We start from the raw sequence: 141,996 nt of genomic DNA, 5'->3' as shown, positions 1-141,996 counted from the left end.
CAAATTAGAAAGTTCCTGTCTTTGTAAGAATACAGTAAACATGTTTTCTTCATAAATGAATAAAAATTATCCACGAGTGGGGGGGGTATGCCAAAAAATAAATAATTACTGGTCTTGTACATTTATCTGAAACCAGCTTTTGAAGAGTGTTCCAGCAGCATGAGAAAGGAATCCTCAAGTTCTCTGTCCTCTGACACACGGCAGACACCCCCTAACATTCGCCACGGGCGTTGACGGCCCAAGGTCTTGGCCTAGTGAGAACACCGGGGTCCAGACTTTCATCTGTAACTTATTTCGTACCCTTAGTTTCCTGCTCTATAAAGTAAAGGTAGTAATACTTATCCCCAGAGGGGGCCCTGAGCATCCGGGGACAAGAGGATGTCGCAGGAAGCCCTGCAGCCGCGGTCCAGCGATGTTGCTGCTGTCTGTCCGCAGCGGTGGCCGAGACTCGAATTTAAACAAGTTCTTGAGGGGCGGGGGGCATTTCGTCTCTTTTATTAAATATTTTTTATCCTTGGAGGTTCTGACTTCTTAGTTTATCACCACTCCAGTTATTTTTGAACCGTGATTTCACATTTTGTGCCTCCTGTTGATTCCGTCTCCTCTCATTCTCTGATGAGAGATGCTGTTTTAGACTGGCTGCCTCCAGCAGAGCAATTTAAGAAGACCTGGTTTTAGGTGCCCTGCTTTTGCCTTGTTTACATCAAGATTATAAGTTGCTGGCTTGGAGAATGAATTCAACCCCCAGGCATTATTTTCCTCAAACAGGTTTTTGTTGTTACTTAATTAGGTGTCAGCATTTAAAAGTGGGAAGAATTTTTTACCGGGGGGGGGGGGGGGAAAGCCCGAGACTCTCTTACCAATTGAAATGGCCACACAGATTCCTGTAGTCCACGAAGCAAAGCTGCCTGGAGCAAGGAGCGGCTGTGCCTTTAGCTAAAACAGGGGCTCTGCTCTGCTGAGAGTCCTCAGCCCTCACTGTTGTCTTTGACCCGCCACTGAAACAAAATATCATTGCATTTTAATGTTTTTCACATAGTGAAGAAAAAAGTTAAAAATTGTAACACCTCAGCCTCTTTCAAGATTGGAAAAACAAAAGATTAAGAACTGCTCCAGAAAACTGAGGGAGAGTGTATCTGCAGAAGACCAAAATCTCTGTGTTTGATATGCATTCATTTAATGGCATTATCATTTCATGAGTATTATCTGCTTTGTCTAATTATAAGCAGACTTCAGATATATTGTGGGTTCGGCTCCAGATCACCGCAATAAAGCAAATATCATGATAAAGCAAGTTACATGAATTTTTGTGCAGATTATAATGCAAATATGTGCATTTTGTCTTAAAAAAAGTACATTATTATTTTAAAAAAATTTTTTTTGCTAAAAATGTTATCCATCACCTGAGCCTTCAGCAAGTTGTAATCTTTTTGCAATAGTGAGATCAAAGGTCACTGGTCAAAGAGCATCATAACAGGTATAATAATTTTAAAAGTTTGAAATTTTGCTAGAATTAACAAAATGTAACCCAGAGACATTGAGCAAATGCTCAATGCTATCGGAAAAATGGTGCCAGTAGACTTGTTCAGTGCAGGGTTGCCACAAACCTTCAATTTGTAAAAGCCACAATTATCGGAAAAGCACAATAAAAAGAGGTCTGCCTGTACGCTGTCTGCCCAGCCTCTATTATAGGTATTTAAGCTTCAGAAGTGCCCAGTTTCATGTCCTTGAGTCGAATGTAATAAACGTGCAAATCAGAGGTTTTTAAACAAACATAGGGAAAATACTGTATAAATAATTTGTTTTAGGTGGTGTTTCAAAATGTGAGGCTCCTCAGCATGTCATTTGCCATATTCCATGGTGCTGAAACTGTTGAGCTTTATCAAACTTCAACTTTTGGTAAAGATTTTTATAATGATACTTGAGAGGGCCACCTAGTGTTTTTTTTCTGGTATAGCATATCTTACTACTGCACTCCTTTTTTTTTTTTTTTTTTTTTAAATGGCTGCACCTACAGCTGCAGCACATAGAAGGTCCCAGGCCAGGGATTGAATCCCAGCCGTAGCTGCAGCAATGCCAGGTCCTTTAACCCATTGCACTGGGCCAGGGATTGAACCCATGCCTCTGCAATGACTAGAGTCTCTGCAGTCTGATTCTTAACCCACTGCGCCACAGCAGGAACTCCTACTGCACTGCATTTTGATCTGATTAGAATAAGCTAATATTTAAGTTTGTTTATGTACCAAATATGTTTTTGAGTTACCCTTTCTGTACAGATTCCACTGAAGATGAATGAGTGTTTTAACAGCATTTTTGTAATTATTCTATTTTATTTTTAAACAGAAGAAGCGGACTACAGTGCCTTTGGTACAGACACACTAATAAAGAAGAAGAATGTTTTAACCAATGTGTTGCGTCCTGACAACCATAGAAAAAAGCCACATATAGTCATTAGTATGCCCCAGGACTTCCGACCTGTGTCTTCTATTATCGATGTGGATATTCTTCCAGAAACGCATCGTAGGGTCCGCCTTTATAAATACGGCACTGAGAAACCTCTAGGATTCTACATCCGGGATGGCTCCAGTGTCAGGGTGACACCGCATGGCTTAGAGAAGGTCCCAGGGATCTTTATATCCAGACTTGTCCCAGGAGGTCTGGCTCAAAGCACAGGACTATTAGCTGTTAACGATGAGGTTTTAGAAGTTAATGGCATCGAAGTTTCAGGGAAGAGTCTTGATCAAGTCACAGACATGATGATCGCAAACAGCCGCAACCTCATCATCACAGTGAGACCCGCGAACCAGAGGAATAATGTCATTAGGAACAGTCGAACTTCTGGCAGCTCCGGCCAGTCTACTGATAACAGCCTCCTTGGCTATCCTCAGCAGGTCGAGCAGAGCTTTGAGCCCGAGGATGAAGACAGCGATGAAGATGACATCATCATTGAAGACAGCGGAGTGCCGCAGCAGATCCCTAAGGCTGTTCGTAACACCGAGAGCCTGGAATCCTTAACGCAAATAGAACTCAGTTTTGAGTCTGGACAGAACGGTTTTATTCCTTCTAACGAAGTCAGCTTAGCACCCGTAGCAAGTGGCACAAATACCGAATTTGAAACGCGTGCTCCGGATCAAAAACTGTTAGAAGAAGATGGAACGATCATAACACTATGAAACCATTGTTTGAGTGTTTTCTGAATGAAGATGCCGTGGAGACTTGTAAATTTGGCTAGTCTAACATATATACCTCTGAACCAGTGATCTGGGATAGGCATGAAAAAAATAATAGTGCAAGCTTCACATGTTATTAAAATAGTAGTTTGATAATTAATATAAACCAGTGGGTCAGAGGTGAATTTAAGTCTAAAGGGGGCCTTTGCTAATGAAATGACGTGCTTTTGCTGTCTTGTCTACAGAGCACTGGATGTTAGAGCACATTCCCAGAACCGAGCGCGGGGACGAGACCATTTCTGTTGGAAGTGGTTACATATTTAACTTGCTGTGCAGAGCCTGGATAATTTTCCCCTTAACTGTATGTTTTAAAATTCTAATGTGAAGAAGTCTATCTTTGGTACTTTGGGGACCTCAGCTCCTATGTTCCCTGTGTTTTATCTTGATTTTTTTTCAGTGTTGTTCCTCTGTTGCTAATTTTAGCAAGTAATATTTTCCACTGCTTTTTTCCCTAATTTCTAAGAAATCAAACCAATGGACTGATTTTAGGAGTTGCTTCCCTCATTATAAAGCATGGAAGCTATGTTCCTGAAGTAAGAAACGCCAACAGATGTTCAGACCCGCCTTTGTCCCTCCCGTAGCTCTTGTCTGTATCATCTCATTCCATTCGGGTGTAGGTGTAGGTTACAGCGTCAGAGGCAGTTCCATCCACTCTGGTGATACGGGAGGCTCTCTCCCTTCACTTCTTGTTCTCATTCCGAATCTCGTTGGAAACCATTCCTTTTGTTGTTTGTGTGTTTCGTTGGTCTGCTTGTATACTCTTAATGTACTTGAGTAGTGTCAATTATTTTTGTTTAAAAAATGCACCCAAATTAAGAGATTTTACACACAGGACAACCTTGTGCACTTTTTATATGAAAAATTTGGGTTTTCCTTAATGGGATTTCTAGGAACACTGCCTACACTTTATGAAAATTATGTAGTATTCACCTTTGACAGGTAGAGTATATCTCAATTAATTTTGTGAGGCTATTTATTCCTTTCCAGTGCATCCACTTAGAACAAGATAAGAGTAAGGCTGCTAACTTTCATTCCTTGCCTGGTTTCGTTGTCTGAGGGCCACAGGCACTACAGTTTGCTTGTATATAGAGACGAAGAATAGTGTGAACCACGTGAGTTCCTGTGGCTTATGGATATTTCTTGCAGAATTATTTATTGATTAATTTTATGGTAGGGCTAGAATGGATACCTTATAACAATTGTGTGCTATTAAAACAATGAAGAATCAAATGACTCCGTTTTGAAGGATATTTTCTCAACGTGGTAAAAATATATGAAGTAAGATCTTGCTTAAATGAAGATCACTTGACTCAGAATACTTCAATGTATTTTGTTCACATTACCACTAAATATATTATCACTAAACTATTAACTGCACGACATTATGTAATACAGTGTACTTTTTGTTGAATTCATTGAAATTCTTCCACTTATATAACCACTTTTTTTTTTTAATGGCATTCCAGGTTTAACATTCTGTGAGTTTTATGAATTTGACTCTCGAATGACATGTTATTATGTAGAAGGTTAAATCTCATTTATAAGCGGTGCAGGGGTTCAACATTTTAAGTAAAAAATACTTTTTCACATACTACCTCTATCTCTTTCTCGCTCTTTTTTTTTCTTTCTTTTTTTTTTTTTTTTTAAGAATTTTAACATCAGTACTTTTCTCTTAGGGGAAGAAATATTTCAGGGCTTGACTTTTTGTACAACTTTTAACTGTAAAATACAGATTGTCTTCTATGTATTCATGAAAATGGAAATCAAAGCTGCTAGTGCTTTTTATTTTAATTATCTCGCTAAGGGTATACGTCAACAGTCTTTTCAACTGGATCGCTCATTTAAATTATTGGTGAAATAATTGATTACTTAGCCATATTGTAAAACCAATCAGTCTTGGTTATACAATAAAATGTCGGTTCGTTGGTAGTCTGAATTAATTTCAAGTGTACCTTATTAACAAAATATCAGTGGATTCAGCATAAAATTTTATTACTAAATGTCAGGCTAACTGTGAATTTTGTTCTGTATCTTAAGTAAATTTATGATAATGTCCTCATGAGCTATCAACAAAATATATGTACTTTTGTGAACTATGGATTTTCTAATTAAATTTTACATGCGACATGATTTTTACATGAATGATACTTTGTTTAAACTATCAAATGTCAGTATTTTACTACAATTTTATTATAAAATGTACATTATCACTAAATGAACTTTGATTTTAAAAATCAAATTAGCTTTAGTTGTATATTATTTTTTACAAATAAAGATAGACTTGTATAAAGGCTACTTTCTTGCTTGCAAATGTATGAAAAGTCACCTGACAAATATTTACCAAGCGCCCATTCTAGGAAATGGGTAGGGAGAAACTGCTAAGTTGTAACAAGGTGCTGACTTTCTGAACTTAATTTTTAAAAGACAAGCACCAAATTGTATGCACATTTACTGCAACTACCTATGAGCATATGGTTATGGACTGGAAGATAGTATTTAAAGTGAAATTCTGGGCGTTCCCTTTGTGGCACAGCGGAAAATAATCCAACTAGGAACCATGAGGTTGCGGGTTCAATCCCTGGCCTCGCTTGGTTAAGGATCTGGCGTTGCTGTGAGCTGTGGCGTAGGTCGGCAGCTATAGCTCCGATTGGACCCTCTAGCCTGGGAACCTCCATGTGCCATGGGTGCGGTGCTAAAAATAAATAAAATAGAGTGAAATTCTGATAACACGATACCCACCCAGAATTATCGCTTACATTAAGTTTATTTGAAACAAGACAAAAGTTGTTTGTAAAGTGACAGTTAATCTTCCAAAACTCAGATTCACTTAATTTTCCTTTTACTACCATCCTATGTATAGGTACTGCCTGTATGGGTTGGGTTCAACTTAGATGGAACAATGTAAAAACAGGCCTGAGGTGAAACATGCCCTCTTCCTGAGCCATGTCTAATCCCAAATTAGTCACCTTGTCACTGACTCTGTGGAGCTCTGCATTAATTCCTCTGCCAGCCCATGTGCCGGATGACAACTCAGCCCAGTGTAAAAGCAGACTGAGAGGCCGCCGAGTTAAAGCTGAGCATCATGTACACAGAGCCCTTGCGTCCCCACTGGTGCAGGTTGTGTTGCATTTAGTGCCTGACGCCCATCTTGGCTTCGGGATCCATGAAATAATGGTGTGGAACTAAAATAGCCCTTTCATCCCCAAACGTGACCCCCGTGTTGTGTGCATCCTGAATCCCTGCTGCTTCCAAGTGTCCAGTCTGTGTAAAGAACGACATTGCATTCTGAGGAAAGATAGACGTCATAGAAAGTAGAAAGGAAAGCCAGCCCCCTGTTCTGGGGGCCTGTGTGTGCCTTAAGGTGCTCGAATTCATGGTTAGCTGTAAGGAGTTACTGTTTACTCTGATTTTCCCGTCTTTTAGAGTGATGAAAGGTTTAATTGTGGGTGGCGAAGCTTTAAGAGTTGTGTCAGTGACTTTGGCGGCTAAGCTTCCAACAGACTAGAGAGCACCTTAGAAGATGTGGCAAGTCGACGTTATTTATGACAGCGCATCACTTGGTGGTGGCTGATTACCCGTAAAGCCAGCACAAATCAGTTGTGCCTCTCACTATATTACACGCTACTGAAGTGCCGCAACTGAGTGGGTGTCTGGTGAGCTATTACAAAGTAAATAGAAAGGCAATTAAAGCTAGATTTGGTAATACTTTAAAAGCCCTTAGTGTGTAGTAGTCTATCAAGTTCTTCCCTAAAAATAAGATTTAGATGGATAATATTTTAAAAGCCAATGTGTTTATCCAGTTACTTTATAACAATGACTGTGTATCAATTAGTATGAAATGAAGGTTTGTATTTTATTTACAAGCTCTATTTGGTGTTTCCCTATTTTAAAAGCTCTCTCTTGGAGAGTTCTCCGTGCAGTAGAAAATATTTTTTTTCTAGTTCACGGGAGTTCCCATCATTGTTCAGCTGAAATGAAAACGACTAGTATCCATGAGGACGCGGGCTCAATCCCTGACCTCACTCAGTGAGTTAAGGATCTGGTGTTACTGTGAGCTGTGGTTGTAGGTCGCAGATGTGGCTTGGATCCTGCGTTGCTGTGGCTGTGGTGTAGGCCGGCAGCTGCAGTTCCAATTCGACCCTGAGCCTGGAAACTTCCATATGCTGTGGGTATGGCCCTAAAAAGCAGAAAATGAGTGTGTGTGTGTGTGTGTGTGTGTGTGTGTGTAGTTAAAATCCGCAGAGAGAGCAAAGTCATTTACAGCATTAGATAAAGATAAAAAATCTTTTTGGAGTTCTCTTGTGGCACAGCAGGTTAAGGATCCAGTGTTGTCGCTGCTATGGCCCAGGTTTATTCCTTGACCCAGGAACATTCATATCTGTGGGCACAGCTCCCCCACCCCCCAAAAAAAACCAAAATTTTTTTTCAACAATATAAAAAATACAAATTCATTCTTATTTTTTAAAAAATGCTAAAGTGCTTTTTTGGCTACTAAGCATACTTACTCATATTGTACTTTGTTGTAAAAAGAAAGTGACTAAGACTAAGACTGAATATAATTCAAATCTGGACACATGTGAGAGTCAATGGCTTTGTTATTAAGTTAATTATGCCGGGGCAGCAGGCACAAACTAGGCATTTCAGGTAAATTGTAATATGAGTCACTATATTAAAGACACTATAGTATAATGGATTTCAAACACTTTAAAAACTGCAACTCAGAGTTCCTGCTGTGGCTCAGTGGTCATGAACCCCACGAGTATCCATGAGGATGTGGGTTCGATCCCTTTCCTTGCTCAGTGGGTTAAGGATCCAGCATTGCAGTGAGCTGTGGTGTAGGTTGCAGACATGGCTCCGATGGTTGTGGTGTAGGCCAGCAGCTGCAGTTCCAATTTGACCCCTAGCCTGGGAACTTCCATATGCCCAAAGTGCAGCCCTGAAAAGAAAAACAAAAAACCAAGAAACCCTGCAACCCACAGGAAGAAATGCATTGAACCTTGTGCTCCAGTATTCAGATGTGTGTGTGTGTATAATACACACCTATGTATAATTGAAAGTTTCACAAGGTGAAACTATTACATGAGAAATGCTCTGTTTTCTACTCTGTTTTTAAAATATTTATTGAGCCATCCCCAAACAATTTCAGGATGCACTACTTGAAAGACATTTGTGGAGTTCCCATCGTGGCATAGTGGAAACAAATCCCACCAGGAACCATGAGGTTTCAGATGTGATCCCTGAGTCAATGAGTTAAGGATCTGTTGTTGCCGTGGCATAGGTCGCAGACACGGCTCGGATCTGGCATTTCTGTGGCTGTGGTGTAGGCCGGCAGCTGTAGCTCTGATTAGACCTCTAGCCTGGGAACCTCCATATGCTGCAGGTGTGGCCCTAAAAAGCAAAAAAAAAAAAAAAAAAAAAAGACATTTGTGAAGCACTTTGCTTTCCATTTGAGAAATTTGCCATGGAGAATAGTAGTATTTTTTTCTTCCTAAGGAGGAAAAAAAGCATTGCCTTGCTTACTTGCTTTCCTATTTTGAAATGATGACAAACCTAGAAAAGAGCTGCATGGAAAATACAGTTTATATCCTTCACCCAGATTATACCCACATTTGCTTTATTCTATTTTTTCCTGAAACGAGAATTGGTTGCAGAGATCACAGTCCTTTAAGCCCCTGATGATAAGCACATATTTTCCTAAGAACAAGGACACTCTTTCATACATTCCTTTATTACAACCACGGTTCAATTATCAAATTCAAAAAACTTAACATCGGCTCAGTAGTATTTATTGCGCAAAAGCCGTACCAGAAGCTGACCGGGGCGCCCACGGTGTCTGTGACAGGAAATCTTCCCTCCACCCAGAACCGTGCATCACATTCGGGGTCACATCTCTTATCGCCTTTCATCTGGAACAGTTCCTCAGCTTTTCTTTGTCCTGCGTGATAATGACATTTTTAAAAAGTAAAGACAAATTGTTTTGCAGACCAGCCCTCAACCTGGGTTTGTCTGTCTCCTCAATTTCCTCATAATTAGATTCAAGTTACACATTTTTGGCAAGAATACTACGGATATGATGTGATAGCCTCATTGTACCATGTCCGGAGGCGCATCATCTCATTTCAATATTGTTGATGTTAGAAGCCTTCTCAGTGCAGGCGGGGGAGACTCTTCTTGGATTCTTACATGTTGTCCATTCTTCTAATTATCCTTATGCTGATAAACATGAAAGGGAACTCTTTTCAACTTCCATTTATTCCACCTTGTTTTCTAATTGAAGAAACAATACAAAGTGGTGGAATGGCATGAATATTCCTGACTGCCATTCGCCTCAGTACATTTGTGGACCTACTGATTATCTTTTTGGCACCTACTCGAGGGAATGGAAACCACCCCCAGGGGAACTTAAATCCTGTGTCGTCATGTTCTTGAGAGCACTAACTGGAGGCTTCTAGCTCTGGATTCTTTGCATGATGAATAAACCCGGTTCCAATTGGTTAACTTAAAAGAGATTCACGGGCTCACGTAGCAATCAGGGCTAGGGCTTCAGCACAGGTGTTATCGAACATTTGCTGCTGGTGGAACTTGCTGCAGTGAGGGGAACGCTCAGTGTTTGCCCAGTCCAGTGGGAGTCACTAGGCCACACGTGGGTACTGCTCATTTGAGATGGGACTAGTGCCACTGAGCAACTGAATGTTTATCTTTAGGTAGTTTTAATTAATTAATTTAAATAGCCTCACAGAGCTCATGGCTGCTTTACTTTACAGCACAGCCTAGAATCTCCATTTCTTTTCTTTCTTTCTTTCTTTCTTTCTTTCTTTTTTTTTTTTTTTTTGTCTTTTGTCTATTTAGGGCCACACCTGCAGCATATGGAGATTCCCAGGCTAGGGGTCCAATCGAAGCTGCAGCTGCTGCCCTACACCACTGCCACAGCAACACCAGATTCTTAACCCACTGAATGAGGCCAGGGATCAAACCCAAAACCTCATGGTTCCTAGTTGGATTTGTTTCTGCTGCACCATGATGGGAACTCCAGAATCTCCATTTCTTAATTTGCTTTCCTGTTTGCTTTTTTCTCAGGCAGATTACCCCTTTATCCATAACCCTTTGTAGTGACAAAAAATGGTCTTCTGGAGTTCCCGTCGTGGCGCAGTGGTTAACGAATCCGACTAGGAACCATGAGGTTGTGGGTTCGGTCCCTGCCCTTGCTCAGTGGGTTAACGATCCGGCGTTGCCGTGAGCTGTGGTGTAGGTTGCAGACACGGCTCGGATCCCGAGTTGCTGTGGCTCTGGCGTAGGCCGGTGGCTACAGCTCCGATTCAACCCCTAGTCTGGGAACCTCCATATGCCGTGGGAGCAGCCCAAGAAATAGCAACAACAACAACAACAACAAAGACAAAAGACAAAAAAAAAAAAAAAAGGTCTTCTGTCATATTAAAAACACACCTGGGAGTTCCCATCATGGCCCAGCAGAAATGATCCCACTAGGAACCATGAGGTTGCGGTTCCATCCCTGGCCTCACTCAGTGGGTTAAGGATCCAGCATTGCCATGAGCTGTGGTGTAGGTCGCAGAGGCAGCTCGGATACTATGTTGATGTGGCTGTGGCGCAGGCTGGCAGCTACAGTTCTGCTTCGACCCCTAGCCTGGGAACCTCCATATGCTGCAGGTGCAGCCCTAAAAAAAAGCAAAGCAAAACAAAACAAACCAAAAAAAAACCCTCCTGGAAGGGAGCCTCCTCTCCCCACCAGTCAAAACCAAAGCCTCAGAGCCGAGTCTTTGGCCCTGTCTGAGTCCTGGCCCATGTCTAGGCTGGGTTGGTGAGGGATGGTTCCTCCCAGAAGAATCAGGGAATCAGGGTGCCATCACCTTGTGAAAGAGGGACCCCACAAAGGGAAGTAAACACAGCGGCATTACTTGCAGCTTTGTTCCTGAGTATTTGGGTTTACATCTTTCATAAAGGAGAGTTCAAAGCGTAAATACTGTGAAGAAGTTGTAAATGGAGGCAGGAGTCCTTGTCAAAGGAAAATAGTAAAGACAGAAATGAAATTTGAGGCCTCGTGGCAGTGTCCTAAGTTTGCAGGAAAAGCTTCCATCTATAATAATGACAGCATTTGGATTTGTGTTTTCAGGTATTTTGTTTATTTTGATTATATTTAACATAACTAAATCTAATACAAATCTAATACATAAAGAGTACATAAACCCAACAGAAACTTAAAATTGAAATTGTAGAGGGTTCAAGTGTTATTACTTTTGAAATTCAGAAATGAGAGAATCACGGTCTTAGAGCAATGGGTACATGTAATGTGGGGGGGCTGGAGTGGGCAGAGCGGGGGCAGGGAGGCCAGAGTCTCCCTTTGCACACAAACACTCCACTGTGCTGTTGCCACTTGGATATGTGTGGGTCCAGTGTTGCCAATCCTCTGAGCTTTTAAGAAGCTATCAGAAATCCAGAATTTCACATAAAACATCCTGATTTTATTTTATTTTTTTGTCTTTTGTCTTTTTAGGGCCGCACCCGTGGCTTATGGAGGTTCCCAGGCTAGGGGTCTAGTTGGAGCTAGGCATCAGAGCAGCATCTGCGACCTACACCACAGCTCACGGCAACAATGCTGGATCCTTAACCCACTGATTGAGGCCAGGGATCAAACCTGCAACCTCATGGTTACTAGTCTGGTTCATTAACCACTGAGCCACTACAGGAACTCCAAAACATCCTGATTTTTAAAACAACTTGAGACAGATGGGAGAGATCCGCCAGCCCCAGCAAGCCTGCAGGCCTTCACCTCTGTCTCAGGAGCTCAGATCCATAGACTGCACCGATGACTCTCATTCCTTTGCTGTGAAACCATCTCCTTGAAGGTCACTGAGGTCATTGTGAGGACTGAACAAAGTCATGTGTACAAAGAGTTGAGGACAGTGCCTAAGGATTAATAAGCGTCATTGAGTGTCACCTGTTCTATTCATTGCTGAGGGAGATGGCTGAGGCCCAGAGGGATTCAGTGACTGGCCCAAGGCAGTCTTACAGCTGTGTGACTCCATGGTTTGGTCCCCAGACAGCAGATTCAGCATCACTTGGATGCAAGTTAGAGATGCTCAGGCCTACCTCACTTTGCTGAAGAGTCTCTCTGCTGGTGGGGCCAGCATTTTACATTCTTCCAGGTGATTCCTGAACACACTACAGTTTGAAAAGTTCTGAAATCTATCTGTATCTGTCCTTCATTCTTAGCAGAATTGCTTTGATGAGCATGGCTTGTAAGTTCTAAAATTCTTAAAGGGGCATGGAGGAGTTCCCTGGTGGCTCAGTAGGTTAAGGACCTGGTATTGTCACTGCTGTGGCTTGGGTCACAGAACAATAAAGTTATCTTGTGCATATTGAACTGTTGACTCACTTGGCAAAACTAAGCTTCAGTCTCCAGCCCCCTGTGCAAGGGATCCCACTTCCTTAAACTAGTAAACCTGACTTCCCAGAATTATAGAAGTTTTTTGGTTTTGTTTTGTTTTGTTTTTTGCTTTTTAGGGCCACACCTGCAGCATATGGAGGTTCCCAGGCTAGGGGTCAAATCAGAGCTACAGCTGCCGGTCTACACCACAGCCACAGCGACACCAGATCCTTAACCCACTGATCAAGGCCAGGGATTGAACCTCATGGTTCCTAGTTGGATTCAATTCCACTGCGTCACAATGGGAACTCCCAGAATCACGGTTTTGACCGAATACATTAACTCCCCACACTGGTCATTAGACGTGTACAGAAAATAAGCCTCTGAAAACTCCAGGCCGGATTTTTGTGCTGGGTTGTCTGCCAAAAGAAAAGATGAAAAAGGCTAGAATTTGACTAAGAGCACAACCCACGGATTGTAGCAATACAGCATTCCTTTCCTTCCAGTCTCCCAGCAATGCCTGAAACAATGAGGAAATAGCATTCGCAATGTTGTTCCACTGAGACCTGGAGCAGGTTCCCCACGAAGGAAACAGGGCCCTGTTCTTATAGAACACAAGCGTTCTGTTCCCGGGCTTTCGGTCCAGCCGGCACGTGCTAGCATTAGCCGTAATCTATGGTCAGTCAGTCGGGAGTCAGCTGCAAATCAGGTTTTCCCCCCAACATCCCCAGAGGCCTTCAGCTGCTGTCTCAGGTATGTACCCAGGGTGACTCAGGCAAAAATCCGTATGCTTAGTGACTCAGAGACTAAATCATTAACTTGGTAAATACCTGCCGAGCATGGGTAAAGGGAGCTTGAAGGAGAGAGCTCTAGAATATGGGCCTTCCCACAATGCTGTGATGATGACGGCATGGGAACAGCCATCCTGGTCAGTGTTGTTTCTCGTGGATCGATGACTAACCCCAGAATCATCTGGAATTCGAAAGACTCTCCAATCAGTCACTCTCAGGAGCAACAATCCACAGCCGGGAACTTACCAAGAATGTAGATTTCATTTGTTTGAAAATCTGGCTGGTAAAGCAGAAAAATGTGGAAAAGGATTCTTGGCTTGAAAACATGCATACAGCTTTTTAAAATTGGGTATGTGCATTCACACACACACACACACACACACACACGTGGTCTGCCAGAGTGGGAAGCTAACATAATGCATGCTTCTGGCACACACATACACAAAATGCCAAGCAGCACTTGAAAAATGGTTCCAAACAAATCTCGCCCCAAAATGGCCATTGTAAAAAAACGTTCAATCCCCTGGAAGGCAATCTATGCAATAAAACCTTTACAATTCAATTGCAACCCATGAGGATTTTTCTAGTGAGCTAGCCTGAGTTTCCTCCTTCCACCCTGGGGGGCCCTGGCTGGTGTTCACAGGGCCCGTGCCCAGTGGGGCTGGCATGTGCCTCCAACAGCCAAGGGACAGGGGAGAGAGAGGAAACGGAGAGTTAAGGGAGAGAGGGCCAGGAGAGGAGGCAGAGTGGCTGGGAAACTGGCCAAACGGCAAGGGACTGAATGGGCTACATCAGCTCCCGACAACGCCTCCAATATCCTCACTGTCTTTGCCTGCTCGCTGCATGGATACCAGGGGAACACAAAACCCCTAGGCCTGGACGTCGCCAAGAACTCATAAACATTCATTTTTAAAGCAGCTTGTTAAGCAGAGCGAAAGGTACATGATCCTGAGAGGTGACAAAGCAGATCAAGACGGTGAAGTCACCTTGACATCCTTCAACCAAGTCATGAAGTTCAAGTTCCGCTCTCAATTCGATCGCTTATTTTAATCACGGTTAGCGTTTCTTCCTCTTGAGCAAGGTTTGTGCTTGCATGTCCATGGCTTCTAGGATGGAGGAAAAATGACAAGACTAATCACACTTACGATCCAGGTATTTTCTTTGTCTTTCCTGTTTTAGCCGCGCAAAGACAAATAATGGTTAAGGATGGATAAAATATTTAACAGCGGCCATGCATAATTTATTCCTGAGTTGATGCTCATTTCCAGCCCACGAGTTTGCTCTCAATTAGGACTTCTGAGAACCGCCATGTCTCCTTGGCAGACTGACTCTGCATATTTTCTCTTTTCTTCCTAAGGCTAGTTGTTTTTACATTTTGTTGTTGAAGTACCCACTCCTAGATGTTTTTTTCCTCCATAGCAAAAGTCAAAATTGCAGGCAAGTTGTTTTGTTTTTTTTTTAAATATTCATTTCTAGGCCTTACAGTTTACTCAGAGCTTCAGAGACATACCTGGGAAAGAGAACTTCTATCTATTTGTATATATAACTGTTGTTTTAGGAAAACTGTGTGTCCACCGAAGCAATATATGATCTCAGGAGAAATTTTTAAGAAAAAATAGTATATAGAAGCAAAAAGACCCCTCTTCCCCAGTCACGATCCAGAGTTAACCACTCAAGTTTTCCAGTACATAGGCACTTCAGTATATATTACCTAGTACGTATTTAAACAGAAGCAGGGTCATACATACCTATAAATTATTCCGCAGTTTGCTTTCTTCAGAGGACAGAGTATTGTGACTGTCTTTGCTCTGTCCATACAGCTCCGCATCACTTATAATGGCTTGGTTGTATTTCATTGTATAGATGAACCATCATTTTGTCAAACCAGTTCCCTATCTTTAGCTGTTTCCCCTTTTTTCCACAATTATGAACAGTGCTGGGGTGAAGGGCTTTGTAAATACATCCTTTTGTTTTTTGTTTGATTAGTTCCTTAAGATGAATTCCTAAAAGAGGAATCATGAGGTCAACACAGATGCATTTTAGGGGAAAGAAGGAGGCGCTGGTTTGTGAATATATCCAATTTCCTTCTGTAAGTTTGTTCCTAATTTACATCCTTACCAGGGGTATGGGTAAGTTGTTTTCCCCTCCAAAGTATGGGATTTTTTTTATGCTCTTGCTTCTTAGGAGGAAAAATAGCATCTTGTTATTTTACTTTGCGTATCTTTGATTATTAGGTTGAAGGACTGTTCTTAAATTATTTGCTTTTCTTCTTTTATTAGCTTCTCTATTAGAGTCTTTTGCATAACATTTAAAAAATGGAGGCTTCAGTCTTCTTAACCTACAGATGTGTTTTATAGATTAAGAAAGGCAACCTCTTGGCCATCATTTTTTCCTAATTAGTCATTTGCTTCTTACTATGTTTTGTTTTGTTTTTTTCTTTTTAGGGCCACACCCTTGGCGTATGGAGACTCCCAGGCTAGGGGTTGAATTGGAGCTATAGCTGCCAGCCTATACCACAGCAATGCCAGATCCAAGTCTCATCTGCGACCCACACCACAGCTCACAGCAACACCAGATCCTTAACCCACTGAGCAAGGCCAGGGATGGAACACACATCCTCATGGATACTAGCTGGGTTTGTTAACCACTGAGCCATGACGGGAACTCCGCTTCTTACTGTGTTTATCATTGGCTTTTTATTTATTCTGTAGGAATTTCTTATTTTCTATGGTAAAATCCTTTGTTCTTTTCTCTAGTTGTTTCTCTCCAAATTATATAAATGTTTATCCAGATTTTCTTAAGTACTATATACTTTTGTGGGGTTTTTTTTACATTTAAATATTTACTCCATCTGAAGAGACTTGTGGCTGCCTGATGGGAGGGGGAGGGAGTGGGAGGGATCGGGAGCTTGGGCTTATCAGACACAACTTAGAATAGATTTACAAGGAGATCCTGCTGAATAGCATTGAGAACTTTGTCTAGATACTCATGTTGCAACAGAAGAAAGGCTGGGGGAAAAAAGGTAATTCTAATGTATACATGTAAGGATAACCTGACCCCCTTGCTGTACAGTGGGAAAATTAAAAAAAATTATAAAAAAAAAATAAAAAATAAATAAATACATATTTACTCCATCTGATAATTATTTGGCTGTCAGGCAAAAGTAAGAGCTCTGAGAGTTTTTAAATGCTCTATTAATTGTTCTAACATATGTATCGAGTAGGCTATACTTTCTCATTGAATTGAAATTCCAGGAGCTCCCTGATGGCCGGATTAAAGATCTGGCTTTGTCACTGTTGTGCTTGGGTCACAGCTGTGGCACAGGTTTGATCCCGGGCCTAGGAACTTCCACATGCTGTGGGCACAGCCAAAAGAAAAAAGAAATTCCACCTTTATCATTTGCTTGTTTCTTAGATAATCTTGGGTTTGTTTTGGCCGAATCATTCTGATTTCTATTTGTCTGTTTTGGAACCACTTCATACTGTTTGGGATATTGAAACTTTGAAATACATTTTGGTATCTATAGAGCAAATCCTCTCCTTTCCTATTCTTTATTTTTTACCAAATTAGTTATTCAAATGGTAAATAAATAAGTGGTGATAAATAAATTAGTTATTCATGTGGCTCAACCAACCAAAAAAGTTTTTAAAAGTACATAGTGAAAAACACTTTCTCCTTTTTTTTGTCCCCATTTCACCCAACTGTCATTCACTTCCCTTGGGTAACAATAATATTATGATTCATTTTAAGAGATTTTCTTTTTTGAGTCACACCTGTAGCAAAGGGAAGTTTCCCAGCTTCCTAGGGGTCTAGCTGGAGCTGCAGCTGATGGCCTGTGCCATAGCCACAGTCACAGCCTCAGCAACACTGGCTCCAAGCCGCAAATGCAACCCACACCACATTTTGAAGCAACACTGGATCCTTAATCCACTGAGCAAGGCCAGGGATAGAACCTGTGTCCTCATAGATACTATGTCAGCTTCTTAGCCCACTTCGCCACAAGGGGAACCCCATTTTAAAAGATTTTCTAACATTGGACTAGTCTTCCTGGAATAAGCCTCATTTGGCTATGATACATTATTGTTTTTTAATGTGTTTCTGGATTCTGTTTTCTAATATAATATTTTTGCATAAATAGTCACAAGAGAAATTTTCCGTTTTCTTTTTTTGTATAATTTTTATCAGGCTTTGGCATCAGTGTTATGCTGACTCGTGAAGATAATTTGGAAGGTTTTCCTTTTTTTTTTTTTGTCTTTTTGCCATTTCTTGGGCTGCTCCCGCAGCAGATGGAGGTTCCCAGGCTAGGGGTTGAATCGGAGCTATAGCCACTGGCCTACGCCACAGCCACAGCAACGCTGGATCTGAGCCATGTCTGCGACCTACACCACAGCTCATGGCAACACCGGATCCCTAACCCACTGAGCAAGGCCAGTGATCGAACCCAAAACCTCATGGTTCCTAGTCGGATTCGTTAACCCCTGAGCCACGATGGGAACTCCTGGAAGGTTTTCTTTTTATGTGGATCTCAAAGAGTTTAAATAATGGTGGATTTTTTATTCTTTAAAGATTTTATAATGTTCCCTTGTGAAACCAATTGTACCACGTGCTTTTTGGGGCATAGATCTTTGACAACTTTCTCTGCTTCTCCTGGGGAAATAAGCCTGTTTAGATTTTCTGCCTTTTTCCAAATTATATTCTTTTAGGAAATTATCCATTGTATCCAGGTTCATCAATTTCAAGTTTAAGCAAAACATTTTTAGAGTTCCCATCTTTACATTCTTCTGCATTTTAACATATCTCTGTCCCCGTGATCTGCCATGGAATGAAGGGCAGAATTGTTATAAATTTGTGATTTCAGTTACTTTTATTCAAAACTTTGCTGGCCAATTTTGACGCCTTAGTTCACTAAGTCTAAGATGCATCTCGATCTCAAAAAAATGTTAACGTGTGAAAGAAATGCGTGTTTTCGAGTCAATAAAAGATTGTATATCTATGCTGGTGGATGAATGGTGGGATCTTTTTGCTAAATTTTATTTTATTTATTTATTTATTTTTATTACTCAATGAATTTATCACATCTGTAGTAGTATAATGATCATCACAATCCAATTTCACAGGATTTCCATCCCACAGCCCAAGCACATCCCCCCACCCTACTACCCTCACCTACCCTCCGGAGACCATAAGTTTTTAAAGTCTGTGAGTCAGCATCTGTTCTGCAAAGAAGTTCAGTCTGCCCTTTTTTCAGATTCCACGTGTCAGTGAAAGCATTGGATGTTGGTGTCTCATTGTCTGGCTGACTTCACTTAGCACGATAATTTCTAGGTCCATCCATGTTGCTAAAAATGCTGGCATTTCGTTCTTTTTAATGGCTGAGTAATATTCCATTGTGTATATGTACCACATCTGCTTGATCAGCTCCTCTGTCGATGGACATTTAGGTTGTTTCCATGTCTTGGCTATTGAAAAGAGTGCTGCAATGAACACTGGAGTACATGTGTCTTTGCGAGTCATGGTTTTCTCTGGATAGATGCCCAGGAGCGGGATTGCTGGATCGAATGGTAGTTGTATTTTTAGTTTTCTGAGAAATCTCCATACTGTTTTCCACAGTGGTTGCACCAATTTACAATCCCACCAACAGTGTAACAGGGTTCCTTTTTCTCCACACCCTCTCCAGCACTTATTGTTTGTAGACTTTTTGATGATGGCCATTCTGGCTGGTGTAAGGTGGTTCCTCATAGTGGTTTTGACTTGCATTTCTCTAATGATGACTGATGTTGAACATCTTTTCATGTGTTTTTTGGCCATCTGTATGTCTTTGGAGAACTGTCTGTTTAGATCTTTTGCCCATTTTTTGATGGGATTGTTTGTTTTTTTGGTATTGAGCTGCAGAAGATGTTTATAAATTTTGGAGGTTAACCCCTTGTTAGTTGATTCATTTGCAAAGATTTTCTCCCATTCTGTGAGTTGTCTTTTTGTTTCATTTAGGGTTTCTTTTGCTGTGCAGAAACTTTTAAGTTTGATTAGGTTCCATTTGTTTATTTTTGTTTTTACTGTCATTACTCTAAGAGGTGGGTCTGAGAAGATGTTGCTGTGTTTTATGTCAGAGAGTGTTTGGCCTGTGTTTTCCTCTAAGAGTTTTATAGTGTCTGGTCTTATATCTAGGTCTTTAATCCATTTTGAGTTTATTTTTGTGTATGGTGTTAGGGAGTGTTCTAATTTCATTCTTTCACATGTGGCTGTCCAGTTTTCCCAGCACCACTTATTGAACAAGCTGTCTTTTCTGTCTTTTTGCTAAATTTTAAAAGGACTACCCTACTGCAGATCCCGATAGGGATTTTATCAAATTTGTGGATTATTTTGGGGGAGAAAATGTTTATGATGTAGATTCTTCTCTTCACTGAATGTAATGTCTCACCACTTTTTTGTTTTTTGTTTTTTGTTTTTTTTTTTTGTCTTTTGAGGGCCGCACTTGCGGCATATGGAGGTTCCTAGGCTAGGGGTCCAATTGGAGCTATAGCTGCCGGCCTACACCACAGCCACAGCAATGCAGGATCCAAGCTGCATCTGTGATCTACACCCCAGCTCATGGCAATGCCAGATCCTTAACCCACTGAGCAAGGCCAGGGATCAAACCCGCAACCTCATGGTTCCTAGTCCGATTTGTTTCCACTGCGCCACAGCGGGAACTCCAATGTCTCACCACTTACTATTATTATTACTATTGTTTTTTAGGGCTGCACCCATGGCACATGGAAGTTCCCAGGCTAGGGGCGGAATCGAAGCTGCAGCCACAGCATCGCAGAATCTGATCCACATCTTCTCTCTACACCACAGCTCATAGCAATGCTGGATCCTTAACCCACTGAGCAAAGCCAAGGATTGAACCCACATTCTCATGGATACTAGTTGGGTTTGTTATTGCTGAGCCACAGCGGGAACTCCTTCCTCACTATTTTGAATTGGTTCATGCGTCTGGAAGGATAATGACAATAGAGGATGCTTCCTTTCAGAAAAATGTCACGAGTATTTCGCGGTTACAAATAACTTTTTATTTGTATTTATTTATTTATTGGCTGTGCCTGAGGTATGTGGAAGTTCCCCAGCCTTGGATAGAACCCTTGCCACAGCAGCAACCCAAGCCACAGAAGCAACAACACCACATCCTTAACCACTGGGACACTAGGGAATTCCACAAATAACTTTTTAAAATAAAGCATTTATGAAAAAAATTAAAGCATTTATGGAGTCACCTTGTGATGCAGAGGGCTAAGGGTCTGGCATTGTCACTGAAGCAGCTCGGGTTGCTGCTATGGTGCTGGTTCGATCCCTGACCAGGGAAATTCCACATGCCATGGGCGTGGCCAAAAAGGAAAAATGAACTAAAGCATTTATGTTTCTCAATGTAAAAGGAATAAATGTTCATGGCAGGCATTTTCTTTTTAGAAGAAAAATACAGAAGAAAATTAAAATCACTGTGTTGGGAGTTTCCATGGTGGCTTAGTGGGTAAAGAACCCAACTAGTATCCATGAGGACACCGGTTCCATCCCAGGCCTCATTCAGTGGGTTAAGGATTCCGCATTGCCGCAAGCTGCAGAATGGGTTGTGGATGAGTCTCCGATCTGGCGTTGCTGTGGCTGTGGCGTAGGCCGGAAGCAGCAGCTCCGACTGAACCCCTATCCTGGGAACCTCCATGTGTCGCAGGTGCAGCCCTAAAAAGACCAAAAAAATCTTTGTGTTACTACTACTTGGAAAGAGCCACTGGTGGCATTTTGTTGTGTATGTTCATAGAGCTTTCTCTCTTTGTAAAAATAAGATCAGACTGTACGGTCACAAAACTTGCTTTTTTCATTTTAATGTATCTCGTTTAATATATTTCTTTAACTCATTCAATATTCCTCTACACTTTCTCTTTTATGGCTGTGGAGGTCCATAGTATATGAAAATTCCTTCACTTACTGTATTGGTTCCCCTATTGTTAACCATTTAAACTCTTTCTAATTTTTCACTCTTTCAATTCTGCAAGGATTTGCACACAGCCATAATTATTTTCTTTAGAAAGTTATTTGGAATATCCGGATCTAGAGTTGTGCAGAACTCAAAACTTTGTGACCCATACCTATCACCAAATTTCCCTCCAAAAAGTTGTTCAGAGTTTTACCCTGCTTGGTGGCCCAGGTCCTTCTGCATATTCTGGTCAACATCAGAGAGCATCCTTTTAAAATCTTTCAGGTGTTCCCGTTGTGGCTCAGGGGTAATGAATCTGACTAGTATCCATGAAGGTGCAGTTCCAATCCCTGGCCTCGCTCAGTGGGTTAAGGATCTAGCGTTGCCATGAGCTGTGGTGTAGGTCACAGACCTGGCTCGGATCCTGTGTTGCTGTGGCTGTGGTGTAGGGCGGCAGCTGTAGCTCTGATTTGATCCCTGGCCTGGGAACCTCCATATGCCTCAGGTGGGACCCTAAAAAGCAAAAAAAACAAAAAAACAAAACAAAAAAAACATGTTCCCTGGTTGGCCTAGTGTTAAGGATCTGGCATTGTCACTTCGGTGGTACAGGTTCGATCCCTGACCCAGCAACTTTCACATGCCATGGTGTGGCCAAAAAAAAAAAAAAAAAATTCACAAACCTCATTCATTCAAAATGTATCAGCTGTCTACCATGTGGACTCTGTGGCAGATGGTGAGGTCACCACTAGAGAACAAAACGACGCAGTTCCTGTGTTCATGGAGTGAATATCTGATGGGCCTGATGTCCCATTATATCCCGGGAAAGGAAATACTGGATTTCTGAGACTGTCAAAATTCTTCTGGCTCCTAATTCACATTATTGTTTTGTTTTGTTTGTTTTTTGTCTTTTTTTTTTTTTTTTTTTTTTTTAGGGCTGCACCTGTGGTATATGGAAGTTCCCAGGCCAGGGGTAGAATTATAACTTTAGCACCCAGCTGACGCCACAGCCACAGGAACCCCAGATCCGAGCCGCATCCACGAACTTGCCACAGCTCAAGGCAATGCCGGATCCTTAACCCACTAAGCAAGGCCAGGGGGATTGAATCCACATCTTCATGGATACTAGTCGGGTTCTTAACCCACTGAGCCGCAGTGGGAACTCCTAGTTCACATTCTTGAAGAAGAGCTGTTTCAAGTGATCGGACAGACCAGCTGAATCAGAATCTGTATTTTTACCCAAATCCCCAGGTGACGCATTATTCACCCAATACATCCAAGCTGAGCAAACAGTGATCCAGAGTTGAGTTTTCATCCAAAGCAGAAATGCCGTCACTCTGTCCCTGAGCACCGGGGACAGCCTGGGAGGTGGCAGTCCCACTCAGCATAATCGCCCCATCCGGGGGCCTCAGAACTCGGGACCCCATCTGTTCACTCACGTCCGCCTCACCTTTAGAAGCTTCCCTCACTTCCAGGGAAGCCTGTCTCCCTTTAGCAATGGCTGTGCACTGGTTTCCTTTTGCTGTGCAACAAATTCCCACAGATCAGAGGCTTAAAGCAACACGCATGTGTTATCTCACTTTCTGAGGGTCTGGGAGTCCTGGTCCACAGCTCAGGGTCTTACAAGTCTACGGTGAAAGCACTGGCTGTGGCTGCCTGAGGCCCGGCTCTGAATCCAGTTCCAAGAATTGAGTTCCCGGGATTGCAGGTCTGAGGCCCTGGGCTCCCAGAGGGGCAGCTGTTCTCTGCCCCACGGTCCCTAGGGGAGTGCTGCACAGCATCCTGCTTGCTTTCCTCCAGGCCGGCAGAAGAGAGCCTCCCTGACTCCAGCTCTGACCTCTACACCCTCTTGAAGGGCTGGTCTGATTAGGTCAGGCCCACCCAGCTAATCACAGGAAGACATCCCACTGTATGGCCGGCCCCCTGACATGTGCAGGTGAGAATCTTAGAATTCCGCACAACCCCAGGGGGCGCCATCCACACTGTTGTCTACGTGAGTGCCGTCCTGGATTTTGGGACGACCAGCCTGCACAGAGAGGCGGGGTGGGGTGTCCCTGTGGCTTTTTGTGTCCCCGGCTCAGTTGCCATTCTTTGGGTAGCTGCCCCGTAGAATTAAATGACCCCTTCCTTGTGATGCTCCTTCAGATAATCTGAGCTTTCTCCAGGCAAAACAGCTCCAGCTCCCTCAAATTGTCCTCACATGACAGGACTTATATTCAGGTTGTCTCAACAGACATTTATCAAATGCATTCTTGGTGATAAATACCTTGCCCCCACCATCCATATTATTTATCTGGCCATCTTCTTCATCCTCCCTTGAAGACACCCTAGTTCGTGAATATCCTATTTATAACGTAGTACTTATTAGGCACATACTCTATGCCAGGCCCTCTTTAAAGCAGTTTACGCAGTCATTTTTCAGCCATGAAGTCGTAGCATGCCACTTTGCTGCTGAGGAAACTCAGGCGCAGAGAAGTTAATTGCACCAAGGTCACACAGCTTTTAGGTGGATGGAACCTGACAGTTTGATTCTAGAGCCTGTGCAGTTAGTCCCTGTGCCCTGCTGTCTTCCAGAGCGTCACTTTGTACCCAGCAGGGGCCAGAAGACCATCCACTTGTAGCTCTTTGTACTGCTTTCTGTATTTTTCAGTCAAAGCGTCCTCGTTCTCGGGAGTTCCCGTTGTGGTGCAGCGGAAACGAATCTGACTTAGGAACTATGAGGTTGCGGGTTCGATCCCTGGCCGCACTCAGTGGGTTAAGGATCCGGCGCTGCGGTGAGCTGTGGTGTAGGTCACAGACATGGCTCAGATCCTGCGTTGCTGTGGCTGTGGTGTAGGTGGGCAGTCACCCTCTGATTCAACCCCTAGCCTGAAAACTTCCACATGCTGTGGGTGCGGCCCTAAAAACAAAACAAAACAAACAAACAAAAACCTTCCTCATTCTCATTCTCAGTTGTGTTATTTTACTAACTTAAGCTCGAAATCAGTTTTTTGTTTTGTTTTATTGGTTTTTAGGGCTGGAACTGCAGCATGTGGGAGTTCCCAGGTGAGGAGTCGAATCAGAGCTACAGCTGCCAGCCTACGCCACAGCCACAGCACTACAGGATCCGAGCTGCATCTGCAACCTACACCACAGCTCACGGCAATGCCGGATCCATAACCCACTGAGAGAGGCCAGGGATCGAACCCACAACCTCATGGTTCCTAGTCAGATTCATTTCCACTGCGCCACAATGGGAACTGCTCAAAATCAATTTTAAAATTCGGTTTGTCCTGTGAACAACTGAAGACAAGATTTCCCACATCCTCAATAGCCTGCAGTAAAGTAAATGCTTTTTTTCTCCTCCTGCACCCACAGCATGTGGAAGTTCCCACAGCAGTGACAACACCAGATCCTTAACCCACAGTACCACAAGGGAAATCCATTAAATGCCCCTTTTTCTTTTTCTTTTTCTTTTTTTTTGGCTAAACTTCATTGTACTTGCTTTTGGTCATTATTACAACCAGAGGCCCCTCTCAGCTTATTGTTTGCTGCTGATATGGCTGCAAGTTTCATACAGAGCAGGATCTCACTTACGGACTGCCTACTGTGTACAATGCCATCCCATGTTCCAAGGACAGAAAGGGGCCTTTGAACCCTAGTGAACTGAGAGAAGGTTCCTGAAGCAAGAAAACAAGTATATTCAAATGCCCCCAATACTCTAAAGAACACTGTTTTATCAGGGCACTTAACTGCTTGCTAGCATCTTCTGACCCATCTCGGTGTGATAGAATAGAAAGAGCCGACAGGCTAAAACCCAACTCCACTTAGTTATATACGTGGGCCTGGGCCATGATTTCCTGAGCCTCAGCTTTCCCGACTGTGAAACAGAAAAGCAGGTCCCTAGCTCCTTTTTGGTAATTTTGAAATCCAGGGAACTAAAAGCCATTTGCTTTCTTCCCTCTCGGGTCGGTCAGCAGAAATGCACTGGCTAGCACCTGAGCCGAGCTGACGTGAGGTTTATTAAGACTTTATGTGGCTCATTCAAGGTCACTATCCACATACTCAATACTACGAGTGCTAACAGGGTGCTGCCCCACTCGCCCCGGAGTTGTCACCTTGGGTATCCTACGTGCATGGCAATAGCTTTCTAAAACCCAGGAGTTCTGGACTTCTGGTTATGGCGCAGGGGAAACGAATCCAACTAGGAACCATGAGGTTGCAGGTTCGATCCCTGGCCTCGCTCAGTGGGTTAAGGATCCGGCATTGCTGTGAGCTGTGGTGTAGGTCGCAGACGTGGTTTGGATCCGGTGTGGCTATGGCTGTGCTGTAGGCCAGTAGCTGTAGCTCTGATTTGACCCCTAGCCTGGGAACCTCCATGTGCCATGGGTGCAGCCCTAAAAAGCAAAAAAGAAAAAGAAAAAAGAAAATAAAACGCAGGGGTTCTGATTCTGAAACACGTCTGGCCCCAAGGATTTTGTGTGTAGTGGGTGTGAGGGCTGGTGGGCCTGTAACGCCAGGAGAATTTACGCCTGGCTCACCGAGGTCCTGCCCCGTCCGCCTCCTTGCGCTGGGCCGCATCTTCCATCCCGCGTCTGTTCCAGCCTGGGACCCACGTTCCTGTAGCTGGAGTGGGAACACATTCTTCTGGCCTCTGAACCCATGATTCTCCACTCATTGCTCAAGACCGGGGCATCTCTCGCCAGATAGCCAGCCATCAATGTGCGGGAGCACTTTGAACCTTGACCCTTGGCCTCCTGCCTCCAAAGCTGTGAAACCCTTTGTGTAGCTCTGTCATGGAAAGAAAAGGAGCAGAGAAGAATGGCTCGAATTCCTGAGAAGAGTCAGAAGGGAAAGAATGAGACGTGCTGTTTCCTATGACCCCAGAGTGAACAGCTCAAAGCCGTGATAGAAAAATTCTCCTAAAACCTGGATCTTCACTATGCTTCTCTCACGATGGCTCAGGTTCTAAATCATTTTGCTGGTGGGAAACAGAGGCTGAGCAGGAGAGTGACTTCAAACTTTAGATACATGTTTTGATTGAGAACTGACTTTTTTTTTAAAGGCTGCACTCGAGGCATATGAAAGTTCCTGGGCTAGGGGTCAAATCGGAGCCACAGCAACACCAGATCCGAGGCACATCTGTGACCTATGTGGCAGCTTGCAGCAACGCCAGATCCTGAACCCGCTGAGCGAGGCCAGGGATCAAATCTGCTTCCTCACTCATGGATACTACTCGGGTTCGTTACTACGGAGCCACAACAGGAACTCTGGGAACTGAGTTCTTTGTGCAAAGATGTGTGTGCTCTGTCCCCCAGGAACTCCTGCCTGGTGGCGGCCGTACGTCTTAGCAGAAGGAGAATGGGTATGAGGCGGTAAGTTTGAAGGGTGCACCTGTTTGGAGATGAGGAAGAGGGCCACTGAAGGGAGAGACCCTGAGGACCAGGTGGAGGGCAGGGCAGGCGGCCCGGGGGCAGCGGGGGTCCCAGGCAGGAATGCTTGGTCGGGGGATCCCAGAGGTGGAACCCAGACCCTTTCAGGGACCAAGAGGTCAGCGAGAGACAGGCAGGTGACGAAGACCATGCAAACTGGGGCAGCTCCTGAGCTGCGATGCCACAGCGGAGGCCCACGGTTTCCTGACAGTTCCTTTTTTTTTTTTTTTGAGAGAGAAGCCGCAGTCTGAATGCCTGTGTGAACTGTAAAAGGCACAGTGTTGGAAGAAACACATGTTTAAACACGATGTCGTCCAGACCTAATACACCTGCTAGTGTCTTAGTTTGGGCCTGGGAACAGATCCTTAACCCACAGAGTGAGGCCAGGGATCAAACCCCCATCCTCATGGACACTCCATTGGGTTCTTAACCCACCGAGCCACCACGGGAACACCAGCAGGCTGGTCTTCTTGGGTCACATCTATAAAGACAATAATCCCACTCACAAGGGCTCCACCCTCCTGCTCTAGTCGCCTCCCAAAGGGCCCCCCACTCTTCCGACTATCGCCTGGGGGGGGTCAGGATTTCAGCGCATGAATATGGGGGACCACAGTCGCCAGCTATTGCAGCAGACTCCCGAGGGGCGAGGCCAGGACTCTGGTGAGGCAGGTGCTATGCCCAGGGCGCAAAACAGAAGGAGCCCCTCACTGCCCTGGAGCTGACCCTGACCCTGAGGCCTCTTAACAGTCTGTACCCCAAGTGCCTCTCTCGCCTTCTCCAGGTCCTGGCCCTGCTCTGTGGGCCCCCATTTGCATCTTAAGGTTCAAAGAGAAAAGGAGTAAAAGACTGGCAAGGGAGGGCTGGGAGCAGGTGTCTGACCTGCCCTGGCGGGCACTGGGGAATTAGGCGCAGGAAGAGAGGTGGCTACAGGGAGCTTAGGGCAGGCAGTGAGCAGGGCCAGCAGCCCCGGGCAGGGCAGCTGCCAGCTTCCCCACAGGCCAGGCTTGGCTGGGGAGGCAGCCACAGGACCAAAGGAGAGTCATCACGAAGGAGGCAGTATGGTGTGAGTAGCCAGTTAGGACGTGGGTTCTGGGATCGGACTGTCCAAGTTCAAATCCTGACCCTTCCACTTACTAATGACAAACCCTGGCGAGTGACTTAACTTCTCAAGGTTTCAGTTGCTTTGTCTCTAGAACGGGCCTTAGCAGAGCCTCCCTGCCTGCCGGGGTTTGGTGGAGACTGGAGGGAAGTTAAGCAATGCCCGGCACACAGGAAGCTTTTAGGACACATTTGCAAGGAGACCAAGGGCCCTTAGAAACAGTGGCTTCAGGTTTCTGCTGCAGGTCATGAGCCGGCAGAGTTAAGCAAGCATTGGAGCTACACGGATTAGAGAACCTGGGGGATTCTTTAACCCTCTCCAACAGAGGCCACAGCCCCCGCCAATTAAATCACAACTTCTGGGTTGCTGCTGGGCCTCAGTATATTCTGAGCTTGGGAACCACTGCCTATCTGGAACCTTTGTGTGCCTGAGGCCCGAGCCTGCAGAGGTGACCTTGAGCAGATGCTAACCGGCAACCATTTTGTAGCTGGAGGTGAAGCCAGATGGGATGGGGGTGGAAGGCTGTGTGGCCCGGGGGAGCCCAGCCCGGGGCTCCCCCAGCTCCCGGGGGGTCTTCAGGGCCAGGCAGCCCGATGGCCCCACTCCAGGCTGGGAGGGAGCCAGCCGGCCGCCTGCCCCCGCAGGGGACTCCTGAGCTGGTGGCCGGAGCAGCAGCTCGGAGCCAGGCTTGGGCGCCAGAGGGAGCTCGTGGGGACGCGCCACGGCTCCATCCCCGCAGCTGGTTCAAACTGGTTTGGGCAGGGTGCGGCCCAGGCGGGCTGCATTCCAGGCCTCCGGCCCGCCGCCTGCCCCAGGGTTACCCCAAGCGCCTCTGAGAGGCCGGGGAGCTTTTTTTAAAATTTCAGTCTTCTTTGTTGAAAAGCATGAATTTGGCCCCCCCCCCCCGGGGGTCCCTGGCAGAAGCCAGCGGGAAGAAGCTGGACGCGGATTATCCTCGGCCTGCGATGCGCAGCATCAGAACCCACTGCAGAGCTTTTAAAGATGCCCCTGGCCAGCTGCCCCTCTCCCCAAAGACCCCGATTCTGAAAGTTGGGGTGGGGCTCCCAGCAGCTGAATTTTAAGCCAAATCTTTCTAAGGCATCATTACGTTTAGGAAAAAAGACTAAAAACGAAATGACCGCTGGCTGGCCCACTTGGGGGGGGGGAGTGCTTCCCCGAGAAGCGTGCAAAGCGTGCAGACCCCTTCCCCAAGCAGCCTGTCTCCAGGGGCCTGGGGCCTGGGGAAGCGGCACTTTTAGCTAATACCCTAGGAGTTTCTGGGGTTTTGTTTGTTTGTTTTCTCCCAGGCAGTCATGTTAAGCATTTAAAAAGTTCAAATTCTGCAAGGAGCCTCGGGAGAAGAAATGAACCATTACAAATAGAATCGAAACCCCTCTCCTCCCCCCGCCCCACGTCCTCTCCCCCACCCCCAAGTAACCCCTTTCCCTAATGTGTATGTCACCGCCGTGCACAGCTTTAGACTTTTACTCCATATGTCTGTATCCATAAACAATATATAGTGCGGTTTCGCATGTTTTTAAAACTTTATGTTAATGGCAGCGTGCCCTACAGAGCCTTCTGCGACTTGTCTTTTTTTTACTTTCCTTAGCATTATGTTTTTGAGATTCTTCCATCACGGGGAAGTTTGCGGAGCTGGGGCCTGATTGGCTAATCTGAGGCCAGTTCTGGGCTTTTCTGAGGGAGGGCCCCAGTCAGCCAGCAGCAGGGAGGGGTCAGAGGGGAGTTCCTAGGTGTGTGTGATGACGACTTGCTCTGGGCATCAGATGTATCAGGACAGCAATGAATGGCCAGTCCCAGGTCCAGTGAGTTCCTAGCTAATCCTTTTCCTAAGCACCCGAAGCCCACGTCCGTGCCAAGAATTTTCCTGAAAATTACTCTGGCCTGAAGACCTGAATGTTTGGGCGGAGATGTCCAGATATTAGCCGTGGGCAGCTGTGGAAGGGGGACCACAGGTGATGGATCATCCGCAAGACGGATCCAGCGTGTGCTCACGCCCGCTACCTACGGTTGTCAGATAAAATATAAACTCAGATTTAACAAGGCAGGCGGGAGGGGAGCCTTGTATATTCATTTGCAACCTTAAGCCCAGCCTGATTTTTAAAAACGAATTTGACATGTTAAAAGAAAATTATCATAGGAAAAATGAGAAAGCTAGAATTCCCTATACCTCATTGCCTTTTTCAGAACTCTTCCTCGCTAGCACTCTTTTGGACCCCCCACCCTCTTAAGCCTCTAAGGGGTCTAGATTAACCTCCTAGGGATGTGTGTTGGATGGGGGAGGGGAGGTGTCAAATGCAGTGCCTTGAAGAATTCCCTTGGGGAGCTTATTTTCAAAGCCGACCCTGGGGGGAAGAGGCTCGCGCTACCCGGCTTCCCGAACTTCCAGGACTGTCCTCCTGACGCGAACAAGATGCTGTCCTCGAGCAGGCCTGTGGGCGGGGTTGATGGGGGGGCGGGATGGTCTTTAAAAGAAAGGCTAGTCTAAGAGAGCAGTTCTCTATTCTGGATGCGCGCTGGAACCACCCGGAGTGCTTTACAAACTACTGATGCCCAAGCCCCACCCCTTAGAGATTCCGGCTGAATGGGCCTGGTGTAAGGCCTGGCTTCCGGGCTTTTAGAAGCTCCCCAGGGCATTCTCAAGTGTTGTGGGAGCTGGGAGCCGCTGTACCACCAGAGTCAAATGAAAAGGGGTAGTCTATATCGATGGTTCTCAAACTCGGCTGTATGTTACAATCACCTGGCCAGCTACCGATGCCCAGGTGCCAACCCCAGAGACTGTATCTGGCCTGGACTACGGAAGTTTTAAAAGCGCTCCAGGTGATTGCAATTTGAAAGCACGTTTTAGAATCTCTGGTTTACCAGTTGGTGCGCGGGCCGGGCGCAGCGAGCATGGCGCGCCACTGGGTGGCGCTGCGCACCCGGCCCCGGCGCTCCGGGAGGCGTGGGCCGCGGCCACGGGATACGCACCTGCCCCGCCTCCGCCAGGCGGGCCACGGGGCATGCAGTCGGCCGGGGGCGGGGCTCTGGGGACGGGACGCTGCGGCGTGTTTTCCGACAGCCTCCGCCAGCTGGCCCCTGCCGAGCTCCTGATGCTACTCTTGGACGCGGACGGGCCGGAGCCGGTGCGCAGCGGGGCGCACGAGCTCGCTCTCTTCCTGACCCCCGAGCCCGGGGCTGAGGTAGGGGACACGGTTGGAAGTGGGGAAGACGGTTCTCGGGGTTGGGGGATGCTGGGCCCGCGTGTCTCGGGGGAGAGTGGACGGATGGGGATCCCTAGCGCTCTGGACCCGGACCCACGGCTTCTCGCAGCATCCTTTTGTACCGGGCGCTGGGGCTCCAGACTCGCTCTGGCGGCCCGAGAGGCCCCTCTTGGGCGGAGAGGTGGCTGCCTAGCGTCACCCAGAGATGCGCGTCAGGTCGCGCCTGCTCCCTTCTCCAGCCCACACGGCCCAGGGGCCCAGACTCTCTTCCCTCCCGACCGAAGCGCGCTCGGAGCTGCTGCCCTTTGCCAGCCTGGGCCTCGGGGACGCGCGCGGGGTGTGGGCAGGCTGACACCCCCCCCCGCCCCACCCCGGTCCTGCCCCTGCCCGGGCGCTCGGCCTGCTCGGTTCTGAGCTGCTTGCCAGATGCCAGGAGGAGGCGGGCGGGCTGCGGCTGTGTTGGGGAACACCCGGCCTCGGTCCGCTTCTGTCGCTAGGAGGGAAAATACATGGTCTCTGGCTCTACTTTCTATTTTAAAAGCACAGAATAAAAAGTAGACCTAAAACTAGACTCTTTATCTTCCAGCTGAAGCCAGTCTGTTGACAGTGCCGTGAACAGCTTATTTACCAGGAGTTAATTAGGCCAGAAATTCAACCCATTCTCCTTTTAAATCTTAGAAGCAGTACAGAAGTATTTAACATAAAGGGGTAAGAACCCTCTCTTTTTGCTCTCTCACCCCAATTCTAGTTCCCAGGGACAGCCATCATTCACAGTTTGGTGTACCTCATTCCAAACATACTAACAATGCATTGACAAATGTAGCTATGTGTATATACTAATAATTGTATATAGTTTTTACCAAAAAATCCACTTGATACTAAAATACTGTTCTGTAACTTATTTCTCTTTGTTCAAAATAGTATGGACAGGAGTTCCTCTTGTGGCGCAGCAGGTTAAGGACCAGATCTTCTCTCTGAGGACTCAGGTTCCGAGGGTTTGATCCCTGGCCCCATTCAGTGGGTTAAGGATCCTGAGTTGCCACAGCTGCAGCTCTGATTAGATCCCTGACCCCAGAAACTTCCATATGCTGCAGGTGCGGCCCTAAAAACAAAAAACAAAATAGCATGGACAGATGGGGAGTGACTTAACGGAAAGGTGTAGGGCTTTTAAGGGTGATGAAAATGTTCTGGATTAGTGCTAATAATGATCGCACAAGATTGAATACACTGAAAACCACAGGATTACACGCTTTAAAAGAGTCAATTTTATGGTATGTGAATTATATCCCAATTTTGAGAATAGTGTGGACATATTTCCATGTCAGAATGTATCTGTAAGAGCTGTCCAATAGAGGTATAATTTGAGCCATAAATCTGAGCCATCCATGTAATATTAATTAAATAATTATTTATTTCTGTCTTTTGTCTTTTTAGGACCACACCCACAGCATATGGAGGTTCCCAGGCTAGGGGTGGAATCAGAGCTCCAGCTGCTGTCCACACAGCACACAGCAATGCAGGATCCGAGCTGTGTCTTTGACGTACACCACAGCTCACCACAACGCCGGATCTTTAACCCACTGAGTGAGGCCAGGGATCACAGTCGGGTTTGTTAACCACTGAGCCACAGCGGGAACTCCCATCCATGTAATTTTAAATATTCCAGGAACCACAGAAAAAAGAAACAGATGGGATTAGTTTCAGTGTATTTGTTTTCCAGTTTTGATATAATTGACAGGACATTATGAGATTGAGATGTACACATCTCAATCTCATAATGTCCTTTGTCATTTGGATACTTAAATGTATCCAAAATAGCCTTTCAGGAGTTCCCGTCGTGGCACAGAGGAAATGAAACCCACTAGGAACCATGAGGTTGCCGGTTTGAGCCCTGGCGTCGCTGAGTGGGTTAAGGATCGGGTGTTGCCGTGAGCTGTGGTGTAGGTTGCAGATGAGGCTTGGATCCCGAGTTGCTGTGGCTCTGTTGTAGGCTGGCAGCTGTCGCTCTGGTTAGACCCCTAGCGTAGGAACCTCCATGTGCCACAGGTGTGGCCTTTAAAAGCAAAATATATATGTATATATATATTATTTATATATATATATAACATATATATATTCCTTTCAACGTGTCATCAATGTAAAAAATTTAATGAGGTATTTGTATTCTTTAAGTTTTCAAAATCGGGCTTTGAATACTGAACTTAACAACACATTTTGCTGTGGACCAGCCTCATTTTAAACACCTAATCGTCATCAAAGGCTGTGGCTTCCATATCGGAGAGCATCGGCCTTCTCCTTCCCAGGCATCCCAGTAACCCCCCTGCTCCTATTTTCTGAGCACACACTCTGCGCCAGCAGCGTCCTGCTCTCTGCTCACGGGTCATGCCAGTGACCCCGCGGCGAGGATGTTGTCATGTTGACTTTCCAGCTGTGAAACCTGAGGTCCTCTTTGCATAGGTGACATCCTATGGATGTCCTGTAATTTATGAACCATGCCCCCAAGGATGGGCATTTCGTTTGTCTCCCTGCTTTCAGGTTTAAGTAACCTTAGCGTCTCTCTCAATCTTTCTCCTGTTTGCTCTCAGCAGCCCGATGTCATTATGCCCAGCGGCTCAAGCTCAGCTGCGCTTCATCTCGATTAGGGACAGCCTTCAAGAGAAGCTGCACGTATTATTAACTTCATTTGCTCACTCAGGGCTCTTTAACGCAGACACAGGCGGGCTCACACTCATTTGTAAGGGCCGTAATGAAGAGCCGAACTCCCTGAAGCTCCACGCGGCAGTGAACCCACTTAGAGCTCTTGCTGGAGCTGATTTACCAAAAGAGGCAAAAACTGCCAGAGCCGAGTCACTTGCAGCCTCTACTTAAAGCCTAAGTCACTGACAGTTCCCTGCACCAAAGCTGTTTGCAGACGGGCCAGCGAGATGGAGGGGACCTCTGGTTTGGGGACAGGCCTGGGCCGCCGGTGCCTCCTATACCAGCCGGTGTTCTAGGGCCGCTCTAGGCTTTTAAATGGAGCAGTAGGAGTCTCAGGCCAGCCCCGGTCCTCAGGGTGTCCTGGGGTTCCAAGGGAGTCAGGCCTGCCTCATGCAGCACCTGCTGTGTGCCAGGAGTGAAACCAAGGGCCCTGCTCTCATGGCCCTGCTGTCGGACATCAAACGTGCAACACACAGAACCTCTAAGCTGTGCTGAAGGCCACAGAGAACGCAACCCGGCTGATGTGATAGAGGGTGTCTGTGTGTCTGGGAGACACGGGGTGGGGAGCCTCTCCAAGAGAGCTGAGACCTGAGTGGTAACCCCTGAGGAACATTCAGGGGAGAGGAAGCATAGAGATCCAGGAGGGCGAGTGGTAGAGCGACCCCGCTTTATCTGGGAGCAGTCAGGGAGGGCTTCCCGGAGGCAGCATCCTTTTAGGCTGAGCTCTAGAGCTTGAGTAGGAGTTGGCCAGGCTGAGAGGGAGGAGAGAAATATTCCCGGCAGAGGCCCTGGGGTGGGTGAAGCCGGGTGATTTCAGGATGGAAGGGCAGCAGGTGGAGGGCGAGTGGTGGCAGGAAGGACCGGGGCGAGGGGGGGGACAGAAGCCATGCCGGGATGCCGCCCTGTCTCCCTGGATCCAGGAACCGCTGAAGGGCAGCATGGTGAGACTGGGTTGGCAGGTGAGCGTTTTACTCTTTCTTGTGCTTTGGGGGTTTTCTGTCCAACCAGCTTTGTTGTGTTTTACTTTCTCTCTTTTTCGGGTTTGAACTTCCTCTTTTGGGGAGGTTTCAGGTGGGGTTTCTCCGGAAGCTGCTGCAGGATGGCGAGGAGAGCAAGGTGTCTGCCTCTTAGGTGCCTGCGATTTAGGGAGGTGGGAGTTCAGGGCCCTCCTGAATGGGCCGAACACGGATCCCCACCCAAGGGTGGGTTCCTGACCACACTCTCGATTCCATTCAGTTCCTGTGCTGGGACCCGGGGCCACTTTGGAAGCCTGCATGGAAGGAAGCCAGGAAGCCAGCACTTTGTCACATCCGGGCTCTTTGCTTGAGTGCGTAGAGGATGGCAGGAGAAACACCTGGGCCTTTTAACCCCATCAGATCACAGACTGCAAACTGGTAGCTCAGGCAGAATCCAGCACCCTGATGTGATTGGTTCGAGGCACATAGGGGTTTTTAAATGGAGCGTTTTCTTGAAAACAATCTGAGTTTCTTCTTTAAAATTTTGGACAGCCTGGTCATCCTAGATCCATGTTTCCTAGTTGTGGCCCCTGGTTTGCCACAATCCCCACTCTTCCTTATTGGCTCCCTCGTACTGAAGCTGGTATCAGTTACCATTTGCCCTTGTGCTTGAACTTGTGAATTTTCTGTAGTCATGATAAGAGGAGAAGGAGGAGTTCCCATCGCAGCTCAGCTGTAATGAACCCTACTAGGATCCCTGAGGATGCAGTTTCCATCCCTGGCCTCACTCAGTGGGTTAAGGATCTGGCATTGCTGTGGCTGTGGTGTAGGCTGGCAGTTGCAGCTCTGATTTGACCCCACCCTGGGAACTTCCATATGCTGTGGGTGCAGCCCCAAAAAGCAAAAAAAGAAAAAGGACTTTTTCTACAAACCGTGTGTCTGAACTAAAATAGGAAAATATAAATTAGCCAAAATACCTTTGGTTTTTTTGTTTTGTTTTGTTTTAATGTGGAAGAGCTCGTTTGTTTTTTTTTTCTCTTTTGGTCACACCTGCAGCATGTGGAAGTTCCCAGGCCAGGGGTTGAACCCATGCCACAGCAGTGACAACGCCAAATCCTTAACCCACTGAGTGACCAGGAACTTCGAAGAGGCTGTTTCTTTATGGAGGCAAAAGACTGCTGTTGTTTCCAGCCTGAAAACACCATGTGCCTGTGGGAATCTGTGTGCCCCCACATGTGTCTTAGCCTCGTGACCTGCTGGACCCGCTCAGCATTCTTCAAGTTTTGGATGTTCAGATTAGAAGTCTGTGGGTGGGCGCCAGGGCGCAGTCTACTCTGTCTTGAGGTGGAGTTCTCTGTTCATTTATTCCTCGGATCTTTGTGGCAGACCTGCTGTGTGCCAGGCACTGTGCTGGGCACAGGGAGAGGCCAGGGAGACAGATGTGGTGCCTGCCCTAAGGACTGGCACTGCAGTCAGGGAGATGCGCGGACTAGCAGTGATCCATCAGGGTGACTGACGGTGGTAAATGCCACGAAGGAAGCACCCGAGGGGCTGTGATAGAGACAAGGGGATGGAAGGAACCTCCAGGCAAAGATGTGGCATCGTGCATGCAGCCCAAGGCGGGGAAAGTTGAGGCCCTGGGAGTTGCCTGAGTGGGTGGACCTCAGTCATCACGGGCACAGTGGGCAGGGCCAGACCCGCACCCGGGAGCTAGGGGAAGAGTCTGGATTCGATTCTAGGGTGTCATGGATAGAAGCCATGAGCAGGGATGAGCTGGGGATGAGCAGAGGAAAGATGTGATTAGATTTGTGGACTTAGGGCTGCAGTGCTGGAATGCGTCACAGGGGCTGGTGTGGCAGCAGGGGACCACAGACACCGACGTCCAGGTAGACGTGACCCGAGCTGGCCGGGCTCCCTGCATCCGGACCTTCAGGGTGTGAGAGCCAAGGCCAAGGTGGGTGCTTGGAGAAGGGCAGCATTTCTCAGAAGAAAGCGCCGAGCCTTCTTCCCGCAGTGGAAGGACCCATCCCTGGCTGGGAACAGACTCTAATCACAGGAAATCTGGGCTTTGTGGGAAGGTCAGCTTGGAACCTTGGCTAATGGTCTCAACTCTGGGAGTTCCTGTCGTGGTGCAGGGGAAACGAATCCAACTAGGAACCATGAGGTTGTGGGTTTGATCCCTGGCCTCGCTCAGTGGGTTAAGGAGCCGGCGTTGCCGTGAGCAGTGGTGTAGGTTGCAGATGCAGCTCGGATCTGGCATTGCTGTGGCTGTGGTGTAGGCCGGCAGCAACAGCTCCAATTAGACCCCTAGCCTGGGAACTTCCATGTGCCGTGGGTGGGGCCCTAAAATGCAAAAAAAAAAAAAGTCCCACTCTGGATGACCCTCAGAACCAACTAAGAAGTTTTGAAGCAGGTTCCCAAAGATGGGAAGTGACCCCAGTGCCCACCAGCCTGGGCTGGTCACATAGCGATGCTTCTGCATAGCAGATGGCTCGTGGCTACAGCATGAGTCAGCTCTGAACGTGCCATTCCGGTGCCAGGGGAGAAAAACAAGATGCACAGAGGTGTGTGTGATGTGAATGAAAACTTTAATGGCAAAAAAACATCTCTTTCATGCCTCTATAAATAGGAGATTCCGTTAAATCAGTCTCTAGGGGTGGGCGGGCTGGATGTAGGATGCCCGAGATAAAAGCCCTGGTCTGGGATGTGGTCCCCAACCTTTGCCAAACGTTGGCATCATCTACGATCTTCAACAGCAACACAAAATACTGGTGCCTGGCTCCTACCCCTGGATCCTCTGATTTCACTGGTGCGGATACCACCTGGGCACTGGGATGCTGAAAGTCCTCCAGCAGAGTTGTAAGCCTAATCGGTTGCTTGGAAAATCACCATGGCTGCCGACTGTTGGGGACACCGTGAGACACCCCAGGCCTGGTTTTCTGGGCTTGTAAGCACCCTTCTGGATAGTCTGAGGCCATGATGCCATGTCCACAGTGCAGCTACTAAATGACTCTATGTATCAGACACGAAAGCATCCGTTACAGGTGGGTGGATGTCCCCCAGCGCCCCCTGCTCCTGGTCAGGCTGAGTGATGGGTGGATGGGCTCTGGAGCCACACAGCTCGGGGTTCAGATCTCAGCCCCGCGCCCATGCCTTTCTCTGCCTTTTCTCAAGCTGCGAGGTTAGATGGAGTGATCCACAGGAAACCTTTGGCTCAGGGTCTGGCCCATAGGAAGTGGTCTGGATGCATCAGCTACTGTTATTCATTTCGTCCTTCTGCAGGTGTTTACTGAGCAGCTACTAGGTGCGGACCCTGTGCCGAGCGCTGGGGAGGAAGAGCGCAGCAGAGGCGCGCCTGCCCTTCGGGCTCTCAGAACAGGCGGGAGGGTGGGCGCGACCCACACTGATGGTTCTCCGTAGCGTTTGGAAGAGGGAGATTTCAGCCCTTCACTTGTGCAGAAAATCACAAATTTTCTCTCACTGGCACAGCCTCCTGTAGGCTTGGGAGTCCCGTGTTAACTTTCTCCATCTGTGTACGTGAGCTCAACCAATTTTTTGGTTTTTAAGACGTTGTTACTACACGCACGGTCCAAATGAGTGCCCAGTTCCCTGGAGCTGTCTTGGAATCTGAATTTATTCCTTGGTGCAAGTGTGATGGGGATTTGGCCTGTGGGCTATTTCAAGTGAACTGGAGTTGATTTTCCTTTTTTTTTTAATAGATATTTTATTTAATTAAGGTGTGGTTGATGCCCAGTATTATATACATTTCAGGTGTGTAACAATCACAATTTTCCAAGGTTCTTTTCCATTTGTAGTGGTTCTAAAACATTGGCTCTATTCCTTGTGTTATATAATACATCCCTGTAGCTTGTTTATTTTATACATGGTTATAGGTTTTGCTTTTTAAATAAGTTTGTTTTTTTAAGGCTGCATCCGTAGCAGATGGAGGTTCCCAGGCTAGGAGTCGAATCAGAGCTGTAGCCGCCAGTCTATACCACAGTATCAGCAACGCAGGATCTGAGCCGTGTCTGTGACCTACACCACAGCTCAAGACAACACCGGATCCTTAACCCACTGAGCAGGGCTAGGGATCAAACCCGAGTCTTCGTGGATACTAGTTGAATTCGTTACTGCCGAGACATGATGGGAACTCCTAAAATAAATTTTGTTTCACAAATTAAAATAGGGGAGGAGTTCTCATTGTGGAAGAGTAGAAATGAATCCGACCAGGAACCATGAGGTTGTGGGGTTCAGTCCCTGGCCTTGCTCAGTGGGTTAAGGATCTGGTGTTGCTGTGAGCTGTGGTGTAGGTTGCAGACTCAGCTCGAATCTGATGTTGCTATGGCTGTGGTGTAGGCCAGCAGCTGTAGCTCCGATTGGACCCTTAGCCTGGGAACCTCCATATGCTGCGGGTTCAGCCCTAAAAAGACAAAAGAAAAAAAAGTAGGGGTGTTCACGTCGTAGCTCAGTGGTAATACCAGACTAGTAACCATGAGGACGCATGTTCGATCCCTGGCCTCACTCAGTGGGTTAAGGATCTGGTGTTGCTGTGAGCTGGGATGTAGATCGCAGACTCAGCTCGGATCTGACGTTGCTGTGGCTGTGGTGTAGACCAGTGGCTACAGCTCCGATTCAACCCTAGCCTGGAACCTCCATAAGCTGCCAGTGTGGCCCTAAAAAGACAAAAAGTAAAATAAAATAAGATAATTTAAAATAAAAATAGGAGTTCCCTTGTGGTCTAGCAGGTAAGGTTTGGTGGTGTCACTACTGTGGCATGGGTTTGATCCCTGGCCCAGGAACTTCTGCATGCCATGGGTGTGGCCAAAAAAAATAATAAATAAAATTAAAATATATGCATATGTTACAAAATCCAAAGGTTCCAGTGGCTGTAGAGACATGAGCAAGGCCTGGCCCCACCCGAGTCCACACCCCTTGCTACTGTGCAGACGCTGCTGCTTCTCATGCCTGTGTCCCCTTCCACCCCCACCCTCTTCTGGATCGTGCTTTTTTCACTCCGTATGTCTTAAACGTACCATGCTAAGTGAAGTCAGTCGGTGAGACACCAACATCAAATGCTGTCCCTTACGTGTGGAATCTAAAAAAAGGACTAGATTTTGACTTACAGAACAGATTCTGACTCACATACTTTGAAAAACTTATGGTTTCCAGGAGTTCCTGTTCATGGCACAGCAGAAACGAATCCAACTAGGAGCCATGAGGACGCGGGTTCGATCCCTGGCTTCGCTCAGTGGGTTAAGGATCTGGTGTTGCCGTGTGCTGTGGTGTAGGTCTCTTTCTCTCTCTTTTTTTTTTTCTCTTAGTCTTTTTAGGGCCATATGGAAATTCCCAGACTAGGGGGTCAAATGGGAGCTGCAGCTGCCGGCCTGCGCTACAGCCACAGCAATGCCAGATCTGAGCCTTGTCTGCAACCTACATCCCAGCTCACAGCAATGCCTGATCCTTAACCCACTGAGCAAGGCCAGGGTTCGAACCGCGTCCTTGTCTATACTGGTCGGGTTCATCACTGCCGAGCCACGAAGGGAACTCCTAGATGTCTTTCCATGTGAGTGCACAGAGAGCTGGCCAGTTATTTGTAGCTGCTACTCGGAACCTCATTGTCTCTGACTTGTTTGGGTAACCTTTCCTCTATTGCTGGACATGTGTGTTATGTGGATTCTGTTGTGTCAGGAAGCCTGTTGCAGTGAGTACCTCTGTAGGTACATGATTCTGCATTTGTGCACATACGTCTGGAGGATAAATACCGATGGGGGAATTACTGGGTCCTAGGATGTGCGCATGTAAAATTGTGGTCACCGTTGCCAAATGAACCTCCCTAGAATTCGGGTCAGGTCAAGGGCATAGAATGGTCAGGCTGTGGTGGGCTCAGGTAATGGACACTCCCGGACACTCAGACCTCAAGGTCAGGGGTCCCTCTGGGTCCAGGAAGGGAACTCTTTTTCTGCCCTGCTTTGGGGACCTCAGAGGAAGGAGTTCCCATGACCGCTCTTTGTCACGCTCATCTAAGGGGCCAGGCCCTTCTTGGTTTGTGATGCCAGCGCTAGGCCGTGGGCAGAATCCTTTCATTTGCTCTTCCCAGCCCTTCACACCTGGCCTGCCCCAGGTCGCAGGGTCTTTCTGCTGTCGGTCCAGCCCTTCCATCCTGTGCGCAGAGATGAGGCTGCTTCCTCTGCCTCCCGCCGGGCTGGGGGAGGGTGAACACTGATCTCCAGAAGACCTTCCTTTTGCTGTCACGGAAAGGGGTTGCCACGGATGCCTCTGAGAAACGGTGACATTCCCAGTTCCATGCCCTGGCTGTGGGGAGGACCTCACAGTCCTTGCGTCCCGTTTCATTTTCACCCCTGTCAGGTGCTCACGGACCCTGGCTCAGCTTGGCTGGAGGAAGCAGGGCCAAGGTCAGGCTACAGCGCCTGGTGTCAAGCGAAAGCCAAACCTCCTGCCCCCTCCCCACCACCCCCCGAACTGGATCTGGCTGCAGGTGGGTGTCCCCTGGCTGGCACAGTGATCTGATTTAGAAAATGCTAAGTAGTTGCCAATTTGAAAAAAGTGGGGATTTTCACATAAATATACAAATGTCTGGCTTTTTAAAAAATGTTGCAACAGGAATTCTCTTGTGGCTCAGCAAGTTAAGCCTCCAGCATTGTCACTGCCCAAGCTGCTGCTGTGGTGCAGGTTTGATCCCTGGCCCAGGAACTTCTGCAAGCCATGGGTGTGGCCAAAAAAATAAAATAAAAAGAAGGAAAGAAAGAAAAGAAATAGAAAAAAAAAATGTTGCAACAAAGGTACAGGTCGGGAGTTCCTGTTGTGACGCGTCGCAAACGAATCCAACTAGGAACCATGAGGTTGTCAGTTCGATCCCTGGCCTTGCTCAGTGGGTTAAGGATCTGGCGCTGCCGTGGGCTGTGGTGTAGGTCACAGACACAGCTCGGATCTCGTAGGCCGGCGGCTGTAGCTCTGATTAGACCCCTGGCCTGGGAACCTCCACATGCTGTGGGTGTAGCCCTAAAAAGACAAAATAAACCCCCAAAGGTATAGGTCTTCAGTGGCCATGTTCCTGGGCTGAATAAACCTTGTGGTTTCTAGAAGGATTCTTTGTGTGTGTGTGTGTGTGTGTGTAAGCAGCATTATTGTGATATAATTCACATAGTATACAGTTTACCCATTTAAAATGTATGGTTTAATGGCTTTTAGTTTAGTCACAGTGTTGCACAGCCATCAACCACAATCAATTTTAGAGACACTTTTGTCACCCCGAAAAGACGCCCTGGTTCCTTAGCTCTCACTCCACCAAGAACTCCCTAACCTACTTTCTGTCTCTAAAGGTTTGCATATTTCATAGATGTTTGTGTTTTGCTTTTTTTTTTTTCCTTTTCTAGGCCCACACCTGTGGCATTTGGAGGTTCCCAGGCTAGGAGTCTAATCAGAGCTACAGCTGCCGGCCTACACCACAGCCACAGCAACACGGGATCCGAGTTGTATCTGCGACCTACACCACAGCTCACAGCAACAGTGGATCCCCGACCCACGGAGTGAGGCCAGGGTTTTTCACCCGCATCCTTGTGGATACTAGTCCAATTGATTTCCACTGTGCCACAATGGGAACTCCTGTTTTTTAAATTTTTTAGGTTCATTTGGAACATTTTCAAATTGGGAGAGTTTGCATAAATATCTGGCACCGTTTGTCTGGAATAAAACAAGTTTGGTGCACCCCTGCTTGGAACAGCTCTCTGGAACCCAGCGTCAGGTGCCCTCTTTAGATGGGGCGAGGGGCCTCTTCTTTGCCACAGTCCCCACCCCTCCCTCTTGCCTCCCTGCCTGGGCATCAGCTGCCATTTATTATCCTGCTGGTGCTACTGTGTTTATCAGTGCAAAGTAAAAGGTCTCTGTTAAATGTGAGAAACTAAAAATTAGCAGTGTGCTGAAAACATGCTCTTAGGCTTGGCCCACTTCCCTTGTCTTCATTTCCTGCCTGGCTTCTGTGCCTTTTTTTTTTTTTTTTTTTTTGCCACACCCACAGCATGCAAAAGTTCCTAGGCCAGGGATTGAACCTGCGGCACAGTAGCACCGTAGCAGTGGCAATGCCAGATCCTTCACCTGCTGAGCCACCAGACCGCCTCTTTTTTTTTTTTTTTTTTTTTTGTCTTTTTAGGGCTGTACCCGTGGCATGTGGAGGTTCCCAGGCTAAGAATCAATCGGAGCTACCGCTGCTGGCCTACCCCACAGCCACAGCAACGCCAGATCTGAACCAGGTCTGCAACCTAAACTGCAGCTCATGGCATTGCCGGATCCTTAACCCACTGAGTGAGGCCAGGGATCGAACCAGCATCCTCATGGGTACTAGCTGGGTTCGTTACCACCGTGCCACAACAGGAGCTGCAGAGACCTCCTCTTTTTGAGTTTGGAGGCCCCAGCAGGGTCACAGTCATGTCTCGCATGGGTAGAGCATCTCGCCAAGAGTAACCTAGAGAAAGGCCTTATTTGACCCCCCTCAGCTTCCATCCAGAGACGGAGTCTGAGGATCCCCCCCAGCTTCCAAATGGAGAAACTGTGGCACAGAGATGGTCAGAGGTATTTGAGATCTGAAAGCATGGAGTTCCCATCGTGGCTCAGTGGTTAACGAACCCAACTAGGATGCATGAGGATGCGGGTTTGATCCCTGGCCTCGCTCAGTGGGTTAAGGATCCGGCTTTGCCATGAGCTGTGGTGTAGGTCGCAGATGTGGCTCGATCCTGTGTTGCTGTGGCTCTGGCGTAGGCCGGCAGCTGCAGCTCCAATTGGACCTCTATCCTGGGAACTTCCATATGTCACAGTGTGGCCCTAAAAAGCAAAAAAAAAAAAAAAAAAAACCAAAAAAACCTGAAAGCGTGAAATGCAGGAGTGGACGGGCGCCACCACAGCGGCTGCTGTCAGGCTGGGGCTCCTCCAGGGGAACATGTTCTCCCTCCCTTGGCCTTTTTCTTTTCTTCCTCCCTCCCTCCTTCCTTTCTGGCAATGAATATTCATGGAGCACTGCCTTGATTACCAGTTGCCAGGTAACAGACCCCAACCTTCCTGGCTGCAAACCCCCATTGTGTATATATTATGGTGTGTGATCGTGTGGGTTGGCAGGGCCCATCGGAGCCATCCTGCTCCCGTGGTGTTGGCTGGGCTGCCTCCTGGGGCTGCATTCAGCTAGAGGGTTGGCGGCCCTGGAAGGTCCAATGTGGCCTCACTCCCATGTCGCGTAGTTGGTGTCGGCAGCTGGGGCCCCTCTGTTCTCTCTATGGCCTCTCATTCTTCAGGGTCTCTCTCGCCCTGTGGCCTCTCCAGCAGAACCGCCTAGATGTCTTCACCTGGCTGGTGTCTTCCGAGAGGGTGACACAGAAGCTGCAAGGTCTCTGGACCCGGACGTCACAGAGCCACGTCCTCTTGGTCAAAGCGAGTCACAGGCCACATTCAGGGCGGGGTGGAATGACCCACCTCTTCATGGGCAGAGTAGCAAGGTCATAGCACAAAAAGAGACATGAGTTGGGAACTCCCTGGAAGGCCATCTTTGGAAATATGTGTACCTACTATGTGCCAGGCCTTAGTCTAGGCCCTGAGAACACACGGGTGAATAAAGGAAATGAAGACCTCTGTCCACCCGGAGCTTTCATCCTGGTGGGAGAAGATGATAGGAATCAAGATAAGTAAAACATATGGTAAGTTAGATGCTGCTAAAGGCTAAGGAGAGAAATCAGTCAGGATGGGGAGTGGTAGGGAAGCTATAAGTTCAGGGGAGGCCTCACTAAGGAGAGACGTGTGCCAAGGGCAGAGGGGGTATGAGAGAAGCTTTACCAGTGAAGGGAACATCAGGTGCAAAGGCCCTGGGGTGAGGACATGGTTGGTGTGGTTGGTGGGACGTGAGCAGTAGGCGATGAGGTCAGAGAAGGGGCAGAGGGTCCAGATGGTGAAGGGCTGGAAGTTTACTAACTGAGGTGGAAGATGGAGGAGGACTTTTTAAAAAACTTAAGATATAATACCTACAACATAAAATTTACCATTTTATTCTATTTATTTATTTTTTTGCTTTTTAGGGCTGCACCTGCAGCATATGGAGGTTCCCAGGCTAGGGGTCCAATCAGAGCTACAGCCTACACTACAGCCACGCCAGGTCCAAGCCACATCTGCAGCCTACATCACGGCTCACAGCAACGCCAGATCCTTAACCCACTGAGCGAGGCCAGGGATTGAACCAGCAACCTCATGGTTCCTAGTCGGATGCGTTTCCTCTTTGCCATGACACGAACTCCTAAAATTTACCATTTTAAAGTATACGATTCAGTGGTTTTTAGTGTATTCACTGTGTTGCACAGACATCACCTTAATTCCAGAACATTTCCATCACCCAAAAAAGAAATCCCATCGGCATTAGCAGTTACTCCCCCGCCCCCCACACCAGGGCAGAGACAACCACTAGTATGCTCTCTCTCTCTCGGGATTTACCCTTTCTGGACATTTCACATAAAAGGAATCATGTAATATGTAGCCTCTTTCACTTAGCATAAAGTTTTTAAAGATTATCCATGCTGTAGCATGTTATAGGACTTCCTTCTTTTTTTTCTCTAAATAATGCCCCCATTTTTTCATTGACCATTTTTTTCTTCTTCTCCTCCTCCTTTTTATGGCTGTACCTGCGGCATATGGAAGTTCCCAGGCTAGGGGGGCACTCAGAGCTACAGCTGCCAGCCTACACCACAGCCACATCAGATTGGAGCCACATCTGCCACCCTACATCATAGCTTGTGGCAACTCTGGATGACGAACCCACTGAATGAGGCTGGGGATTACACTTCCAACCCTAGAGAGACTATGGTGGGTTCTTAACCCTCTGAGCCACAATGGGCTCCAGGACTTCCTTCTTTTTTGTGGCCGAATAATATTCCATTGTGTGTACATACCACATTTTGGTTGTCCATTCATCAGTTGATGGACATTGAGTTACTTCCAGTGTTTGGCTATTATGAATAATGTACCTGTTCTTAGTAAGAACCTCTGTTTTCAGTTCTTTTGGATAGATGGCTGGCTCATAGGGTTCAACCTTTTGAGGAATTGCCCAGCCGGTTTCCAAAGCAGCTGCACGATTTCACGGTCCCACTGGCCGTGGAGGAGGGTTCCCATTGCTCCACGTCCTCAGCTACGTTTATTCGTTGCCATTTTTGTGATTGCATCCATCCTTGTGGCTGTGACCCGGTACAGTGGAAGATTCGAGCTGAGGAGGGGTTTGGTTTTAACAAACTCAGAGGAGCAGGCTGAAGGGGAGCAGAAGCTAATGCCGATGGGATTTCTTTTTTGGGTGATGGAAATGTTCTGGAATTAAGGTGATGTCTGTGCAACACAGTGAATACACTAAAAACCACTGAATCATATACTTTAAAATGGTAAATTTTAGGAGTTCGTGTCATGGCGCAGAGACACGAACAGAGTGGCAGAGAGCAGTGGTTGGATCTGGGAGGTAGGTCGAAGGCAGAGCTGGGAGGGTGTGTATAGAGGTTGGATGCAGTGGGGGCGGGATGGGAGAGAAGAGTCGAGGATGCTCCCAGGTATTCGGCCGGAGCACCTGGATGGTGGAGTTTCCATTTGTTGAGGCAGAGAGAACCACACACGGGGGAGGATCTTTCTGGGTTTTCTTGTGCCAGTCATGGGTGGGCAGGGCCAGCCAGGAAGCTTGGATCGGCACTTTGGGCGAAGGTCTAGGCTGTGGAAGAAGGCAGTGGATGCCATGATTCAGGCGCGTTACAAAAGTGCCCACCTGCCATCGTCCCCCCCCGCCCCAGCTGTGCCCTGAATGTCCCTGGGCAGGCGGGGGGCGTGGGATGGTTTGTGCTGGGGGTGTTGCACAGGAGGGCGAGGGCTTTTGTTTTGCGTATGGGCTGCTTAGAAAGGCACGTGGGCTGCAGCCTGCAGGACTCTGATTTCTGAGGCCACTTAGGGGATTACCTGGAGAGGGAATTGTCCCCTGAAGGATTTGTGGGCGAGGTGGGGTGGCTCATTTTTTCCGTTGGTTGGGTAGGTCTTGACTTTATCTTCCCTTGGCTGAACACAAATGCTTTCTTTCCTCCCTCCTGCTGCTTTGGGCCACACCCCGGGTACCAGGAGGAGGTGGTGGGGAGCGACCGTCGTGGACAGGCCACAATAATGTGGGCACACTTGCCCCCTCCCCAAAGAGCATCTTGGTGTTACAAACTTCTGAAGTCAGAGAGGTCAGATTTTGGCTTCAGTATTTATTAGCTGTGTGACCTTGAGCAAGTGACCTAAGCTCTCTGGTCCTGTGTTTCTCAATCCATAGAAAGTGGGAAATTATAGCACTTGAAGTATAGAGGTAAATGAGACAATCCATACGTCGTGATTAGTCACTGTTTCTGTTATCTATCGAGAGATGCGTAAAGCCACCGTTTATGTGCGCTGCCGTGTGCCAGCCCTGCCAAATGACCCAGCCACATCTATTATGTGGTTAACCTAACAACTCTGCCAAATGGGTGTGGCGTTTCCCGTCCCAGGTGCACCAACCCAGATGCCCAAGGTTAAGGTCACCCTGGGTTAAGGTCACACAGCTGGCAAAAGAGAAGATGGGGTTCAAACAGGGGACTAACGTCCGTTCTGAACACGTTCAGACGGGTTGCGAGGCTCTTCCTGCAGCAAAGAGCTTCAGGTGTGTCCTGGAAAGGAGGCACCCAGCCAGCCTGGGTGTGGTCCTTTGTGTCCCTCTGGCGGGCTTTGTCTTCCTAGGCAAGTCTGGACCAGGGTATAGACTGTCTACACCCGTGTTTCTGTGCCCCCTCCGGTCTCTTGCTTTCCTCTGGATCAGAAGGAACCACCCACCTCCCTGTCCCCCACTCCAGGGGCTTCTCAGCTCCTTCTCTCTCTCTTAGGGCATTAGACGTACTTTTGGGGGATGCGAGGGGGGACTTGCTGTGTGTTTCCAGCCCTCCCTCCCCTGCGGTCCCCTTCCCCCAGCCAGCCTCCCCCGTCAGGCACAGAAATAGTCCCAGCTGTGAGATGAAGGTTCCAGAGTTTAAAATTGCAACGTGGTACTATTTATATTCCAGCCGGAAAGATGGTTTTTTGCGCAGTCGTTTATTTTGTTGGGGTAGCGGTGGCTCCAGCTGCCGGCGGCAGGCCCCTGCACTATACACACTTCTCTCCGGGGACAAGTGGGTGGTGAGGGTGGCCTCCAGGTGAGGGGGCAGGTACCAGGCCTGCCTAGAAACATCTGGGAACACCTCCCTGGAGCAGAAGGATTTGGCCTGGTGAGCCAGAGAAAGTGGTTCATGTTCCAGAAGGACTTTCTTCCTAGATGCCCGGTAATTAGGGGGAAAAAAAAAAAGTACAGGTATTTGGTGAGTCATGAAAATAGTACATGCTTGAGGGGGAAGAAGGGTTCAAACTAATTTTTATCCAAGGGATTAGAGAAGGCAGACCCTTCACATTCTGTTTTGCTTGGCCCCTGGATCGTTAAAAAAAAATTTTTTTTTGAATTTGTGCCGCTATTTAAAAATTGGGACATTTCCCATAAAGTTCGAATTTCTGGCTTCTCGTGAACATGGAAGGTTCTGGCAACCCTGGGCCTGCGTTTCTGGTGGCTTCTGGTGGCTGGCTGCTCTAGAACCGAGCAGGTACTTTTCCTATCACTGAAGCCCCTCAGGCCTGCTTTGTTCATTTATTGCCTGGCCCTGATAACTTTTGAGTTTTGGACCCTTTGCTTAACATAAAACACTCAAGCCTCCCTTGTCAGACCAGTGGCGGGTTCCGTCTCCTGGGGTTCACTGAGCTCTGTTGCTGGGGTTTCCAGGTCAACTACAGGACCCCCAGTCAAATCAGAATTTCAGATAAACAACAAATACTTTTTTAGTGTAAGTATATCTCCTAACTGTTGGCCAGCTGGTACCTATCATCCCAGGCCTTGCTCTGTTGAAGCGGGCACATTTCTTGGTGTCATTTCAAGGATGGTTTTATATATCTGCATCTTCTGTGGTTTGCTTTTTTCTCTCCGTGGTGTTTCTCAGGAGGCTTTTGCAGCGTTGATAAGATCAGGCTTTGAGGCTAGGGACTCAAACCTACCAGAGAATCTGGGCCTTTGTTAGCTGTGTGACCTCGAGCAGGTTACCTTACCTCTCTGAGCTTCAGTTCTCTCATCTGAACAAGGGGGTGATAAGAGTGGCTTTGTTATCTCCTGTTAGTATTTATTTCTCGCATCTCGTCGGAGCTGCAGAGGGTGCATGGTCCAGCATGGTCTTGACCGGAGTGGTTAAGCAGGGGTGTCCGCGGGCGGGCGGCAAGACTGCCACCAGCGTATCGCTATTTCCAACGCAGCTTCAAGAGGTTTTGAAAAGGGAAAGTAGGTCTGGAGGGAACTGGGAGGATAATCCTAAGATTTAGTTTGCTTAAAAAAAAAAAAAAAAAAAAATGAAGGGCGTTTGTCTCCCTGGAAACCACTTGCTAATCTCCAGGATATTGGCTCTTTTCAGGCGAAGGAGGTGGAGGAGACCATCGAGGGCTTGCTCCTCAGGCTGGAGGAGTTCTGCAGCCTGACTGACATGGTGAGTGTCTGCCTGGGAGGCGGGGATTGAGGCCCAGGCCCGACCTCAGGCCCTTCCTGGGGTCCCCTGGGGAAGCCATCTTGGCGGTGGCTCGGCCCGCGGGAGGCGAGGGGCAGCGCCCGCGGGAGGGGGCGGGGCGGGGAAGCCACGCCCCCCGCCCCGTCTCCCCGCCCCCCCCCAGGCTCCCTGAGGCGGCCATCTTGATAACGCCCCCCACCCCCCTGGCTTTAAATTCCACGGAGGAGCCAGGAGTGGGCCACCAGGTGGCGCTCTCGGGCACCGATGCGGGGAGCCTTGCGGCGGGGATGCTCAGACTATATTTAACTTGCCTCGCCCTGCGCACAGCTCGCCAGGCAAACATGGAGACAGCCCGGAAATGGCTTCAGGCCTGGGAGGCCTACGAGGAGCCTCTTGGCGGGGCCCTAGCCTGTGGCGGGGTTGGGCCTCAGGTGCCTCCCTGCATCCTCTTCCTCTCTCAGCATTTGCCTCCTGCCCTGTTTGGTTGGCTGGGGAGGACCAGGGAAGATGATGCCCTAGGCTGAGTAGACCAGGTCTCCAGTCCAGATGCTGTGGAACTCTCCCTGGGTCTCCAGGATTGTGGCCACACAGGTGTGGGCCCGGGGGAGCAATGAGCGAATTTTCTGGACGTTCCCAGTCTTATTAAGGCAGCCAGCGTTTGGGGCTTCTGCCTGGAGGCCCGAAGGGTAAGAGTTCTATGCTGGGACCAGGCCTGCCTCTCCTCGCAGCACAGGAAACCCAGCTGGGTCCGGCCACGTGCCAAGTGCCTGGAATAGAGTTTGTGAGAGCCCCAGGGGGTAACGTTTATTGAGCATCTACTTTGTACCAGACCTGGTAGAAAGGGGGCTTCCTGTGTCTTCTCCTCTCACCTCAAAGCGATCGGCCCCAGTGGGTACAGGTTTACCTCCATCCATTTGGCAGATCTCGGAGTGCCTACCTCTGCCCACCCCTGGGGACACCGCAGTGAACAAGACAGATGTTGCAACAAGGACCCATGTGTGTTTTTCTCTTGAGAGCCAATTTTTGAGTTCAGGCGTGGGTCCAGGTCGGAGGTGGGTAACGAGACGGACTTGGAACCATCTGACTAGTCCTTTCTTGGTCACCACACATTGGGCACCTTCTTTGACCAGTCCCTCGGTGAGCCTGAGGGTGCAAAGCGGCAGGCCTGTGTCCAGCCCCCAGTCTGTGGGGGGGAACCCAATCTTTGTGCCAGCCGCTATTGTCCAGGGTCAGAGCGCGGTCCCAGAGGTGTGTTCCAGGTGCAAAGGGAGGCTGCTGAGGTTTTGAAAAGGGAAAGAGGTTCTAGAAGGAGTCTTCTACTTCTAAGACTGAGTTTGCTTAAAAAAAAAAAAAAAAAAAAAAGGCAAGAAAGAAAAAAAGAAAATGAAGAGCAGAAGTGTTAAATTCTGCCTGGGAAATCAGGAAGGCTTTGCAGAACAGGTGGTGATTAATTCGGGGTTTGAAGCAAAAACAGGAAGAATTCAACTGCTGGGGAAAGCAGGCGTCCAGGCAGAGGGACGGGCCTGTGGGGGTGGCGTGCTGGGCACAGGGACCATGAGGGCCCAAGCAGGGGGCAGATGAGGAAGGCGGCGTGGTGATCCTCCCGTCCATCCTCCTGTGAAAGGAGACCCTCCGTCCACCCAAGATGAGAGCTTTGGGCAGGACTCCGCTCGGAGAGACAGAGAGGCGCCCAGGCCTTCCTTGCCTTAAAAACTTCAAGGCTTCCCCTGGCGGGAAGTCTGTGCTTGTGGGGCAGCATGGGGAAGGTTCTCCCCAAACTCGAAGCCTGGAGAGGCAGTTTATGCAGAGATTTTAATATCGAGGTCACAAGATGACCCAATCCTGCCTACAGACATGTTGGGTGTTTCTGAAAAAAAAAAAAAAAAGAAAGAAAGGATTGAGCTGCTGACATTTATAGAATGTCATGCAAAGAAATCTGGATTTCTAGCTTCTCTTGGAAAAGCAAAGACCTGTATCGCATCACCACCCCACCCCACGAGCCCCTTGGGTGCTGGTTGTCACCCGGCCAGCATCAGCCAGAGCTGCACACAGTGGCCGCCCCCTGTGGAGAGCACACATGCTCTTCAGCTTGTCCCTGTCCCCCCACTGCTCCCCACGGGAACCTCCCCGGCCACCTGCCTGGTACATCCATTACGTGCTGGTGTGTTTTACGGTAAAGCACACGTCTCTGTACTTTGGGCCTTACTGAAAGCAGGCGAGTGGCGACCAGACCAGGAGAGTCCCCCTTTTTTTTTGTCTTTTTAGGGCCGCACCCGCGGTATATGGAGGTTCCCAGGCTAGGGATCCCATCAGAGCTCCCGCTGCCGGCCTACACCACAGCCACAGCAATGCCAGATCCGAGCCACATCTGCGACCTATACCATAGCTCACCGCAACACTGGATCCTTAACCCCCTGAATGAGGCCAGGGTTCAAACCCTCAACCTCATGGTTCTTAGTTGGATTCATTTCCATTGCACCACAACAGGAACTCCCTGCGTATTTTAAGAGATGGAAGGAGTTCCTGTTGTTGCAGCTCAGTGGGTGACTAGTATCCATGAGGATGCAGGTTTGATCCTGGTCTCGCTCGGTGGGTTAAGGAGCCAGTGTTGCCGTGAGCTGTGGTGTAGGTCGCAGATGCGGCTCAGATCCCGTGTTGCTGTGGCTGTGGCGTAGACCGGCGGCTGCAGCTTCGATTCAACCCCTAGCCTGGGAACATCCACGTGCCGTGGGTACGGCACTAAAAAGCAAAAAAAAAAAAAAAAAAAAAGAAAGAGAAAAAAAAAAGTTCCCTGGTGGCCCAGTGGGTTAAAGATCTGGTGTTGTCACCGCAGCGGCTTGGGTCACTGCTGAGGTGTTCAGTTCCTGACCAGAGCGGGAAAAAAGAAATGGGTGGAAGAGATGCTGCCCGGGGAGCCCTGGAAGTGAGGACGTGTCAGTGTATTTGTACACACGTGAGCATGTCTGCACGGATGATAAAATGCACCAAGTACCTGCCGTCATGGCCCCTGCAAGCACTTAGCATTTGCAGCTCCTCCTGTGAGGCTCTGTCCTAGTGTTTAGCTTACCTGCTGTGTCTGTGCCCAGTGTCCAGCTCTTGGCCCTGACTTGGGACCTCCTTTTCTCTTTTGATCCATGCTTAGGGATGAGCGGGGACCTCTGGTAGGCAGGTGATGTCACACCATGGACCACTGTCCCCAGGACCCAGCTGTGGCCTTTGATCAAGTTAGAGGTCCCAGAAAGGTCTGGCTCCTTGGTGCACAGTCCAGAGAGAAATGCTTCGTTTCCAATAAGATGAGTCTATTAGAAATGAAAGTCCAGGAGTTCCCGTCATGGCGCAGGGGTTAACAAATCTGACTAAGAACCATGAGGATGTGGGTTTGATCCCTGGCCTCGCTCAGTGGGTTAAGGATCCACCGTTGCCATGAGCTGTGGTGTAGGTCACAGATGTGGCTCAGATCCCACATTGCTGTGGCTCTGGTGTAGGCCAGTGGCTACAGCTCCGATTAAACCCCTAGCCTGGGAACCTCCGTATGCCGAGGGAGCAGCCCTAGAAAAGGCAAACAAAAAAACAAACAAACAAAGAAATGAAAGTCCAGCCTCTGGTCTGAAGTAGTAAGTCCTCTGCCAGACCCGGGTGACTCAGGTGACCGACATTCACCCCCATGTGCTCATACCTGTCCTGACCTGACGTGTAGTTCTACACGCCATCACTTCAAGCCCTGACTCTTCCCAGTGGGGGACCTCAGTTGGGCACAGCACGTCCCCTCTCTGTAAAATGGAGATAATGGTTCTGATTACCTATTACAGTATCCTTCTACCCCGAAAGTTAGCCAAACGACCACCAATTTATTATGTGGGCCAGGACAGGGCACAGAGGGCATGGCTCGTCTGAGCCGGGTGGCACCTACTGGGGTGGGGGTGTCCACCGTGTCTCCTCCTCTTACTCGTCTGATGTCTGGGCTGGGAGGGCCGGACAGCTGAGGACCGGTTGGCGTACCCCTCCTCCATGCGGTGGCCAGCGTGGGCTCCCTGACGGCCTGGCGGTCGGGCCCCCAGCGCAAGCCGTCCTGAAGATGGGAAATCCAGGTCTTTGGAGGCTCGGCTATGGCGGTTGACACAGTGGCACTTCTGGTGTAGTTTATTGGTCAAAGCAGCCGCATAGCCCACCCAGATCCCAGGGCAGAGGACACAGACCCCACCTCTTCGTGGAAAGAACGTATAGAATTCGCGGCCATCTCTCCCCTGCTGCAGATGGTACCCGTCTCCAAAGAGTTACCTCATGGGGTAGACGAGGAGCTGGGAATGTGTCCTTTACACCCACTGGCGTGGCCAAAATGAAGAAGACGGACCGTAGCACGTGTGGATGAGGATGAGGGGCAACTGGAAGTCTCCTTCATGGGCTGTTGGAAATGCAGAAAGGGGCAGCCACGGTGGGAATCACGGCGGTCTCTTGTGAAGTCAAACATCCACTTACCCTCCAGCCCAGCGGGTCTCATCCTGGATAATTACCCTTGAGAAATGAAAACAAACATCCACAGAGACTTGCACGCAAATGCTCATAGCAGCTCGGTTCTTGCTGCCCCCGACCGGAAACAGCCCCAGTGTCCATCAGCGGTAGAAACGGGCAGATAAACTGTTGTTGATTCCTATGCTGGAATGCACGGCGGTGACCTGCCGCACACACAACATGTGTGGTTCTCGCAAACATGCTGTTGAGGAAGAGAGTACTTCCTGTGTGGCGCTCCATAAAAATGAAGTTCAAAAATAGACAGAACCAAACAGAAGAAAGGCTGGGGGAAAAATGTAATTGTAATGTATACATGTAAGGATAACCTGACCCCCTTGCTGTACAGTGGGAAAATTAAAAAACAAACAAACAAACAAAATAGACAGAACCAGGAGTTCCCTGGTGGCCTTGCAGTTAAGGATTTGATGGTGTCACTGCATAACTCAGGTTGGATCTCTGGCCGGGGAACTTCCACTTGCTTTGGGCATGGGAAAAAAAGTCAACACCAGTCCATGGTCAGAGTTCCTGTCGTGGCTCAGTGCTTAACAAACCCAACAAGTATCCATGGGGACCTGCGTTCGATCCCTGGCATGGCTCAGTGGGTTAAGTATACGGCGTTGCCGTGAGCTGTGGGGTAGGTTACAGATGTGGCTCAGATGCTGCGTGGCTGTGGCTGTGGTGTAGGCAGGCAGCTACAGCTCCAGTGCAACCCTAGCCCGGGAACCTCCATATGCCACTGGGGCAGCCCTAAAAAGCAAGAAAAAAAAAAAAATCCGTGGTGAGGAAAGTCAGAGAGAGGTTCGCTTGGGAGGGTGGCTGTGAGTGAGAGGAGGCCTGAGGGAGCTAATGGGGTGAGGGGGGCCAGTCCGTGCATTGGTCTAGGTCGTGGTTCCAGAGATGGAAACGCAGGTACCGATTCATCGAGCTGTCCGCTGAGGCCTGGCCTCTTCACAGGGTATCACTTACACTCAAAACTAATTGCTTAGCGTGGAGTGTGCTATGTATTAAGTGACCCATAAACAGTAGCTCGCAGGGTCGTCCTCATCGGTATCAGAGCAGCAGAGGGTCCGACACTGCTGAGGCCATCCAGAGAAACTGAATTTGTGAGGCCTTCCCACTCCGTGCCCTCCGGGGTTGGGCGGCTTGTCCAGCCCTCAGAATCCTCAGTGGCCTCGGGCCCACCTTCTGGCTGGGAGCGGGCTCCTCCATCGCTCACTTAAATGGAGAAAATTTCCTGTTGGCCTTGGCCCAGCAGTTGCATTTGGCGTTGGTGTGTGCTCTGGGTCAAGTGCATTTGGCTCTCCTTCCTCGGGGCCCTGCATCATCCTGGCAGCCGTCTTTGCTCTGCGATAACCCCCTACATCCGCTGCCCAGACTTCTGGCTCCGGAGATCGGCTCTGGAGATCAGCTCCGGGGGGCGGAGAGAGCAGGCCGGGGAAGGGTCTGCCAGGCTCTCAGGCCGGTGAACCTGGCTGGAGGTTCGTCTGGCAGAGGCTCAAAAAGCATTGCTTCTTCACAGATGTCTTTGTTCTCAGTGGTGGATAGAAGGACAAATTCAGATGCCTGGGGTGTGAGGATGTGACATGGGGGGTGTGAGGAAAGAAACGTGTCCCTTCGCTTTACTCCCCTGTAAGATGCACGGGCACGGGTGGCCATGGCCGCCCTGTTGGGGAGGCTCTATGGGGTGGCAGGGGCCGTTGTCCCCCTGCTCCAGCTGCTCATTGCCATGTGGAACATGGGCTCCATGCAGCCAGCTCTTTTGATTTTTCACAAGAAGTCAGAAATCTGGGTTTCTAAGGGAAATATCCTTAGTTTTAGATCTCGGCACCCAGCTTAGTTGTACTTTTGGCTTTTTAGACATGATGCAGGCTGGCTCCGGGTGGGCCCCGTAGAACAGGTCTGCAGGCCTCTGAGCTTAGGGGGCGGCCTCAGACCCCCCTGGATTAGAATCCTCCATCCCCCACTTTTGTAGTTTTGCGACCTCAGCCAGCTCAGGTAGTTGTTCTCTGTTTTGTTCCCTATAAAATGAGGTGAAAAAGGAGTTGCCATTGTGCCTCAGCAGGTTAAGAACCTGACTAGTATCCGTGAGGATGCGGGTTCAACCCCTGGCCTCACTCCATGGGTTAAGGATCTGGCGTTGCCGTGAGCTGTGGTGTCGGTCACAGATATGGCTCGGATCCTGCGTGGCTGTGGCTGTGGCGGGCAGCTGCAGCTCCGATTCAACCGCTGCCTGGGAACTTCCATACGCTGCAGGTACGGTCCTAAAGAGCAAAAACACAGAAGAAATTAACAGAAAAAAAGATCTATGTTTGGTCCGCTGTGCTCTGACCTTGACAGGAGTTTCTGTTCTTCACTGCGTTGCCGAGATTTCTCCTCGTTTCGCCTTGTTGAAGGTGGACTTCTCACTAGCAGGGCCTGGGGGAAACAAGGGCAGCTTCTGAGCTGTGCAGGTGCTTGCAGGAGCCGGGCTGGATATGGATGGGAGTGAAGGGGGCTGGGCGAGGCGCTAGGGAGGGGTGGCAACTGTGGACACTGGAGCCCTGGTGCCCCTTGGCCCCATCGGCAGGGAGCAGCCACCCCCCTCTCAGCCTGCCGTTCCTGGGGAGATGTGGGTCCCCAGTGGCCAATGCTGCTGACTTCAAAGAGAAGTTCTAAGTCCACACTTAATGACTGGGATATTTTTTTTAATCACTTGGATATTTTAAAACTGTATTAATGTATTTTATTTTGGAATAGGGTTTTTTTGGTTGTTTTTTGTTTTGTTTTGGTTTGGTTTTTTTGGCTTTTCAGGGCCACACCTATGGAAGTTTCCAGGCTAGGGCTTGAATCAGAGCTCTAGCTGTCAGCCTATGCTATAGCCATGCAACACAGGATCCAAGCATGCCTGCGACCTACAGACACCACAGCTCACGGCAACACCTGCTCCTTAACCCACTAAGCAAGGCCAGGGATCAAACCTACATCCTCATGGATTCTAGTCACCCACTGAGCTGCAACAACAGGAACTCCTGCTCGTTGGGTTCATAACCTGGTGAGCCACAGTAGGAACTCATGGCATATTTGTAGATTTACAGAAAACCCGCAGAGTGCAGGAGTCTCTCCCATGTGGCCTCATCTTGTTTCCCCCACTGTCCGCATCACCGCGGGACCTTTGTCAAAACCCAGGAACCAACACCGCAGGTGTGCGGGACTCCAGTTTCCCCTGCTTCCCACCAGGGGCCTCTCTCTGTTCCAGGAGCCCGTCCGAGACATCGCACTGCCTTGCACTGGGGTGTCTCCGTAGGCACCGCCAGTCTGTGGCAGTTTCGTTCTTTCTTGACTTTTCATGACTTTGGCAGTTTGAGGGGTAAGTGTCTGGCCTTTTGTGGACAGTCCCTTGATTTGGGCTTGTCTGATGCTTTCCTTGTGGTTAGGCGGAGTTTCTGGAGACGCTTCCCAGAGGCGGGGTGCCTTCTCATCACGTGACACCAGGGAGGGGCACAGGACGCCCGCAGGGCCTCACTCCATGGGAACACCACCCTGTCCTCCTTTCCCTCGCCGGCTCAGTCCCTTGTTCCCATCACACTTGTGTTCATTTACTTTATACTTGTGGTTAAACACAAAGTTGCATTATTCTCGGAGTTCCCATCTGGCGCAGTGGTTAACGAATCCGACTAGGAACTATGAGGTTCTGGGTCCGATCCCTGCCCTTGCTCAGTGGATTAAGGATCTGGCATTGCTGTGAGCTGTGGTATAGGTCGCAGACGCGGCTCGGATCCGACTTTGCTATGGCTCTGGTGTAGGCCAGTGGCTACAGCTCCGATTGGACCCCCTAGCCTGGGAACCTCCATATGCCACGGGAGCGGCCCAAAGAAATAGCAAAAAGACAAAAAAAAAAAAAGTGTAGATATTCTTAGCGCAATGCTATGGTGTAGATTGCAGATGTGGCTTGGATCCCACGTTGCTGTGGCTCTGGTGTAGGCTGGTGGCTACAGCTCCAATTCGACCCCTAGCCCGGGAACCTCCATGTGCCTCGGTGCGGCCCTAGAAAAGACCAAAAAAAAAAAAACCACAAAAAACCAAAAAGTTTCATTATTCTCTTGTTCATATTGTCCTTATCTGGGCCATTTGGCTTTTGGGTTCCTTCGATGTACCCCATTTTTTTTTAACACCTTTTTACTTTCTGGAGCTACAGATGCTCCAGGCTTTTTGTATTATCCCTGCCCCAGCCCTAGAATCAGCCATTTCTCCCCGGAGCCCCACATGAAGTTTTGAGGTTGGAAATTAATTCAGATTTAAAAACTAGGAGTTCCCATTGTGGCTCAGCGGATTAAGAACCCAACATAGTGTCTGTGAGGATGTGGGTTTGATCCCTGGCCTTGCTCGGCGTTAAGGATCTGGCATTGCTGCGAGCTGCAGCGAAGTTTGCAGGTGTGGTTTGGATCCGTGTTGCTGTGGCTGTGACGTAGGCTGGCCGCGGCAGCTCTGATTCAGTCCCTAGCCTGGAAACTTCCATATGCCACAGGCTCAGCCCTAAAAAAAAAAAAAAGAAAAGAAAATTTAAAAAATGAAAACTAAAATACTTTGTGGGCCCCATGAGGCCCGTACGTGGGCCCCATGCAGACATGGATGATCTTGTGTCATCCCCAAAGCATTCTTCTGGGAGAAGCACTAGTCCGGTTCCCACTTTAGAGATGAGAAAGTTGAGGCACAGAGAGATCAGGACAGAGTCTGAAGCCAGGCAGCCTGTCACCAGATGCAACACTCTCAGGGCTGCTCTGTGGGGTCAGGGCATGGGAAAGGGAGGTGTCTTAGGACAGTGGGTTTGGAGTCGGGTCCCCAACAAGAGGCAGTGCCCTCACTGGATGAGGGGAACCAGGAGGGAAGGACTTGGTTTTATTTTTATTTCTATTTCGCTTTTTAGGGCCACACCCGCAGCATATGGAAGTTCCCAGGCAAGGGGTCGAATCCGAGCTACAGCTGCCAGCCTGCACCATAGCCACAGGGACAGGGGATCCGAGCCTTGTCTGCAACCTACACCACAGCTCACAGCAACACCAGCTCCTTGACCCACTGAGTGAGGGCAGGGATTGAACCCGCATCCCCATGGATACTAGTCAAATTCGTTTCTGCTGTGCCACGGTGGGAACTCCAAGAGCTTGGTTTTAGATGTGCAGGCCGTGGGGTGGCTTCTGCGAAATCCAGGGCAAAGAGAGAAATGTCATGCTGAGCAGTGATGGGAGCAGAGTGGCAGGAGCAGCACACACCTCCAACACTTAGGCAGAAGGACGAGGGAAAATGGATACAGCTTTCAAAACCATTTTTCAAATCAAAGTTTTGTGCTGCGTTGTCACTTTGTATTAGTTACCTATTGCTGTGTAACAAATTGCCCCCCAAACTTAGTGACTTAAACGGTGATCTTTATTGCGTGCTAGAGTCTGTAGGTCAGGAATCTGGCTCAGCCCAGCCGGGCCATGTGGCTCAGGGTCCCTCACAGGCTGCCATCGAGGTGTTGGCCAGGACCGTCGTCATCGCAGGGCTCGCCTGGGGCAGGATGACATCTAGGCAGAGCCAGTGCTTCTGGGCAGGATCCAGTTCCTTGTGGTCCCTGGACTGAGAGCCTCAGTTCCTAACTGGCTGTTGGCTGGAGGCCGCCCTCAGTTTCTGGCCACATGGGCCTCTCCGTCTTGCCTCATCACAGCTGCTGGGAGGGGGGCAGGTGAGACAAAGAGGGGGTTGGGGAAGGCATGCATGAGCCAGGCGGCAGGGCCATGTCTCATTTCGGCGGATGCCTCTTCTCTCGAATTGAGTCTCAAGGTCCAGCCCGTGGTTCCGGGCAGGGATCCCACCGGGGCGTGACTACCAGGAGGTGGGGCTCATCGAGGACTGTGTCAGACGCTGCCGGCACACGCCTTGCCCAGCAGCCCGCTCACCTCTCCGTCCTCAGCGCATCCCAAGGAAGCGAGGACCATCGTGGTTGCCTCCCTGTCTGGGGAAGCAGAAGAGGGCTCGGAGGGGACAGGGACTTGCCCGCCTGAGCTCAGGGTGGAGCCAAAGTCAAACTCAGATCTGAGTCCTAGTGTGTCCCCCAGTGTGTCTCTGATTGTCCCCGGACCCCCACTCTGGCGTGGCTTTGGAGCTTGGCTGAAAACAGATTCCCGGCCGACCCCACACAAACTTGACCAGCCTTGGAAGGGCCCGGGCATCAGCATTTTGACAGGCTACCCCCCCAGGGGGTCCAGATGCTCGCTAGAACCTGGGAGCAGTGTGTGCTGCCTCTCTGCCTGATCAGGACATGGTAACGTGGAAGTGGAATCTCTCATATCTCACACACACACACACACACACACACACACACTTAGGCTTGGTTCTTTCGGCTCTAAGGAAAATGGAGTTGTGAGTGCCCCATTTCAGTTATCAGGGGAAAGATGAGGCTTCACAAAGTTCACAGTCATTTTCGGGGTCCTTCCAAGTGGAAAAAAATTTAAATGAAATGAGGGAGTTCCCGTCATGGTTCAAGGGTAAAGAACCTGACTAGGACCCATGAGGACTCGGGTTTGATCCCTGGCCTCGCTCAGTGGGTTAAGGATCCAGTGTTGCCGTGAGCTGTGGTGGAGTGAAAACATGGCTTGGCTCTGGCGCTGCTGTGGCTGTGGTGGAGGCTGGCAGCTGTAGCTCCGATTCGACCCTTAGCCTGGGAACCTCCATATGCTGCAGGTGTGGCCCTAAAAAGACACATTTAAAAAATGAAATGAGATGCATGATGTGCAGGAAGTACTTATCAGCACAGTGGCTGTATGTAGGAAGGACCGAGATAATGAGATTTGTGGTTTTCATTAACATTATTAGGCTAATGATTATTATTAAAGCTTTTCTTTAATATGACTAGTTCCGGTGTAACAGAAACTCAATTTACCTTGACCTCAGTTTAGAGAAGAGATTTGATTTTCCACTTGCTCCAGATCAGTGATGTACAAAATAAAGGTACTTCGTTTGGAGCACGTGTTTGGGGTATTCGGAGGGAACGATTAATTTGCAATTCAGTAAATAATACCTGGGTGGGTCTTGGTCCTGAGAGGCGGTGGGGTTGGTCCCCCCGTGAGACTCTGGATCATTCCTGGGCCTGGCCCCGGGCAGGATGCGCTTCGGGGTCTCAGCCATCGGTGAGGTCTCTGCGGAGCCTGGCCGACCCCGGGGCAGGTGGGAGCTTGTGCGGCCGGGGCAGAGGGCCTGACGAGCTGTCCCGTTCCCTGCAGATCAGGAGTGACACCTCACAGATCCTGGAAGAAAACATCCCACTCCTTAAGGCCAAGGTGATGGACATGCGTGGCATCTACGCCAAAGTGGACCAGCTGGAGGTGAGTCCAGGAGAGGGAACCTGCTTCCTGAGCTCCGTGAGCCTGTCCTGGCTGTTCATCCTGTCTTCCTTGGCCATGTCAGGCCACAGACCCAGCGCAGGGGTTGGTGGTGAGCATGGGGCCCACTGTCACATGATACTCTAGAAACGTGACGGATCAGGGGAGTTCCCACTGTGGCTCAGTGGGTTAAGAACTCAGCTGGTGTCTGTGAGGACACAGGTTCAATCCCTGGCCTCGCTCCTTGGGTTAAGGATCTGGTGTGGCCGTGAGCTGTGGTGTAGGTCGCAGCCGTGGCTTGAATTCCCGAGTTGCTGTGGCTGTGGTGTAGACCAGCAGCTGTAGCTCGGATTCGACCCCTAGCCTGGGAATTTCCAGGTGCGGCTGTAAAAAGAAAAAGTGTGTACTGGGACACATAAGAATTTATATAAAGTATCCCATTTAAAAATTGGGGTACTCTATATAAAAATCAGAAGCATTGGGAACGCTGGGCCCACGTTTCTGTAAATATTTTGAGGTTTAAATGCATAAAAGTGCACACACATCACACGTGTACAATTCAGTGGATTTTTCCATACATAAACCCCCACGTGACGATGACACAGGCTGAGAAAGAGGGCGTTTCCCGTCCCTAGGCTCTGTTCCGGTAGGGCTGGCGGCCGCTGCCCCTCAGATGAGGCATGTGCTCTGCATGTCGCCACCATCCCCGCCACGGCTTGTCACCCCACGGCTGACCTGTTTGACCTGCCGTTTCCCTGCGTGGGTCCTGGGCGAAGGTGCGTTAATATCTCATTTCTTCTTGGCCACACTGCACAGCTGGTCCCCTTTCTGTCCCATCTCCCAGCGGAGAGGCAAGCCACCTCCCAGGGGTCCACCCAGCTCATTCCGTGAAGCTGAGACTTCCAGTCACCTCCTCCGGCGCCCAAGTGCTTCATCAGATCAGGGCCCTCGGCTTGGGGTCTCTGGTCCTTGCTCAGTGAGGGACCAGGAAGCCGGGAGGAGGGTACCATCCAATAGGGGTCCCCCAGATGGAGGGGACCCGCGCCCCTCCGAGCTGCGGAGGAGGGGAGCGTGGCTGTCAGCCCTGGACGTAGCAGGGAATTACGGAATTACCATTCTTGTCAGCAGAGAAGGAGGCAGGAATATAATTAAAACTTTGCCCTTGGAAGAGCTGATTCATTTGAAATTTATTCTGCACGTTTGAAAGAGGAAAGGAAGTGGGGATTTGTAGGCCTGGGGCTTTGCCTCACGTGGGCTGGCCCAAGGCTCAAGCCCGGTTTTTTTGCCCTTCGTATTCAGTCGGCTAACATTGGCAGAGGGCCTACTGTGCGCCACGGTGGGGCTGTCACGGTGCGAAGGGCAGGCAGAGCCCATGGCCCTATTCCAGCCGGGAGAGGCCCACAGCCAGGCGTTACCATAGTAGTTTCCCGCAGTTGCTCTTGTAAATCACCACAAATGTAGTGTCTTCTAAAAAAAAATTTTTTTAAAGTTGTATCCCTTATTTTATTTTCATTTATTTATTTATTTATTTTTGGCAGCCTATGGACGTTCCCAGGCCAGGAATTGAACCCACGCCGCAGCAGCAACCTGAGCCACTGTAGTGACACCACCGGATCCTTAACCCACGGTGCCCCGGGAGAAATCCTATACTGTTTTAAAATGACTTGAATTTGGGGAGTTCCCATCATGGCTCAGCAGAAATGAATCCAACTAGTAACCACAAGAGTGTGGGTTCGATCCCTGGCCTCGCTCAGTGGGCTGAGGATCTGGAGTTGCCCTGAGCTGTGATGTAGGCCAGCGGCTACAGCTCTGATTCAACCGCTAGCCTGGGAACCTCCATGTGCTGCAGGTGTGGCCCTAAAAAGCAAAAAAAAAAAAAAAGAAATAAAATGACATGAATTTATTCACCTCATGGCTGTTGAGACCAGAAGTCCAGATGGAGTCAGCAGGAGCCACAGGGCTGGTTCCTTCCATAGGCTCTGCTCTGGGGGCAGAATTCACCTCCTGGCCTTTTCTGGCGTCTGGGGGCCGCCTGCCCCTCTCAGCTCCTGGCCTCTTTCCCCATCGTCCAGGCCCTGTCCTACTGTGACCCTCCTGCACCCATCTCCTCAGGCCCCGTGTGACTCCCCTGGGCCCACCTGGACAATCCAGGACCGTCTCCCAGCTCAGGATCCTTGGTCACGTCTTCCGAGTCCCTTCGGCCGTGGGAGGGGATCTACCCACAGGTTCTGGAATGAAGATGGGGACATTTGGGGGAGCATAATTCTGCTGACCACCAGCACCAAGGGCGACTCCGATGGAGGCGAGTGCCCTAGAGGGAAGTAGGGACCCAGGGACCAAGGAGTGGCACCCACAGGCCCCTGGAGGGGGTGGGGGCGGGGGCACAGCTCGGGCAGAGACTCAGCGGTGGGAAGGATCTTGGCTCTGGGGCAGCAGGGAGGTGGGGACAGGGGAGTGGGCCTGGGGTGGCCAGATTATCGTGGAGAGGAGGGTGATGACCTGAGTGGGGCTGGAGACGTCGGGCAGCAGGAGTCCCACGGTCGGGGCCTCTCGCTCCAAGGTCAGGACTTGGGCCTCTTTCCTGAAGAACGGGAAGCCGCTGGAGAGACAGGACAGCCCCGTGGTCAGGAGCGTAAGCCCTAGTGCAGGACGTCCAGCCTTGGGGCTGTTGACCCTCTGGGTCTGAACTTCTGTGTGTTGGGGCCCATCCTGGGCACCTCAGGGGGTGTAGCAGCCTCCACCCCTCCCCCCATGAGATGCCAATGGCACCCTCCCCTCCCCCCACTGTGATACCCAACATCACCGCTGGCTGGGAGCCTTGACTCTAGGCCTGCCTCCCGGGCTCAGGTCCTGAAGTTCCCTCTTCCTAGTGTGTGACCTCGAGCAGATTCTGAGCCTCAGTTTCCTAACAGACATGAGATTCTTTTCTTTCTTTTTTTCTTTTCTTCTTTTTTTTTAATCTTTCTAGGGCCACACCGACAGCATTTGGAGGTCCCCAGGCTGGGGGTCTAATTGGAGCTGTAGCTACTGGTCTGCACCACAGCCACAGCAATGCCAGATCCTTAACCCACTGAGCAAGGCCAGGGTTTGAACCCACAACCTCATGTTTCCTAGTTGGATTTGTTTCTGCTGTGCCACTATAGGAACTCCCAGACATGAGATTCTTGAACCTAGATCTTACCAATACTCAACAAACATTTCAGATACTCTCTATGGACTCCCCTGAGATGGGTGCTGAGAACAGAGCTGGGGCAGGGCTCTTAGTCCCCTTCTTGATAAGATAGGTGGGCTGTGGGAGCAGCCGCAAAGCCACGGGGGACCTGACCAGACCTATAACAGAGATAACTCCCCACCGGCAGGACCTTCACACCAAGGCCCGAAAGACAGGAGGAGTCAGTCTGGGTGGGAACAGCTTGTGCAAAGGTCCGGGGGCCAGAAAGAGCAGTTGGGGCAGTTGTGGGTGGGTTAGAGCTCAGGGTCAGGCCTGAGGCTGGAGGTGGGTGTGGGCTGACCGTGCAGGGGCCACTGGTCAGGTTTGAAGCCTGTTTGGAGAATGACAGAGCTGACCAGAGGGAGGCAGTCGCTATACTTTTCCCTCCTGAGGAAGTCCAAGATGATTATTTTTGAAGGTGTACCGTTGAGAAGTTAGGTAGATTACCAAGATGGTGTAGTCATCACCACTCTAATTCCAGAATATCTCATCACCCCCCAAAAAAACTCCATTCCTCTTAGCAACCTTTCCCCACCCCAGCCCCTGGCAGCCACTAATCTCTCTGTCTCTGTGGGTTTGCCTCTTCTGGACATTTCATATTGATGGAATCATAGAATGTGTGGCCAGTAGTGTCTGGCTTGCTTTACTTTGCATAATGCTTTCAAGGTTCATGCAGGCTGAGGCATGGACTTCATTCCTTTTTATGGCTGAATAGTATTCCCTTGTAAAGGTGGCTCTTCCACGCATTGTTTGTCCATTCATCAGGTGATGGATCCCGGGGTTGTTTCCACTTTTGGCTTATTGTGAATAATGTTGCTATGAACATTCATGCCCAGGTTTTTGTGTGAATATACGTTTTTGTTTCTCTCGGGTACATACCTAGGACTAGAATTGCTGGATCATGTGATAACTCTTTATGAACTACCCAAACTGTTTTCCAAAGTGTTGACAGCATTTTACTCTCCAACCAGCAATTACTGTGAGTTGCTTTTTTTTTTTTTTCAGGCCCGCACCCATGGCAAGTGGAAGTTCCCAGGCTAGGGGTCAAATCAGAGCTACAGCTGCCAGCCTCCACCACAGCCACAGCAACGTGGGATCCGAGCCGCGTCTGCGACCTACGCCACAGCTCACGGCAACGCTGGATCCTTAACCCACTGAGCGAGGCCAGGGATCAAACCCGTGTCCTCATGGATACTAGTCAGTTTCGCTACCACTGAGCCACCATGGGAATTCCATTTACTATAAATTTTAGAGGGAGATTTCAAACTCAGATGCCAGCAGGATCCAGTACTGCACTGGGCAGCCAGGTATTAGAAGCCTGACCCCAGGTTATCCGCCCTTTCACTCCCTCAGAACAGCTAGAGCTGAGAAGTAGCCGTCCCCCTCAGTGGGGTGTGAATCCTTAGGCTGGCACAGTCCCCACTTGCCCCTCGAGTCTCCCCGACAATGAGCCCAAGTGGAATTTCCTCTTAACCCCCTGGGCTGCTGCTTCCCTTGGAGTAGAGAGAGTTTTCTCTGGAACTGGGTCTCTATTAAAAGGTAGAAAAACTAAGTTAGTCCAAGACGGGCCTGGATTTCAGGACAAATAGAATAAATATTTCCCAGGAAGCTGTGTGTGATATTAGAACAAGAAAACTTAGGACCTGGAGTTCCATTGTGGCTCAGTGGGTTAAGAAACTGACCAGTCTCCGTGAGGATGCGGGTTCGATCCCTGGTTTCGCTCAGTGGGTTAAGGATCTGGCGTTGCCGTGAGCTGTGGTGTAGGTCGCAGACACAGCTAGGATCCTGCGCTGCTCGGGCTGTGGTGGAGGCCGGCAGCTGCAGCTCTGACTTGATCCCTAGCTGGGAACTTCCATAGGCCACAGGTATGGCCCTAAAAAAAGAGAGAAAGAGAAGAAAAACCAACTTAGGACCTGTCAGAACGTAATATACTGAGGCAGATGGATTCCGGAGTCAGACCTCCTGGACCTCAAATCTGCCCGCTGGGTAACTCATTTACCCTCTCAATGTCGCTTTTCTCCTCTGCAGATGGCAGGGGTGCTCTGTCATTTGGGGGGTATTTGTTCACCAGCACCTGGTGTCTTACAGGTGCTCAGTGAGGACAAACGATTATTATGGTGGTAGCTGTTGCTCACAGGCTGAGGGGCAGAATTTGGGTTACATGCCTGTCACCTGGCCCGGCTAGCTAGGGGCTCCAGGGTCTAAAGTGGCAGAGACTTCCAGGGAGCCCAAGTTGTGTGACCCACTGAGGTGGGGGTGGGGTGCTTGGGAAGCACAGGGTGACCTCTCAGCTAGAAAAAAAACTAACATTTATTGAGCACCTGCTAGGAGCCAGGGACTGAGTGCTTTAGGGTTTTTGTTTGTTTGTTGGTTTTGGTTTTTGTCTTTTTAGGGCCACACCCATGGCATATGGAGGTTCCCAGTGGTCTAATCAGAGCTGCAGCCGCTGGCCTACACCGCAGCCACAGCAACGTGGGATCCGTGCCGCATCTGTGACCTACACCACAGCTCACGGCAACGCTGGATCCTTCACCCACTGAGCGAGGCCAGGGATCAAACCCGCGTCTTCATGGATGCTAGTCAGAGCCGTTTCCGCTGCGCCACAACGGGAACTCCGAATGCTTTAGTTGAAAGAACTTGCTTCAGCCTCACAGCAGCCGCAGGAGGAAGGTCCCGTTACTAGTCCTCTTTCATAGAGAAAGCGGTGGAGGCCCAGAGAGGTGGGGTGATTTGCCCCGGGGCACACAGCCAGGACGTGGTGGAGCTGGGATTGCAAAAGGCTGGGCCCCTGATCCCTCCTCAGTGCCTGGCACTGTTACCCTTTCTGGACTGGGCTCTGCTCTGAAGCTGGGGACCTTTGCCAGAAGGAGACAAATATATTATTTAAAATGGTGACTTTCCCTTCTCTCTCTTTCCTCCCTCCCTCCTCCCTGCCTCCCTCCCCTTTCTTCTGATAATAAAAGTAGTTCATTTCCATGGTAGAGAAAATTCTGTAGAAGTCACCTATACTCCCCAGGGTGGACCACGAGAGCCGCCGCCTCCTCTGCCCCCTCTCCACCCCCCAGCGCCCCCGCTCTGCATGGATGGGTGTCGTGTCTTCCCAAATCACCTTTCCCGGCCAGGTTCGGCCTCCCCCGGCTGCGGCCTGGCCAGGCTGCCCTCTCCCGCAGGCAGGCAGGCAGGCAGGCAGGCATTTGGAAGCGGTTCAGAGCTGGGGAGCATTCCTCAGCGCGCTCACACTCCTCGCAGGCTCTGAGCCCAGGGAGCGTAAAATTGGAATCGGCTGGGGGCAGGGACCGCAGGACTTTCACGTTTTACAACCAGATGTGCGGGCCGAGCAAAGCCAGGGGAAGCTTCCTGGCCTGTGGCTCCTTGTCATCTCCCCTCCCCCAACACGGGCACATCCGATGTGGCTTATTCCGAGCCTTTCAGCTCTGCCCCTGCCAGACCCACAGGGCGGCAGCAGCACCACAACGGCACCATGCTGGGTTCACCCAGTGTCTTTTTGCTAAGGATGCATGCACTCATTCATACAGACATGCATGCGTTGCTGCGTGTATGCCTTTAGTCATGCATGTACGCGTGCATTCACACCTGCCCTTTCTAACTGACCAGGCCCTGGTCTTGGCCTTGCGAACGACACTGACTCAGCACCTGCTCTTTCGGAACTCACATTCTGGAAGGATGTGGACCAGGAAGAAGCAGACCAGAAGTTCAGAGGAGAGGAGGGCTAGGAAGATGAGGAAGCTGGGGGTGCTAGTCAGATTCGTTTCCGCTGAGCCACGACGCGAACTCCCCCAGCCTTCTCTTTTCTTTTGAGGTTGGAGGTTCTGCACTAGAGACCCGGAGCTGGATGATCCCCTATGGGCCAGGACCCAGCATTCCAGTTCACCCACTCAGCCCACTTCACCCACTTGTCTCCTGCCTGCCCTTTGGCACCTTCTGAGTTTGAGACTCCCCAGTACCCATCCACTGTAAAAGGGCATGATTTCCAAAAGATCATTTTTCATAAAGAAGTCTGTGCCACTGGAGTCCCCTCTTTGACACTTCCTGTGTGACTTTTGGCATGTTGTCCAACCTCTCTGAGCATCAGTTTCCTTCCTCCATAAAATAGAAGCTAAATAGCGGGCTGCTAGGGGAAGAAGGTGCCAGGCCAGGCCACCAAGGAGAGGTGTCACTGTTATCATCATGGATTCCGAAGGTCCCCCTCCACCCCCCCAGCAGCCAGGCAGGCGCTGCCTGAATTCTCCCCCAGTTCCCCCGTGGAGGGAGGCTGGAGGCAGTGACTTCAGGGCCAGGGCTGAAGAGGGGAGCACAGCCAGGAGCCCACCCAGTGTGCACACGTGTGGCGTCACCGGCTTTTCCTTCTCCCGCCAGGCCTTTGTCAAGATGGTTGGGCACCACGTCTCCTTCCTGGAAGCCCACGTGCTTCAGGCCGAGCGGGACCACGGGGCCCTCTCACAGGCCCTGCGGAAGTGGCTGGGCTCCTCGGGGCTCCCCGCCTTCAGGAACGTGAGTATCCCCCACCTCCCTGCCCCCGCTAAGACCCTCTAAGCGGGGAGGGGGCTCAGGAAATGGGAGTTCAAAGGGCATGGCTGCCTTCTGCAGACAGGAAGCAGCATCTGGCTGGGTGGGGGGCTGGCCAGGGGGCTGGGGCGTCGCAGGCCCTCCCTCGTGCGCCTCCGCTGGCCCTGAGTTGCTGCAGGCTTCTGTGCTGTGGCTGCTCACTTTGCCACCCCCCATTTCTTGAGTGCCTGCTATTTGCCGAGCCCCTGTGGTCCACCTGGGGCCCCGCCCGCCTGTCCTTCCACACCCAAGAATGAGCTCAGCGTGTCTCCCAGGATTCAGGCAGGGTCCCCCTTCCCAAGGCACCAGTCAGCCTGCAGCCGACCAGAAGGGCAGGGATGGTGGGAGGGCCCCAGCCAGCAGCTTGCCCAGGCCTCTCCCTCCCACCTCGCTGCCTTCCTGGGGTCCTCCCTGCTTCCCCATGAGAAAGGAAGGATCAAGTTCCCATCCTGGCGAGGATGTGGGATGGATCCCTGGCCTTGCTCAGTGGGTTAAGGATCCAGCGTTGCTGTGAGCTGTGGTGCAGGTCACAGATGTGGCTCAGATCTGGTGTTACTGTGGCTGTGGTGTAGGCCTGTGGCTACAGCTCTAATTCGACCCCTAACCTGGGAACGTCCATATGCCGCGGGTGCAGCCCTGAAAAGATCAAAAAAGAAAAAAGAAAAGAAAAAGAAAGGAAGGCTCATTGTGTCCCTTTTACTGATGGAAAAGCTGAGGCCAGACTGATCCTGCAGTGGGGTCCTTCTGTGTTTAAGATGCCTCTGTCTTTGCAGCTTACATCTGCTGATCCTGAGTCCAGGGGATTCTGGGCAGTGTCTGGAGATATTTTGATTGTCACAATTGGATGCAAGTGGGTGGAAACCAGGGGTGCAGTTAATCACCCTGCAGTGTACATGGCAGTCCCCCCCACCAGAGAGAATCATCCAGCCCTAAAGGCCAGCAGTGCTGAGTTTGAGAAACGCCGTCCTAAGCTGGATTTGATCGTTGTAACAGCTCATGTCAGATCTGTTCTGAGTGCTTTCTGTGCTCTTGTTTATAGCATCTAATCCTCAGCAGTCTTTGGAGGAAGTTACTTTTTATCATCACCACATTTTACAGGAGACCGAGGCTCAGAGAGGTGAAAGGGCTTGCCCGAGGCCACACAGTGACAAGTGACAAGGCCAGATTTGAGCCCTGATTGACCTGTCTCCCCGGACTTGCCCAGCCAGCTGCTCTGTCCTGCCCCCAGCAGGTCTCTGGCTGCTCCTTGGGCTCTGCCTGTGGGTCCCCTTCTGCTCTGTTTTCTCTGTCCCTCCTGCCTGCCCCCACCTGCCTCATGTCTCCACTTAGTGTTATCACAGCGGCTCATTTATTGAGGGTTTTCAGCGTTCCAGGTGCTGCTGAGGTGTTTTGCGTATTGACTCGGTCACCTTTCCCAGCCATCCTTGCCCTCGGTGGGAACGCCGTCCCCACTTGGCAGATGGGGAAACGGAAGGAGCTGCAGTCTTGCCCCTTTGGCCTGACATGAACTCGTTCTATTTGGCTCAGGATGCCTGACTGGGTGTCACTCTCTTGTCCCTGAAGGGTCCCCACTGCTCCATCTTTTCCTACACCTGCCCGAGGCACATGCTGCTTACCTGCCTGCCTCCAGTCAGTGACTTGCCCAAGGCCAGTAACAGCTAGACCGTGGTCTCAGCTCTCATGGCCTCTGAACTCCTATTGATCCTTTAGAGCTGGAGATAACACCACCTCCTCTGAGAAGCCCTCTAGGATTGTCCCCTCTCACGACAGATGCAATCTCCTGCCTTCCAACAACAGTGAAATCAGGAGCTGCCTCTTTGGTCCTTCTCTCCCCCATGTTACAGTGACTGTTCGGGGTGATCAGGAGCCCCCTAGTCACATAGTGCTCTGCCCGCCGACAGCTGAGAAGCACCACGGGGAAGGAAGGACAGAGGACCTTGGCTGCCTGTGGTCCGTGGCACGTATCCTAACAGCAGAGGCCGCTGGTTCCTTGGTCTCTGCATTTTACAGTCTTTTCCTATAATCTGCACAATTGTCCCCTTGCGGTTGGCACTAGTGTCCTCACTTAGTGGCAGAGACCACAGCTCCGAGGAGGAGAGTCACGCATTCGAGGTCAGCACCAGGGTAGGAACTCGGGGCCGTGAGGTGGGGTTCCCCCACCCACTGCTGCCGCAGGATCCCACCAGGGTGTGGCCAGGCGTGCCGGGACCTGCACCCGTTCATCTCTACCAGACTGGGGGGGCCCCCAGGCCTACCTGTGGTGACTTGTTCCAGGAAATGCGTTCCAGCTGGGGGTGGTGAGTCATTCAGCAACCCCGGCATGTTGATCTTGGCCACGGGAGGGCTTTGTCTGGGGCAGGCGATGCAAGCGAGTGTGTGCACACGCGTGTGCAAATCCCTGGGTTTCCAGGGCTACACCTGCACTCAGGGTGCAAGCTGGAAGGGCCCTTCTAGAATAATGGTCGTCACGGTGTGTGTTGGGGCCCAGCAGGCCCCTCACATCCCCCACTGTGCTCTAGTCACTGCCTCTGTTTTACAGATGAGGCAACTGAAGCCCCAAAGGCTCGCATGCTTGCCCACCCAGGAAAGGGCGGGGCTGGGATCTGAACCTGTGAGCCTTGGGCCCCGGTGTCTGTACTTTGCATGCCTTGGCCCTGCTGGGTCTCTCTGGGCCCGGTTCTGACCACTGGAGCTGCGGTGGGGGGAGAGCTCCTGGCTGAGCCCCCGCGTGGTTCTCCTTGTCTTCCGCCTGGACTTCCCGCCTAGCCAGGACCCCACGCTGTCCCCGGCCAGATTCCCCAGTGCCCACTCGAGGGGGACGCTCCAGTGACTGCTGCTGTCACCCTCGCTGTCCACACCAGGCACCCCCTGCAGGGAGAGGCCCTTGGCACAAGCCCAGATTCCACCTTCTTGTCCCCATCTGCCCTCCTCCGTCTCCTGAAGCTGGTGTGGGACAGGGGCTCCTGGGTCCTGTCCCCTCAGAGGAGATAGGCCGCTGGCTGCTGCCCCCAGGCTCTCCCAGAGTCAGGGGATCTGCGGGGGCGCCCCCATGGGGAGGGAGCGGGTCCGCCCTCACCCAGGGAGCTGGGGCGGGGGGAGCTTCTGCAGGGAGGTTTCCCACCCCCTGCTCCTCCTCCAGCTGAACAGGAGTCCCTGGGGAGGGACAGGGACAGGGGAAAAAACTGATCTGTGTTTTTCTAACACTGCCAGCCCCACCTGCCCCCCTGGCCTTCTTCGCCCTCGCTCCTCTTCCATCCTTGCAGATGCAGTGCAGAGGCTCAGCATCAGGCGGGGGTGGAGCTGGGATCTCCCAGCACATCAGGAGTGGGGCTGGTGTCCCCCCACCCCCCACCCCACCCAGCACGGTACGCCCAGGCCCACCCCTGCCCATGTGACTTGGTGCCAGCAGAGGCCGGGGCTGGCCTGGGTGCCAGCTGAGTGGACCTCCTTGTAATGAGCCAGCGCCGGAGGCCAGGCCTTTTGCCTCTGACTTGAGCAGCCAGAGAAGCACGTGGTCAGTGCCCAGACGGAGGTGAGGGCTGGCCTGGTGCCCTGGGCCTTGTGTGCCCAGACATAAATATGTGCCCGCGTCCATGCTTCAGCTTGAATCCTGGCGTACATCTTTTCGTGGCACCAAGGTCCATGTTCACACACTCTTCCACAGTGAAGGTTCCAGTTATACTTTTATGTTGATTCCTAGAATGTTCCACGATTTTCACTCAGAATTGTACCTCTCTTTGCTGTGACTTTTTTTAGCTGGGTGACCGTCTCTTAGCTTCGGCAAGCCTCCGATAGCTTAATGGTCAGCAGACATGCACTTGATCAAGAAAGGCTTTGATTGCTAGAAAACTGGTTTCGATTTGATGCGAGAGGGTGCGGGCCTCTTGCACTAAAGCTGTGGGAAGAAAAAGAAAAATACTCCAGAACCCTCAGAGGGAGGGTGCCAAGCATGGGCGGGTCTGGAAAATCCCGCCTGTAAATAATGGTTTGGGGACATCCTGCTGGGGCTCAGGGAGTTCAGACCCTGACACAGTGTCCGTGAGGATGCAGGTTCGATCCCTGGCCTCACTCAGTGGGTTAAGGATCTGGTGCTGCTGCGAGCTGTAGTGTAGGTTACAAAGGTGACTCGGATCCAGCGTTGCTGTGGTGCAGGCCGGCAGCTGCAGTTGGACCCCTAGCCGGGGAACTTGCATATGCCGCAGGAGTGGCCTGAAAAAGGAAAAAGGAAAAGAACCAAGTACATAATGGTTCACGTCGGTCTCCCTAGTCCGTCAGCCGTGAGCAGGTATTGTGGTCACGGTGACAAAGACCCAGCCCTGAAGTACCAGGCACTGGGGGAGGTGCTATTTTTATCCCCGTTTTACAGGTGAGGGGGCTGAGGAACAGAGAGGTTTAGTAACTTACTCAGGGCCACACAGCTAGGCATTAGGATATGAACCCACCTTCTTTTTTTTCGGTTTTTAGAGCCACCCTCGCGGCATATGGAGGTTCCCAGGCTCGGGGTTGAATCAGAGCTGTAGCCACTGGCTTACACCACAGCCACGGCAACATCAGATCCAAGCCGCGTCTATGACCTACACTACAGCTCACGGCAACGCCGGATCCTTAACCACTAAGTGAGGCCAGGGATCGAACCTGCGACCTCATGGATGCTAGTCAGATTCATTTCCACTGAACCACACCGAGCCGCCGTCTTGTTCACGAGGTATTGTTTTGATTTATTTTCTGATGGATACCAGGGCGGTGCTTTCCAAAGAAGGCTCTTTGGCGGATAGTGAAGCCACTGGCGGCCAAGTCCTGACACCGCTCGGAGCCAGGCTTCCAGAATCCTCCTTCTTAACTCTACCCCGCATTGCCTTGGGAGAGAGCCGTGATCTCTTACTTTAGGAAGCTTGTGTCTGGTAGAAGAATAGAGGCAGCGACCAGATCCTAAGAAACTTCAGTAGCTTGTCATTTCTGAAGGGGGCCTTGGCTTGCTCTGAGGGAGCTGAGACCCGACTGGTGAGTGAGAACAGCCTGACGTCAGAAGAAAGGGTGCTCCCGCAGCGGTGGGGCGGTGGGGGGGGGGAGGCTGCAGGCACCAGGGCTCTGCAGTGGCCCGAGCTTGGTGCCTGAGGAATAGCAGGAAGTCCCGCGGGGGGAGAGCATGGGAGATGAGGCCGAGGTCAGGGCCATGTTGGGCAGGGTCTCAGGCCACATGAAGGGACTAAACACTGTCCTAAAGGCCATGGGGAGCCCCAGAAGGGCTCATAGCAGGGGGGTGACTTGGTGAATTTGCTCTGCTTGGGGATTTCCAGGGCTTTCTCTCTACCCAGAGCGAAGGCTGGCTTTCAGGGTCAGCAGCCTCTTGTTTAGACTTGACCGTGAGAGCCGAGCAGGGTGTGGGGGTGCCCTCGAAGCTTCAGAATTCGCCTGTTAGGGGTACAGCTCCTCAGCCTGGAAACACCTCGTGCTGTGTCCTGAGCTCGCTGGAAGCCTTGCTCGCTGGGTCTGTGGGTCCTCGTACAATTGGAAGAGAGGAAAAGGGGCTCCGGGTGGGGGGTCCAGGTCTCCCAGTACATGTCTGGGTCCCAGAGACCCCGCCTGAGGTGGCGCCCAGGGCAAGCACCCAGGGGATCCCTCAAGCCTGGAGATCATTTCGGGCACATGGGGAAGCGAAAGTGAGATGGAGCTGGAGCCATAAGGGCCTCAGGCCTTGGAGGACATGGAAACCATGTCAGGTGTCACACTGTCCCCTTGGCCCAGCCCCGGTCATGGCGTGGTGCCCCCCATGAGGGTTCGGCTGACTGCGCTGGGCCCTCTGCTCCGCTCCAGTGCCCAGGGCCGTGGAACAGCCTCGCTAATTGGTTGCAAACCACTGTTTGTCTTTGGCGGAGCCAAAAGAGCTTGTTCATGAGGTGTTAGTTTGATTTATTTTTCTGATGGATACTAGGGCGGTGCTTTCCAGAGAAGGCTCTTTGGCGGATAGTGAAGCCACTGGCGGCCAAGTCCTGACACCGCTCGGAGCCAGGCTGCCAGAACGGATCATGGCCTGGCCTGCACTTGGGCACCTGTTCGGTCCACACTTGCCCACGGAGCAGTCTGGTGACATAAATGAGCACGTCTGCCAGGGGTGACACAGTAAGGAGTGGTGGGGACTGTGGCGAATCACAGAGCCCCTGCCTTATCTCTAGGGGTGGAGATTTCTGGAAGCAGCCTTATAGAAAGGGGGGCCAAAGATTTTCCTGTTTAGGGAGGAAAGCTGGACATGTGGAGTTTTATATAAGTCTTCTAATGTCTAAAAGTCAGCAACTAGGGGAGTTTCCGTTGTGGGTCAGTGGAAGCGAATCTGATTAGGAACCATGAGGTTGCGGGTTCTATCCCTGGCCTCGTTCAGTGGTTTAAGGATCCGGTGTTGCCGTGAGCTGTGGTGTAGGTCACAGATGCAGCTCAGATCTGGCATGGCTGTGGCTGTGGTGTAGGCCGGCAGCTGCAGTTCCGATTTGACCCCTAGCCTGGGAACCTCCATGTGCCGCGGGGAGCGGAGGGGGGGGGCTCTAAAGAGCCAATAAAAAGCAGCAACTCATTTTTCTAAATGTTAAACATCTTGGGAGAAAAATCCATGGGTCCAACCCAGCGCACTCCCCAGCTCTGGATGTTAGGCTGATAGCCGATATCTCATGGGCCCCACCTCTTCAGAGGCCTTTGGGACCAGGGAAGAGTAGAAAAGCTCTTGCCTGGCATCTTCCACTTTGCACGAGCCCCAGCGGGAGCCCTCAGCTTTCTGGAGCATCGTGACTGGCGGCCACCAGGATGACCGAGCATCCCCTGTTGTCCCACCTGTTGTAGTTGTGTTGAGCGCGTGCATGAAGGACTGGCTGTGCCTCGACTCTCTCTAAAAACCCTGGAGGTAAATGATGTCACTCGTGAATCGGAGAGGGCTGTCCTGAGGCTCAGAGAAGGCTGTTCACTTGCCTCGGGTCACACAGCCTAGGCAGCAGAGCCAGGATTGATCCAGCTTTGACCTTGTTCAGAGTCTCTCCCCTGCGTCTGTGACCTTCCTGAGTGCGGGACTAGCTAGATGGTGGAGACCCGTGGGCCCAGTCGGCCCTACCAGCTTGGTGTGTGTATATATTCCATTTGAATTAGTTGCCAGCATTTAACAAAGCACACGTCGCAGAAGCATGTCTACGTGTGCTTTTCTCTCGAAAAAGCAGAGGCCTGGGTTCCTGAGCAGGGACCCTCCTGATCCGCCACGTGGCCCAAGTCACCCATTGTCATTACCTGCCTGTGGGCCTTTGAGTTTCCTTCCTGGGTTGAACACATAGTAGGTGTTCAAGAAATACTTGTCCCTGGATGCGCTTAAGGCTTCCATGGCCCTGGGAAGCAAGCCCCCTTCTCCCCCGCCCCACTTCTCCAGGCTCAGGGCGGCCTCCTGGGCTTCCCTGGAGGTAGGGGAGGCTGCGGGCAGGGCTGCCCTGCCCAGGCTCAGCCTGTAGGAGTCGTCCGTGCCAGGCTTGGCGCCTCCCCCCCCCCCCCCCCCGCCCCGCTCCCTCCCCTTCCCCCCCCTCCCCCCCCCCCGCCCCGCTCCCTCCCCTCCCCCCCCCTTCCCAGTCCCTCTGGAGGGGTGACTCCCGGAAGGAGGCCCAGCTTGGCTGGGGCTTTATCTCGGTGGTGGAGGCCCGGCCCCGGCACCAACACAAAGAAGGCGGCGGCGAGTCCGTGGTGCCTTCTCCCAGGCCTGTAGCAGCCTCTCCTGCTCCTTCTGCCCCGTCATCCCTTGCGGTAAAAATGCAACATGAGCAGATGGCAAATATTAACGCAACAATGCAGAGCCCAGTGGTGCTGGGTCCCCAGCCTGCCCCGCTGCTAGCCCCCCTACCAGACTGGCCCTCCTGGAGCTACTTACTCACGTTAACAGAGTTGTTTAACTCCAGATACTTGGTGGCACGCTGGCAGGGGAGGGACAGAGGGCTCCTGGCAGGCTGGTTCGGGAATCACATTTTTCTCAAGCATTGCATTTTTGGTAAAGTTTTGAGGCTGAGTGGAGAGAACGTTCCTTTCCACAAGGAGGGGTTTTAGTGGGGGGGGGGGCACTGTTTGTTGACGCCTACGTGGGAGCACCCCAACTTCTCCCTGGTCGGCGGGACCCACTCAGTGCATGGTCTTCTGGCACCACCACATCAAGGGCACTACCTGTAAGCATCTTTGGGCCCAGCCCTGCCCTGCTGGATCTGGGGGGCACAGTCTGTGGCCTTTGCACGTGCCGGTCCCTGCCTAGAAGACCCTTCCTGCTCCCTGCCCGGCAGTGTTTACTCATTGTTCGAGGCTCTGTTACTTATTACCCCCTCTGGGAAGCCACCTGGATTCCCCCAGACAGTGTTCCTCTGGGCTCCCCAGTCCCCGTTGACACAGCACCTCGGGGAGTCACCTGTGCTTTCGCCTGTTATTCCCCAAGCCTGAGAGTTTCTCAGAGCTCAGGACTGTCTCGTCTTTGACTTCTAATAGTAGTTCTGATGATGCTGGTGCCAGCAGCCAGTTTTCTGGGCTCTTCGTTGGGTCAACGCAAGCTAGCACTTTACCTGCCTTAGCTTGTTTCATCCTCACACCCACTTGTTTCATAGGTACTGTTTCCATTTTTACTTTATAAAGAAACTGAGGCTCAGAGAAGTCAGGACATTTGAATTTAGCCAGGTGTTGGCCCCACTTGATTCTAGAATCTAATACTCTTTGTGGCCCAGGGCTCAAACGTCAAAGATTGGGGTCAGGTAGGGCCCTGAGTGAGGCAGAGGGGCTGGGTGGGGACTGTGGCCAATGGAAGAGGCAGGGACCCTCTAATCCAGCCAGGAACAGAGGCCCAGAGTGGTCTGACCTTGATTTGTCTTAAGGGAGGTTGGGGATGCAGATTTTCACGTGAAATCAATTGATTTTGAAAACACATCTGGAGTTCCCGTCATGATGAAGCAGAAACAAATCCAACTGGGAACCATGAGCTTGCGGGTTCAATCTCTGGCCTCATTCAGTGGGTTAAGGATCCAGTGTTGCCGTGAGCTGTGGTGTAGGTCGCAGATGTGGCTCGGATCCTGTGTTGCTGTGGCTGTGGCGTAGGCTGGCAGCTGTAGCTCCAATTGGACCCCTAGCCTGGGAACCTCCCTATGCCATGGGTGTGGCTCTAAAAAGAAAAAAAAAAAATCTGAGAGGTTCAAAGAAATCTCTTCAGGGGGCCTTTTGGCCTATACGCCTCCATCTGAGTCTCAGCAAAGATCCATGGTAAATTGGTGTCTACTACAGAGTCTGGCAGGTGCAGCGCCCTGAGGGAGGGAGAGAACAGGTGACAATCACAGCAGCGGTGATGGGCCTAGAGGCCAGAGGCCGCACTGCGCAAGCAGATCAGGACTCCCTGAGCTATAGGGCCCAGCCGCCTGCAGTCCTGTCCACAGCTCCTACAGCTGGGTACCCATCCTGGCTTCGCCCCCAGCCCCCTGCACCTTGACAGCTGCTCTGTGTCCACTGGGGAGCTTCACTGGGACCCGTGAACCCAGGCAGCTTGCTCTGGCCAGATGGGCCCCCGTCTCCAGTGCCTGTGCAGTGGGGACCAGGCTCCCCTGCCAGGCCCGGGGCGTGAACCACATGGTTGGGGCACCTGGCTGTCCCTGCCCAGCCCGGCCCTTTGAATCTTCTAGGCAGGGGGCATCACCGGGGATGTGAGGGCTATAGGGTCCAGGGCTGGCACTGGCTCTCTTCTGCAAGGGGCTCCCCTGGATGCAGCACCAGCCAAGGCAGGTGATGGGGCGTGCTCTTCTCCAAATACCCTCTGTTGGGCATCCATACTTTCTGAGCCAACGCTTGCTATTTCCTCCGTCGTATGTGACGTGTCGACAGGTGCAGCCTCCAGTCTCCACTCTTCTAACCGGAGCATCACCCTCGCGGTCACCCTTCATAGAGACATTCTGCCGTCCAGGCTCCCGGATCATGATGCAGCCCCTCCTCCAATTCCCGCAGGTGTGTGGACCCGACCCTGCAGCGCTCGGAGGGGGTGGTTGAGAGCGTGGACGCCAACCAGGGTGTCACAGCCTCGGCAGTATTGACATTTGGGCCCAGCCCATCCTCCGTGGCGGGTCTGTCCTGCGCCTCGCAGGGGGATCACCAGCATCCCTGGTCGCCACCCCCTTGATGCCAGTGGCACCCCCCCCCCAAGTCGTGACACTCAAAAAGAGGTCCAGAAATCACCACATGTCCCCTGGATGCTAAGCTGCCCCAGGGTAGGCTGCCCTGTGCAGGTGAGTGGCCCCTGTCAAAACGAGGCAGCAGCACGTGGGGCTTGTCACAGCCCCCTCCCCCCCCACCGGCCTTTGCTCCTGTCCTATAAATAGGGAACACTTCAGAATAAAACGTTGGAAAAGAAATGAAAGCAGGTGTTCTGGAGCCCAGCAGCCCTGGGCTTGTGCCTTGGCCGTGTTGCTGGCTGGCTCCGTGGCCTGGGAGCCGGGTCTCCGCTTCCCTCTGTGAGGTGGGGACAGGGTCGAGGGTTTGGACAGCCACGATTCCCTCTCTGTTCGGTGGACTTCTGTCGGGTGCCGAGGCTTGTAGCGGCTGAGGACGGCTGCCCTCGGCGCTCGCTACTCAGGCTCTGCGGCTGCAGGGAGGCAGGCTGCCATCGCCCATTTTACAGACGAGCAGCTGAAGCGGGGAGAGGTGGGGTCGCTGGCCCTCATGCGACACGAGGAGGGAAGAGGAGCCCCCCCAGCTGTCCGGCTCAAGGTCCACATCCCGAGCGCCGCTCGGCCCCTGGAGTCCTGAGCACACAGCAGGTTCTCTGTGCTCATGGCCGCTGGGGGTGGTTTGGAGGGGCTGATGGTTCCACCCCATGTGCTTGTGCAGAGGCACCACAGATCCCGCCAGCGGGGGCCTTGGATGGGGCAGCTCCCTGGCCCCCGAGCCACTCTCCCCCATGGGTCAGCCTCTTTTTCCCATGCCTCGTGCCAGGACGGTGGCTTTTCTGGCTGAGGTGGCAGCGTAGGAACGGGGCTCCTCAGCAGAGGCCTCACCCGAGAACATCCCAGGTGATGCTGCGTCTTGAATGGTTGGGCCCCCCAGGGTCCCCTCCGAGCCCCTCTTGTGCTTCCTCCCTGCCATGGGCCACCTGTTCATCTGACACCCGGGGTAGGGCCTGGGCTGCAGTCCCTGCAGTGTGGAGCTCTTAGCCTGTCACTCTCTGTCTCTGTCTCTGTGTCTCTGTCTGGTCCTGACTTTGACTCTGGCCCCTCCCTATCTCCGCCTCTCTGCCTGTGTCTCTCCTTGTGTCACACATACAATCACAAGCCCTCACTGTGTCCCTGGCCCCCAGTGCCTCTTGTCCCTCCCCACCCCTGCCTCTCTCCAGCTCCCCGAGGGCTCTCACTGGGACTCCCTCCTCGGATGGCAAGAGAAAGGCAGCGGGCCCCAGCGGGTCTGAATCCAGTCTGTGTCTGCAGCTCACCCACTGCCCCTCTCAGAGCCCTGGTGTCCTTGTTAGACGTGAGTGTGCCCCGGTTGGCAGTGGAGGGTGGGACATGCTTAGTGTGCAGTGGACTCGGTATGTGGGTGCTGCTAGATGTGACCCATGCACCAAAGGATGTGTGAACCTGGGTCCCTGCCTGAGCTCAAGGTCACCCCGGAAGTAAACTCAGAGGAGGGCATGACTAGCGGATAATTGAGGTGGGCTGCATGCTTCTGACTCCTGAGCATAACACAGAAGTGGAGGAGAGGCCCGGAAATGGCTGTGGGAGGGGATGGCATGGCCCAGTGTGTGTCGCCGGCCTGGCACTGGGTGGCACAGTGTTCCTGAGTGAGGCAGGGCCGAGCCGAGGACAGGCTGCTGCCATCGGCATGACGCATGGAGGTGGATGAGTCCCTCCTTAGCGCGGTACCTGCGTGATGCCCGCAGCTAGATTAGGACATCTGGAGAAGGTGTGATCCTTTTAATGCCCAAGGAGCCTGGGAAGTTCTTGAACTTGGCCCCGTTCATGGTCAGCTTTGTGCTGGGAAAATAAGTCACATCTCATTAAGCAGTAAATTCATCCAGGTGCCTGTTCCGGCTGATCCCATCACACCTTGTCACGTGGCCAGACTCAAGGTCAAGGCCAAAGTTCCCGTTACTTGGTGAATCCTGTTAACCTGGGAAATTCAGTCAGAGAAGAGGGAATCCTAGGTTTGTTTTTGTTTTTTGTCTTTTTAGGGCCGCACCACCAGCACATGGAAATTCTCAGGCTAGGGGTGGAATCGGAGCTACAGCTGCCAGCCTCCACCACAGCCACAGCAACACCAGATCCCAGCTGCACCTGTGACCCACGCCACAGCTCATGGCAACGTCGGATCCTGAACCCACTGAGCAAGGCCAGGGATACTAGTCCTGTTCGTTACCACTGCGCCACCAGAGGAACTCCAAGGAATCCTAGTTTTTAAATGGAGTGAGGAGCTGGAGCAGGGAGGTGCTGGTTTGGGGATGCCCGTCACTGAGCATCCCTTGGGAGAGGCCCTCTGTGACCTGGGTCGAGGGTCTCAGCATTGTGGCCCCAGCCTGGCCCCTTCTCCTGGCACCTCTTTGTTGGCCTGGCTTCAGAGGTCTCGGGCCATGTCCCCGGGATGGTGCTTGAGAGGGGCTCAGACGGCAGTAGTCACGGCTGGTGGGAAATGGGAGGCCACAGGCTGGGGTGCTGCTTGCAGGGCTGGTCGCCAGTTTATTTGTGCCCAATGTCGTCGTCCCCTTGCCTACCCCCTACCTCCTCCCCCACCCTCCCCCCGCGCCAGCAGGCATTGTTGAGCACCTGCTCTGAGGCTGGCCCCTTGTTTGACGATGAGCCACTGAGCCACGCCTCTTAGAGGCTGAATGGTGTTTAGGTGTTTGGGGTAATTTTTGAGGCTTCTCGCAAATTAAAAATCGCAGCAGTACCAGAACTGGCTTCCACAGTTGTGATTTAAAGGTTCATGTTTTGAAACTGAATGCATTTAATACTAAAAATGCAGTGTTGGAAAATTATACCCTTGGTCTGTTCACAAGCTAAAGATGGTATTTAAAGAATTCAGCGGGCATAGGAGTTCCCATCGTGGTGCAATGGAAGCGAATCCGACTAGGAACCATGAGGTTGCAGGTTGGACCCCTGGCCTCGTTCAGTGGGTTAAGGATCTGGCATTGCCATGAGCTGTGGTGTAGGTCGCAGACGTGGCTCAGATGTGGTGTTGCTGTGGCTGTGGTGTAGGCCGGCGGCTACAGCTCTGATTAGACCCCTAGCCTGGGAACCTCCATATGCCGAGGGAGTGGCCCAAGAAATGGCAAAAAACAAACAAACAAACTAAACACCACCAACAACAACAAAACCCTGCAAACCTCACAAGCAGGATGTGGGCCTTGATGCAGTCTGTCCTCCGTTGCTCTTACTCAGATCTCCCCAGTTTCACCTGCACGCACGCACGTGTGTTCCACATTCTAGACAGTTGCATCCGTTCTCTCCAGTTTTTTATTTAGGCACCTGTCTCCTCCTCCACAGTAAAGGCTGAACGGTTCCAACCCTGCAGGGATCTCCCGCGTCCCTCTATCTGCACCCTCACCTTGTCCCCCTGCCGCCAGCCCTGCCTCACCCCTGGCAGCCACGAATCTATCCTCCATTTCTGAAATTTCACTGTTTCAAAAGTGCTCCATAAATGGAATCCTACTGCATGTAACCTTTCAGGATTGGCTTCTCTTGCTCAGCAAAATTCCCTGCAGATTCATCCAAGTTGCCATGTGAAGCCGGAGTCCGTCTGGCTGCGCCAGCAGGTGGAGCCGGGGTTGGGGATAGGAGCACAGGGCTCACGCCTGGAGGTGCCCTCATCATGGAGCCCCTGACTGCAGCCTAAGGCCGAAGAAGGTCACCCAGGAGGCAGAGTCAGCACTTAATGATTAAGTGCCTGCTGTGTACTGGGCACTGTTCTAGGCACAGGGGATGCGAGTGGCGTGGGGCTAATGCGGGGCCCGAGGCCTGGGCTGGGCGTGGGGGCCGGGAGTGCACTGAGCTGCTCATCTTTTCTCGCTTTGCAGCGGGGGAGGGCTTGGACCCTGATGAGGCCAAGAGCTCTGCCCTGGGGTGGAGGGTGTAGACCAGAGGTTTCCAGGCATCCTGAGTGAAACAAGAAAAGAGCAAAGGCCAGATGGGGTCCATTTAACCCAGACAGACCTGTCTTCTGGGACGGCCTTTCTCCTTTCAGAATATTATTATTTCTTTGACAAAGGGATGGGGTTTAGGGTGGGGTACGTCTTTCATGTCCTTGCCAGGCACACCGACCGGGTTTGGGGTTGGAGAGGCCCTGGATCCAGCTCCCATCAAGGTCTGTTCCTGCCTCCTGACCCCCCCCACCGCACCCCTCCCCCAGCCCTTGCCACTGTCCCCTCTCAGGGCCTCTCAACACTTCCCGCCCTTCTCTGCCTTATTTCCTCACTTCTCCCTCCTCCTTTCCCGACTCCTGTCTTTCCGAACCCCCCCTTGTCTGGTTTCCGCATCTTCTTTCTGTCTTGTTTCCTTCCTCTCTCTCTCTCTCTCTTCTATTTTTCCCTCCTTATCTTTTTGGTCTGTCTCGTTCTCCTGCCCCTGAGTATCTTCGTCTCTCTTTCCACCAAGCTCTCCCGTCTCCCCGTCTTTTCCTCTCTCTCGATTTCAAGTGTTAGTGCCCGGATTTCAAAAGCCCTCCCTTTTCGCACTCAGATAAAGCGCGATGGATAAAATGTCTTAATCCAATCAAGACAGCCCATGAAGTGAGTTCCTGTGAAAGGGCTTCATGAGACCAGTGCCTGGACCTCGGGGATGGAGTCTGTGCAGTGACAGTGACCGCCCCAGGCTCCCCGTCACCCAGCCACTGGGTGGAGAAGGACAGGTGGGGGCCGAGACTAGTGGACCCAGACTGGAGCACTGAGGGCACCTGAGTCTGGGGAAAGAGCAGATTGAGAAGAGGCTCTGAGGCCACCTGGACACCTGGGTTGGGGTGACGGTCCGGGCCTTGCCTCCAAAGCAGGTTCTTTCAGCTGCTGCCGGGAGGGGCTGCTCCGTCCTGGAGGAAGAGTCTTTCTGGACAGGGCTGTGAGGCGGGCCCCTGGGCAGCTTCTTAACACCTGCTGGTTCTGGTGGATGCCTCTGTGTTTGCCCTGATGGCTTGTTTGTTTAATGGAGAACAGCTGCCCACGTTAGGGACCCCGACAAAATGGTCGATGGTGTCTGTGTTTGCTTTCTGCTTCCCAGAGCTAATCGGCGCTCTTTCCAACATTCTTTTGTGGAGTCAACCACCTTCGGGGTCAGCCAGCAAAACCTCCAAGGATTCTCTTGATCGTCAGCCTCACAGTGAGACATGCATGGCTCTGGCGTGACAGTTGCCAGCTGCTGGGCCTTGGGCAGCTGTTGGGGTGGGCTCAGTTTGACAGGCGCCTGCTGGGCTGAGCCGGGCATGGCGAGCTGGTTTGTTGCCTTGGCCAGGGAGAGGCTCTTTTCCCGCTCTGTGCCAAGAGTGGAACAGTCTCAGCTCCTGCCAAATCCGCCCGCTGACATCCCCCCAAACCCGACCATTGCTCCTGCGGCCACCCTTTGCCGCATAATGTTTTCTCAGCCAGGAGCGCTGGCCCTGCGCTGTGCCCAGGGCTGACCATGAGCGACCTCTCTGAGGATGGAGAACACAGAGCCCAGCTTGGAATCCAGCTCTGTCACCACGACCTGCTTATTGGTGGGACCCCCTTGCAAAGCGAAAATCCAGGGCCCCTGTGTCAAAACTTACTAAGAGTTTCAAGACAGTGACTCTGCATCTGACCAAACTATGGGGCCGCCCTGCCGGTCACGTGCAAATGTCGTGCTCTGAGTTCTTTTAACATGCAGGATCTCAGTCTCCACATCTGTAAAATGGGATTTACACTCCTATCTTCTGCACACGACTGTCAGGAGCAGTGATTGAGGTAGTGTAAGGTTTTGCTGCCTTTATTGTCATTATTACTGGTGACACTGGCGTGGTTATTATTTACTAGCTCATTATCCGTGGTATTCCCTTTGGCACCTCACATATGCTATCAAGGATGGGCTTTATTTGTTTTTAAATGACCTTTTATTTTGAATAATTCTAGATTTGCAGAAAACTTTTTTTTTTTTTTTTGGTCTTTTCCAGGGCCACACCCATGGCATATGGAAGTTCCTGGGCTAGGGGTCCAATTGGAGCTGTAGCCCCAGCCTACACAACAGCCACAGCAACGCGGGATCCGAGCCACATCTGCAACCTACACCACAGCTCACGGCAACACTGGATCCTCAACCCACTGAGCGAGGCCAGGGGTAGAACCCGCAATCTCATGGTTCCTAGTCGGATTCATTAACCGCTGAGCCACGATGGGAACTCCTAGTTTGCAGAAAACATATCCAGGCAGTACTACTGAGAGCTTCGGTACCCCTCTTACTCCTTCTTCCTTGTTTGCTGCCACCTACATCACCCAGCATAGTCGGCAAAACCCAGACACCCAAGTTGGTCCAGTGCTATTCGCTGAAACCCAGGCTTTGGATTTTATCAGCTCTTTCTTTCACATCCATTTGTCTGGTCCAGGCTCCCATTCAGGGCAGTGCACCGCCTCTGCCATGAGCTTGATTTTTAATGTGATCTCATGTCTCCGACAGTGGGTCACAGACCTGGCCGGGGTGTGGCCGCCCGCCTTGAGCCACCCGGACATTCCAGAACGGGTTCCCTGCAGGCGTCCTCGTGTGGAGAGGAGACTGTCCTCACTGGTCTTGGGCTCCTGGGCCCTGACTTGGCAAAAGGCCCGCCCCTGCCCCACCCCCACCCGCTTCCATCTCCTGTGGTGAGCAAATTTGAGGCTACTCCTTTCTTGTTGCCTCCGTGTCCCCTGTGTGTCAGGCTCTGGCTGCTGCTGGGGATCTGACCCTAAAAACTGGCTTGGTCCTCACCTCGGTGGAGCTTAGCCTGGTGGGGAGACGGGTGGTGGCTGAGGAAAGTGATAACTGGACGTGCTACCCAGGGCTGCCTCGAAGGAGGGAAGGTGACGCGGATGAAACGGGGGGCCCTTGGGAGGGTCTAAAGGAAGGGAGAAAGGAAGCAGCACAGGAAGACCTTGTAGAAAGTCCTTGAGATGGGACAGCAGGTGCAAAGCTCTCCCATCAGGCAGACCCCCCTGACCTGGCGGTCCTGTCTTCCTCCAGACTCCACATGCGTTTGGATTCAGTAGCCAGTGTCTTGGCCGAACTTCTGGGGACTCCTCCTCTGCCGGTTTCCATGCTAACGCTTTTCCTCCTGCTAAGAGCAGACTCTGTGGGGATCTGGAAACCTTCCGGAGCTGCTGCCAGGGTCAGCATCGCCTCTAACACGATGGCACCAGCCTGTCCCTGCTGCTAGGGTCCTCCCGGGCAGGGCCTGCCCCATCTGGGAGCCCCCAGCCCTTTTCTGTCAGCCTCAGCAGCCACCCGCTGCCACTAGCTGCTGCAGTGCCCAGGCTGGCAGGGCACCGGGCTGGGGCCGGGCAGGGCAGGAGGGCTCTGAGGGGAAGGGGGGCTGCTCTCTTGCAGGCACCGCGAGGCCAGCCCGGCCCCTGCCGACAGGATTGGACACGCAGAGGCTGCTTAAGAGAAATGGGAGGGGCTCTGCTCACAGCTGTCAGAGTGTTCTGGAAGTCTGGGGGCCCCCGGAACAGACACAGGCATTGGAGGCAGAACAGCCAGGCATGGCCTGAGGAGCAGAAAGCCCTGAGGCAGGACAGGGAAGGAAGTTGGGACCAGGAGTGCAGGTTGCGCGGGCTGGCTGGCGGGGGGGGGAGGGGGACAAGAGCTCAGAAGAGCCCCTTTGATGCTGGCTCTGACTCTTACCAGCTGCATGACCCTGGGCACTTGACCCCTGTCCCCTCCCCCCACCCCACCCCCATCCCTTCCAAGCCTGCTTCCTCCTCCACACAACAGGCCCTGTCACCATACCTGCGTCTGGGCTCTGGAGAGCACTAGAGGGGACACGGGTAAAGGGCAGCAGCCACTGGCCTTGGCCGTGGCCCAGACTGGCAGTTCCCACCCCTGGGGCCCAGGGCCCGGGACTGGCAGCAAAGCCTTCTCCATCCCCCACCTGGATAGTCCCCTGGAGATGTTCTGAGCATGGTGATGTGAGCCTGGGGCCACTGCCAGCTCAGAAGCCCACAGGGCTGGGCAGGGCCTGTGGACAAGTGAGTCAGGCCAGGCAGGACCAGTGGCAAACTGGCCAGCACGTGCCCTGTCAAGAGCAGCCAGCTCTCCACAGCCTGTAGGACCCCGGCGTGGCCGGTAGCTGTGTCGTTGAAGAAGAAGAGGAACTTAAAATTAATTTGCTCCATCCCTGTTCTTCCACGTTAGCATAAAACTCATTTTTAAATTCGCATAAACCAATCCAGTGGGCCAGATGCTACCCAGAGGCCACCCGTTTATGGTCTCCGAGTAGACTGGAAGTGGGGGGACTCTCGAGGGTCCCAAGGTTGGAAAACAGATGCTGGAGGGACATCCTGGGTCCTGGGCGAGAGCTCAACTCAGCCCCAGGGTCACCTGTGTCCTGGCTCAGTGCTGGGGCGGGGCGGGCCTGGGTTCAAATTCAGCTCTGCCAATTCCCAGCTGAGTGACATTGAACAGGTGTCTCTCTGAGCTTCAGTTTCTCCTTCTGGCAAATGGGAGTAGGGACCCCTGGCTCTCAGCGGCTGGGCCCTCGGAAGTGCTCGCCACCCCGACTCCCACCCCACCCCCCGTCACTGTGGTTGAGCTGAGAGAGGTGGGGGCTTGGCCTGTTCTGAGGGACAGAGGTGTTTCTTCTGTCTTCTTTCCCTACCGCCGATATAGGTTTGTATTTTAGCCGTGGAGACGAGTTGCTATGATGATACCAAGTTCCCATCTACTCCTCACCCAGTTTCCTCTCGTTGGCATCTTGTTTCACTGTGGTACGTTGTCGCAGCTAAGGGACTCACCTGGGCAGACAGGTATTAACTCACCTCCGCAGCTCATTTGGTTTCGCTGGTGGTTTCCTCATGTCCTTTTCTGTCCCGTGTTATATTTAGCCATCAGCGTCTCCTTAGTCACCTCTGGTTTATGACAGCATCTCAGACGCTCCCGGTTTTTGACGGCCTTGGCAGTTCTGAGGATTATGGGTGAGGTATTTGGTACACTATCCCTCAATTAGGGCTGATCTGATGTTTTTCTCGTGGTTACATCGGGGTGACGGGTGTGGGGGGCGCGTCAGACCACGGAGGTGAGGTGTCCTTCTCATCACATCGGATCCTGGAGACATGCTGCCAACATGGTGGAGCCCTGACGAGGTTGACCTTGACCATCTGGCCAAGGCAGCGTCTGCCCGGTTTCTCTGCAGGGAGTGGAGCTCCTGGAGGGGCAGTAGGTATATCAGTTATATGGAATTCCATTTTACCTTTTGGAAGAACTCTTTGTAGATCTAGAGATTTTCACTTTTTTGGTGATCATTCCATTTGATCATGCAAACAACCTGGGTTGAGTCCTGGCTCTGCGTACTTACTAGCATGCGTCTGTCAGGTTTTGGTGACGCAACAGAAATCTAACTAAAGTGGTTTAATCAAAGAGGGTTTGTGGTTTTTCCTCATGTGGTAAGAAGTCCTGAGTAGCTAGTTGATCCTTCTGGCTGCTCTCCTGCCATCCTTAGCCTGTGACTTTTGTCCTCATGGTCCCAATGTGGCTGCAGTACCTCCAGCATCACTGCTGAGCTCCAGGGAACCTGTGAAATTGATGGCATTATCTTCACTTTACAGAGAGGAAGGTGAGGCTCAAGGGCATGAGAGATCTCTACCTTAAAGGTTTAGACCTCTCCCTGTGAGAATTAAAGATAACATATATGACCTGGGTCACAGGAGGTGGTTGTTTTTCCAGAACAATGGGCCTCTCCAAGCACCAAAGGGCTGTCTGGTAACCTGGGACATGAGAATGAGCCCGCTGGCTACGTGAGCTTCCACAAAAGGTTGACCCAGACTTTAGAACCTCAGAACCCCCAGCCCAGGCATGGGCCAGGGGTGTGGCCTGCTGCTTTTGTGGTGGAGGACGCTTAGTGAGCCAGGACAGCCTGGAGTTACACTGATGACACAAGTGCAGCTGACTGAAGAACACTCAGGCCCTGGGACAGTCAGCAAGGTGGGCCCGACTCTAAATCCTGCAGCCTGTGTCTGGGGACCTACAACTTCATGTCACTTGCATAGAAAGTACAGGGACAGATTTGTTAGTCCTGTTCTATTTAGGAAGACAGATTTAATTCAGGGGCAGACTGCGGCTTTGCACCCAAATCTGGCCCGCCCCCATCTTTGTAAATAAAGTTTTATTGGCACACAGACATGCCATTACTTTACACACTGCCTGTGGCTACTCTGCTGCCACAAGAGCAGAGTGAAGAGTTGTGGCACAGACCATGCAGCTTGCAAATATTTACTCTCTGGTCTTTTGCACATGCGCCCACCCTGGCCTGAAAAGAAAGCAGTCCGGGATCAGGAATATGCAGCCAGGAGTTCCCGTTGTAGTGCAGTGGAAACGAATCCTACTAGTATCCATGGGGTTGCGGGTTTGATCCCTGGCCTCGCTCAGTGAGTCAGGGATCCAGCGTTGCTGCGAGCTGTGGTGTATGTAGGCCGGCAGCTGCAGCTCCGATTAGACCCCTGGCCTGGGAACTTCCATATGCCACAGCTGCAGCCCTAAAAAGCCAAAAAAAAAAAAAAAGGAATATGCAGCCAGGGCTTCCAAGGGGTTGTGGGGGATTTTCTGGGAATACGAGAGGGCAGGTAGCACAGGCCCTGAGGTGGGGGGCTTGGCTTCAGCAAGCAGTGAACTGAACCCAGAAGAGAGGTTCCGAACCCAGGCTGGCCCAAGGTTTGCCATGGGCTGCAACACCACTTTGTGGGCAAAACTCAGCCTCTGTCCACCACTGCCGAATAGAAACGCGGAGCCCGAGTTTGGGGCGAAGCAGAAACGCGCAGCTTTTATTGCTTTGCCCCGCGGGCAGCTGAGGCCCTAAAGAGGCGGCCTCTCTGGGGAGGGACAGGAGGGGGTCTGAGGGGTTGGGGGTGGGACACAGACACGCCTCAGGGAAGTCGCCAGCTTGTGTTGCGCTTCAAAGCTGGTGTCAGGCATCCCGGGCGGGGTCTGGTGGTCCCTGAGGTCCTCGCCCGTGACCTTCTTTCTGGAAGGAAGCAGTTGAACTTCACCAAGAGTTGACCTCTTCCGTTTGTTGGGGGTTTTTAGTTCTGCAGAAGCGCTCAAAGATATTGTTCTGTGTGTTCTTTGAGGCAAACCCGGACCCTGCCCCAATGAGCAGCTGTCTGAATCTGCCCTTTCTGGAGGCTGAGCAAACAAAAAATGGGGGACCCAGAAAGCCTGTGGTGCCCAGGAGCCCCACAGGGTCCAGCTGGACTTCATTTAGGGTCTTTGTTGGGAAGGGAGCTGCTTGCTGCACAGATGCCCGAGGGGCCAGCCCTGAGGTGTCTGCCGCCAGAAGCAGCAGGTTCCAGAAAGGTAACGTGGTCTCGTGGGGCCAGGGGCCATGAGGGGCTGTGGGCCCGGAGCTTCCAGATCATCTGATTTTCCAAGAGAAGCTAGCTGGCACCCGGGTTTCCCTGAGAGCTCTCCTGATTTTTTTTTTTTTTTTTTTTTGCAGTTATTTCAAGTTTTTAAAAAGTCATGGAGCTGACCAAACACACGCATGCACTGGTGTGTGGGCTGCAGCCTTGGGAACTCCGGGTGGAAGTGAGGGAGGTGTGGGAGGCCCTGTGCTGCAGCTCCGGGGCCTCCTCTGGGTTGGGCTGGGCGCTCAGGCTGGTGGGGGCACGTGGGAGGGAGGGGCGAGGCCCTGGACCTGCGGTGTCAGGTTTCCCAGGCTGGTGGAACAGTTCCGCCTGAGGCTGGGGGGCAAGAATCTTCTTCGTAGCAGCTGTAGGCCGGGGTGGGAGCTGGCGCTTTCTGAAGCCCCCCTCTGAGATTCTCCAGGATTTGGGTTCGAAGCAGGAGCTCTGAGGGGTGCAGGCAGAGGCTGGACTCGCAGCCAGAGAGGTCTGAGTGGACCCCAGCTCCACGGCTCCCTGCCTCCTGTGACCTCTGAGTCAGGACCAGCTCTCCTATCGCAGGCCGTCCTGAGAATCCGAGAGAAAAAGGGCTGGGTTTCCTCGGCATCCTGGGGTGCCTGTGCCTGGGGCCTGGCCCCAGGGTGTGGTCCTGCCCACCTGACCACATCTGGGGCATCTGGCGATTTTCAGTCTCACACCCCAGCCCTCACCTGCTGATTCAGCCGCTGGTTTCCAGGCGCTTGCTTGCACCACTGTGGGTTTATTATTTGCTTTAGGCAGGATGCTTGGTTGCAAATGACCACAGCCCAGGTCAACTTAAGCAGAGAAGAGGATTCTGTGGTCTCATGATCAGGAAAAGTCCCAAGTTAACCCTGATCTGGAGCAAAATTTGATTCAGGCGATCAAATGATATTGTCAGGACCCTGTGCTGCTTCATCTTCCAACTCTGCTTTCCTGTGTTGGCTTCATTCTCAGGCAGGCACCCCCAGTGTGATGGCAGAAGTGACCCTCGGGCTCATGGCCACCCTCACAGGAACTTGGGAAGGGATGGGGGCAGGAAGCATCCCTGCCCCCAGTAGCCAGAGTCCCAAGGCTGTTTCTCATTGGACAAGCTTGGGTCACCTGCTCACCCCTGGGCCAATCATGGCTTGGGTGGGTCAGGCCTCCTCTCATTCCTTCTTCAACTGTGGGAGTGGGGAGCTCAGTGCAGATAGCTGGCACCAGTGATCCTGCAGGACAATCAAGATACCAATACAGGGAGTTCTCACTGCGGCGCTGTGGATTAATGATCCGGCTTGTCTGCTCTGTTTCCAGTTCTATCCCTAGCCTGGCACAGTGGGTTAGAGGATCCAGGATTGCTGTACCTGCAGCACAGGTCGAGGCTATAGCTTGAAATCACTCCCTGTCCCGAGAACGTTATATGCCGCGGGTATGGCCATTTAAAAACAGCAACAACAAGTACCAGCCTGCTCTCCAAGAACACACTTGGGGGCTGAAAAGGCCACCTTCAGAGCCCCTGGCTCAGCTCAGGCCACCCCCTCCCTGGCTGACTGCAGGCCCAGATCTCCAACAAGCCATGAGTCACTTGCCCACAAAATTTCCCCGAACCCCAGGATGTTGTCAGGAGCTTGGACCTGGGCCAGCATGGAGCTACACCAGCCCCCACGGCCTTTCTTGCCTCCTTCCAGGCTGGGGGCCTTTTGAAAAGCGAAGAGAGCTTGTTAGGAGTGGCCCGCTCTCCTGAGCCCCTGTGGGGTCCTGGCCAGCGGCTTCCCCTGGTCAGCGCCCACAGCAGCTCCCCAGGGATCCACGGGCCGCGGCGGAAGGCTCGCCGCGCCTTGCCCTCTGAACGCGGGAGCACTGTGTCCCCTCCCTCGTCAGGAAAGGTGTCGCCATTCCTTTCATCAGATCTCGCTGGAACTAGAGATGCAACTACTTGGAAAAGCTGCCACGAGTCTCTTAGGGCTACTTCTCCTTGGTTCCTTCACCGTCATGTTGATATTCCCCTTTTTTGGGAGCCTGTCTCCTTGAGGGAGGAGGCAGAAGTCCCATCCCTGTTGGTAGAACTGTTTCAGAAAGAAAGGGGAGTCAGGACGAGGCCCAGCACCCACCGGAGAGGGGCCCCGGCTTTCGCCTGGCCTGGCCACTGACCCTTGGGGCCCCTGAGGCCTTGCCTGGGTCCTGAGATCAGGAGGAGACGCCTGTCTTTTCAGGATCACCAAGTGCACTTTGGCCCCCAAGCCATGTGTCAGGACCAGGGAGCTGGTCTTTGAACTGCTCAAACTCACCTCGGTGTTGCATTTTCTAGGTATTACAACAGCCAGCTCTCAGGAGAAACAGGATGAGAATATCCTGAAATGATGGCTTATCCACAAAGCCCATCCCTCAGGCTGTGAGAGGCACCTGTGCTCATTTCCCAGTCGTGTTTTGTCGCGATGTTATCGGAGAACTTGAGTCCAGTCCCTCAGGCAGGTGCTGGGAGAAGCAGGGCAAGCGTGTCCCCAGTGTCCCCAAGGGTACTGAGCCAAGAGTGGCGAACCTGGGACTGACTGGATGGAATGTTCTCTGGTCCTTTTGGTGAGGCTGGCCCTTGGCCGTGGTGAATTGCTCGTCCTGGTTTTCCAGGTGTGGTGATGCGGGAGGTCCGTGGTCCCTGGACCCCTGGGGGCATCCTGCCTCGCCCAAAACCCTTTGGTGGTTTCCTTCTGCAGCAGAGAGAGGGCTCGCTGCAGGGTGGTTTCAGGGCTTCGGGGCATTAGAATCTGTTCACTCTCACCCCAGTCTGGCCTGAAAGGTCACCTTTAAGGGACACCTGCAACAGCCTCCCCCCTGGCCCAGTCTTGCCCCTGCAGTCTGGTGTCTGCTCCAAAACACTTGTCTGCTTTACACGTACACACTCGTGGTTACTGGCTGCAGTGGCTCCCCGGTCTCTCTGGATAAAGTGCTTAGCATGACCTCCAAGAGCCCAGGTCATCTGGTCCTGGTTCATAGCTTCATCCCCGTCCACACGCCAGCCTGGCCCAACTCCAGACTGAGCTGCTTCCGGGCCCCAGCCCAGCACCCCACACGTCCCTGTGCACAGGGCATCTCCACAGCCTGGACCACTGCCCGTCCTGCCGCCCCTCCGCACAGCTCCTCCTGATGGGCGCCTGGGGTCTTAGATACTCAGCCTCCGGAAACCTCCTGATCCCTCCAGGATGAGTTGAGCCTCTTCTGGGTTCCGAGGGCCTCTGTGCCTCCCTTCCTAGTCCTCGTCACCCAGTGGTGGCATTTTCCTATTGGTTCCTTTGTCTCGGGACAGACAGGGAGCCCCGTGATGGCTGGGGCTGCATCTTGTTCATAGCTGTGCCCCCGGGGTACAGGACAGACCTGGCTGGGCGTGGGCACTCGGGAAGGTAGTGGTCGAGTGGACAGATCCTCCCTGAGCTTGGTCTCCCCACCTCTGCAATGGGGAGGCTGGTCGCAGTGTCATCCTGGGGAACAAGCTTGGGGGGACGGCTAAGTACACACGCAGCACAGTGCAGGGCTCGCAGATGGGCTGGGCTTTGGAGGAGCCGTTATGCATCACTGGCTAGAGCCCCACCTTTTCCATGGCACCCGTGCCCACAGCTGAAGGCTGGGGCAGAGCTAGGGCTCGGGCAGAGCAGGCCTGTGGATCTAAAGGTAGAGGGAGCTGAGGGACCCCAGGCGGAGCCGTGCAGAAGCCTCCTCCCTCTACCCCCGAGCCCCACGTTCCAGCTTACCTCCTTGTTGGGTCCGCCTTGCAGACCCTCCCTCCTCTGAGCAGGTCGCTGGCCTGGCTCTGGAGAATCACTGAGAGCTTTGAAATACCCCCATGCCCAGGCCACACCCCAGACCAGTGACATCAGACTCTGGGGGCGGGGCCTGGGTCTCAGCCGGCTGTAGTTCTCCCAGGGGGTTCCACACACAGCCAGCTTTGCAAAAAACTTTTTTTTTTTTTGGCTTTTTAGGGCTCCACCTGTGGCATATGGAGGTTCCCAGGCTAGGGGTCAAATCAGAGCTGCAGCTGCCAGCCTACACCACAGTCACAGCAATGTGGGATCCAAGCCATGCCTGCGACCTACACCACAGCTCACGGCAATGCCGGATCCTTAACCCACTGAGCGAGGCCAGGGATCGAACCCACATCCTCATGGATACTAGTCAGGGTTGTAACCCAGTGAGCCACAACGGGAACTCCCAAGAAGCAGTGTTTAAAGCAGTTCCCTTAAAACTGGTTAGTCCTTGAGATGGAAGGGTTGGGAGGGTTGCTTGATGGAAAAACCTCCCCTCCCCAGCCTCCCTGCAACAAAAATCCACACCAGAAGTCAGTAAGAACTTTTGAGAAAGGTTCTATTAAAAAGAAAAGTAGGAGTTCCTGCTGTGGCCAGTGGGTCAAGGATCCAGTGTTGTCTCTGAGACGGCGTGGGTTTGATCCCCGGCCCCAGGGCAGGGGGTTAAGGATCTGATGTTGCTACACCTGTGGTGTAGGTCCCAGCTAAGGCTCAGATTTAATCCCTGGCCAAGGAACTTCCATACACCATGGGTGTGGCCAAAAAAGAAAAAAAAAGTAGCGCACGCACATGGCCCAGGCTTCAGGCGGCACGGGCGGGCGGCAAATGGTCAGAGCAGCAGCAACTCTCCCAGCGGCCGGCCCACCCCTGAGGCCAAGCACCCCTTCCTGGTCTGGGGGCGGGAGGGCCACCTTGCTTCCTCGGGCATCCTGTCTTGGCGCCTGGCTCCCCCTGGTCTCTGTAATGCCACGGAGCACTCCGTGCACATGAGTGGCACTGCCTAGCACCTGTCTGGCAGGCTGGCTCTGGTTGTCCCAGGCAGTGTCACCAAAAATCCATGGATGCTTTGGCCATGTGGGCCACTGTCTGTGCGAGATGAAGTCCTGCGAACCGGAGCTCTGGGGTCACAGGACAAGTGGCTCCACTTGGCTGATGAGGCGCCTGGTCTCCTTTCCAGAAGCCGTGGACGCCGGCAGGCCCGACTTTCCAGCTGCCCGCGTTGTACAGAACGGAGGACTATTTTCCCGTGGACGCTGAGGAAGCGACGCCCCAGGCCCCCAGCTGCCGAAGGCGTCTGTGACCTCGTGGTCCCGCCATCAGGGACGTCGGAGAGTGAAGTCTGTGTGCCGAGCAGATTGGTTCTCTTTTTTTTGTCTGGTCGTGGATTCCTTTTCTGACTTTTCCCCTTTGTCTCATGGGCCCATGTGGTTTGGAGAAGCAGGTGGAGCCCTCGGGTGGCGGAGCCTCGGAGGTGAGCTGGAGAAGGCCTTTGTCACCCGCGTTTGGCCTGCTTGGTGTTCGGGACGAGGGCCGCCTGGGTGATGGGCTGTGGGGACTCCTCGAAGGGCTTTGCTCAGTAATCATGGAGTGTCACCCGGTGCCGCCTCGGTACCTGGCTCCAGGTGCATCTGTGTTGGCTGGTTGTCTGACTCCCAGTGCCCCCCACCCTGTGAAGCATCTCAATAAAGGTGACAAGAGGTCACTTACGATCTGGATGTGAATGTTCCCTGGAAGGGCTCCTGCCACCAGGTCAGGCCTGATTCTCAGAATCTGCTTATTATGAAGCCCCTCGTCCCAGAGGAAGGGGCGGCTCTGGCCCCCAGCAGGGATCATTAGCACTTCCTGGGATCTTCCAAGGTGCGTTGGCTTTCATTGCTTCTTGGCAGATGAGTTTCCCTGCTATTGTCCTGAAATGCTGGATTCCTCACTTGGGTGATGGATATTTCTAGTTTCTGGAATCCATCCCAAAGCCGAGAATGAACACACACACACACACACACACACACACAGTAGACCACATTTCAAGGAAATGTGACATCGCGAATCAGGTGAACTAGCAGTAGCAAAGCAAGAAAAAAGTTGAGTCTTGCTGATTTGGGAACAATTTTTGAAATTACAGATATCAGTGAACCCCTCGTTTCAAGTAGAGCCAGTAGTTTTCTTTGGAGATAATTTTTTTGGATTTTTTTTTTTTTGTCTTTTTAGAGCCAAGCCCAGGCTAGGGGTCGAATAGGAGCTGTAGCTGCCAGCCTACACTGCAGCCACAGCAATGCAGAATCTGAGCCACCTCTGCAACCTATACCACAGCTCACTGCAATGCCGGATCCTTAAGCTATTGAGCAAGGCCATGGATTGAACCCACATCCTCATGGATATTAATGGAGTTCATTGCCGCTGAGCCACGACGGGAACTCCTGCAGAGATAATTTTTGTAAACTTCTATTTTTTTGTATAAAAATGTCAGGAAATTATTTTATTTTATTTTATTTTTGTCTTTTTAGGACTGCACCTGTAGCATATGGAAGTTCCCAGGCTAGGGCTTGTATCAGAGTTGCAGCTGCTGGCCTTCACCAGAGCCACAGCAATGCCAGATCTGAGCTGCATCTGCGACCTGCACCACAGCTCCTGGCAACACCAGATTCTTAACCCGCTGAGCAAGGCCAGGAATTGAGCCCGTGTCCTCATGGATACGAGTCAGGTTCCTAAACCACCGAGCCACAACAGAAACCCCTCAAGATGTTGTTTTAAGTTGTTGCACCCTAAGTTAGGTCACTGAACTTTGACACACTGACCACGTCTGTTTAACCCTCACCTGGATCTAGAAACCCACACAAGCCTCGTCCGCACCCAGAAGCCCCCAGGTGCTCCTTCCAGCCCGCGCCCCACTCCCACCCCCGACGCCCACACTGTCCTGACAGCTCGCAGCACAGACAGAGCTGGTGTCGCCGGCCTCTGTGCTTTGTAACTGGAGGAGGAGTGACACGTACACACTCAGGGTGTCGGCTTTGTGTGTGGCTTCCCAGCTGACACGGAGCCCGTGGGAGGTGCCCTGGATGCTGCGTGTGGCTGCTGAGGGCGGATTCCCCGGGCTGTTTTTAATGAAGGAGGCTTAGACCTCCCTGTGCCCCAGCTGCTCAGCGAGAGCAGAGATTAGATGGAAAGTTCATTTTTTGGACAAGTGGTGAGGACACCGATTTTCAGAAAGCCGATTGATTGCTGGCGATGCCCCAGGTTTCTTTCTCCTTCCAGAGCCTGAACCAAGGGCCCTGGAGAGGTGAAAGGGAATGTCATGTGGTCAAACCATGGCAACTGAAGCGTCCTAAAATTGAGACCCACAGGACCAGGGTGTAGGCTCTGAGGCTGGCCTGCCTGAGGTCAGGTGGCACCATCATCTCCTGCACATCTCAGCTGTGTGACCCCGGGCTTGTTGCTTACCCTCTCTGAGCCCAGCCTCCTCCACAGTCAGAAGCAGAGAATAGTGGCACCTGCCTGTTGGGTTGTCGCAAGGAGGAAGCAAGATGAGCTGTGTCAGGGCCTGGTGACGGGCACTCAGAAATGCGGTGGCTGCGATGATGCTGGGCTGGGGGGTGGGCAGGGCCAACCGTTCTGCATTTCTCAGTTGACTCGTGGCATCCCAGAGCTCAGGAACTGCCCTTACATTTCAGAGGGAGAACAAATCTCAGGAGAATGAGAGGTGCCAGAGTCTAGCTGTCCTGGGATTGTTTGGGCGACACCCCTCACTCCCCCTCCCCAAGTCAGTGAGGCGGGGCGAGATGGCATGACAGCATCTATAGGGAAGAGATGACTAATGAACTAGAATGGGCCACTCCAAGTTTCCTGGAGTTGCAGTGCCAGACCTTGAACTTTTAGGGACTCTTGGAGGCTCTTAGTGGGAGGGAGGGCCAGGACACAAATCCTTCCAGGAATCTCTGACCTCAGTGCTTTGAGCTGCTGGTGCTCTGTCCTCGTGCCAGGTGACCCGATGGACGTCCCTTTTAAGTCTAAATACTAAGCAAGTTTTAGGTGTGTCTCCTAACAAGTCACTGAAAGCCTTGACTGCCAGCTTGAGTGGCTCATGCCCAGAGCCCACGACAAGGGTCACAGTGCAGTCTAGGAAGGGCTGATCTCCTTCTTCCTCTTTTTCTTCCTTTGGTGGCTGTTGGTGGACAAGGTGCCAGTACCCAGGCCACTGCAAGCGTTCGTAAGAGCAAGGCCCTTTGGTCATTCATTCCCACTTTCCCCGTGAACGTGAACTTCATGTCTGTCCAAAGCAAGAGGTTTCAAGATGGTGGCACACAGGTTGGCAGGAATGGGTGGTTTGCCCTGAACTGTTTTAAAATTGTGTTCATCTTGAGAAAACTGGGAAACCATCTGGAAAAAATAAAGTGAGTTCCATACCTCGCTCTGTACACCAGGAACGGTTCCAAAATTCCAAATAGATTAAGGAGGAGTTAAATGTGTGTGAAATACATGTGGAGTTCCCGTCGTGGCGCAGCGGAAACGCATCTGATTGGAACCATGAGGTTGCGGGTTTGATCCCCGGCCTCACTCAGTGGGTTGGGGATCTGGCGTTGCTGTGAGCTGTGGTGTGGGTGGCTGACGCGGCTTAGATCTGGTGTTGCTGTGGCTGTGGTATAGGCCAGCGGCTGTGGCTCCGATTAGACCCCTAGCCTGGGAACCTCCATATGCCACGGGTGCATCCCTAAAAAAAAGGAAAAAAAAGTGTGTAAAATAGATGTATAGAATAAGGAGGCAGACGGAGTTCCCACTGTGGAGCAGCAGCAGCATGTCTGGAGCTCTGGAACGCAAGTTTGATCCCCGGCTTGGCACAATGGGTTAAGGATATATAGCATTGCCACAGCCGTGGCACAGTTGCAACTATGGCTTGGGTCTGATTCCTAGCCCAGGAACTCCCTGTGTCATGGGAGTGGTCAAAAAATTAAGAAAAAAAAAAAAGAATAAGGAGGAGTTCCCGTCGTGGCGCAGTGGTTAACGAATCCGACTAGGAACCATGAGGTGTCGGGTTCGGTCCCTGCCCTTGCTCAGTGGGTTAAGGATCCGGCATTGCCGTGAGCTGTGGTGTAGGTTGCAGACGCGGCTCGGATCCCGCGTTGCTGTGGCTCTGGTGTAGGCCAGTGGCTACAGCTCCGATTCGACCCCTAGCCTGGGAACCTCCATATGCCGAGGGAGCGGCCCAAGAAATAGCAAAAAGACAAAAAAAAAAAAAAAGAATAAGGAGACAGAAACATGAAAGAATCATAAAAAAAAATCCAGAAGCCATAAAAGATGGAAAAATTTGATTATATTTTAAAAACTTAAGTCCTCTGCATGGCAAAAACCAATAGAAAATTTGGAGTTCCCGTCATGGCTCGGCAGAAACCAACCTGACCAGTATCCATGGGGATGCGGGTTCCATCCCTGGCCTCACTCAGTGGGTTAAGGATCCAGCATTGCCATGAGCTGTGGTGTAGGTCACAGATGCAGCTTGGGTCCTGTGTTGCTGTGGCTGTGGTATAGGCCGGCAGCTGCAGCTCCGATTTGACCCCTAGTCTGGGAACTTCCACATGCCATGGGTGTGGCCCTCAAAAATAAAAAATAAAAACAGAAAATTCGGAGTTCTCGTCATGGCTCAGCAGAAACAAATCTTACTAGCGTTCATGAGGACACAGGTTCGATCCCTGGCCTCGCTCAGTGGATAAGGATCTGGTGTTGCCATGAGCTGTGGTGTAGGCTGCAGACTTGGCTCGGATCCCAAGTTGCTGTGGCTGGGGTGTAGGCCGGCAGCTGCAGGTCCGATTTGACCCCTAGCCTAGCAACCTCCATATGCCTCAGGTGTGGCCCTAAAAAGCAAATGAATAAGTAAATAAAAATTAAAAAAATAAAAAATAAACAGAAAATTCCACACACACTCCCCAAATCCCAAAGTAACAAAATCCTAAGCAAATTCAAAAGACAAATGACAAGCTGGGAAAACATATTTGCAGCTCCTATTAAAGGGGTAATCTCCCTTATATGTAAATGGTTCCTACAAAGAATAAGGAGAAAAATAGAAAAATGGGCAAAAAATATGAATAGGCATTTCACAGAAAAGAAAGTACAGAAGACATTTTCACGATATGAAAATATACTCAACCTCAGTCTATAAATATGAAAAAATAGTGGAATTACTCAGTTTTCACTTATTGTGCTGGCAAAAATAAAATTGACAACGACACCCTTGGTGAAATTTTTTTTTTTTTTTTCGCTTTTTAGGGCTGCTCCTGTGGCATATGGAGGTTCTCAGGCCAGGGGTCCCATCGGCCTTGGTGAAATTTTGAAGAAACATGCAATCTCATACATTGAGATTGGGACTCCATTCTCATTACCTATGAAAATTAGATACATTGTACACATATCTCTATAGAAATGTATATATGCCACTCCCAGGGATCTAACCTCCCGATACACACACAAGAGAAACGTAAGTGCAAACTTTATTCATTGCACGTTGAAATAGCAAAAGAGGAGTTCGTATGGTGGCTCAGTGGAAATGAAGCCAACTGGTATCCATGAGGATGAGGGTTTGCTCCCTGGCCTTGCTCAGTGGGTTAGGGATCTGGTGTTGCTGTGAGCTGTGGTGTAGGCTGGCAGCTGCAGCTCTGATTCAACCTCTAGCCTGGGAAGTTCATATGCCAAGGGTGCCGCCCTAAAAAACAAAAAAAGCCAAAAAAAAAAAAGGAAAAGAAATAGTAAAAGATTGGAAAAAACCCAAGTGTCCCTCAGTTGGGGATTGGTTCAGTTAGAGCACCTCTATACATGCACGGACGGATGGAAGCCAATGAAGCTGTAAAAACAGATTAGGAGTTCTTTGTGAATCAGAATGGAGATATCACCAAAGCCATACGCTACCATCTTTGTAAGAAGGAAAGGCGTTTAAGTTCTCCAGGAGGATACATATTTGAGCGTGGTGAATATCTCTTTTGGGTGAGAAGTGGCCTTTCTACTTTATTTTATTATTATTATTTTTGTCTTTTTAGGGCTGCACGTGCGACACATGGAGGTGCCCAGGCTAGAGGGCGAAGCGGAGCTGTAGCTGCTGGCCTGCACCGCCGTCACAGCAACTCGGGATCCGAGCCATGTCCGCGACCTACACCACAGCTCACGGCAATGCCGGATCCTTAACCCACCGAGCAAGGCCAGGGATCGACCCTGCATCCTTATAGATGCTCGTCAGATTTGTTTCCGCTGAGCCACGACGGGAACTCCTCCACTTTGTTTTATTCTTTTTGATATTTTGGTGTTCACCTATTCCAAAAATTCAGTGAAAATCAGTTGCCAGCAATTGAAAAATCAAGGCCAGCTCACATAACGAACTGGGTTTCCGATTGCTCTTCAACAACTGAACTACCTGGCAATGTTGGGCTCATTCTTGCAATGGGCTAAAGCTGAGTTCCTTTAGAAGGGCCAGGGCCGTGCTCTCCAGGTTCCTCTCGTATCCACATTATCTCACTCATTTGCATTTGAGGCATGTGGAACCAGAGGCCCCTAGACCGTGGAGAATTTACTCCAAGGACACAGCCTGTGTGAAGAAATGCAGCTGGATGGAGGATGGCAGCTGCATGGTACAAGCTACCCGCAGGCTAAAAGCATCTCTGTGCCCCAGTTCCACCTTCCCTGGGGACAGGGACTGGGGCCTCACTATAGGAGTCTGTACGTTCTGCACCTCTCCTGTCGCGAGCGACTGATGCCAAGTCAGACAAAGCCGTCTTCGGAACACTACAGACCTGTATCCCTTACAGATGAATACACAAGTGGGGTCTTCAACAAAATGTTAGCAGGTTGAATCAGCAACATAGAAAGAGGATTCTGCACTGTGACCAAGGGGGCTCACTCCCAGGAATTCAAGGTTGGTTTAGCACCTGAAAATGTATGAATGAATGCAACATACTTGTATTAATAAAAGTAAAATGAACCTACGCGATTATCTCAATAGTTGCAAAAAAAAAAAAAGCATTTGACAAATCCAACATCCGTTCATGATAAAACTCTCCTTGGGGAGTTCCCATTGTGGATCAGTGCTTAACCAACCCAACTAGCATCCATGAGGATGTGGGTTCGATCCCTGATCTTGCTCAGTGGGTTAAGGATCTGTGTTGCTGTGAACTCTGGTGTAGGCTGGTGGCTACAGTTCTGATTCAACCCCTAGCCTGGAAGCTTCCATACACCTCGTGTGTGACCCTGAAAAAAAGACCAAAAAAAAAAAAGACAAAAACCCCAAAAAAGCCTCTCCTTGGGAGGAAAGAGGAGTTTGAAGAGAAGCTTAGAGGCTTGCAGACACCTTCCAGAGGTGTCTACTTCCCTGATTACTAACTCTCTGGAGATGGTTGTTGACCCAGGCAGCTGGAGGCATCAAGGCCTTTCTTCCTCCACCTTAAAGCAAAATCTCATTTTGTCTTAGTGTCAAGAGACCTCCATCCTTGGGTTTGGAAGAGGTCAAAGCCATCCTGCCTCTGAGCATGTGTCACAGAATTTCTTCTGTGAGCCTATGGGCTCTCTCTAGATTTAAAAGCTTCAAAATTCTCATCAATAAGCACCAGCTGGATGCATTTCGGGCTTGCACGCAGCTGGGGAGGGGCCGTGGTCTGAGGCTTTCTTTTGCCTTCTTTCCTGGGGCTTCGGGGGAGTGCGCTTGGCTGGTTACCCATGCTGCCCAGTCTGAGAAGGCGGGAAGGCCATGACTGCCGTGGGCAGAAGAGCTTGGTCAGGATAAACATAGGATTCCCGAAAAGCACCAAACCAACCAAGCCTGACTGCTGGAGTTGGGCCCTCAGCCGAAGGACTTTCTCATTGGCTCTGCCAAGGCGCTGCCCTGTTATAAAGGGTAAAGGTAACATTCAGAGTTTGGGTCTCACGGCTCTGCTCCAGGATCCACGTCTGAGGCACAGAAGAGGAAGGCGGTCTGGAGGCACGCCCTGAACTGCAAGGTTTGTGTTTTTCGTCTTGTGGTGCCAGGGCTGGGCGTCCCTGCAGTGGTGACCCCCACCAAGGAATGAGGGTGACCTGTGCAGGCCCATGGCCTCCTCATTGCTCCTGGGGAAGCTGGAAGACATTAGCTTGTATGTGTAAAATTGTTTCCTACACCCAAGTTGCATCTCTGGGTATAGCCATGGGGTTCTTGGTGTGTGTTTGTTGAATGGAGAGAAGAAATGGTTTTACCAGGAAACCGCTCGCGGCAAATCTATCAATCAGGGGAGCTGGCACTGTGGGCTTGCTCCCTTGTGTCTTTACAAGAGTGGTTCGCAGTCTTGCTTGCATATTGGAATCAGCTGGGCCACAGGCCAGGCCCATTGCATCCGAATCGCTGGGGCGGAGTCCTCAGCATCTCTAAATGTTACAGCTCCCCTGGTGATTTTAAGATGCAGCCGGGGCTGGGCATCCGTGCTTTTGAAGAATAGCAGTTAAGAGATTTTTTCAAGGAAGTTTCATTGGAAGCTTGTAATGGCCTCAACATCTGTCTCACGCCCTCCGAATGTGGTGGTGGAATTGGGTCTGAGTTGGTTTCTGGTTTGGGTTGAATTGACTCCACGCCGGCTGCAGATGGGTGCTGCCTGATCTAAGCAATTCAAGGTAATCCTAGCTCGTGGGGACTCACTGAGGTAGCGCTGGCCTGAGCCCACTGGCCGCAGAAACTGGTTCTGGAATGGTCCTGTTGGCTCTGAGTTCAGGACTCTTGCTCCACAGTGAAGGAGGGGAAACCCTCTCAGGGCACATGAATGGGAAGTGACTACAAACACCAGCATGTCTGCTCAGGATGAAGGTGACCCTGTAGTGGCAGCATGGAAGGACAGAGGGCCTGAGCCTCTGCTGACATCACCAAGCAGCCTGCCCTGCTTGGGCACGGCTGTTAGCTGAGTGTCCTCTTTATTAAGCCCAATCTGAGGTGGCGTTCCCGTTACCTACCACAGAGAGTCCTATGTGATAAAAAAGGAGTTTCAAGCAAGATAAGGCATGTTGGGTGAACACCGATGGGCAAAGACTTCCCTGGGAAGCCACCTGAACCAGACAAATAATTTGGTGCCACCTGGCAAGCATTAGGTAACGCAAGTCGTGCAGAGAGAATCCAGCTCTTCTAACTCTGTCTGGGCCAGGGAAAAAGTCTCATCTTGATGCTAGTGTGTCCTGGACCCATCTAAGTTTTTTTTAACAGACAGAGCAAGTCTTGGGCTCACAGCCCTTGGCCAGCAATGACAGGTGGCAAGTTTTTGGCCTAATGTTTAGTCTGGTACATGTTCTTATGGATGACTTCATTAATGGCAAATTACGCTGGTTGTCCTCTTTCATAGAGCCATACTCTTCTCCTTTTTATTTAAAATTTCTTTTTTCTTTATATGGCCGCACCCATGGCATAGGGAATTTTCTGGGCTAGCAGTTGAATTGGAGCTGCAGCTGAGGCCTATGCCACAGCAACACCGGATCCCACACGCCTCTGTGTAGCAATGCCGGATCCTTAGCGAGGCCAGGGATTGAACCTCATCCTCACAGAGATGTCAGGTTCTTAACCTGCTGAGCCACAGTGGGGACTCCCTATTTTTTAAAACTTAGAAATGTGATTTTTGGGAGTTCCCGTCGTGGCTCAGTGGTTAACGAATCCGACTAGGAACCATGAGGTTGTGGGTTCGATCCCTGGCCTTGCTCAGTGGGTTAAGGATCCAGCATTGCCGTGAGCTGTGGTGTAGGTCGAAGATGTGGCTCGGATCTGGCATGGCTGTGGCTGTGGCATAGGCTGGTGGCTAGAGCTCCGATTAGATCCCTAGCCTGGAAACCTCCATATGCTGTGGGTTTGGCCCTAGAGAAGACAAAAAGACAAAAAAAAAAAAAAAGAGAGAGAGAGAAATGTGATTTTGGGTCATGCCTGCAGCTTGTGGAAGTTCCAAGGTCAGTGAATGAACCTATACCAGAGCAGAAACCCAAGCCACTGCAGTGACAATGCTGGATCCTTATCTGCTGCACCACAAGGGAACTCCCAGTTTCCCTTTTTAAAAAGGAGCAGTTGAGGAGTTCCTGTCATGGCTCAGCAGGTTAAGAACCTGACTAGTATTCGTGAGGATGCAGGTCCAATCCCTGGCCTCGCTCAGTGGGTTAAGGATCAGGCATTGTCACGAGCTGTGGTGTAGGCTGCCAACTCATCTTGGATCTGGTGCTGCTGTGGCTGTGGTGTAGACAGGCACCTACAGCTCCAATTCAACCCCTAGCCTGGGAACTTGCCTATGCCGTGGGTGTGGCCCTAAAAAGACGTACATACATACATGAATAGGAGGGGTTGAAACATACTAAGTATGTAAAGCAGCTGTTAGGCAGATGTGGCAAAAATGACGAAAATGGCAGTGTGAATGAGTTCAGTTTGGGAAATGCTGTGCCAGGGAAAGTATGATGTATTGCTTTAGAAACTGGGCTCATGTGTCTGCATTCAGAGCAGGGAAAGCCTTTCTTAAGAGGCTAGTCTTTAGCCAGGATCAAGCCTAGATGGTGTGGCTGGGAATCCCAAGGGCTGTAGACTCAGATATTCTACATCCAAGTCAGCGTCTCCCCTCTGCCAGCTGGAAGGTTGGGACAAGTTGGGTTCTCTGGAACTTCACGTCCTGAAACCTGAAACCTAGTCCTAATTCTCCCTTTATAGGACTTTTTTTTGGGGGGTGGGGAGTGGTGATGGTGGTTAGGAAATTGGGGCAGAACTGTTTTGAGGACTCAAATTATCTTGCAATCTAGTGCCCTACAGCTAAGTCCCAGGAACACTTCTGTGATGTTGGGGAAGTACTTGTTGAGTAAATATGTACTCAGGACGTGTGATGAGCTCCAGGCCTTTTCAGGAACACTGTCAACAACTAGGAAAGGTGTAACCGCCCCTCTGACCTGGAAGCTCCCTCCTTGGAGGACTCTGTTTAAGGCTCTCTTGGTGTCCTCTTCGAGGGGAAGCCCATAGGGCTGTGCAGGCAGATGCAGCCACCTGCAAGTTGCAGTGATCTTTTTGCCAGCAGTCCCCAAGGCAGGGTCTTTACTTGTAATTGCTAGACTCCCAGACGGCTGCGCCATACACACAGCTGTCACATTCTGCTCCAGTCTAAATGGCAGCCAGTACAGCTCCTAGTCAAGCGCATTGGAAAAGCCCTCTTATTTTTTTTGCCCTCTTAGTTCCAAAAAGGTGAACAGTTTGCTTATGAGGATATCCATTTTGCTCCACTTACTAATAAGAAAAGGTACAGCAAGATTTTTATTGCAAAAACAAAAAATTTAGGTGTAAATGGTCTTACCCCCTTTTAAGGTGTACCGAGGTGGGGGTGGGTTTGCATTCTAGGTGCAACATCGTACCCATCCTCACACACACACACACACACCCACAACGACTCATTTACAGGGCGCAGAGGATGCTGCCGGATATTCGTCATAGAGCACATGTCCTGGAAATGTCTATGGACTGTCCCTCCTGTGTTTTCTTCGTTGGAGCACTTTGAAATCAAGGCTTAAGGATTTTTAGGATATAGTCTGCTTTCAGTTTATATGCTGGTTTTTGCACACAACCCCCACATTAAGCTGTAATTCCACTAGGATTCAAGTTATGGCGAATGTTAAAGGAAATTATTTAAGAGTGGATGGGAAGTAGCGGGATGCACTGAATTGCCAAATGGTAACCTTCCTTTGGTGCAAGTTTGGATTTGTTTTCAAGCTAACCTTTTAGTAGCAGTAGGTAGAACACACCTTTTTTTATTTTCTAACTTGACTCACTAATTTATCTTTCTAGATCATGTCATGGTGGCCAAGTAACTGGTCTATTGGAATGTACTTCTGAACAGTGAGAGTAGCCTCCTCCTTTTTACTTTGTCTTCTGGGTGTTTGGAAGTTTGAGATATTTCCGCATGACACTAGTGAAACACACCTGCAAGTAGTGCCAAACCAATGAGCAATGGGATGGGTTAGAAATATAGGCCACAATGGATAGAAAAAGATCATTGCCTAAGGGAGGAGCACAAGGCTGACCTGCTGCTGTGAAATCCAGATACTCAGTAAGTTCTAAGCCCATTGGTAAAAAATAGACTTTTTCCCCCATCACTCAAGCTAAGTGGTTTTCAAGCTTCAGTAGCATAGAATCACCCACACATTTTTTTTTTTTTGGTCTTTTTGCCTTTTCTAGGGCTGCTCCCGTGGCATATGGAGGTTCCCAGGCTAGGGGTCTAATTGGAGCTGTAGACACCAGCCTACGCCAGAGCCACAGCAATGCAGAATCTGAGCCGCATCTGCAACCTACACCACAGCTCACGGCAACGCTGGATCCTTAACCCACTGAGCAAGGGCAGGGATCGAACCTGCAACCCCATGGTTCCTAGTCAGATTCATTAACCACTGAGCCATGACGGGAACTCCCATGTACATGATTTGGAAACTCATCTCAAGTGTGGTACAGCCCACACTTACAGTAGGGGACCACTCCTCTACATGGCAGTACTCACTTGGCCAGTGCGTTTCTTCTGGAACAGGGTTTCAGGCATGGCATTCTCCAGTCCTTGATCGTTGTCAAACCTGGCGTTTCTTTTGTTCTCTTCTGCAGTAGTGTGCATCTTTTTATAAAGTGGGTAGGCATTTGGACCAGACACACAACCACAGAGAGGAAAAAGGAGCAGATCCTTCTCAGCTTAGATCTTAACAGGGATCAAAGAGCTGTTCAGTGGAGACCCTGTACTACCCAATACCAAGGAACCAATGATGGGACAAGAAAATGCTTCAATATGCTGAAAAGGGAGACACTATTGTGCTACTCAGTCTGGCTCTGGAACGAACACATGGCTACAGGGAAATTTGAAGGGGAAAAGTTCTCTGGAATTTGGTTTCTCCTTATTAAATAGAAAATGTACAGAATTATTCAGTCTAAGTTACAGTCCTTCGTGAATTAGAAGGTAGTAAGTATACTGCCAGCTTTTATTTCCAGATTATTCTGAAAGCAAACAGTAGCAACGACATTCTTTTAAAATGGCTTTTATTGAGACACTTTCAGGGCTTCAACATTTCTAGTTGGAAATCTTCATTCCCAATTCCTAGGTGGCTAAACTCTTCTGCATGCCAACAGGGCCCACTCCCACCACCTTAGCAAGGGACATAGACTCTCTTCGCTCAACTATCCAATCCGGAATACCTTTCCCCACCCCCCATTTTGCACACGTCTCTTTAGTACTCCATGAGGGACTAACTTCTCCACCCAGGCCAAATTCTTCTCACCTGTTGTTAATTAGGAAGAGTAATTTCAAAACAAATGTGAGACAGCTTCAATTCAGCTGGTATTACTATCCTCATGTAAGAGAAACGGAGTTTCTCAAAGCCAGTTTTTTGATTTGGTCATCTGTAGCTTAATTTGGGACATACTGTCCCAAATGTTAGCTTGGTGTCCAAAGAATTTATAACCTACATGTACAATGGATTTAAAATAGCTCCATGCCAGCCCCAAACACCCTATCATTACTGTGCTTTCTCCTGTATTCGCTTTGCAAGGTGAGACTTAACATTTGCTGGGGTGGTGTCTAATCTCAGGTAACAAAAGCATTAACAAGATCTTCAATCTTCTGGAAAGTCGCAGAAGTTATGGACACTAGCCACTTCATAACTCTGTAGGCCAACGCCCCTACAGGGTGACTGACCAGCCTCTGCATGGATTGTTATAATTGCCAAATAATGTTGGCCTCATGTTGCCTTACAAATTTGTTCCTTAGTATGGGTTGCTTTTGAGACTCTATGAAGAGCACACACACCACACCAGCTCCCTGCACCTTGACAGCCCTCCAGAGTGTGTGATCTCCAAAGCCTTTTCCTCAGTAGCAAGATGGTCCAAAGTTATAACAAAAGCAGAATGGTTGCCTGTTGAGTACAATTGTTCCCATTATAAGGTGGAAACTAACATTCACTTCATTTAGAAGAACGAACACCAGGGCATGAAGGTTCTGCTTGCAAGTTAATGCTAATTTACGCTTACATCCTTTTATCAGAGACATTTACACAGATAAGCAGGCTCTGCTCTTTAACAAAGGGGAACTGAAAACACTCAAGGATGTTTATTTTAGCAGTTAAAAAGGAAAAAGACAAAACCAAACCAAAGAACTTGTAACAGGTGCCTTGAGAGAAAGCATTCTTTCTGCCAGGGGCAGATCTTGGTCTTCCACATGTTTCCTCAGTGGCTGTGGCGTCCATCTCCATGCTGGCACAAGACATAATGGACACACAGGATTGTAATGTGTAATAAAGCAAATATTTACATTAAGCACAATACAGCAATTTATTTAGATGCTTAAAATGAATACAAAGGGAAATAAAGATCACAAAATTATACATACTACAACAGTGTGTCATATATTAGATGGTATAAATGAATACACCAGGGTGGTGTTTAACTAAAGATAAAACTAAATATCCAAAAGGCAGCCCTCATTGGTTGGCTGCTTCAACACAACACACTTTCATACAGATCTAAAAGGTGTCAAAATTAGTAGCTGCAAAGTCAATTCTTGCATGTGATTTTAGCTTAAAAGATTTCAGAAAACCTCTGAAATACCAGTTTTTGTTTTTGTCAGCTGTAATGTCAAGGATATTCAGAAACAAGAAAAATTCTATAATACAAGAGAGTCCAGATATATATCTTATGTGGCTGGCCTCTGTGGCGAGATTGTACAAGGTTATGTGCAAAAACTAAGGTCTGTCCCGAAGTCCACACTAGCGTAGTTTCAGGCTTTTGCTAGGTCAACTAGATACAGCGCTTATTACACAGCAAGGGTAACACTAAAAAAGAAACCTATGATGGGTACACAGTAACAGTATCATAAGCATCACTTGAATAGGGCTAAAAGACTGTACAAATATACATTTCAACTATTCAGAATGAATACATGGAAAAAAAATCGACTTCCCCAAAGTCTACTATACACATGGGACTGGTAGCTTGTATGCTGGCCCTACACTACCATGTGAATCAGGAGAACGCGTCTTAAGGACATCCAATCAAACACTTTACAGAGGGAAAGAAACGTTGAGAAGGCAGATAAAATAAACCTCTGCTTTTCCTCGTGTGCGTTCGTGAGCCACCAGCTTATTGGTTTTTCACATTTAGTTACTGTGTCTGTCACAGGACGTTCTAAAGCAAGATCAGCCAATCATGTGTCAGAGACTCAGAAATAACCATTGGGACTGCAGTGGCCACATGTCCCCACGGCCTGATGACCCAGCCCTCAAAAGGCAGTACCAGTTAGAACATAGCTTTGCAGTCATACTCAAAGGAGAAGGGAGTTCCAGGCTGCAGCATCTGTCACCAATGCCAGAGAACCTGGCACTCAGGCCTGTTGGCTGCTCAGTTTAACCCCGGTTAAGCTCCCATGCATCGGCTCAGCTACTCCATCAGTCATGTTGTCAAACTGCTCCCCATCCTCACTGTCAATTGTGCTATTCTGCCACTCAATCTGTGGGTTGGATAAGCGCTCATCATTTTCAGTTGCATTCTTCCACTGTGACTGGTCCTTGGACCAAAATCCTTCTACTTTTCCATAGGAACTATTCTTCCATTTCAACTGCTCTCTGTCACCTTGCATGGTAGCCTTTTTTTTGGCAGCTGGCTTACTGCTCCTTGCATCTTCACTCTGGGAAGACTCATCAGACCAGGTTCCTGTTTTCATCTCACATGTGTTGTCCTCAAAGTCCGACACCTGCTGGGAACCAGGGCCGCTCTCAGATGGAGAAGCACCGTCTTTCCACTCAACAACATCGTCTTGGTCAACCTCACTGTCAGAGGCATCATGCATCAGTTTGGTTGGTTCCTCAGTCAAATGAATAGTTTCATACTTTGAACCATCCTCCTCTTTTTGGTCTAGCTTTTCCTCAGATTCTAAAGCATCCTCGGAAATTACCTTCGGTATATGTTCCTCTGGGTTATCATTGGGAATTTTAGGCTCAACTTCAAAAACAGGGTCAAAAGGACTGTCACTTTCATTGGATTCTTCTTCTAAATTTTCAAAACTGTCTGAGGAACTGTCATCTTCCTTCCCAAGGTTGAGTTTTTTGTCAGCAGTTTTACTAGCATTGACTCTGGAATCCTTTTCATCATGATTTTCAAATAGCCACTCAGCATCAAAATCCATCTCATGCTTAACTTTGTTTAATTCTTTCATGTTGAAGCCCAGCAGCACACCAGGCTTATACTTCTCACAGTCTCGGACACACTTCTTTCTCTTGTTACTAAAATGGGAAGCAATGTCACTCTTCCACAACCACAAACTGGCTGCCAGCTTCTCAATTTCTCTCCTGGTGGGATAGGGCTGTTTGTTGAAATATTTTGTTAGGAAGCTTTTCCTGGCTTCATAGGAATCATCTTCATGACCCTTGGGGTCTAAAGCTAAAACAACAGGTTCCTCAGGCTTCTCCTCAAAGAAGCTGGGTGAATCGCTATCATCATCTAATTTTCGCTTTTTTACCAAGGGAAATTCCATCTGCTCGTAAGTGCGCTTCACAGGTGCCAGGCCTGGTGACTGGTTGAGCCGAGAGGGTGCATTTGTCTTGTCTTGGCCATTCTGGGTCTTTCCAACACCCCTGCAGTGGACTAGATGCAGAGTGATAGTCGAGGCGGTCATGTTGCTGGTATACACACCAAGGCAGTGGATGCATTTGTAGGTGAGCTTCTTCTCCACCGGGTGAACGGTCTGAATCACTTGGTGTCTTTCTCGTAAGTGATGTGCAAGTGCATCGGATATGGGTCCTTTGAGGATTGAAAAGCAAAGAGGGCAAAGGGTTTTCCCGACATCTTTTTTATAGGGCACTGCAGCTTGAGGTGAACTTTTAACAGGGATATCTGCCTTTTCCTGAACTTTTGGCTGTGGCTTTGGAGGGACTGGAGGGTTGTTTTGGGCATGGTAAGCAACAGACTCAGCGGGGGCATCTCTCAGGTTGTATGTGGTTACCAGGAGATGGATGTTAGTGTGACTACCCTGCTGCAATGTCAAATCAAAACTCAGCGTGGAATCTGTTTTAGGTCCCATCTCTTCGTCAATGTGAACCATCCGCATGTGTGCCGCCATCTTTTCCACGTCATTGAAAGTTGAACGGCAATATGGACAAGACAGACCATGAATTAACATATGGTTGAGCAGAGTATCTGTGGGCAAATAGCGATTGCAATAGAGGCATTTGCTAGTGAAATTGTGTATTTTCATAATGTAGTTGGCTACTGCCGGGACTTTCTCAGCTTTATGTTCTTTCTCGAAGTGCACACTATAGACATTCTCAGGAAAAAGCTCATTGCAGATTGTACATATCTTCCACTTCTGAGTTGAGGACGTATTGGGCGGGGGAGGGCCAGTGGCAGCTGCGGTAGGTTTGGAACTGGACTGACCTAATACTCTGGATGCCTGTGACTGGGCGAGGGCAGGAGCCTTTAACGGGCCTGATGAGAGAGAAGAGGCGTTTGCAGACTGCAGTGAGTATCTTGCTGGTGCCTGGGTCCTCTGCTCTGACCCAAGCCCATAAGATCTTCCATTTCCACTTGGAAGTAACTGCTTCACTGACTGAGATTGCTGAGGGATGGAAACGGGTGCATTGCCACCCAGACCCAGTCTCATTGACTGACCAACGCCATAGCCCTGGCCCACTGATTTGACTCCATAGTTGTTCTGCTGGAGATGAACATTGGACATCATGTTGACTCCTGTGGAATTTAGGTTAGGCTTTGGTATTGAGAGTCTATTCACCATCTGCTGGGATGGCAAAGATCGGACGTTTCCAGAAGCGAGGGAACCAATTCTTGATTGGAGTCCCAGGCCCTTCTTCTCTTGAGGTTTGGGAGCAATCAGCATCAAAGGTTTGGATCGGGGGACCACCACATTTGTGTGCCCAATCATGGCAGTGACCTGATAGCCTATGCGTTCATGGTCTTCAATGACATGCTGTACCAAAGCTTCGTAGGACTTTGGCATGAAAAGGCATCGCTTGCAGTGAATACTACTTTCTTCCCGGGCGTTTGAGCCTAAGGGGACTGCACCATTGAGTGATTTTTCACCTGCCTTTGCTATGTAAGGTGCTGCCACATGCTGAAAATGTTCCCTGTAAATGTGCTTCCTAACTATTTCATAAAGAGGATCTCGGTAAGTGCACTTCTTACAGTAATAAACAGCTTGCTCTACACTGTCAGCCTGCTTAGGTTTAAGGCCATCGTTTTTGCTTTTATCTTTGAAAGTGCTGAGGCTGCTACTTGGTGCGCTGGCGTTTGGAGCATGAAATATTTTAATGTGTGTTTCCAAAGTCTTTTTGTCTGCATTGAAGGTACAGTAGGGGCAATTAAGGAGAATCCTATTTTCAAAGTCTTCACTATGGACATTCCGGAAATGACTTTTGTAGGCAGAGAAAAATTTTGAAGAAAATGGGCAAGCGCTGCAGCAAAAAGGTTTTGTCCGATAGTCCTAAAGAAAAGAGAAAAAGTAGAAGGAGAATGTTACTTCAGATAGGTAATAACAGGTTCTAGGCTCCCCCCCCCAGAAGAATCTTTTCTTTTTAAGAGATACCACGCTGGTTTTAGAACTGAAACTCTGTAATGCACAGATTAGAATATAGTTTTTTTTTTCCTTTTGCAAAATGCAAAATGAATTTATGGAATATAAACTCAAAAGAGGAAGCTGTTTTAAACTAAACACTTGCTTTGGCATCCCCATTGTAGAAATAGAAACTCCATTCTAAGTTCTTCCTCAATGTTTTAAGAAAAGACCAGAGTCACATTTGTTTTTTGGTTTTAGACAAACTCAACACCCAGGGCTTCAAGATGGACAATTCATAGTTAGGAAGGACAAGAATAAGCTAGGTGCAATCACTTTCACTCTGCAAATCGTTAAGCTGCTAAAGGCTTCAGATTTACTGTATAGTAAAATTTAAGGCCCAGAGTGTTGGAGTGCAATTAGGCAATAGGATACACACCTTTGATCCTCCCCATTATGGAAAAATTTCCATAGAAAAAAAGGCACTTCTTCGAAAATCTCAAAACTTTTTTCCCCTCTGATCGAAGTAGATTGTAGTCAGATTTCACTGTAGATCAAAACACTGATTTGAGAAGTCAGCTTTCTTCTATGAGCTAATAAGCTCTTCCTTCTTTTCAACAGCAGCTTCAAAAGAAGTAATGAAGTGATAGCTGCTTTGATTCAAATTAATAAGTTAAATACAAATTTCCTACAGACTGTGAGGAGTGCAAGGTGTTAAAAAACTAGTGAGGGAAGTTCCTGTTGTGGCGCAGTGGTTAACAAATCTGACTAGGAACCATGAGGTTGCAGGTTCGGTCCCTGCCCTTGCTCAGTGGGTTGACGATCCAGCTTTGCCGTGAGCTGTGGTGTAGGTTGCAGACGCGGCTCGGATCCCGCGTTGCTGTGGCTCTGGCGTAGGCCGGTGGCTACGGCTCCGATTAGACCCCTAACCTGGGAACCTTCATATGCCACGGGAGGGGCCCAAGAAATAGCAAAAAGACAAAACAAACAAACAAACAAAAAAACTAGCGAGGCATCAAAGAGCAACTTACACAACTACGCTCATTAACATTTGCGCACTTGGTCCTCTGAAGCACAAGTTTGGTAAAAGGTTATCATTTTTCCCCTAGAAACCTACTTTGTTTCAGATACTGAGTTGAAACACTCCGCTTTTCCTTAAAGCACGACCCTTCTTTAGTATTTATAAAACAATTAACTAAATGATGTGTCCCACTGGAAAGCTTTCCGTATTTTAAGACTGCTGGTTAATACCCTTCCCTGGGGTATTGATAAGAAAGAACCAGATGACCACATAATCAAATTTCTGCGGTGTAGTTTAATCTAGAATGACAATCACTACTGAAATAGATAATGGTACAGTTTGAACTGAAAATCACTCTTTGTGGAAAAAGACACATCACTTATTTTTGTTGTATCAGCACTTTCTGATGTTTGTTGGCATACTGTGCCTTGGATTATCTACTATTGTTTTTAATTCCACTCTGCCATCCTACAGAGCCACCTATCCCATCCTTCACTTGCTGGTTCAGGTCACTCTGTAGAGGCTGGGTGACAGCATAGATCAATAAGAAAAGTTAAATGCAAAAAAAAAAAAAACCAAAAAACCAAACAAACAAACAAAAAAAAGGGAGTTCCCGTCGTGGCGCAGTGGTTAACGAATCCGACTAGGAACCATGAGGTTGCGGGTTCGGTCCCTGCCCTTGCTCAGTGGGTTAAGGATCCGGCATTGCCGTGAGCTGTGGTATAGGTTGTGGACGCGGCTCGGATCCTGCGTTGCTGTGGCTGTGGCGTAGGCCGGTGGCTACAGCTCCGATTCAACCCCTAGCCTGGGAACCTCCATATGCCGCGGGAGCGGCCCAAGAAATAGCAAAAAGACAAAAAAAAAAAAAAAGAAAGAAAAGTTAAATGGAAGGAAGAGTCTTGTCTTCCCCTCTTTAGAAAAAACAACTGGAACACAGAAAATGATGGATACCCTAAATAAGCTGAATGCTAGAAGAAACATTTTAGAATTAGAAGAACCAAAATACGTTTGGCAGGGGTTAGGAGAGAAGGGGAATGCTGGTACAAAGCTTCACAACTTTTTAGTAACGAACTTTTTTTTTTTTTTTTTTGCTTTTTAGGGCCACCCCCCCAGCATATGGAGATTCTTAGGCTAGGGGTCTAATTGGAGCCGTAGCTGCCAGCCTACACCACAGCCACAGCAACACCAGATCCGACCTGCGTGTGCGACCTACACCTGAGCTCATGGCAACGCCAGATCTTTAACCCAATGAGCAAGGCCAGGGATCAAACCTGCAACCTCATGGTTCCTAATCGGATTTGTTTCTGCTGTGCCACGATGGGAACTCCAAATAACAAACTTTCTATTCTTCTTACACGTGAAGTTTCAGTACAATTATAAAAGACTAAAAGTTCTAGTTTTCCCTAACTCTTAGGAAAACTTGGAATCATCAATTTTGACACTTCCCACTGAGGCTGCTGTACACAAACAATCCATCACTACTAAAACCTAGAGCTGAGAAGGAAGTGTACCATGGACGCTGCTTCTTGGAAGTCTCCCATGCCACTTACCTGGTTTTTCGTGAGTGAAGGGTCCCACAGTCCTACATCCTCCCATGTAGTGTTTTTCAAATAAAAGTCATTAGGTTCGAACTGTTTAAAGTCCTAGAAAACAGTGAAAGAAGTTTCAAAAACATGGTATCAACTCTAGCCCAACTTGAAAATCACCCCCACGAGGAACTAAACTAGGAGCAACGAGGCCTTTAAGAAATACAGAAAGGCATGTGGATGTTACACTGAACATTTCCTATCAACTAAACATTCCCCTAACGGTCAGCTAGGTTTCCAAAGAAACTGCTGAAAGTTTTAAGTAAAAAAAATCCAGCCACATAGTCATACCAAAGCACCCTTCGTAAGAGCACTGTAACTCATCAGTTGTAGTTTAGGAATGGAGCGCAAGACAGCAGTGTTCACGTTTGGTACTAAGATGTGATATTTTTATTCGGTGCAAAAAAACTTTTTTGGGGGATGGGATTGGACTGGGAAGAAAACTCAGGATTTCCAAACTCAAAGAGGAGGAACGCTATTCAAGAAATCAAGTTTTATGGTAAATTTATACTCTTGTGTAAAAATTTGATCTCCCCCACCCTGAGATAGGAACATTAAGTTTTATGGTAAAATTCCTCTTGTTCCCAAAAGGTTCATGGTTCAGTGTGGAAAATCAAACAGACATCTTTCTCGAGTAAGTAATGGCTGTAATAATGGAAGGAGCAAATCCACTGCAGGATAGTAAAGGTACCTTTAACACATGCATTATTTGTTCTTGTGAAGATCACCCCCTGCATGGGAAATAAACGGACCATGTCCTCAGGCAGATCTACCTTGACTTGAGGAGACTGGAGAGGGCGTGGAGAGAACTCCCACGCTGGGACAACATAGCTAGAGAAACCCAGTTATGAGAAGCTTCAGTCTGCAGGATGTACCCCTAGAGTAGGATTAGCAGGAACCAGGAAAAGAAAACCTGTTGCATGAAGGAAACTGCCTTTTTACTTTCAATTCCATCCAGACATTTACTGAGTGCCTGCTATGTACTCAGCACTGTGCTAGGTGCTGAGGACACACAGATGGACAAGGTAGTTACAGTCCCTGGCCAGCTGGAACTTAAAAGCCTAGTGGGGAAAACAGCTTCAAATATTTCTCTTCAGTCAGAGGTTTTTGAACAACTAACCACAAGACCTGGAGTAATGAGAACTAGAAAAGGAGAAGCCACCTCACTGGCTATCCCTCAGGGTTGTTACAAAGCTCACAGAATAAAAAGGTTAGAAAAATAGTCTGTAAAGTCCAAACTGTTACCTAGGGGAAGATAATAGTCTATGGATGGGTCAAAGGGCCAGCAAATGCTTCAATCCCTAGGAAAGAGACAACAAGCACCCAAGCCACCACGCCTCAACCATCAGAAGGTCAACCCGAACATTCAGGCATATCAGAATGAGAAAAAAGGCTCTGGAGTCCCAGACAGACCCTGCCACATGCTCAGCTCAGGGTGGACCTATTTCTTTACTGATGTTCATCATCTGTAAACTGGAGATAATAAGAACTTCTACCTCCCCCGGGGGTTGTTTTAAGTATTTGAATTTAGAGACCATTTTAAAGCACCTAGTAAAAACTGTGACATGGTACGTCTTCAATGGTGTGACTGCCTTTGCTTCAGGATGCACAGATGAACAAGCCCATTTTAGGGAGAAGGGAACAAGTTAGGCTAATTGAGGAAGCTCTGGCAAAACTAACGCTGCAGTTAAAATTCAGAATCACATCTAAGAATTAACGATTCTGGCCACTGACACAAAGTAATGGATCAGAAGCTGAGTCATGTTAAAATTAAAAAATGACATGCTACTTACTTCTATGTGTTCTTTACAGTATTCCAACCCAATGTCACTAAGTATTTTTTTCACAGTTTTCCGGGCTTTTCTTAAACTGCCAAGATTGTTGACAGGAAGTTGGAACATAGTTTCTATTGGAAAAAAAAATTTAAGTCAAGTCAAAACATGTACAACTTGTAATATTCACTAATTCCACTGATGGTAGGATCACAAACCCTGGCCCACTCTGACAAAAACAGTGAGTAGATATCTTTATCTAGTACGGTCTGAGTAATTAAAGCAGGTAGGCAAAATAAGTGCTCTCTGATCTGTTCTGTGTTTAACAGGACATTTTATGTTACAGTTAACATGAATTTAATGTGGCACAACTCTGACTAGACTTTTAAAAAACTAGTTTGGTAAGGAACTTTTAAATTGAGAATTGGGTTAATAATACCAACCGATTACTCTAAAATCAAGTGTGAGTGCTTTTCTCCTTGTGATGTTGAACCTCTGAAAACAGAAAAAAGTTCACCATTTCAGCATCATTACCATGTAATTTTGAGTGCTAGGGAAAAGAAGTTTTTGTTTGCCTGGGAACTATCCTGCATGTTGCTTTGGCATCTTTAAAAGCTTCTGTATAACACCCAAACTAAAGACACAAATGGTTGTATAGCTTGCCCCCCAGCCTGCCCCATACCTGGACAAAGGCACTCACTTATGGCCATGGAATGAATGCTGAGATGGGGAAACTTGGGCACTCGGCATCAGAGCAAAAAATTACTAACAGCCTTTAGAGGATCCTTTTGAAAAATGAAAAAGCCTGTGTGTGTGTGTGTGTGTGTGTGTGTGTGTGTGCGCGCGTGTGTGAAGTGAAAAATTTAAAAACAAAGTTTAAGAAAATAAAATTAGTAGAACTTGGGCAGCTGAGAATTTGTATGGCTTCCAATGTGACCATAAATCTTTGCTATAAAACAGGATAAGAACTTATCAACTTAATAATCCAAATAAATTTTGCAGGATACAAAGTAGTTTTTTTTTTTTTTTGGTTGAACCTGCGGCATCCAGAAGTTGGGGTTAGGCCAGGGATCAAACCCATGCCACTGCAGTCATCAGAGCCACTGCAGTGACCATGCTGGACCCTTAACCTGTTTAGCTACAAGGGAACTCCTAAAGTAGTTCTAAAAATCAAAATCAGGCAGAAACAAAATCAGGAATTAAAATGTAATATATGCAGATCTAGTTTTCTAATTCATAAAGGCTGTTACTCTATTATACCATTTCTAATTTATAAAGACAACTAATCCAAATGTAGTAGGACATCAATTTATTTCACTTACTAGTCTAGTCCAAAAATCAACATTAACTATGAAAAATGGAAGAAAATAAACAACCTTAGCAACTCCTAGAAATTCCAAATCTGGCTATGTTACCAGAACTTACAAGTTTCAAGAACACTTGGGGTGAAAAGAGGAATGTATTTCACGGAGGCACACTTATCCTCAAGATGGAACTCCTAACTATGAAGTATGACATGACTATGCTGCCCTCTGCCCTCGCTGCCTCCCAATGATCTGCATATTATTTAGCCAACAGACTTAGAAGTTAATTCTGATACAAATTAATGTGCATTCAAGGCCAAACTCATTATTCCTTGTGGAAATTTCACTGCTAGATTTTTAAAAACAATCTTTTTGATTGTTTTAAAAAAAATCAGTTGCCTAATAAACTGATTCAAAAAACAAACTAGGTCATTTACAGAGAACCACCTGATAGAAAAATGTTTCAGAAATATGTGTTACAAGCTATTTCTGAAGGGACCAGGCATCAAAATAAATGTCCATAAACACCCAATTCTAAGAAGAAGCATCTTGTTTCACCATTCATTTCATAAACACTCCATGGTCCAAATTCCAGTTCTTTTGGAACTTCCCATTTTAATCCTGCTTCTCTTCAGAGCAGAGATGTGCCCCAAAGTCAGCCTTTGTGGTTTTCCCTGTCTCTGGAGAAGCTCAACAAGTATACAGAGAGTTGGAAATGGTGCCACCATTCTATATGGAAAACACTCAAGAGTCAAACTGTACTCAGGATAAAGGAAAATCCATTTTCCTATGGAAGATCCCAGGCATTCTAAGTGCCCACCCACAGCTAACAAAGTCATTTTAAGAGCTTCAAGTGAAGAAGCACCTCACTGCTTCATTGTACCCAATTTATTCACCTACATTTCTGAAAAAGAATATGCCCATAAGGGAGCTTGTCTACAAAAACTTAAATGCTGTACCAAAAATTGGTTATTTGTTCTATGATTAACTAGGAGGAACCCAAGTTAGAGCTGAAAATATAGAATATTCTGAATGAAGATTACGATTGTCTTCATAAGCAGATTTCTGATATTTCTAATGATCCTGGGGATTCTCTCATCTGTCCCTTTCCACAGATGGAGGTACCCTCCCGTGGAGGCCCTTTCCAAGAGTTTGTCCATCTGGAGCTAGAATACACTCACATGCTTTAGCATCCTCAAAAGCATTTAAAGATTCTTCTGGTTTTTCATTCATTGAATAAAACACTTTCTCAGTATACAAAACAGGTACATAGTATAGGAACATAATAAGCAAAGAAGGCTCCCTCCTACTCCTAGCCTCCATTTCTTGTGTATGCTTCTTGAGTTTTCTGTGATTGTAACAAGCCAAAAGCTCCTTGAAAGAAAGTCTACAACCATCAGTTAATGTAAGAATTATTATGGGTGATGATAAAAAGAACTCATGGGTCCTATGTTTTTTTTTTCAGCCCACAGCTTGCTGTTAAAAGAAACAACCTCAAATCAACAATTGCGTTCAGGGTTCGTTGATGTTATCTATGTGATTCTTGATTAAAAATGTTTATAGGAATTACTTCTGGCTTCTTCCTCACCTCTGCATTAGAAACCAGGACCTAAGTGAAAATGACAGCACTAGGGGCCTGAACCTCGCCAGAACACAGACTGGGACTTGAACCCAGCCTAAAGCCACACTGGGACTTAAACCCACAGTTTTAAATTAGACTCACTCACCCTGTGTCTGGACTCACTGAGGTTCAGGTTCTTCATGTCTCTGCGCAGAAGGAATTCAGTGAGAGACAAAGTGATAGGCAAGAAATAGATTTATTAAGATAGGACCCTTGTGAGAGATGCAAGCGGGCAGGCACGGAAGCTCTGCCCCAAGGATGTGGTGGCCTACAGTTTTCTCATCCAAGGGGAGTCGGGGTTGGAAAGGCCTGCCTCTTCCATTCTGGGAGCAGTAGCTCCTCCTTAGTAGTCAGTAAGCTGTGTACTCAAATCAGCTTAAGGGCAGTCCTCAAACTCTTGCCCTTGGTCTGAATCTGAATGCAGGTCTCATCCCCTCCCCCACCCAATGACCTGAGGCAATTCTTGCACCTCCACTAGTCAAGCAAGTCTGCCTAGTGCTGATGGCTTTCTAGAACTTAGGTCTCCCAGCATCCCTTCGGTTTCCCTCTTTATCTATGATCCTTTATTGGGACTTTGACAACTACCTGTGCCTACTCCATCCCAATCATAAGGACCACACACCTTCCTAGTTACGTGTCCTAGTTCATGTTGACTGCCAGAGATTAAGGGCAGTTCCTCACTTCTGAACAGAAAGAGAACTAAAAACAAATACTTAAAACTATTACTCTTAGGAAGACAATAATGTCCACAATTGTCTAGAGACGGGCCTTGAAAGGAACACAGAGGGATGGGCTTACTTTTTCTCCAGATTTGTCTCTCAAGTCTCAAGGCTATCAAGAGGGCCATTTTCACCATGTCAGCACCATTATCCCAACAGCAAGGACAGCCCCACTCGGTCAACCCATAAACTTCTCAGCTCATGGCATAAAAAAGGGAAAAACATCCAATTTAATAGAACAAAACAATCACTCATCTGTTCATCAATCATTCTGGAGTATGTACCCTTTGGCTGATAGAAAGCTGGACAGGACACGGCTCTGGCCCTTCAACAGTCCATCGCTTCTGGGGTGCACAATAGATACTGGGCCACTGGAGTAAAGAAGCTGCTTGTTTCTCCTGCCTAACCTCCTGGAACCACTCCTGCCATAATTCATGTGCTGTCTGTTAGGAGACCCTTCCTCCATTAAAGCAGAGTGGATGTGACTCGGGTTAATCAATTAGCGCATCCTTCCGCTATAGACATTAATTAGTACTTGGACATGTGCCCCAAAGAGAGCTGATAGTGATAATGAAAAGCAGAGTCAGGACCAGGAGAAACATGGAGAAAAGCACAGAAAGGGAAACACTCCTGCTGACTCAATCCAGCTGTGCTTGAGAGACAGCCCCGTCTATCCATCCCGCCCCAAAACTTTTCATCAACATCACAAGATCTTTTTTGCTTATGCTTTGGTTCATGTTACTTGCAACCAAAAGTTCTGGTAGTCTCACTGGACAGTGGGACCTGGAAGAAGAAGAAAGAAGGAAGATCGGACATTTTATGCAAAATAATTATACTTGTAAATTGGAACTAGTAGGAAGAATAGGAATTTGTCAGGAAATAAAACTATTTTGAAAGCTTAAAATAGCCATGGCCCCTGGTTTTCACTAATCAAAATCCAACACACTGTATGGAAAGAGAAAAACAACTTTCTAAATTTTGAAAGATTTGGGAGAAAGCTCAAACCTGTTAATAAGAGTTAACATTTGCAAGTATCTTATTTTATTATTATTTTTTATCTTTTATCTTTTTAGGGCGTACCCATGGCATATAGAGGTTTCCAGGCTAGGGGTCAAATCGGAGCTCTAGCTGCCAGCCTATGCTACCGCCATGGCAACGCAGGATCTGAGTCACATCTGCGACCTACATCACAGCTCATGGCAATGCCGGACCCCTAACCCACTGAGGGAAGCCAGGGATCGAACCTGAGTCCTCATGGATCCTAGTAGGGTTCGTTAACCACTGAGCCATGATGGGAACTCCTGCAAGTGTTTTATTAACAACTGAAGTTATTAAGCAGCCTTTGGTTAAGCATATGCCATCTGATGAACAAGGCTAAAATCATCAATTTTTGAGAATGATTTAAATTCACTGTTGAATGATTCAGCCATATTTCTTCCTATCAACCTTTGCAAATTATACCCTGATTAAGGCCAAAAGATTAAAGTTTCACTAATCCTGGCCAAATTCCCACTCATGTGCTTTCCTCAGAAAGCAGGGGTCAGGTGGCTGAAATCAAAATCTGAGATCTGTACAGATAACTTAAAAACCATATAAAACTTAAAAAAACCATATAAATTATATACAGATATACATAAGACTGATCAAAAACGTGCACTTCTTTCCTGACCAAATACCGAAAGCAAATATACTCTTTTACTTCCAGTACAAAGAGGATAAATAAAGGCAGAAAAAGCCTGTCTCACGAGGAAATATCTGTAGACTGAACACATCATCAATGACCGTGACCTTTATTTAGGCAAAGAGGTCATTAACCAAGAAACATTAATTATAACCATTTATGTAATAAGAGCTCTACTAAAAGGCTTGGCTCCACCCAAGTCTGGGTCAGGAAGTGGAGGAGCATCCAACAGACGACAGTGCTAGTTTCGCAGGCTGAAAGCAAGATTTGCAGGACCTAACGTACCAATAGTCAATGGGGCTTGTCTGTGTACTGTAGTCCTCTGCAAAGCCACCATATCAAGGATACGGTGGCCCTTGTTTTTTGGGGTAGAAGAAAGGCAAAAAAGCATTTATAACTGAGCCATCAGAAAAAGTAAAAACTAAATAATCAAGCCAGGATTAAAAAAAAAAAAAAAAAAAGAGTTCCCATTCTGGCTCAGTGGAAACATTCTGACTGATACCCATAAGGACTCAGGTTCAATCCCTGGCCTCGCTCAGTGGGTTAAGCCTCCAGTGCTGCCATGAGCAGTGGTAAATGTCACAGACGTGGCTCAGATCTCACATTGCTGTGGCTGTGGCCAGCAGCTATAGCTCCAATTCGACACTTAGCCTGGGAACCTCCACATGCCGGTGTGGCCCTAAAAAAAAAAAAAAAAGGAAATCAAACAAATACCCAAATCAAGCTTCTACAGATTATATTTTAAACTACGGCAAGGGGAGTTCCCATCATGGCTGAGCAGGTTATGAACCCAACTAGTATCCATGAGGATGTGGGTTTGATCCCTGGCCTTGCTCAGTGGGTTAAAGGATCTGGCCTTGCTGTAAGCTATGGTGTAGGTCAAAGAGGAGGCTCAGATCTAAGCATTGCCATGGCATAGGCCAGCAGCTGCAGCTCTGATTCCACCCCTAGCCTGGGAAGGGAACATCCACATGTTGCAGGTGCGGCCCTAAATAGCAAAACCCAAATTAAACACCCCCCCCGCCAAATAACTACTGCAAGTATGGCTGTAGCACAGCATTTTCCAGTATACAATTTCTTCATTATTTTTACGTGCATTCTTACATTTCAAGTTCCTAATAAGAACACGTGGTACTAGTTTAACATGCCAGAAAACACGGAAGCAAACGTGACAGAGTGTCCTGGTTTCCATTACCTGCTGGTATAACTCTACTACTTTCTAATATTTGGGAAGTGAAATTTGAACATACACTAGAGTGACAACTAATGCATCAGTTAGACTAGTGAATATAATCTACAATTTTCACAGAAAAAACATTTCTAACAAGGATATTGTACTTCTTCTTGGTAAAACATAAGTTACTGAGTCTAAACCAGTGGTTTCCAACCCCTCCCCTGTTCAAAGAGGTGAAACCCTTGTTAAAGGAATCTTACTTGAAATATATAAAAGATATAAAGTGGAGGGAGGGGCTCAGGTTGATGTAAAGAGGAAAAACCTCTCGGTTCCCAAGTAGCTCTTTGAAATAGTTATCTTGTCTAAACTAAAGCTCATAATACACATTTATGCCAAGGTTTCAGACTACTGAAATGCAGAATCTGGACCAGGTGAACTATCAACTAAAGCATGAAGTTTGATGGGTATAGCAGAATTCCAATAGTTTACTGAGAATCTCCAAATAAAATCAGTCCGATTAGAATATGGTTATAGGAAACCCGCAGTAAGCCTAAGGATTAGAACACAGTTCATACTCTGTTGTTTTTTAAACACTTCTACATTAAAGCTGCGAAGCTCTGGAAATATCTTTTTGGTGGGAAGTGGGTAAGAATCAAAGGCTGGAAATGATGTCATTACTACTGAAGAAAAAAGGCAGCTATATTTTCTGAGTTAATAAAATATTAGGAAGACATTCAAACTACTACAAATATAAGCATTTTCATTTTTGGTACACCATCAACCCAAATTAATATATAAGAAATCTAGACCTTTTATTTTATTTTATTTTTGTCTTTTTGCTATTTCTTTGGGCCGCTCCTGCGGCACATGGAGGTTCCCAGGCTAGGGGTCTAATCGGAGCTGTAGCCGCCAGCCTACGCCAGAGCCACAGCAACGCGGGATCTGAGCCACGTCTGCAACCTACACCACAGCTCACGGCAACACCGGATCGTTAACCCACTGAGCAAGGGCAGGGACCAAACCCGCCACCTCATGGTTCCTTGTCGGATTCATTAACCACTGCTCCACGACGGGAACTCCAGAAATCTAGACCTTTAATACTTACAAACACTCCAATTACTGCTGGTGCAAGTATATATAAAGCGCTTATAACCCACAATGAGATTTAAGAGTCAGAGTCAGATATTTGAAGTTTCTTTAAATCACAGATCTAACTAAACATATCAAATTCTAAGAGGTGAAAGCATTAAAAGAAGATTCAATCAAAGCATTAGTTACTTTGTTGCTACTCACGACGGCAATAAATTTTGTGATGTCTTTTTGGAAACATTTTGGACCTGGTTAAGTTAAAAAGTACCTAGGCAGAAAGAAAACATTATTCCCATATTTTTACACTCTTTTCTTTCCTCCTGCCACCTCCTCAATACCCAAATACTCACTAAGAGCACTCATAAGCGTGTTTACTATAAAACCCTTTCTTTTTAAAACCAGTAAGAATTTATCTTTCCCAACTATTCTGGGATCCAAAGTGGTCAACACTTACTTGCTTTTCAGGATGTCACTAGCCCTACATTTAAATTAAATCAGATGTAAAAACTGTGCTGGGCTGGAGATCGAACCTGAGTCCCAGCTCTCCAGAGATGCTGCCAGTCCCACTGCGCCACAGTGGGAACTCCACCTATTGGTGTTGTAAAAAAAAAAATTAACCTTGCACAACATAGTAAATCATTAAAAAAAAAAAAAAAAGAAACTTGTAAGGCCTTTCTAGAACAACGCTCCAGTGCGTGAGCACATTGAGAGCCTAGAGCCTCCATTCAGTCTGGAAGCAATCGCCCTACTCAGTCTTATTCTAAAACACAGTCCTGAACAGAGGCAGCTTATCTTTCAATTTTCTATAAGCTTGGGCAAAAGACCTTCCAGATGCCACAGGCTCTTCACAGAAAGGCATCTCGGTCTCCTCCTTTTCCTCTCTTCCTCAATCCCAAATACCACAAAACAAGTAACTGTCTGATTCCCAGGGGCAGAATGCTCTTCTGGATTAGCAGATAAAACTGTGCAGCAGGACACAAGTAAGAAGAGAGTTGAGTCTTTTCTCTCTTCAATCAGAAAATTACGGCAGTGTTGACGCTTAAGAAAAGGGAGTATTTAGAAAGCCCAGTAGAAACTACTTTGCCAGTGAAGACGCACTTGCAGCAAAAGCTAAATTTAACTAATGAACATCAATTACGTTGCTTAGGATATACATCAGAACAAGTGTTGGGAGCTCCTTGGTGGCCTAACAGTTATGAATTTGGTATTTTCACTGCTGTGGCTCGGGTTCATCCATGCCCTGATAACTTGCGCATGCCACAAAGCCAAAAAAACCCACAAAAACCTACCCCCCCCCCAAACACTGTTAATAAAGATAAGAAGCAGGCAGGAAATGTAACCAATTTTCTTTTCTTCTGTTCTTCACTGCATTAATTTTTACTATTCTTTCAGCTTGATAATAAAAGAAACCCAAGTAACTGAGTAAAGTATCAAATATAAAACTGTCTCTACTTCGGAAAACAAGATTTTCTTCAAGTTTTAATAAAATGAATTATTAAATTCCCTACAGTTAAGTTTTCATAACCATTTCTTTCGTAGGTAGGCTATTCATGCAAAGCAGAATGAATGCATCTGTCTAAATACAGCATCCTGTATAAAAATGTTTAATCATAGGAATACTTTTGGCCACTTTTTATAAACAATGTATGAATCCCTTCCATAAACAACTGTACCCTAAGAGACTCTCTGCCTGACCCCACCAGGCAGCTTGTCCCACAACGGACAGTTCTGTTCGCCAGCGTACTCTTCGTAATGCTCTGCAGCGCCCACAACTCTCAGTTCAGCTACGTAACGTCTTACTCTCTTAGCCACCTAACAGTGGCTCACACTTCTTTCCCCCTCATGTCTTTCCCCTTCTCCAAGTTAAAACCCTGCTCAGTTCTTTTGACCGTTCCTGCTGTTATCTTGTAAGCCAATCTCCAAAGAACGAGCTCCAGTTTGTAATTTTTTTTGGTGCCCTGAAAAAAATGTTATTCCAGATGTGACTTAATCAGGTCGAGACACTTCTCTAACTCTGGATATTATTTTCAAATTAATGTTCCTGAAAGGTGCGTTTATGTTGGTGGCAGCCACTTCACACATATAACTACAATCAACCAATTTCGGGGGGGTGGGGGGATGTGCAGAGAGGCCCACATGCCATCTTTGCCAGAACTAGCTGGTTTAGTAGACAAGAAAAACATAATTCTGTTCTGAATCCAGGTCTGGTTAGAAGAGAAGTAACTGTAAACAGTCTTTATCTTCTCAATTGAAGGGGCATGAGGATTGACTCCAAAATGAAAAAAAGAACACATATACAGGCCTTAGGAAAGACAAGAGATTGAGATTTATATTCCAAATCATAGCATCAATTAAGATCAGTTATGAAAAAGCACCATGAATCACTGAAAAGAACCTAGGGGTTTGCCTAATCTAAATCCTTCTCATTTTACAGATTAGCAATGAGGTGAATGAAGCAACTGGCTTAAGAGTGATGAGCTTGTCAGTGATGGGGCTGGGTCTCAAGGTCATCTCCAGATCTAGGATGCAGTGTTCTTCCCATTACCCATGCAGATGAAGCTCTGATCTCTGACGCCAATAAAAAGTAAACAACAGTACATTATATACATACATCTGAAAGGGTCAGAACTTTAGTATCCAAGGTGGAAAAAATAGCCATAAATAATTCAGCCAAACTAGCTCGAGTGGAGATAATCGAGATTAAGAATACATTTCAGGTCAGATGGTCACATTACATCTAGAGATGTGAAACAACTCAGTTCTGAGTCCACTTGCCTTAAGCACTTTTAACATCACTGTGGATGTCACTAGATGGTCACATCTAAATGGTTATCTTTCTTATCCAAATTTTAATGGTAGGCAATATTTTGCAAAATAAAAACCACAATCTTGGTATCTTCAAGTAAAACAACAGCTTTTCAAAAAAAGATGTATCCCAGTTTTCCATTATCAATACTCAAAGCATGTTCTGAAAGTTGCTTAGGAAAAACACAGGCTTTGGCGATTTTTTTTTCTCCCCTAGAGGACAGGGGTAGGCAGGAGACTAGTCTACTCTTAACTACCTCTTAGGCTCCTTTCCCTTGCCAAATTCCATTCGTTCTTGGTATAAAAGCAACTGAGAAATGAAAACATACGCCCACACAAAAACGTGTCCATGTTCTTAGCAGTATTCATAATATCCAAGAAAGAAAAACCAGGAGTTCCCGTCGTGGCGCAGTGGTTAACGAATCCAACTAGGAACCATGAGGTTGCGGGTTCGATCCCTGCCCTTGCTCAGTGGGTTAACAATCCGGCACTGCCATGAGCTGTGGTGTAGGTCGCAGACTCGGCTCGGATCCCGAGTTGCTGTGGCTCTGGCGTAGGCTAGCAGCTACAGCTCCAATTTGACCCCTAGCTTGGGAACCTCCATATGGCGCGGGAGCGGCCCAAGAAATAGCAAAAACAAAAACAAAAAACAAAACCCCCCCCCAAACCACCCAAATCTCCATCAACCGATATTCAATAAAATGTGGTATATCTGTACAATGGAATGATTCAGCCAAAAAAAAAAAAAAGGAAATACTGATATATGCTCTAACATGATAAACCATGAAAATATTACACCAAGTGAAAAAAGTTACCCACAAAGGCCACTTATGATTACATTTATATGAAATGTCTATAACAGGCAAATCGCAGAAACAGAAAGATTAAAGCTGCCTAGGGCTGAAGGAATTAGGGAGAAAACAGAAGGTGACTGCTAATGTACCAGGACTGGGTTCTCTATGGAGTGATGAAAATATTTTTTAAAAAATTGAGGTAATAACTGAACAACTCTGTGAATATACTAGAAAATGTTGAATTATACCTTTAAGTGGGTGAATTTTATGGTACATGAAAGATAACTCAAGTTGTGAAAAAAAAAAAAAAAAAGGAATCTGGGTCTAGCATAAAGATTAGCATAAAATATAGGTAAGGCAAAGAGCACAAATAATTTTACCCAAAGACAATAGTAAGTACTGGGGTATATTTACCTTCCTGTATTTTTATGCATGCCTAAATTATCTTAAAAAGCAAAGGGGAAAAAAAAAAAAAGCAAAGGGGGGAAAACTGGAATTGATGTACTTTAGCATTTACTCATGCAGCAAAAACAAAACAAAAACCAATGTTGCCTGAAAATTTTATAAATTTTTATTTTAAGAACTATGCTTTCCAATAAAGCAGATACTAGCCACAAATGGCTATTAGGCACTTAAAATGTGGCTAGTCTGAAATGAACTGAGATATGCTTTAAACTTTTATTGGTTGATTGGCAAAATACACAAAGAATTTACCATTTTAGCCATTTTTTTGGTACAGTTTAGCAGTATCACCATCACCACCATCCACCTTCAAAACCCTTCATCTTGCACAACCAAATCTCCATTAAACAATAACTCCCAATTTCTCCCCTCCCATCTGCATCTGGCAGCCACCATTCTACTTTGCCTCTATGATTGTGACTCTTTCAAGTACTTCATGTAAGTGCAATCAGATGGTACCTGTCTTTTTGTGACTACTTATTTTACTTAGCATAATGCCTTCAAGGTTTACCCAGTTCTAGCATTTTGTCAGATTTCCGTTCCCTTTTAAGGCTGAACACTATTCCATTCTATGTGTACATCGCATTTATCCACTCACCTGTTGATGGACACTTGTTCCAGCTTTCAGCTACTGTGAGTAACACTGCTATGAACGTGGGTGTACAAGTAACTCTGCTGCTGGATCACATGGTAATTCTATGTTTCCTTAGCGGTTCTACCATTTATATTTCCAACAGTGCAGAGTTCCAATTTCTTCACATCCTCACCAGCAGCTTTTTTTTTTTGGTCTTTTTAGGGCCACACCTGCAGCATGTGGAAGTCCCCAGGCTCAGGGTCGAATGGGAACTGTAGCTGCCGGCCTACACCACAGCCACAGCAACATGGGATCCAAGTCTGTGACCTACACCGCAGCTCACAGCAATGCTAGATCCTTAATTCACTGTGTGAGGCCAGGGATCAAACCCCCTTCCTCATGGATACTAGTAGGGTTCATTACTGTTAAGCCATCATGGGAACTCCAGTTTTCTTTTTTTTTTTTTTTTGATAGTAGCCAGCTTAATGGGTGTGAGGTAGATTTTCACTGTAGCTTTAATTTGCATTTCCCTAATGATGAGTGACACTGAGCATCTTTTCATGTGCTTACTAGCCATTTATCTATCTTCTTTGGAGAAATGTCTATTGATGTCCTTTGTCCATTTGAAATATGCTGCCTTTTTTTTTTTTAAATGGCCACACCCATAACATATGGATTAGTTTTGGGATTGAATGTGACCTATATTGGGGTGATGCAGATTCTTTAACCCACTGTGCTGGGCTTGGTGAATCGAACCCATACCTCTGCAGCAACCCAAGCTGCCATAGTGGGAACTCTGAGATATGCTTTTAAGTATAAAATATACTTGGGATTTCCAAGGCTTAGTATGAAAAAATGCAAAATGTCTCATACCCTTTCAAAAACAGACATGTTGAGACAATACTTTGAGTATGCTGGATTAAAAATTATTAAAAATATCACTTGTCATTTTTTAAAAAGCGGCCACTGGAAACATAAAACAGATTATTCGAAGATATTATGCTAAGCAAAATAAGCCAGTCACAAAAGGACAAATACTATCAATTACGACATTTATAAAATCAATTACCAATTACTAAAATTATAATCACACTGACTTAAAAATTTTTTTCCTTTGCCTTCTTAGGCCTCACTTGTGGCATATGGAAGTTCCCAGGCTAGGGCACTGAATAGGAGCTGCAGCTGCCAGCCTATGCCACAGCCACAGTAAAGCCATACCTGAGCCTTATCTGTGACCTATGCTGCAGCTCGCAGCAACACAGGATCCTTAATCCACTGAGTAAGGCCAGGGATCGAACCTACATCCTCATGGATCCTAGTCAGGTTCTTAACCTGCTGAGCCACAAGGGGAACTCCTTAAAAGTTTTATTTTAGGAGTTCCCATCGGCACAGCAGAAACGAATCCAACTAGGAACCATGAGGTTGTGGGTTTGATCCCTGGCCTCACTCAGTGGGTTAAGGATACAGTGTTGCTGTGAGCTGTGGCGTAGGTCACATACATGGCTCAGATCATGCAAGGCTGTGGCTGTGGCTATGGCCAGCAGCTGTAGCTCCGATTCGACCCCTAGCCTGGGAACCTCCATATGCCGTGGGTGTAGCCCTAAAAAGCAAAATAAAAAAGTCTTAATTTGTTTTAAATACTCATCATAGGTGATCTCAAGAGATTTAGTAAAATATGAACTGAAAGTATAATAGATACAATTGGTAAAAAGGTATTTATATTTGTAAACTACAATTACTATGAATCATTTTTCAGCAGAGACTTTCCTGATCTCAAATGATAGGCTAAACTGAACCCTTAAAATAGCAGGACAAGGATGTTATCTCACTATTCAAGGCAAAGAAGGTCCATTAAAAATACCCTGTTTTTTTCCCCCCCGATACAGCTCTAGTATCTTCATCAGTGGCTAGAACATAGCAAGTACTCAGTAAGTGTAAAATCAATAAATGGTCCCTGCCTACAAAGGGTTTATAGAGATGAAACCCCATAAGTATACACAGGAAAAGAGGCAATGTGTCAGATGTGTCACAAGCTAAATATTCTGAGGCTTCATAACAGGGACAATTCATTCTCGGCAGGGGCGGTTAGGAGAAGGTGTAAGTAACTGTTGAGCTGGGGCCACTAAAGTTAAGTGGAGAATCTGCATTCACTGCAAAAAAAAAAAATAAACAAAAAATAAAAAATAAAAATAAAAAAACTGCTGGCATAGTTCCAGAAGTGAAGAGGCAAGGAGTTTATGTTAAGCTTCTGAGTAGTAATCAACAAGGCTGGGAAGGTAGAGTGGGGATAGGACGGAGACTGTGAGTTGAAGCGTGAGTGCTGTCATGTCTGGTAGGCACTGAGGCAATGCTGCAGGTACTGAAGTAAAGAAGCCATGCAATTCTAATGGCACTTGGAAAGAATTAATCTAGTTGCATTCAGCAGGGCCCATTTAAAAAAGGTCTAGATTAAGTAGAAGAGTGGATACCAGATGTAGCCATTGTCAGAATCAGCTGAGGGAGCTGACACCCATTCTAGACCTACCTACTCAATCTGAAAGGTCTGCAAAATAGCCAGAGCCTTAGGTATAAGGTAACAAGACAATGAAGTGACAGCAAAATGAAGAGGGGAAAAAGTTCAAGTATGAAGCCTGAAACTGACATTAAAATTTGTGTTTTCCATTAAGACTACAGTGGTTTCATGGACAAAAATTTAGCTTACCTATCAGCCACATATAAACATTTTTTCCCCCGTAACTTCAGACTTATTACGTAAGTACGGTGACATAAAGATTTCCCCTGTTAGAAAGGTGGTACAATGTAGTGACAAAGAATATAGCTCTAGAGCTGGAGAGATCTGTGTTTAAATCCCTGCTCTGCCGCTTACTAGCTTTGAGCCTCTAAAAATGTTACTTCACCTCTGGAGCTCTGTTTCCTATGGACACTGTTCAAATGTCAGAAGTTTTTTTATCATTACCTCGAAACAGATCAGACATAAGAACAATCACTTTGAAAATTACGAGTTCATAGCAGCATACAATCTTTTAAAAAGCATGGACTATTACTATTTCTGAAAATCAGGTGTAGTTGCCATACCTGTTCCTGTACACGTTATAATGTGCATTGATACTTACACACAATAGTGTTTTTATACAATCCTTCACATTTGTGTGAGCCATTCATACTATTAGAGTTAGCATGTGACTTAATTTTACAAGCTCGGTGGCATTTATAGTGGTTAGGCAATAGAACATTCATAAATAGCCAAAATGAACCTACAAGTGACTTAGAAATAAAAGGTGTGATCTAGATTTTGTTTATTAAACATACACATATGAAATTTGAGTTGTCTTTTGAGAAGACTTTCAGATGAAAAGACAAGCACATACAACTAGGAACTGTTATTATTGGCTGCTGCTTGTCCTATTTCGAGTATTTCGATTTCAGACAAGAACCCCAGCTGTGACCTCCAGAATTTTGAGAACACCAACGGTTTTCAGGATGTGCTTCTCAGAACGTGCTAACTTATAAGATATACATACTGATGGAGAAGATGACACTTGAGGGACAACATGAAAGCTGACCCTTTATCAATTTTATATAGTAGAGTTCACACATAAAACTATTTGAAAGGGGAAAAGATGCCTCATTGCTTAAAAAAGAAAAAAAATGGAGAACATCTCTAATATCCCAATCTAGCTTTAAGGAGAATGTACAATGGAGGCATTTCCCAATTTACTCCGTTTTAAATCGCTTCCCAGCGGGGCAGGGCCACAGCGGGGAGTCCAATATGCGGCCTGTATACGAACTCCAGAGGCTTGGAGACGCTTGCTGGCAATACAGGTGGACAACCTGGCCTGAGAGAAACGTGAAACAGGGAAAATCAACTAATTAACAATCAGGCCTAAGAAGATATCAGATATACCCATTTATAATCATTCCAGAAGCATGCTACCGGTCTTCACATCTAGATGGCCTAAGATAAAAGGTAGGTTGTTTTCAATCCTTTATGAAGTTTTCCATGTTTTATCAAAGCTACTCAAAATAATTTCCCCATAGTATTGGAAAGTGAATTTTTCCCACCATTCTTGAAAAACAGAATACACAATTTATTTGAATCATTTCTTATGCTTTTCTAAACTATCTTCTAAAGCCAAGGCCTAGCAAAAGTATTATTCTTAGAGAGGTTGATGGTTCAATCCTTACACTTTCTGCATAGAAGTTTTACTTATATTTTTCTTGTTTTTTAAGTATAACTGATCTCAAACCAGGATTCTAAGTATCCCCTGCATTAGGACACACCCAGTCTCAGTTCTCTTTCACAAGAGCAAGAATTCTAACTGTTAGCTTAAAGGTATAATACCAATTTAACAGTTTAATAAATTCTATCATATTTCCACCAGATAGAAGTTTCTTCAGATAAACCATGTTTCAAAAGAGACCTCTCATACAGGTTCTCAGTTACTATCGGTTCCCATCAGAAAAGGAAAGCTTTACAGATTTTCAAAGGAAGCACCAGTTTCCACAAGCTCTTAAATGGAGCATAGAGGGTTCAAAAAAGACAGAAAAGGCAAAAGAGCAAAAGATAGCAATTATCTGTCCAAGCAAATATAACCACTCAAAGGAGAGAAGAAACAAGACTGCCCTAAACCGAAACACTGGGAAAAGCAATGGACCATAAACAAACCTTCTTTTTAGATCTTTATACAGCCAACCTCAAACCTGATACAGTAGCTACTTCAACTAATTACCATCAGCACAATTTTTGCTGTAAAGAAGCCAGTGTAGCCCATGGGATCCGTGAATGTTAGCTGACATACAAGCACTATGAAGTTATGAAGCACTCATTTGAGCCCTCATTAGGCAAACAGTTCACAGGAGCACCATAAAAGCCTGTGCTCCAAACACGGACCTGAGAACCAGCCCTGACATAGACCCTGGCTCACTTTAATCACTGCATGTGATAGTGCCTTCATTTCCCTACTTGTGAAACAAGGAAAGAATTGAGAATGGTTTATAAAGTGCTTAGAAAATGAAAAAGACCCACCATCAATATTACTTTATAACACTATAAAGGCCAGCAAGGGAGCCTTTACACTTACAGCTCATCCTTAATAAAGGCATCAACCAAGTCAAGAGAAGTGACACATAAACACAACCCAAAGCTAAGTGACTTAATTACAAATCTATACCCTTATTGGAGAGGGATTTAGGATGTGGAAGAATTCATTTTTAACTCTAAGGGATGGTCACTGTAGGAGTCTCTTAGAAATTATGTGCATGTTTTTTCAGGTATGCCACAGTTGTGGCAAATGTTCATGACAGTCTGCCCTTGATAATGCTACTGAGTCTTTTTTATGCTCTTTTAATTTCTAAACCTTTATTTCTGGAACAATAGTAAAATTTTCGAGATACCAGAATTTGTCTATCTGCTGTCTTGTAATTAAATAATCACTAAAACCAAGGAGACTAGGAGTTCCCTTGCAGTGCAACAGACTGAGCATCTGGCACCGTCACTGCAGCAGCTCTGGTCACTGCTGTGGTGCAGGTTTGATCCTTGGCCCTGGAACTTCCACATGCCATGGGTGCAGCCAAAAAACAAAACAAAACAAACACCAACGAGGCTTCAAAGTGTGCCTCAAAGAACTAACGGCAGAGGACAGGAACGTATACATGGAGACAAAAGAACCCAGAACTGAAATAGTGAAAAGAATTTTGGATTTTACATTTATTAAAAATGTGTACCCCAATCAAAACTCACTATATACATATAAACACATACACATAAGCAAATCCCCACATAATTAGGTTGATAAATACACCCCAATTTGAGAAGCCTGATAATATGTAGAGCCTTGTCCTTCCAGGAAAGCAGAATATGGACTCTCATTTAAGCTGACCCCTAAACTGGCAGATATTAAAGGTAGGTCACAACCAAAAGAAAGGTATAAGGGATACCAAGACACTAAGAGAACACAATCATCCTTCCCCTCATTTTTAGGGCCACATCTGGGCATATTCAACTTCCCAGGCTAGGGGTCGAATAGGAGCTGCAGCTGCTGGCCTACACCACAGCCACAGCAGGGATCTAGGTCATGTCTGCGAACTAGGCCACAGCTCAAGGCAGCACTGGATCCTTAACCCACTGAGCAAGGCCAGAGATCAAACACACATTCTCATGGATACTAGTCAGGTTTGCTACCGCTGAGCCAAGACGGGAACAGCCCCTCACTTTCTAATTAACAGAATCAGGCAAAGAAACAACAACAACAAAAAAACCTATGAAGTCATATGGAATTATCACCACTCATGCAGGGCTAAACATGGGTGGCTTCTCCTGTAAAGTGTCTCAATGATCAAGGTGGAAAGCACCGTGTAAATAAAAACCAGATTCTGCATTTAAATATTAATTCAGTTAGTGTGGGCCTTTGGTTCATATGCTTGAAATGCCAAGTTTCCAAACTAACAACATATAATGTATAACTAATCATGATGCAAATCAGCAAAATATGGCATTTGCTCCAGACTTAATACCACAAGTTCTTACAAAACTAGAGGAGGAAAAATTTTCTAAGTTTATGTGATGCTAATAATACACCAAGCTCTGTGAATCTAACTATAATTAAATTATTTACACAGGAGAGCAACATTTTTCTAAATGTTCATGCCTCTTAGGCAAGTAAATGAAAGTTACACTCTTGTGGAAAGTATTTTACCTTCTGGAAGACATAACAGACTTTACGACATTCTTTAAAAGTGAAAGTCCTCTGGAAGTCTTGGTTGAACAAGTAGCTCATTACAACGACATGGGGCACCTTGGTGTAAACTACAAATTCTTGACTTAGAAAACAAGAATTTCAAAAAGTTTTGGGTTGTACTTTCACTTCACTTTAAAAAAAGTTTATCTATGATTTAAACAGGTTATCTAAAACAAACGAATGAGCCCTGACATTTAACTCTGGTATTTTCCCCCTGCGCTTAAACATACTGTTTCCAAACATTATCTCCAATGTTTGGGTTTACTTGTATTTAATATCATTTCAATGCTAAAAACCTGAACCGTATTTTATGTGTATATACCCACCCACCCCTTAAAGAACTCAATCTGCCAAGTTCTATTACAACTTAATGCAATTTTGTTATTTATGCATGGACCTCAAAAGAAAAAAATACTATTTCAATTCTGAAGTTTTTATCTCTTCCCTACCCAAGTATTGATCCCTACTTGCTCCTTTACAACAGAACAGCTTTATCTTCCTTATTAAACTGTAATTTTCACAATTAAATGTGTAGTCAGAAGGTGCACATCATATTAAATAAACTACCACGTTGCTAAATATTTAAAATTTCAAAATACTGAGAATTACTTTCAGTACTTCCCAAAATTTATTAGTTACAATTTACCACATAGTATATACCTAACATAATCATGCTTTTAGCAATCAAATATAAATAATAAGTGCATGTATGTTACACATAAAAATCAAAAGCCATTTTTACTTGATAAAACCCTACTGATCGTTTATTTGGGAGCATGTACATGGCCATGGAAAGGTTTGCTCTCGTCGGAGAATGCTCAAGGTTTTGAGAGGCTTAGCAACTCTTGAGACTGGGCCATCAAACTAACAGCGATCCAGAACTTAACACTTAGTATATTTCAATATGGTGACATTTTATTTTTAATTTAAATAGTATTAGAATTTTTCCTGAACTCTAGTTTAAAGGAAAAAAGGGAAATTTAACAAAGCAAATTCACAGAGGGTATGTTTACAACCAATGACTTTCAGAATAAGCAGGACCAGGGGTCTTTATAGATTCACAGCCCAATCTCTACTTTTTACACGGAGACTACAGAACCATAAAGCAAAGATTTAGTCAGTTCAAAGTATAGCAGCCTCTAGTAAGGCAGTGTTAGGAAATTTTCAACAAGGGCCAAGACAAAGAAAGACGCTACTTAATGTTCAATTAAACAGAATACCCATTCTCCACCCTCTAGTGAATTGAGGCTTTTTAACGAACCCTCACAGTTTACCGAAATTCCAGCCTTCAAGCCCAATAGTTTTTTGGGGTTTTTTTGTTTTTTTTCATGCCACAATCAGGAAATCTTTGAAACTGCAGAATATACGCTTTTTAGGGGCTCACAGCAAGTATTCCTGTAGAGGGAAAATGGCTATTACCACTAAGGACATCAGGTAACACTGTATCTTAAGTATAATTTACTAAATTAAACAAAAGCCCCTTCACAAACTTCACCTCAAATACATCCTCAAAGAAGAAATGATATTCAAATTACTTAAAACTTGAGTAACTCTTTATCAAAAACAAATTCAGGTCAAAATTACATCTGTTTACCAAATACTAAGTAGTACTTAAAAATTACAAATAATACCATTTAGTTTATAATCTGATTCTTGTAACTACTAAAAAAGTTGTGAAAGTAATATAGTTAAGTCTCTAATGGAACCAAGCCACCTCCTTTTCACTAACCAAAATGTTACTTGGTAGCAAAGTGTCCAATGTAAATTCTCCCTTAAGCACCAACTGGTTAACTATGTATCAAAGAATACCCCATTCATTTCCCCAGGAATTTAACTCAATGTATCTTTATAACATACTTGCAACAAAGTCTTAAAAGTACCCTTGAGTAGCAACAATCACTGTCAATCTGCAGTAGCAAGTACATTTTCATGGAAAGGCCTGTTCTGATCAGAGAATCTTTTAAGATTTTTAAAAGACTGGCAACTCTTTGAGTTTGGGTCATCAAAATAACAGTAACTGAATACGTAACATACTTTAAACACAAGAGTGCAGAATATTAGCAACTTAAAAAAATTTTTTTTTCTCTGAAACCACAAGTAATTTCTCTGTTCAGAACCCACGTCTGCAACCAGCTCCAACCAACCAGCTCTAACCGGTTCCTAGAGGAATGCGGTTAGGCTGAAATTTTGGAAGTGCTGGCTTTGGTGGTGACCAAAGAGGAAGAAGTCTCTGGCTTCCCTGTTGCTGCAGTTCCCACCCTCCAAAATGAATATACCCACCGGTGTGAATTGACAATGTGGTCCAAAGAGCAAGGCAGGAACGGAGTCCAGATCCTCAAAATGGTAGTACAGGGCATAACCACTAGGCCACCTATCAGTTCAGTACAAAAAGTACAACCCTGTGCATCATGGTGCAAAAGCTGGGGCCTAGGTTTCGCATTGTGCATCTCACACCTATGGAAATAACAAGAGGAGTAAAATCTATAGAAATCAACACACCCTAAAAAGTTGGGTGCTCACAGAAGACTGGTGTCAACAATTTTGCAAAGGTGGTTGGCTGCTGAGATAATAAATGGCAATTACAAGTCCAAAGTAGGCAAGAAAGGAAATTTTACAATCAACCCTGTTGAGTTTGGCAACAAAGAACTCAACATGGGCTTGATGTTTACCAACAAGTCTTTGCAAATCATGACACTCATCTACATGCTTATGCAAATTACTACCCCACTAAAATCTAACATCCCTCAAGAAGGACTCCTAACTCTCAAAGAGTTGAAAAGATTGGGGCCATGAAGAGGGATGTAATCAGCAATACCCCAAGCCCTTTACTCTCAGGTTTTAAACCTCCCCTTTTACCATCTGACCTTGGAAAGATATAGTAACACATTCAAAGCTTAAGTTGGAAGAATTTCAGAGAGAAGGGAAAATCTGTGTACCAAGGATGTGCCAAGGTGATTCGTCAAGAACAAACGTGGATTGTCTAAGGGTCAACAGTTTTGACCCTTAGACTCTAAAATGCAAGGTAGATTCTTTAAGAGAAATAAAATCACTGCTCTTGACTCACTTGATCCTTCACCATGTTGCTGTCAGCTCACCAACTAGGAGTGTGAGTGTCTTGCTGGGTCCATTTTCCCATGGTCTGTAGAAGGCGCTGTGAAGCACATCCTGTTCTAGCTCTGGGGCCCTTCCCCCCTCTGCAGCCTTACCCAGTACAGGGAATGCGCCCCCTACTGACTCCAACACTCACTGCCTTTAGCCGACTTGGCTGCGGTGCATTTTGGGTGGGGGCTGGTATTTTCTTCATGGCCATAAACCAGAAGCAACAATGCAGATTTATAAAGAAACTGTATCAAGCTGGAAGATTCCCCCCCCCCCATTTTGAAGGTTCAAGACACTGGCATAAGAAGCATCAGGGAAAGGAACTGGGTGTGTGGGGATGGACAGCATTAAAATGGCAAACACAGGAAACAGTTTGGTTTTTCCCCTCCTAAGCCTTTGTCTGAGAAATGGGGTTAGGGCAAGAACTGTCCAGAGGAATTGGGAAATGCAAGAACATCAAGAAGACTTAGTGTGGGTATGAGTGTGGGTACGTGTGTGGCTAAAAAGAATGTGAGACCTTAGCGCTTGGTCTTGGGCAGAAGAGGAAGAGAAGCAATCGCGCCTTTTCCAAGCAGACAGGCATCCAGGTTGGGGGGGAGGGGAAGGCAGGCAGGCAGCCCAGAGGAAAGAGGTGAATAAAAGGGTGCTCAAAGAACTACTCCCCATTCATTGCACTGAAAAAAGAAAAAAAATCTTTCGCAGCTTTCCGGATTTCCATTTTTTACCATCTTATTGCAAAGTTGGGGCTCAGAATGGTCGCAAGAGGTTGTGCTGACCAGGCAGCTGCAGTTGAGAAAAGGGGGTGGCGGAGGGCTCCGTGGTCAGGATAGGAGGGGAGCTGGCATGTTAGGGAGGGAAGATTGCACAGGGGAAGCAAAGACTTTCACTCCCTGCCATGCATGCTCCCCGCCCCCCCGCTCCCCCCCACTAAAGGTGGGTAGACCTGGCAGAAGGCTCGTCCCAGGCACTGGGGGTATGCGTGGGGTGCTCGTTTGCGGGGGGGGGGGAAGGGGGGAGAAAAGGATTAGTTCCAAGGATGGGAGAAGCTCGGTTCTTGCTGGGGGCGGGGTGGAGGGAGATGCCACTAGCTGCAAAAGCTCCGGTGGCTGGGCAGGCTGCTGGCCTTCGCGGACTCACGGGGCGGGGGAGGGGGGTCGGGCTGCAGGAGGAGGCGCCCGGACCCCGGGGCAGAGCCCGGGTAGCGGTCCGCGCCGGGGCGGCCGCTCCTTGAGCACCGGAGTGTGCAAAAGAGCGTGTGCGGCCGGAGAACTGGCAGTCTGAACAACAATGCGCCCGCGGGGCCGGCGGCGGGAGCCGCGCGGGCGAAGGGTCGGGAGCAGGGCCGGGCCGCGCGGGTCGGCGCCGGGCTTACCTTGACTCGGCCTCGAGGCGCGCGCGGGGCCGGCGTGCTCCGGGGCCGGGCGGCGGCGGCGGGCGGATGGCGGCGGCACGGCGCTGGCGGCGGCGAGGGCGCGCCCGGGGCCTCGTCGCGCTCCGGCTCGGCGGGCTCCGGCTCGCGCCGCGGCCGCGGCTGCTGCCGGGGGGCGCGGCGGGCGCAGCAGAGCGGCGGGCGGCGGCGGCGGCGCGAGCGGCTCCCTCCAGTCCCCGCGCGGGCGGCGGCGGCGGCGGCGTCGTCGAGCGGTGCAGACAAAGGAGGGGCGGAGGGAGGAGACGGAGGGTGTGGGAGAGGCGGCTTCACCGGCGCGGGCAGGCGGGTGGCGGCGGCGGCGGCCGCGCTCCTCTCGCTCCTCAGC

At 48.8% G+C, this 141,996-nt stretch overlaps 3 protein-coding genes across 9 annotated transcripts in view; 2 read left to right on the top strand and 1 right to left on the bottom strand.

The window, feature by feature from the left end:
- PARD6B (par-6 family cell polarity regulator beta) overlaps positions 1–5,525 on the top strand; it is an 18,524-nt gene extending 12,999 nt beyond the window's left edge. Inside the window, exon 3 of the mRNA XM_047770873.1 lies at positions 2,344–5,525. Within this exon, the coding sequence (XP_047626829.1) occupies positions 2,344–3,173 (830 nt within the window). The 3' untranslated portion in view covers positions 3,174–5,525. The remainder of the gene's footprint in view (positions 1–2,343) is intronic.
- Positions 5,526–30,783: 25,258 nt separating this feature from the next.
- On the top strand, positions 30,784–95,986 carry BCAS4 (breast carcinoma amplified sequence 4). 2 transcript variants are annotated; one of them, XM_047770871.1, is made up of 6 exons: positions 30,784–31,058; positions 49,237–49,308; positions 61,071–61,172; positions 68,758–68,892; positions 78,808–78,927; positions 95,462–95,986. In XM_047770871.1, the coding sequence occupies exons 1-6, from the start codon at positions 30,879–30,881 to the stop codon at positions 95,582–95,584; spliced, it is 732 nt and encodes a 243-aa protein (XP_047626827.1). In that variant the 5' UTR covers positions 30,784–30,878; the 3' UTR covers positions 95,585–95,986. The 2 variants fall into 2 exon arrangements, with proteins under 2 accessions (XP_047626827.1, XP_047626828.1); XM_047770872.1 differs by lacking the exon at positions 78,808–78,927 and having other exon boundaries at positions 30,869–31,058.
- A 12,286-nt stretch (positions 95,987–108,272) lies between these two features.
- On the bottom strand, positions 108,273–141,766 carry ADNP (activity dependent neuroprotector homeobox). 6 transcript variants are annotated; one of them, XM_047770866.1, is made up of 6 exons: positions 141,615–141,739; positions 139,424–139,597; positions 138,418–138,538; positions 118,205–118,317; positions 116,376–116,468; positions 108,273–113,735 (listed from the first exon to the last, which is right to left on the bottom strand). In XM_047770866.1, the coding sequence occupies exons 4-6, from the start codon at positions 118,310–118,312 to the stop codon at positions 110,625–110,627; spliced, it is 3,312 nt and encodes a 1,103-aa protein (XP_047626822.1). In that variant the 5' UTR covers positions 118,313–118,317; positions 138,418–138,538; positions 139,424–139,597; positions 141,615–141,739; the 3' UTR covers positions 108,273–110,624. The 6 variants fall into 6 exon arrangements, with proteins under 6 accessions (XP_047626822.1, XP_047626819.1, XP_047626818.1 ...); XM_047770863.1 differs by lacking the exon at positions 138,418–138,538; XM_047770862.1 differs by lacking the exons at positions 138,418–138,538; positions 139,424–139,597 and having other exon boundaries at positions 141,615–141,766.
- Between the last annotated feature and the right edge of the window lie 230 nt (positions 141,767–141,996).

This window comes from Phacochoerus africanus, chromosome 3 (genome assembly GCF_016906955.1).
Source record: "Phacochoerus africanus isolate WHEZ1 chromosome 3, ROS_Pafr_v1, whole genome shotgun sequence".
Taxonomy (NCBI): Eukaryota; Metazoa; Chordata; class Mammalia; order Artiodactyla; family Suidae; genus Phacochoerus; species Phacochoerus africanus.
Note: the sequence above shows the minus strand (reverse complement) of the source record. Positions and strands in the feature narration are given on the sequence as shown.

Excerpts from the sequence above, each read along its gene's own strand:
- BCAS4 (XM_047770871.1), top strand. The coding sequence starts at position 30,879 with ATGCAGTCGGCCGGGGGCGGGGCTCTGGGGACGGGACGCTGCGGCGTG. Across the intron at positions 31,059-49,236 it reads CCCCCGAGCCCGGGGCTGAG|GCGAAGGAGGTGGAGGAGAC; the intron begins GTAGGGGACACG and ends GGCTCTTTTCAG. Across the intron at positions 78,928-95,461 it reads CCCTCCTCCAATTCCCGCAG|AAGCCGTGGACGCCGGCAGG; the intron begins GTGTGTGGACCC and ends TCTCCTTTCCAG.
- ADNP (XM_047770861.1), bottom strand. The coding sequence starts at position 121,964 with ATGGTGAAAATGGCCCTCTTGATAGCCTTGAGACTTGAGAGACAAATC. Across the intron at positions 118,318-121,906 it reads GAGACAAATCTGGAGAAAAA|AAACTATGTTCCAACTTCCT; the intron begins GTAAGCCCATCC and ends TTTTTCCAATAG. Across the intron at positions 113,736-116,375 it reads CTTCACTCACGAAAAACCAG|GACTATCGGACAAAACCTTT; the intron begins GTAAGTGGCATG and ends TCTTTTCTTTAG.